At 38.8% G+C, this 123,501-nt stretch overlaps 1 protein-coding gene across 4 annotated transcripts; it reads left to right on the top strand.

Annotated features, from left to right (window-relative positions):
- Window positions 1-12,040: 12,040 nt before the first annotated feature.
- DICER1 (dicer 1, ribonuclease III) lies at window positions 12,041-77,331 on the top strand. Of its 4 annotated transcripts, none has more exons than XM_067462977.1 (29): window positions 12,041-12,219; window positions 31,546-31,608; window positions 33,462-33,566; window positions 34,595-34,788; window positions 36,459-36,621; window positions 37,536-37,666; window positions 38,422-38,556; window positions 38,894-39,054; window positions 39,331-39,499; window positions 40,474-40,946; window positions 42,418-42,550; window positions 43,435-43,677; window positions 44,474-44,628; window positions 45,435-45,567; window positions 46,197-46,272; window positions 48,998-49,137; window positions 51,297-51,476; window positions 53,942-54,155; window positions 54,873-55,026; window positions 56,248-56,430; window positions 57,835-57,940; window positions 58,032-58,207; window positions 60,175-60,952; window positions 63,048-63,203; window positions 69,394-70,276; window positions 70,404-70,672; window positions 71,404-71,566; window positions 71,916-71,991; window positions 72,423-77,331. In XM_067462977.1, the coding sequence occupies exons 4-29, from the start codon at window positions 34,645-34,647 to the stop codon at window positions 72,586-72,588; spliced, it is 5,760 nt and encodes a 1,919-aa protein (XP_067319078.1). In that variant the 5' UTR covers window positions 12,041-12,219; window positions 31,546-31,608; window positions 33,462-33,566; window positions 34,595-34,644; the 3' UTR covers window positions 72,589-77,331. The 4 variants fall into 4 exon arrangements, with proteins under 4 accessions (XP_067319078.1, XP_060612025.2, XP_067319076.1 ...); XM_060756042.2 differs by having other exon boundaries at window positions 12,041-12,377; window positions 33,470-33,566; XM_067462975.1 differs by having other exon boundaries at window positions 12,041-12,377.
- The last annotated feature ends 46,170 nt before the right edge of the window (window positions 77,332-123,501 follow it).

Below are 123,501 nucleotides of genomic sequence, written 5' to 3'. Positions count from 1 at the left end.
GTTTTAATTCGGTTTTTTCCCACATTTGTTGAAATTCTGCACCTGTAATTCCTTATTCCTTGCCTTATTTTTATCTGGAGCTCAAAACTGTATGGCCCACCAGATATTACTGAACTACAACTCTCAGTATTATTTATTTATTATTTATTTACAATATTTCTATCCCGCCTTTCTCAAGCCCGAAGGTGACTCAAGGTGGCTTACAAATTAGCAGCAATTCGATGCCATAACTATACACAATATACAATTAAAACATTTAAAACATTATAAAATTCATACAAAACCCATTAAAACATATAATAATCAATGTCTTCTTGTTAATCTCATTTTCCAGTAGCATTATCTAAGTCATTCCATGTTTCAATCTTACATAATTCTGTGTTTGTTTATTGCGCTGCATTTCCAAAGGCTTGTTCAAGAGCCATGTGTTTACTTTTTTTGGAAGCTCAAGAGGGAGCAGGCTGCTCTAATATCCCTAGGGAGGGAGTTCCACAGCCTAGGGGCCACCACTGAGAAGGCCCTGTCACTCATCCCTGCCAGACGTGCCTGCGAAGAAGGTGGAATCGAGAGCAGGGCCTCCCCAAATGATCTTAAATTCCTAGATAGTTCATAGGGAGAAATACATTCAGAAACCTGAGAATAGCAGTTCAACAATATCTGGAGCGCCAAACAATGTCAACATTGCCACTGTAACTATCATTGTTGTTGTTTATTTGTTCAGTCACTTCTGACTCTTTGTGACCTCATGGACCAGCTCATGCCAGAGCTCCCTGTTGGCCGTGGCCACCCCCAGCTCCTTCAAGGTCAAGCCAGTCACTTCAAGAATAACATCCATCCATCTTTCCCTTGGTTGGCTCCTCTTCTTTTCTCCTTCCATTTTCCCCAGCATCATTATCTTCTCCAAGCTTTCCTGTCTTCTCATTATGTGGCCAAAGGGTCTCATCTTTGCCTCTAATATCCTTCCCTCCAGTGAACAGTCGGGCATTATTTCCTGGAGTACGGACTGGTTTGATCTTCTTGCGGTCCAAGGCACTCTCTGAATTTTCCTTCAACACCACAGTTCAAAAGCATCTATCTTTCTTCACTCAGCCTTCCTTATGACCCAGCTCTAGCATCCATAGGTTACTGCAGGGAATACCATTACATTAACTATGTGGATCTTCGTTGCCAGTGTGATGTTTCCACTCCTCACTATTTTATCAAGATTGGTCATTGCTCTCCTCCCTAGAACTAAACATCTTCTGATTTCCCAGCCACAGTCTCCGCCTGCAATAATTTTTGAGCATAGAAATACAAAGTCTGTCACTGCCTCCATGATTTTCCCTCTATTTGCCAGTTACCAATCAGTCTGGTTGCCATAATCTTAGGGGTTTTTTATGTTTAACTGCAGCCCTGCTTTTGCACTTTCTTCTTTCACCTTGGTTATCAGGCTACACAGCTCCTCTTCACTTACAATCATCAGAGTGGTATCATCTGGATATCTAAGATTGTTCAATGTTTCTTCCAGCAATTTTAACTCCAGCCTTGGATTCATCAAGCCCCGCACGGCACATGATGTGTTCTGCATACAAGTTGAATAGGTCGGGTGAGAGTATACAGCCCTGCTGTATGCCTTTCCCAATCTTGAACCAGTCTGTTGTTCCGTGGTCTGTTCTTACTGTTGCTACTTGGTCGTTATACAGATTTCTCAGGTGACTTGCTATCCCCATACCATCAAGAACCTGCCACAATTTATTATGATCCACACAATGAAAGCAAATGCAAATCCTTTCTCAGCCTGTCCCCCAAGTGGTAGAAGTGCCCTTCAGGCTATACCTCGCAAGAATGTTGTTTCATAAGATAGGTAGCAAATTGCCTTGTGCCAAATCAGGATGCAAATTGAATTGATATATTTTGGCATAAGAACCTCCAAACATCCCAAATGGTAAAAATACATTTTTAATTATTAAGAATTTGCTGCCTTTTCATGACACCCAAAATGAGCTTCCTGAGCAGCTGTCACCCACTGACGAATATTATAGCTGGCTCTACACATATTCTACTGCATGCCATCCGGTGAAACTATGCAGAAAGACCTTGCTTGGCAGCTGCACATGTATGAATCACAGCCATATCTTAGAAAAAGTGAGTAATTCATTTTGGAGAGGAAACAAAAACCCTCCTTAAAATTGTCAGTTTTCAAATGATGGTCATGCATTGTTAATAGGATGATGAATTTTCTGTCTCTGACAAACTGAGTCAGTCACTGCTCCGCATATCGTCATCTGTATGCTGAAGGTAAGTTTGGAACACCTTCATTGCATCTTCACTGGCACTTTAAGCCAAACGGGTAGGGGCAGAATCAACTCTGTGATGGTTGCTTGATTCCCAGAGCTGATTCGGTATAACATGGGCCAAAACTGCTTAATGCTGTCTTGAACCATGTTAACAGAAGTTAGGGATACCTCCAGAGTACCCCATGTTTTTGGGCATGAGTAATCAACTCTGCCCATTCTTATTTGGGAAGCAGTTGTGGTTGGTTAAATTGCCATCTTGTTTTTCTCAGGCTCTGGCAGCCCAGGGAAAGAGGATGGCATCTACCTTGCTCTCTGTCTGCCATTTGTGGTGTCCACTAGGCACATAAATGCAGGTGGGCAGTGCTTAGCACCTGAAGTGATGATATCCAGAGAGCTGAGGTGATCAAAAAACGGTCATGGGGGAATGGCAGCAATTCTTTCTTCTCTCCTCCCCAATCTAATGTCACTATAATGCTGTATAGTCAGTGCTCCATTTTTGTGCTCCAAAGAACAGATTGGGGCATGCAAAGTAAGTGCGTAGTCTAGCCTCCATCCAGCTCCTGGTACCCAACTCCACATCAACATCACTTTTTTGCCCTGTTAGGATGCTCCCATATGGGCAGATACCGGTCTTATTTTTTTCAGAAAGCATCATGTATTAACAACAATAATAATAACAGTAGGTGCATTAGTAGATATCTAAACTTATCTCAGTTTGAGGCAGCAGATCCTCTATCAGAGATGTATCCTGAATAACTCCTTTAGTAGCTATTGTAACAGGAGAGTTTATAAAATCATATACTGTATGTAGATAATTTTTTATCTTGTGGGAACCTCTGCTCAATATCAACCCCTCCCCCTCCCCAATTCATGCTTGGCTCAAGTCATAACCATCCTTAGGTTACAGATTATACCAAGAATATACTGAACTATATACTGAAATTCTGGGGAAGCCTCTGTTCATCTCTATACAATGGAGGTTTCATTTTGTCTGTTTTTGCATCAGGTAAATTTTGCATCCTTTATATTTTACACACAAAATGCAACATGAGGTATAGGTTTGTGGGGATCTTACAATTTATTTATTTATTATTTATTTACCGCATTTCTACCCCGCCCTTCTCAGCTGGAAGGCAACTCAGGGCGGCATACAAACTGGTAACAATTAAATGCCACTACATAATACATCGATTAAACAGTTAAAAGCACATAATAAAATCCATATAAAATCAGTTCCATAAAAAATCAATTAAAACTATAATAATTAATATCATCCAGTTCATCTCCTTGTCCTTTGCATCGTTTAGCCATTCCATATTCCATGTACAACAAATCAGAAGCCAGGTTAAGAGACTCACAGTCTCTTATTTAAAAACAAATGAAATAATGTAAGTACTTGCTAAGGGCATCCTTGTCATTCCTGCTCTTTCTGTCTGTTGCAAAAGGGAAGAGAAGGATGTTCAAGTTTGCGAGTATTGTTCTGTTCTGCTCCAATGCAGCTGGACAAACGATCTAAGTTCTGCACTAAACTGTTTATTTAGAGCTTGGGAAAGTTATTTTTGGACTACAGAGCTCCAGAATTGAGGGATTTCTGGGAAATGTAGTCCAAAAATTAACATCCCAAGCTCTCACACAATCCCTATATAACAATGTGTTGTAACTGAGCCACTCTTCTTTCAGTTTTTCCACAAACATGCCTCATCTAAGTGACCTAGGGATTCCTGACTAAAACTCAGGAGGGCTCTTGTACATTTAATGGTTGTGCAGAAGAGATGTCAGCAGGTTTCCTTGTTTTTTGGGTGCTAAAAACAAACAACATCTCTTGAAATGTCCCCTATTACACACCATAAAAGGTACAATAGCCATCTCCAGTTATCACTCTGGCAAGCCTATTGAAGTTCCGTTTCATTAGACTAATGGTGCATAACTCCAATTGCTAGTTATTCATATACTGGAGGTGTAATGGGGGAGGGAACTGCAAAAGATATCAGCAAAGGATATCTTATCACCGATATGCTTGAAGGGTCATGAAGACAGCCAACACAGATAAGAAGATTAACAGATGTATGGTGAAGAAAAGTCTTTGTCCAGTCCAAGTAGAGATTAACCTTGAAGTGAACTCAAGACGTGGGGGAATAAAACAAAGAGAATCAGAAGGGAGGGAAAAGCAAAAGTGAATGGAATCAAAGAAAATTATTTAAATAGCCATAAAACAAGCAAATGAAAGTTGGTTAATAATATAGACAAATCTTCATGGATCAGTTCAAGTTCACATATGCATTAAGATATGAAACCTCTTAATAGAGTTGAAACTTTTGATGAATTCTTGTTCTGTTTTTCATTTGAATCTGTCTTGAAAGTGTCATTTCTGGTATCCTCTATCTATCTGTCTCTAATCTTGGCTGATCCTTTTGTCCAATGTAGAAAAATGTAGGACATTGCTAGCAAATAATAGCATGTGTATCTCTAGAAGATGAAGCAATTATAGATTATCTGAAGTCCTTACATTGTGAATAATAATATAACCTACAACATTAGGGGTTCATATACCTCCTTGCCTTGCCAAATGCAGGGGAGATTGTTTTTTAGATTCAAAAGCAACAACAGAAACAAATCATGGATTATTTTTTTAGATTTATTCATCAGCAAGTAGAGTACATATCAAGCAAAAATAACACCCATAATCAGCTACTGGGAGCCCTGGAGAGCAGCAAGATGGGCCCTTCTGATGTAGCCACAGCAACTTCAACACGAACCTGCCGCCAAGATGTTATGTATCCAGTGGCTACATCAGAAGGGGCACATCCAGATGCTCTCCAGGGCTCCCAGCAGCTAAGTGTGGTGTTGCTTTGCTTGATATGTAACCTGCTTGCTGTATAATACATCTAAGCTTCTTTTTTTCCCATTCATAACCTGTGCCTGTTGTTGCTTCTATATCCAAACACAGAACCTCACTTTCATATGGTAAACAGTCCTCATCTTTCAAAGTGATATATGCTGTCATAGTGGGCTATGTACATTGGTGACTATAAGTTTGACTGGTTTACCAGAAAATAAAGGTGAAAAGTGATAGTCTCTTATTACTTTTCCTGGAGTTTTTCCACTACAAAAGATTGCTGGACATCAGTGCAGTCCTTTCGATCTGTTATTTCACTTTAATGAGATGAGAACTGTAATCAGGAAAGTGGCCAGTTTAAACCCTAAAATTGATTGTCTTGTTCTGATGAGTTTGAACATAGGAGTCTCGCTTATCCAACATAATCAGGCCGGAAGAATGGTGGATAAGTGAAAATGTTGGATAATAAGGAGGGATTAAGGAAAATCCTATTAAACATCAAATTATGTTATTATTTTACAAACTAAGCACCAAAACATTATGTTTTACAACAAATCGACAGAAAAAGCAGTTCAATACATGGAGACGTTCTGTATTTATGAATTTAATACCAAAATATTGCAATGTATTGAAACAACTATAGATCTGGGTGGGAGGCAGACTGTGTTGGATAATACAGAACGTTGGATGAGTGAAGGTTGGATAAGCGAGACTCTACTGTACTTGATTTTGTATTATAGGGCTTGGCTTTAGTAATACATTCTGTGGTGGAAGTTGGAATTATGTACAAATAGGTCCATGATTATTTAGTATAAAATGGTCCATATTTGTCCATTATGTAGTTGAATGGAAGGGTCTAAAAAGTAAAACTTTTGTGTAGACTGTCCAAGGCTCAGGTTGATGGTGGATATGTTAGCTAAATCTTAGACTGTCAAAATGGTTAATCTTTAGCGGTAGAACAAAACTCTGTTGTTTTTGCTCCAGAAGGTAAATACAACTACTCCTCTATAACCCTAAAGAGTATTTTTTCCAGGTGCTGGGTTGATTGCCCAGGAAAAGTCTAATCGTCTACTCACATAGTAGTCCCTTTACTGATTTCCACATAAATGTTGGCTGGCATTTCTTTCCTGCCTCTGTCAAACCAGTCTATCATAAAGGTACAATACATTCTGTCTCCCTTAATGATCTATGACATTTCCGTCTTTCAGAGATCTCTTGATATAGCCCTCTGTTAGAACTGTTCCTCTCATTTTGAATGGAGTGGATGAATTGTGGGCACCTATGAGCCACAAATTCAGAAGTCCATTCAAAACCAACAAGCAAAAAGCAGAAAAGGAAGAATTTTGTATCTTCACAAAAATCATGGACAAAGAAAATGAAAACTTGCCCAAAATATCTGCAAGATGCCAGATTGGGGAAGGCTGAAGTATATTGTGGCCAACATTTTCAGTACTTTACTACATTTTGGGGTAATGGGCAGCTGTAATTTGACATGGGTTACTGTTCTGTGCACAAGGACTATGGTGGATGGGGATTCTGGGTGTAGTGCTTCAAAAAAGTTTCCAGAACTTTTCCAAGCCCTGAATGACTCTGCTTCATCTATCAAATTTTCAAAATCGCCCATCTTCTGTTCCACACCTATCTCTCTAATTTCAACCAATAAATCCAGAGATGAGGAAATGAGCAGAAGTATCATTTTTATAGCAGTTGTGAACAAGAAAATGTATAACCGGCAATATGAGAATTCTCTTTGGGGATGGGATGGTATGTCAAGCTCCAATTCCACCTTTGTGCACTTATCGTGGCATCACCTAGGAGGTGGAGAACGCCTCAGAGGGGGTGACACAAAAATTACTATTGATAAATGTTTGTGCAGTACTTCAACAGTATTTGCAGTATTTCAGCAGGAATTTATTATTTTTAATAAAAAAATATCCCTGGCACTGTGTCCAGTCAAGTGAGTCTGCCGTCATGTTCCCTTCCCGCATGTAGGTTTTAGGTGATCACCAAAGTCGTTCATACACTGCATAGTTCCCAGAGCCTCCTCTTGGCACTTCATAATCTGGTTTGTTTTTACCACAAATGTCACTTCAGGAACTCCTGAACAATATGTTGAGCATGTAAATTTAAGGCTGTAAATACAATATTGTGATTAAAAGGTACAATTTTAGTTTTGCTTCTTCATGTCATCTGTCATATTCCACTGACTATAAAAATATTACTAAGGATTGTGTATAGGCTGTTATGAGAAGAGATCCATGTGGGTAACATTATGAGTTACTGCACTGCGTGATACCCAATCCTAGTGACACCATTGCATTTTACAAGCTTACTCCTTCTCCCAAGTCGTTTTCCTCTCCCAAGGCTTCCTAGTTTTGAAGAGCTCCTACATGAGAATGGAACTTGTGTTATACTGTTTCAATACTAAACAATTATGCTCTTCACATTTTATGCACACGACATGAGTTCCAAACTAATGCTAAGATCTGGACCTGGAGTTTTCTGAATACAAGCCAAGCCCTCTGTTATTTAGCAATAGGCTTTTCCTATGGTTTTCTATAAACAGAATGTTGATGGCATTACGAGCTCTCTTTTACTAAATAGTATTATGTGTTAAAATACATGAAAAATAGTAAACATTGGAAATCATCATAGTAGGCCTATTAAGAATGCTTATCCAAAAAAGGGAGGAACTGGTGAATCTCCTTCATTTTCTTTCCTATGTATCAAAGAACACCTATCTAAAGTTTTACACTAAAAGAAAGCCAAGGAAAATGTCATACACTTAGCTTTTCCTCATATCTTCATTCATAAATTATATTGACCTCCAGAATCCCTTGAAACTGTCCATAAATACACTGAAACAATAATTTTATTCTAATTTATCTATTCGTTTTTTGCATTGGTAGATAGTAAATCTTTCCCTGAATAATTGGGCTAAATCAGTCATAACCACAGTACGTTCACCAAACTTGTTATGTCCATAATTGCGACTAAAGCGCTGGATGTGAAAATGTTGAGTATTTTTCTCTTTTTAATAGAGACATATTAGACAATGGCATCAAAAGAAACTGTAATGGTGTTTTGGTAGTTTAATTACAATACAGCTAGAACATTTTCAGGGAGAGTCATGCCATTTATGCCCCAGCCTGGAATTTGAAAGGCAGCAGAACAGCTGAAGAAAGGGGGTGACAGTCATTTCGTGAAATGAAAGAAGAGACTGCAAAATAGAAAGTATAATAAAGTCGTTGGAAGCAGCTGTCAATTCCTTTCTAACCCCCACAAATTTTCTTTTCAAGTTGTCAGGAGCAGAAAAACACACCCACAAATCAAGGCATTCCTTCTGTAGACTTGTCAACTATCCTTCAGAGTCCTGCTGAATTCAGAGTTCTCAAAGTATTCCTTTCTGGCAAACCTTTTGTGAGTTACAGAAACATGGCAATCTTATTGCTTGATGGGAAACCCCCAAATTGGGCCCCAAATCATTGACATCTTTGGCAGAGAAACCTTGTAAATCTATAACTTCCAGGATTCCATAGCATTGAGCAATTGCCAATTAAAGTGGTGCCAAGTTTCATTAATTCTGGAGTACAGATGCATCCAAAGTTAAAGTTAACAACCACAATAATGTGATAAAGCACATATATTGTCATTTAAGCCAGGGAGACAACAGTTGAGGCTCTTGATATAGTTCACGTCTTTCACATTGCAATACGTATGAAATGCTGTCTGAGGATAGTTGCTTGTCATATATATAAAAGGCAGAAAAGCATTGCTGCTAAATAATGATATATAGTATTGTTTCTTAAACTGTGGGTCCTGACCCCAAATGGGGTCCCCTTAGCACAATGCTGGGATCATGAACAATAAAAGGTTTCTGAATGCCACACAAATCTGTTAGCAACAACCTTCCTAATGTCGTGACCCCTTAATACAGCTTAATACTGGTGGGGTTGGGGGGACTTGATTCTGTCATTTGGAAGTAGTAGTTGCTGAGATTTATAGTTCCCTTACAAAGTGCATTCTGAACTCCACCAATGATAGAATTGGGCCAAACTTCCCACACTGAACCCCCTCACCAACACAAAATACAGTTTTCTCCAATGGTCTTTGGATACCCCTCTGACATTCTCACGCGACCCCCCCCCCCCAGGGGTCCTGAGCCCCAGGTTAAGAAACACTGGTTTACAGTGAACTCTGCAGAAAATGCTTCACCTGTATTTCACAAAAGGAAAATCGGCCTGTTTATCAAGCCTTGCAAATGTTGATTGATTTTAAATAAATGTTTGATTTTTATATCTACTTCATGTATCTATATATTTGGAGTCACATAAAAATTTCTCGGTCGGAAGGGTCCAGAAGCCCGGATATATAGCACAATGTAAGATATGGAGGTAAATGGAGTTCTGATATTGTGGATGACATAATTTGCTCCTGTAACAGCCTTTCCGTAGCATATATGAAGGTGGGCTTCTTCTTATATAACATGGGAGACAAGATCCCTGAGCACCAGGTGCACATAAATAAAATGCTTCTCCCCTAGCCTTCTCAATTAAAATGATGCATATCACCAGTCAGTAAGCAAATGATTTGAGGTTAACTATGTTTTTTTTTTTAAAAAAAATCAAGAATCCTTTCAAAAGCATATAAACTTCTGGTGTGTGAATCATATCTATCTATCTATCTATCTATCTATCTGTATCTATGGCTGGATGGCTCTTTGACAGAGGGACTTTGATTACGTTTTCTTGCCCTGATGAAGGGAGTTGGATGGCCTTAAGTATTTTCTGTTGGTTGTGGGTGTCCTGTGTGGGAAGTTTGCCTGATTCTGTCGTTCATGGGGTTCAGAATGCTCTTCGATTGTAGGTGAACTGTGAATCCCAGTGACTATAGCTCCCAAATGTCAAGGTCTATTTCCCCCAAACTCCATCTGTGTTCATATTTAGGTGTATTGAGTGCTTGTGCCACGTTTGGTCCAGATCCATCATTGTTTGACTCCAAAGTGCTCTCTGGATGTAGGTGAATTACAACTCCCAAACTCAAGGTCAATGCCCACCAAACCCTTCTAGTGTTGTCTGTTGGTTATGGGAGTCCTGTGTGCCAAGTTTGGTTCAATTCCCTCGTTGACAGAGTTCAGAATGCTTTGATTATAGGTGAACTATAAATCCCAATAACTACAACTCCCAAATTACAAAATCGTAATTTTTTGAGTGATGGTCACTCCTTGTATTGTGAGACGTTTTGTTGCCAAATTTGGGGTGATTTCGTTCATTGGGTTTTTTTGTTTTTAAGGTACTCATTATGCACAGAGCATTTTTTTATATATAGATTATTATATAAATATAATAAATATAAGTTTTATAGATTACAAAACAGAGGAACACTGAAGAAATGGAGTAGCCTACATATTATGTATATAATTTATAATGTATATTATATAAATATAATATACATTATATTGTGTAATTTACATTAGATGATGTATATTATATAAATATAACATATATCATATTATGTAATTCATATAATTTATATTATTATATAAATATAATAAATACAAGTTTTATAGATTACAAAACTACGCTTTCGATATTATCTTCTATTTTTTCTCTTTAGTGCAACAATTTTTTTTATGCAATGAAACCCCTTGTTTATGTAAAACTTATAAAACACTTTGTTGTTGTTCATTCGTTCAGTCGTCTCCGACTCTTCGTGACCTCCTGGACCAGCCCACGCCAGAGCTCCCTGTCGGCCGTCACCACCCCCAGCTCCTTCTGGTCAGTCTGGTCACTTCAAGGATGCCATCCATCCATCTTAAAACACTTTATATTATATATAATATATATAAATAAAAATGTAATGTTCTTTTGTGGGATTAACAGAACTCAAAAACCACTGAGCGAATTGACACCAAATTTGGACGCAAGACACCTATCAGGCCAAGGAGTGACCATCACTCATAAAATCACTGAAGAACACAGTGGAAGAGACTTTAAAAAGCCAAAATAAAAAAAAATACATTACAACGCAAGCACAAAAGCACATATACACAACTATATGCACACATACACACACACAAAACACATATACACAGACTGGGCCACAGCAACGCGTGGCAGGGCGTGGCTAGTATAATAATTCTATACATTACCAAAACATGTGATAAATCATAGAATCATAGAATCAAAGAGTTGGAAGAGACCTCATGGGCCATCCAGTCCAACCCCATTCTGCCAAGAAGCAGGAATATTGCATTCAAATCACCCCTGACAGATGGCCATCCAGCCCCTGTTTAAAAGCTTCCAGTGAATATATTAGGAAAATATGCTCTTTTGGGGGGTAATATTGCATTCAAATCACCCCTGACAGATGGCCATCCAGCCCGTTTAAAAGCTTCCAGTGAATATATTAGGAAAATATGCTCTTTTGGGGGGTAATATTGCATTCAAATCACCCCTGACAGATGGCCATCCAGCCCGTTTAAAAGCTTCCAGTGAATATATTAGGAAAATATGCTCTTTTGGGGGGTAATATTGCATTCAAATCACCCCTGACAGATGGCCATCCAGCCCGTTTAAAAGCTTCCAGTGAATATATTAGGAAAATATGCTCTTTTTGGGGGGGTATTGTTTTGGTTCTCACTAGGTTTTTCTTCACTTTACTTCAGAATCAAAAATGAATGTTTAAAAATGTAGGCCTTCCCCTTTAAAAAAAAAAAAACCACTTCGCCACAAAGTTTAAATTCAGGGTAAAAAAAAGAACCCGGAAAGAGGCACGTGAGACCCACTCCTCCAGCCCCTCCCCTCCGGGCCGCGTTCTCACCAAGCCTTTGCCGTCTCCCGCCACCCTATTGGTCCGCGTCCCTACCTTTAACCTCTCACCCAGCGTTTCCCCCCCAATCGCGTGCGCTCTTTCATCCAACAGGGGCGACGCCAACGCGCGTGCGCCGAGAGGAGGGAGGAAAGCAATACGTGAGGCGAGGAGAGAGTGAGGAGAGAACTGTGTAGCACCAGGCAGCGGCGGCTTCGAATTCTCGAAGAGAGAGGGAGGCGAGGGCGGAGCTGCGCCTGCGCGGGAGGGGAAGAGGCTCGTCTGCGCCGGCCTCAGGTGAATGGAGGGACCTGACAGTTGAGCCCAGGAGGAGGAGGAGGCGGAGGAGCAATGGCGGCGGGAGGAGGAGGAGGAAGAGGAGGAGCGGCGGCGGCAGCAGCAATGGCGGCACAATGAGGCGACGCCTGTAGCCGGGAGCGGGACCCACCTGGCAGGTAGGTAGGAAGGAAGGAAGGAGGCGCCGCCGCCCTCCTCAGGAGGAGCCGCGTGAGGCCTAGCACCTGCTACGGGAGCCGGCGGCCCCTTTCTTCCCTGCCTTCTCTCCCTCCTCGAGTGGGAAGGATGGGCCGAAGAGAAGGAGGAGGAGGAGGCCTTTGTCTGGCCAGGCAACGCGGTCGGGGCCTTTCCTCCCCTTCGCCGCCTTTGCTGCTTCTACTGACTTAGGACACAAAATCTAACTTTGGCCCTCCAAGGGTTTTGGACTTCAACTCCCACACTTTCCTGTGTGAGGTCAAACACACCTGGTTGGGGCACTTGGAGGGGAAGAAAGGAACATTTATTAAAGAAGTTACACTATATTTATTTATTTACTTTACTTGTATACCGCAGTTTCTCAGCCCAACAGGCGACTCAACGCGGTTTACAACAAGAATAAGAATCAATCAACAATATACAGTTTAAAACCATAAAAGCATAATATACAATATTGACACAACAATAGACAACACAATGCATCTCATAACTAGAGTCGTGATCCAATTCGTCAAATTTCCATTCCTGTAATCATCACATTCATTGCACTGTTTAACCGAATGCCCGTTCAAACATAGGCAATTATGCACTTTATGCTACAAATTCTAGGAATCATTGAATTGGAAGAGACCTTGTGGGCCATCCAGTCCAACCCCGTTCTGCCAAGAAGCAGGAAAATCGCATTTCTTTATTATTTAAAACATTTATATTCCGCCCTTCTCACCCCAAAGGGGACTCAGGGTGGAGCACAGCATATACACGGCAAACATTCAATGCCGGGACACAAATCCACATACAATACATAAAAACTAAAAACATTTATCAAAATGTATTGTCGAAGGCATTCATGGCCAGAATCACTCGGTTGTTGTAGGTTTTTTTCGGGCTATATGGCCATGGTCTAGAGCAGGGGTCCCCAAACTAAGGCCTGGGGGCCGGATGTGGCCCTCCAAGGTCATTTACCCGGCCCCCACACAGGGTCAACCTAAGTCTGTAACGACTCAAAAGCACACAACAACAACAATCCTATCTCATTAGCCAAAAGCAGGCCCACACTTCCCATTGAAATACTAATATATTTATATTTGTTAAAATTGTTCTTCATTTTAATTATTGTATTGTTTTTAAGTGTTTTTTGCACTACAAATAAGATATGTGCCGTGTGCATAGGAATTCATTCATGTTTTTTTCAAATTATAATCCAGCCCTCCAACAGTTTGAGGGACTGTGACCTGGCCCTCTGTTTAAAAAGTTTGAGGACCCCTGGTCTAGAGGCATTCTCTCCTGACGTTTCGCTTGCATCTATGGCAAGCATCCTCAGAGGAAGTGAGGTCTGTTGGAACTAGGCAAAATATTATCAAAATATTGAAATACACAATTCAAAGCACCCCTGACAGATGGCCATCAGTTTAAAAGCCTCCAAAGAAGAAGCCTCCACCACACTCCGGGGCAGAGAGTTCCACTGCTGAACAGCTCTCACAGTCAGGAAGTTTTTCCTAATGTTAAGGAAGAATCTTGTATGAAGCCATTGCTCCATGTCCTAGTCTCCATGGCAGCAGAAAACAAGCTTGCTCCCTCCTCCCTGTGACTTCCACTCACATATTTATACATGGCCATCATGTCTCCTCTCAGCCTTCTCTTCTTCAGGCTAAACATACCCAGCTCTTTAAGACGCTCCTCATTTGAATGTTCTTTCTAAACATTTTCATATGGTGTTAGTACAAATTGAGTTATGTAGAATCATAGAGTTGGAAGAGACCCCATGAGCCAAGAAGCAGGAAAATCAAATTCAAAGCACCCTCGACAGATGGCCATCCAGCCTCTGTTTAAAAGCTTCCAAAGAAGGAGCCTCCACCACACTCCGGGGCAGAGAGTTCCACTGCTGAACGGCTCTCACAGTCAGGAAGTTCTTCCTCATGTTCAGATGGAATCTCCTCTCTTGTAGTTTGAAGCCATTGTTCTGCGTCCTAGTCTCCAAGGAAGCAGAAAACAAGCTTGCTCCCTCCTCCCTGTGGCTTCCCCTCACATATTTATACATGGCTATCATATCTCCTCTCAGCCTTCTCTTCTTCAGGTTAAACATGCCCAGCTCCTTAAGCCACTCCTCATAGGTCTTGTTCTCCAGACCCTTGATCATTTTAGTCACCCTCCTCTGGACACATTCCAGCTTGTCAATATCTCGCTTAAATTGTGGTGCCCAGAATTGGACACAATATTCCAGGTGTGGTCTAACCAAGGCAGAATAGAGCCTGGGGAGCATGACTTCCCTAGATCTAGACACTATGCTCCTATTGATGCAGGCCAAAATCCCATTGGCTTTTTTTGCCGCCACATCACATAGTTGGCTCATGTTTAAATTTAAAATATTTATATTCCGCCCTTCTCACCCCAAAGGGGACTCAGGGTGGAGCACAGCATATAAACAGCAAACATTCAATGCCGGGACACAAATCCACATACAATACATAAAAACTAAAAACATTTATCAAAATGTATTGTCGAAGGCTTTCATGGCCAGAATCACTGGGTTGTTGTAGGTTTTTTCGGGCTATATGGCCATGGTCTAGAGGCATTCTCTCCTGACGTTTCGCCTGCATCTATGGCAAGCATCCTCAGAGGTAGTGAGATCTGTTGGAACTAGGCAAAATATTATCAAAATATTAAAATACACAATTCAAACAACCCCTAACAGATGGCCATCAGTTTAAAAGCCTCCAAAGAAGGAACCTCCACCACACTCGGGGGCGGAGAGTTCCACTGCTGAACAGCTCTCACAGTCAGGAAGCTTTTCCTAATATTCAGGAGGAATCTTGTATGAAGCCATTGCTCCATGTCCTAGTCTCCAGGGCAGCAAAAAACAAGCTTGCTCCCTCCTCCCTGTGACTTCCACTCACATATTTATACATGGCCATCATGTCTCCTCTCAGCCTTCTCTTCTTCAGACTAAACATGCCCAGCTCTTTAAGTCGTACCTCATTTGAACATTCTTTCTAAACATTTTTATATTGTACAAATTGAGTTATGTAGAATCATAGAGTTGGAAGAGACCCCATGGGCCATCCAACCCCCTGCCAAGAAGCAGGAAAATCAAATTCAAAGCACCCTTGACAGATGGCCATCCAGCCTCTTTTTAAAAGTTTCCAAGGAAGGAACCTCCACCATACTCCAGGGCACAGAGTTCCACTGCTGAACAGCTCTCACAGTCAGGAAGTTCTTCCTGATGTTCAGGAGGAATCTTGTATGAAGCCATTGTTCCCCATCCTAGTCTCCAGGGCAGCAGAAAACAATCTTGCTCCCTCCTCGCTATGACTTGCACTCACATATCTATACATGGCTATCATGTCTCTTGCAGTCTTCTCTGTTTCAGGTTAAACATGCCCAGTTCTTGAAGCCGCTCCTCATAGTGCTTGCTCTCCAAACCCTTGATCCTTTTAGTTGCCTTCCTCTGGACACATTCCAGCTTGTCAACATGTTCTGCAGCAAGTCATTTTCACTTATTGCAAACAGGTTGTCAACACTCCTCATAGTATTCCCGCAAGCTTCTTTTTGATGCAATTGAGGAGAGGAAGTAGGGGGTGCTGGTAGGCTTTTACAATTAGGTGGACAGTTTTGGATTTGAGAGTACAAGCACCTCACCTGAAGCCTTCGAGGAGGATGTTGCTTGGTGCTCCACTTTCCTGTGTGAGGTCAAACACACTTGGTTGCGGCACTTGGAGGAGAAGAAAGGAACATTTATTAAAGAAGTTACACTATATATGTGCACATAGGCAATTATGCACTTTATGGTACAAATTCTATGAATCATAGAGTTGGAAGAGACATCGTGGGCCATCCAGTCCAACCCCATTCTGCCAAGAAGCAGGAAAATCACATTCAAAGCACCCTCAACAGATGGCCATCCAGCCTCTGTTTAAAAGCCTCCATAGAAGGAGCCTCCACCACACTTTGGGGTGTAGAGAGTTCTACTGCTGGACAGCTCTCACAGTCAGCAAGTTCTTCCTAATGTTCAGGTGGAATCTCCTTTCCTGTAGTTTGAAGCCATTGTTCCGTGTCCTAATCTCCAGGGCAGCAGAAAACAAGCTTGCTCCCTCCTCCCTATGACTTCCATGTCTCCTCTCAGCCTTCTCTTCTGAAGGCTAAACATGACCAGCTCTTTAAGCCGTTCCTCATAGGGCTTGTTAAGAATTATGAGAGTTGAAGTCCAAAACACCTGGAGGGCCAAAGTTTGCCCTTTCCTGTTCTAGAATCATAGGTTTGGAAGAGAGCAGTCCACTTCTGTTCTGACAGTATTGAACAACAGTTCTTACCACCCAGAAGTTCTTCCTAATGTTTAGACAGAATCTCTTTTCCTGCAGCTTGAATCCATTGTTCTCTTGACAGAACCAGCTTGCACCCTCCTCAATGTGAGACCCTTTCAGATGTTTAAACATGCCTATCATGTCCCATCCCAGGCTTCTCTTCTCTAAACTGAATAGACGCAGCTTTCTCAGGCCCCCTTCCCACACAGCTGAATAAAATCCCACATTTTCTGCTTTGAAGTGGAATATATGTCAGTGTGGACTTGGGGCTATTCCATACAGTCGTATAACCCAGAATATCAAGGCAGGAAATCCCACAATATCTGCTTTGAACTGGGTTATCTGAGTCCACACTGCCATATATCCCAATTCCAAGCAGATAATGTGGGATTTTATTCAGCTGTGTGGTAGGGCCCTTGATCACCCTTCTGTGGACCTGTTCTAGCATGTCAATATCCTTCCCATGTATACAGTAATTTTGAAGTAGTCTGTGTGTATATGTATGTGTGCAGGGGTCAAAAGTCCAAAAGAGGTTTCAATATTTAGCAACTCCTTTACCTGGCTACCAGTATTTAAAATCAGGACAGTAAATAAACAACATCACTCAGAAAACAGAAGAATTCCAGGCATGAATAAATCAGAGCCAGTTAACACCTCCCCAACGAAGTATTCTCCCAGGCAATAAGTAGCCAGACTTTGAAGCTGAAAGGCTATTCAATGGTAATCAAGGTGGACAGTTGCAACATTCACACCTCTCTCAAACAGTCTAGAGTCCTATCTCCCACCCTGAATATTCCACAGATATATAACCCCCAGTTGCCTATTTTCCAACAGACCTCATAAACATCTGAGGATGTCTGCCATAGATGCAGGCAAAACATCAGGAGAGAATGCTTCTGAAGCATGGCCGTACAACCTGGAATACTCACAGCAACCCAGTAGTTCTGGCCATGAAAACCTTCAACAACTCCTTTATTTTGTTTTTAGTTTACAATACAATTAGCATCATATACAGTATATATAAGAAATTACATTAGGTTGAAAAAGCAAATCTCATAAATGGTACCCAGTACCATAGCATCATATACAGTGTATATATAGGACCCCTTTGTGACTTTTGGTCTACCCTGTATATATATGTATATGTGTGTGTACGTCTGTCTGTAAAGACAGTCCCCAAGATACAAACAAGAAAGGTTCTGTTGGTTTGTAAGTCGGAACAGGTACATTTTATTAGCCTTCGGGCTGATATGGGCGGGGTAGACATAGCATAAATAAATATATATGTATGCATTGGGTAGCATAGAGAAGGGTTAGCACTTCTGTAGTACTTGTTTTGTTTTCTGTGCCCCGTTCAAGAGATTTCATATCACCCTGTAATAATTGGATTTTGAAAAATTTGGCTTCTTGTAGAAACAAGTATTGGTGAAAAAGATTCACTGGAGACACCTTTTCCCATGACAACTCTTTCAGAAGTGAATGTCCCTAGGGATAGATATATCACACTTCTTGTTGTCTCACCGTGTTCTTGCTCAGAGCGTTTGTAGGCCAAATCTTTGCAACTCAGGGACTGCCAGTATATGCATTTAAAATGAGTATGTGTTTATAATACAGTAAAATTGTTACAAGATTGTGTTTATTTACTTTTAATTTCAGTATTAATATCACATCAATACAGAGTTTATGGTATAGTGTAGTATGAGGTATATTATTGGTCCTATTTTTAATAGTAACTCTCAAGCAACCAGAAATTACATTTATTGGATAGCAATCCTCATGGGTCCGGTTACCCGAGAGTCTACTGTGTGTGTTTGTAAAATGCATATATGTGTATGCCACCTTGCTAGAATTACAGATTCCAGTGGCAGGGAAGCGTTGCAGAGTTAGAAGCTTTAAGTGAGGTTTACAAGTCTGCTTCAAACAATGCAAGCACTACATTGCTTCACTGGAATGATACCATAATTTGAACACGTTGTAATTTAAAAGGTAACTTGTAACTCTGATTAAATAACTATTATAACATTTATTCTTCAGTATTAATGTATTTATGTAGTCATCAAATTATCACCGTAGCCCCCGGTGGCGCAGTGGGTTAAAGCACTGAGCTGCTGAGCTTGTTGATCAAAAGGTCGCAGGTTCGATTCCGGGGAGCGGCGTGAGCTTCCGCTGTCAGCCCTAGCTTCTGCCAACCTAGCAGTTCGAAAACATGCAAATGTGAGTAGATCAATAGGTACCGCTCCGGCGGGAAGGTAACGGCGCTCCATGCAGTCATGCCGGCCACATGACCTTGGAGGTGTCTACAGACAACGCTGGCTCTTCGGCTTAGAAATGGAGATGAGCACCACACCCCAGAGTCAGACATGACTGGACTTAATGTCAGGGGACTACCTTTACCTTTACCTATTAGATATTAAAATGTGGGTATATGTGTGTATATGCACAAACATATTCTATTCCCTACATTGTGTATCTCCTGTGTTGGCAGTAGTTTACAGTTCAGTACTAGGTATTATTCATTGAAAGGCAGTGTACAGATTTAACAAAAAATATTTCTCTCCACAGCATTCACATACCCAGTCTACATCCAACAACCACTGTAACAAATATCACAGTGTTCTCAGTGGACTGTTCTTCTCATTGGATTTCGAACGACTTTTTAAAATGGCATGAGAGTCATCCTTTCAGGCATGTTGTTTTATGAATGGTGCCAAAGTGGTGGAAGTGGAGGAATATTGAGTTGTGTTATTCTTAGCGCATCCCTCTTATGGTTGGTTTGCTTTGTATACAGCAAGCAGTCCAACCTTCATTGTATTTTTTCTTCCCCAGAATGGGCCAGAATTTGAAGAGCACAAATCATCACTTTCATATCTGTTGTTTTCTCCCTTTTCTTATACATCCATTATCCTTGTGGTTTGCTACAGCCAATTTCTAAGAAATAATAGGATGTCTGTTAGATTAAAGAGGTCTGAATTAAAGAGATGCCCATCGATCCATGTCCATGAGGTTGAAATAAATGAGGGATGTCTGGCAACTTCGATTGGTCTTATCCCTGCTGTCCTAATTTCCCCTCCCTGTCTTGGGCATTGTTGAGATTATAGGAGGATTGGGTTTCTCTTTCTCCACATTCTGATTTTAGCCTAGTGTCTTTCCCTTGGAAGAGATACATAACATCTTCACTTCATTCCTCTAAAAAAGCTACTGAACAAATAATCTGGTAAATTTTGCCCAGTGTGGCTGTCTTCCCAGGTGTATGAGAAGTTGAAAAATATGTCCCCTCATCTTGTGGCAGAGCAAAGAAATAAAATATTTTCTGCAGTAGGTCTTTAGAAATTAGCATAAGCTATGCTTTGTTATTTCTTGAAAGGTTATACTAGATTTCTGTTGGTTTCAAATTAGTAGTTTTTATAGTGTAAGAATTTCTGTAAAATGTTTGTGGGATTAGATATATTGGTGGTGAGTTTTTACAGTGTAATTCTATATTTCAAGAAATGTCAGTATCAATTTGTTTGCTTCTCTTGGTGATGAAGGTTCTTTATATGTTCTAGTGGCCTAATTTGTGGCCTAATTGTCTGTTTGATTTCTAGTTTATTTTTCTCTCAAGACTGATGCTCAGAGTGGCTCAAAAGAAGATTTTTTTAAAAAAAGAACAAAAACAGGGGTCCAGCCAATTAAATCTACATCTCAAGATTCTAGATGATTTATTTATGATATTTCTATCCAGCCTTTCTCGAACCCAAGGGTGGCTCAAGGCAGCAATTTGGTGCCTAACATAGATTTCTCAGGCCCCTTCTACATTGCCATATAAAATCTAGATTATCTGCTTTGCATTCTTACTTAGGCGATCCCTCATTGTCCGAGTAAGATTGTCCTCCAAGTGCGGTGTCCTGGCAGTGAGTAGATAGGTAATTGTGGAGCCCTATTCCTGACCTGCATGTTCTCTTGCAGTGAGGGCATCGGTTTCCAGGTGGAAGGCAGTCCCGGTCAGGGTTAGCTTGAGGGGCCTTCCTCTTGGCACATTTCTCTCTTTTGCCCGCCATTTGTGCCTCTTCAAATTCTACAGCACTGCTGGTCACAGCTGACCTCCAGCTAGAGCGCTCAAGGACCAGAGCATCCCTTTTCTCGGTGTCTTATGCCACAGTTTTTAAGGTTGGGTTTGAGGCCATCTTTAAATCTCTTTTCCTGTCCTCCAACATTCTGTTTTCTGTTACTGTTCAGAGCAAAGTAACTGCTTTGGGAGATGGTGATTGGGCATTCGGACAATGTGGCTGGTCCAGCAGAGTTGATGGCATAAGACCATCGCTTCAATGCTGGTGGTCTTTGCTTCTTCCAGCACACTGACATTTGTCCGCCTGTCTTCCCAAGAGATTTGCAGGATTTTCCAGAGGCAATGCTGATGAAATTGTTCCAGGAGTTGCATGGAATATCTGTAGATAGTCCATGTTTTGCAGGCATATAGCAGGGTTGAGAGGACAATAGCTTTGTAAACAAGAACCTTGATATCTCTACGGATGTCCCGATCCTCAAAACACTCTGTGCTTCATTCAGAAAAATGCTGCACTCGCAGAGCTGCATTTCTGGCATTGCAGATGGATTGGCTGGTGCCTGCTAGAAGAGCACTTTGGTTTTCTTGATGTTCAGTGACAGGCCGAGCTTCTCGTATGCTTCTGCAAAGGTGTTTAGAGTGGCTTCTAGGTCTTCTTTTGAATGCACACAGATGACGTTGTCATCAGCATATTGGAGTTCTATAACAGACGTTGTTGTAACTTTGGTTTTGGCTTTCAGTCTGCTGAGGTTAAATAGCTTTCCATCTGTCCAATAGATGATTTCCACTCCAGTGGGAAGCTTCCCATCTGCTTTGAACTATGTAGTGTGTAGACTCGTACAATCCAGCTCAAAACAGATAATCTGGATTATATGCATTGATAGTCTGGATTATATGGCAGTGTAGAAGGGGCCTCAGAGGCTTTTGATACTATTTATCATTCTATCTTATGGTACCAGCTCCATCCGATGGGAATAGGAGATACAATATACTGTTTCTATCTGCATGGCTGATTCCAAAGAGTTAGATTGGGGGATTCTTCTAAGTTGTGAAAAGCCACAGTTTCCTCTTTCTCACAGTGATGCTTAATATCTACATTAAGCCATGGAATGAAATCATAACTAGATTTGGGACAGAATGCAATGAGTAGGCTGATGACACTCAGCTTTATTTTAGCTCATTGTAAGAGTCAACTGAAGCTATACAAGTGCTGAATCTCTGTCTAGATACTGTAAAGGGCTGTGTGTGGGTCAGGTTGAAGATGAATCAGTACATGATAGAGGTGGTATTAATTGATGATCCTTGGGTCTGGCAGTTAACTAAGCTACTTACTCAGGATGGTATTTGCTCCACTGAATGATCAGAGGCATTGCCTACAAGTACTGTAGTCTCAGAGTCATCTTTTTTCACTGGAGTTGGATGGCTTCATAGCTCCCAGTGTTTGGGGCCAGTTTTAATAGATGTGTCAGCTGCAGCCTTTCCTGGTAATCAATAAAACTTGGATATATAGTAGTCTGTGCATTGGTAATTTCTCAGTAAGTTTACTGTAATGCATTCTACTTAGGCTTCCCTTAAGACAACTTGGAAATTTCAGCAAGTGCAAAATGTAGCAGTTTGACTGCTAACTGGAACTCTTTACAGAAGTCATAACAGTGTTGTTGTTTTTAATTGCACTGGCTTCACTATGCATCTGCTCTGAATTCAGGATGTTAGCAATGGCAATCAAGGCCATAAACAGTTTGGAATGTCAATGCTTGAAGAAATCTATCTCTCTATATATACATGTGCCGGATTTAAAGTATCTTGGGTGGGCGTTCTCTTTGTTCCATTAGTGAGGGAAATGCACTGTTTGAGAATGTAAAAGAGGGCCTTATCTGCCGTGGAACCCAGTTATGTGTTGTCCTCCCCTTGGAGGTCCAATTGGCATCCATGCTTCGGCCATTCCAGTAGCAAGCAAATCTATAGTGGTTTACAAAACCACCTGGGGCATGGTTTATTTCATCAACATTTACACTTGGGCATTTTAAAACACTTTTAACTGTCTTTAAACTGTTCTGTTTAAAATGTTAAATGAGTTATCAAGTTTTTAATCTTCAAATTAGGTTCTTGTGGGTTTTTTCGGGCTATAGAGCCATGTTCTAGAGGCATTTCTCCTGACGTTTCGCCTGTATCTATGGCAAGCATCCTCAGAGGTAGTGAGGTCTGTTGGAATTAGGAAACACAACATAAAAACAATCTACAAACCCACCAAGAAAATCCAACAAATGCTACGTTCAGCAAAGGACAAGAGGGATCCTCTCACCTCTGCAGGAGTCTACCGTATACCATGCAGCTGTGGACAAGTCTACATAGGGACCACCAAACGCAGCGCCCAGACACGCATCAAGGAACATGAAAGGCACTGCAGACTACTTCAACCAGAGAAGTCAGCCATAGCAGAGCACCTGATGAACCAGCCTGGACACATCATATTATTTGAGAACACAGAAATGCTGGACCACACCAACAACCACCATGTCAGACTACACAGAGAAGCCATTGAAATCCACAAGCATGTGGACAATTTCAACAGAAAGGAAGAGACCATGAAAATGAACAAAATCTGGCTACCAGTATTAAAAAACTCTAAAATTACAACAGCAAAACAACAGAGAGGAAACAACCAGGCACAGGTTAACACCTCCCAGCAAGAGATTTTCCCAGGCTCAGGCAGGCCTTCAAATGCTAATGAAGGTGATCAGCTGAAACATTCACACCTAACTGCAGCAGGGAAGAGCTCCTTGCCCCACCCCAGCCATTCCACAGATATATAAACCCATTGTCCTAATTCCAACAGACCTCACTACCTCTGAGGATGCTTGCCATAGATGCAGGCGAAACGTCAGGAGAAATGCCTCTAGAACATGGCTCTATAGCCCGAAAAAATCCACAAGAACCCAGTGATTCCAGCCATGAAAGCCTTCGACAATACAATCTTCAAATTAGTTTTACTGTTTTAAGTTGTTTTAAACCATTCATATTCATGTCATTGTCAGCTGCCCAAACATCCTCAAATGTAGGGCAGGGTATCATTTTTAAAATAAATGAAACTTTTTATATACTCAGTGCCACTTCTGGTTTGTTCACATGTTTGATCAAGCTCCATATTGAAGCTGAAATCGGAAAACTAGACCATTACCCTCAAAAAGAGTTCCTATTATTGCTGTAGTAGCAATTTCTGGGGCCGTGGTGGCTCAGTGGGTAAAACTGCTGAGCTGCAGAACTTGCTGTCTGAAAGGTTGATAGTTTGAATCCACAGAGTGGGGTGAGCTCCCGTAGTTCACCCCAGCTTCTGCCAACCTAGCAGTTCGAAAATATGCAAATATGAATAGATCAATAGGTACTGCTCCGGCGGGAAGGTAATAGCGCTTCATGCAGTTATGCCAGCCACATGATCTAGGAGGCATTTACAGACAACGCCAGTTCTTCGTCGTAGAAATGGAGATGAGCATCACCCCCCAGTCAGACTCGACTAGACCTTTACCTTTACAAGTTTCTGCTTGTTACTTTCCTTATAAAGTCAAAGTGGGAAATCCAGTTGTTGTTGGATAACATATTCCAGCACGCCTCACCATAGGCTATGTAGGATTGGATAGCAGTTTAACAATATCTGGAGAGCCATGCAATTCCTAATTCTCCTATAAAGTGCAGCTCTTAACAATTGCTATTGCAACTGTAGTTCCAAGGGAATTGCTATTGTTATTATTATTCTTCCTCCTTCTTCCTTCAGTTATATCCTGTCTCTAAGATTAGGGCTAAACGCAACTTCCGCATGAAAAAAATGCAGTTAAAAGCATTAAAAAGTCAGCACTAAAATCAAATAAATGAATACATGTTAAAAGCATGCATTGTAAAATATATGAATGCTTAATACAATTTTAAACAATATAGCAATTACAGCAATTCAATTCTAAAAGCTTATCAAAATAAAAATATTTTCCAAACTCCCACAAGTAATAAGCATTTATGTGAGTTCTGTCTAAATTCCTTGGATTCAGTTTTTTACTTGAGTTTAAGACATAGTTAAGAAAGCAAGAAGTGAAAAGTTTCAACATGAGAAATAATCCAGTCAGTGTTTACATAGGAGCATTCAGATGTTTCAGTTAAGTTAGAAAATATTTGACTGCATAGTAGCAATAGAAGATTGATGATCTGAAGTCTGTTTCTCATAGCTTAGCTGCAAGTCATCCTAGATACTCAAGATCTGCAAAAGCAATCATATTCTCTTGTCAGATAGAACGGAAACCAGTTGTTGTAACAACGTCATTGACGACTGATCTGTTTCTTGGCTCTATTCCGTAGACAAGTGGTTCTCAAAGTGTGCTCTGCGGAGCCCTTGGGGCCAAAGCATACTGAGGAGCTCCGTGGTTCCCTCCTCCTCCCCCCTTCTTCCTCCAAGATTTCCCTCCTCTTTGTTGGTCCTTTCCCTCCCCTTGTCTCACTCGCCTCCAAAAGCTTTTTCCCCTCGGCCTCCTGTTATGTTGTCCAGGTCATTTTCACCTTCCATAACTCTATTTCCCTCCCACCACTCAAGGGGTGCTTTGATTGTGCTTTTCCTGCCTGGTGGAAGGGTGTTGGACTGGATGGTTCCTGGGGTCTTCCACTGAAATACTGTTAAGTTTAGGTTGGTTAAAATTGTTCTTCATTTTAAATATTCTTCCTTCCTTCCTTTTTTCTTTTTCTTTCTTTCTCTCTCTTTTTTGCACTACAAATGAGATATGTGCAGTGTGCATAGGATTTTGTTCATTTTTTTCAATTAGTTCACACAAACACACACTGTCCATTTGCCACTGGTATGTTTCTCTCTCTGTGTGTGTACACACACCCACACATTATGTATAATATAATATATAATATGACAAAAACATTTCTTGGGGCTCCATGAGAAACGTTTCCTTCAAAAAGTGCTCAGTGGCTGAAAGTTTGAGAACCTATGCTGTAGATCAAGGTTCCTCAAACTTTTTAAACAGAGGGCCGGGTCATAGTCCCTCAAACTGTTGGAGGGCTGGATTATAATTTGAATGAATGAATATGCACACTGCACATATCTTATTTGTAGTGCAAAAAACACTTTAAAACAATACAATAATTAAAATGAAGAACAATTTTAACAAATATTAGTATTTCAATGGGAAGTGTGGACCTGCTTTTGGCTGACGAGATAGGATTCTTGTTGTTGTGTGCTTTCAAGTCGTTTCAGGCTCAGGTTGACCCTGAGCGAGGGCCAGGTAAATGACCTTGGAGGGCTGCATTCAGCCCCCGGGCCTTAGTTTGAGGACCCCTGCTGTAGATAATGTAGGTTTACAGAAGAGGCCCCTTTTTAAATAGATGGCCAAGTTAGCCTTGGTATTGCATAGAAACAAAAGCAATATTTTCTTGTTTAGACAGGATTGTAAGTTCTGAAGAGATACAGAGAACATATAGCTTCATAAAAATGGAAGGTGTACAGGTCAAAGATAACAGCAGTAGTCTTGTTTGGGGCTTATACTTTTCCAATCAGGACTCCTTTTGGCTGGTGAAATTTTTACATGACCCCGGATTTATAAAATTGGTGTACAATCAAAAATTTACTTATAACGAATCAGCATTTACTAGATTCAGTAAGCATATTGATTTTCCCTTTTATGAAGTACAGCTGAAGCATATTCTGCAACAAATTTGTGTAAATATCCAAAACAGCCACTGTTGCTGTCGCCAAATTTTTCAGGTCCCCAACATTGAACTAAAGGGCCCCCATTTGGAATCAGGACCCACAGTTTTAAGAAGCAGTGGTCTAGTCTGTGGGCTGTATTTTTAACTTCTTTAACTTTTTGCAGTAGATATTGTACCTGTTGCACAGGAAGATAATTTCCTCTTTTTGCTCAAAATGATCCAGTTGCAAGAATTAACAAGATGTCAGCATCATCTGAACAAGAGGTTCTGTAGGGTTAATTATTTAGATTAGAGATCACAGCACACTTAGGCTATATGAACAGGGTAAGAAACACCTTCAGCTGCCAGTGGTTTGATGTCCAAAAGATTACTCACTACCTCTGAGGATTCTTGCCATAGATGCAGGCAAAACATCAGGAGAAAATGCCTCTAGAACATGGCCATATAGCCCGAAAAACCCTACAACAACCCAGTCCAAAAGATTGTTCTGATGTCAAAAACTTTCCTGCAAAGTTTGGTAGAGAATGTTATTGTGTTTTTGGAGGGAAAAATATTTACATGTGGAGACCATATCATCCAACAATATCGTCTTAATAATTATTTTTATAGTAAACTTTATTTGATTGTCTAAGTTAAACATGTTGTATTTATAATAGTACAGTTATCTTAGTTGTACATGTGGCACAGTCTGTTCTTGACAAGAAAAGTTTTAAAGAAAGGGGTTTGGAAAGAATATACAAAAATCTGCAGAATTTCTTTGAACATGTTGGCATTTTGCCAGTTCCATCAGCAACGTGAAAGGAGAAGTGTGTGATCTATAATTAGTTATGCAGTTATGCAAATATCATGCCTGGAACTCACATGGCAGCTACTGCTACATTCCATGAAACAGAAATTGTAAAGGCTCAGAAAAGGCAAATCTTGCCACTTGGGCCTAGCGTTGTTGGAAGCGGAAGTTATATCTAAATATTTTGTCTTGAAGCATTTAACTATTAAGATCTCAAAACTACATCTTATTTTTGTTTATCCTTTTAGAGCTTAAGTGAATAATGTTAAGGGTAGGCAGAAATCGTTACTCTCTTATTTCAAGAAGTAACTAACAATTCAGTGTTGCTTGTACATGGTCTAAGAAACTAGTCTTAAACAGTTTTAAAAACATAGGCTCTATTATTGAATAACATACTTGAATAAAGCAAGTAGCTACAAAGTTAAGAATACATTAAAGTTGTAGACATTCTTTGTGATGGGGAAATTAATGCTTTTCATGAAGAAATTCCCATTCCAAAAAGAGGAACTAGTATGGTTTGCAAATATTATTTTCTGTATATGCTTACTGGTTACTGATTTGGCCTTAAGGTAAAGGAATAGATACATCTGTTGTGTGGCAGTAGTTTCTGGCAAATTCTGTAGGTCATTAGCTGCAGACAGAAGGGTCCTTGACTGCTGCAACTAGTCTTTTGTCCAGTGAAGAGCAGCAAAAGGATTGACATGCTAATGTGATGGAAACTTGGAGTTTTGTACTAGAACTTGGCACAGTTTTTGGTATGAAGCCTGTCTGTATGTTAGTTTAAGAACTGAAAGGGACTGCTGCATTGAAAACAGTAGTCTGCCCTTCATCATTTTCTTCTACTTCAGTTCTTCTGTTTTTGCCTCATGAATGCGAAATAAGTTGTCACTTATTTTTAAAAGGAAGAACAATTGGTATTTTTATCTTGTATAATTTTTGCTACTCTGTTAATTAGATACCTATGCACACAAGGTGCCAAGATAAGCAAGTAAGAAACTCGTGATATTTCTTAGCTTAGAATGTAGTAAAAGGCAAAGTTACGCTTGCCTACCTTTGTGTCTTCTCTATATTACTTTCCATACAGTAATATTTTGCTATGTGAAGAATGGCAGTTCTTCTTAAAATGAAGGTGCATTTAGCTATAAACACAGATATGAACATGCAGCAAGTTTTTTTTTCCTTTTGGTGTGGATATTTGTTTGTGAGAGTTTGTAAGATTATTGATGAGGGTTGCAAAGAATTGGGGATATTGATGTTTGCTAGCATGGCCCTTTCCACATGTTGTAGAAATGTTGAGCATAAACACAACAATACACGTACGGTTTTGCACTTATAGTTCTTACTAAATAAATCACATTTGATGTAGACAAGACTCCACATACGCCCTCTTCAATTTACACATGACATAATTTTTCAAAATATTTCTCTGAAGGATAGACTAAAATAAACTCTTTGTACACAAGGATAGTGCTTTTACTGTTGTACAGTGCTGAGAACAGAGCTTTCCAAACTATGTGTCGGGACACATTAGTGTTTCAGCTGCAGTGTGTAGGTGTGTTGCACAAACCCAATGAGAAACCTATGTCAAATAACCAATAAATCATATATTTTAAAATATATAAATGAAAGGTTTTTATAAGATGTGTTGTGTCCCATATACTTCGTTATTACAGTTTATGTATGTGTCCATATCTCTTGTAAGGGGTTAGTTTAGCCTCCACTTTGCTAGGAAAATAGAATTACTGTTCTGCAAGATGCCTAAAAGGCATGTCACCAACATAAAATGTTTGGAAAGCTCTAATTTAGAGTGCTGGACTAGGCTTTAAGAAATTCAGTTTGAATTATTGCTTTTGTCATGATGCTCATTTTGTTGAATCATACTCTTTCAACTCAATCTATGTTTTAGAGTTCTTTCTAAAACACAGACATGTGCTTTTCATCTTAAGAACAGACAAACATCTTGATCTCTGAGGATTACCTCGGAAGGAATCCCACTGGAGCACTGCAGCACACCCAAATACCTGGGAATTACCATGGACCGTTCTCTAACCTACAGGAAACACTGCTTGAATATCAAGCAAAAAGTGGGTGCTAGAAACAATATCATACGAAAGCTGACTGGCACAATCTGGGGATTACAACCAGATACAGTGAAGAAATCTAACCTTGTGCTTTACTACTCTGCTGCTGAATACGGATGAGCAGTGTGGAACACATCTCACCACACTAAAACAATGGATGTAGCTCTTAATGAGACATTCCGTCTTACACCACTGGAGAAATTACACTGTTTAGCCAGTATTACACCACCTGACATCCACAGGGAAGTAGCAGCCAATAATGAAAGGACCAAGGCAATGACATCTCCAACCCATCCCCTGTTTGGATATCAGCCAGCACACCAACACCTTAAATCAAGACATAGTTTTCTAAGATCTACATAGATACTCGCTGGAACACCTCAGCAAGTGAGAGTCCAAAAATGTCAAACTAAAATCCAGAATCTTAACCTTTGGCTGATACCAAATGAGAGAGTGTCCCCCCCCCCCCCCCCCGTGGGCACACAGAATACTGGGTGATTTGGAAGGTGGCTAACAGACTGCGCTCTGGCATGACGAGATGCAGAGACAACCTTAAGAAATGGGGCCATAAAGTAAAGTCCACGACATGCGAGTGTGGAGAAGAGCAAACCACCAACCACCTATTACAATGCAATCTGAGCCCTGCCACATGCACAATGGAGGACCTTATAGCAGCACCAGAGGCACTCCAAGTGACCAGTTACTGGTGAAAGGACATTTATTATAATGTCAACTTCTTTAAAATTTGTGTTTTTAAAATGCATTTCAACTGTACCCTCAGTTCCCTTCTGATACAATAAATAAAAAATAACCTAACCTATCTTGTAGAGCAGTTGTGGGGATGCAGTCTTGAGAAGACTATGAATGGTTCTATGACAGATCTTTTCATTCAGAATTGTCCCAAAAATTAACCCCCTAGCTGCCTTTCCACTCATGACTTCATTGTTCTATGCATTCATTAGTTTTACTATGCATGCCCTGACTCCAGGCCTGATAGAAAATGAGGGAGACATTTAAGATATTAAGAATTATTTTTAAAAAACATAGTAGAACAATTTAATAACTTCTAATAGTCTATTCTTGAAGCTTTTGCAAACCACGGATAGCTCTCTGTTCTTTCTCAGACCTCAAACCTTTTTTGTTTCAACTCTAATCCCTGTCTCTATCAGTTCAACCCCATCTTTGTCATCCTGTTAATGCCACTTTAAAACTCTGTCGGAATGTCAGCTGAAGAGAAAAGATGTGTTTATGGGGCAAATAATAGATGATGGCTCACAGCTTATGAAACATAATTGTATTGTCATAAAGTTCATGGGTTCTCCCCAAGTTGATACTGATCAGCTAATCATTTTGACACCTTATGTATCTCCCCCCCCCCCCCAACCCACATCCTTGCAGCAGAATTACAGCCTCTATCTTAATGGTGATCAACCATTAGAGTTGATCACTGCTAAAATAAATAGTCTGGTCCTTTTAAAAAAATTTAAATTGTGAATATGCACATATCAACAAAGCAGTTGGCAGCTTTCCTGATACAATTATCTTCATTTGTAAATGAGGGATTTTTTTTCAACTTCTTATGGATGAACATTGGGTTGTTCTTTGTTAAATATCTTAAATATTGTGCTTTAAAATAACTTTGCTTCTTTTTTTGACATCTGTTTGGTTGATGGGGAACAAATAAAACTGAAGTATTTTTACATCAAGAATTGTTCATTTCTTTCCCAGCAATTTTTAGACTGTAATGAAATGGGGAACAAGAGTTTTGTGGTAAACTGCGTCTTTTCAACAAAGTATATGAAAAGAAAAAATGGTTTTTTATTTATATTGTATTTGTCAGTATTGCAGTAAACAAGATAAGCCTTTTTGAAATGTGTTAAAATGGATATATATCGTTATCATATAGCACATTGAACTGCAGATTCATTTTACTAAAAGAAACCAAATTAGATCCAGATGCAAATCATTTTGATGTTAGAGAAAAATTATTTCAGCAGCTAGAAAATATGGAAATGTACTCAACTCCTTAAACTAATCTCTATCGGATACCTACTGTCTGGTTTTTTGTTTGTTTGCCAAAAAGAACATGATCATTAAAGTTTAAAGGGTAGTGTGTTGTTGTTTTTATTTTTTTTTTAAATCTAAACCTTAGATGTAAGAAAAAAATACAGCAGAGCATTCTTGGAATTTATTCACATGTATTTTAAAATGGCACTATTTGTTACTTTATAGGATACTTACGCTGAAACAATTACAGGTGTGGAGGGTCTGGAAAATATCGATATCAGGTTCAAGGTAAAAAAAAAACCCCTCTGAAATAATTCTAAAACTTTCTTCTTAGTTAATTTTAACTTTTGCACACAAGTTGGTTTGGAAAGTGTGCTTTTTAATTGATTTTTTAATGTTGATGTTTTGATTGTTTGGATATTAATGCATGTTTTTATTACTATGTATATGTTGTCTTTATGGTACTCTGGTCACTTTCAAGGACAAAACACATTATAATAGTCTATGATCTGGAGCCCCTGGTGGCACAGTGGGTTAAACCTCAGTACCGGCAGGACTGAAGACTGACAGGTTGCAGGTTGAAATCTGGGGAAAGCGCAGAAGAGCTCCCTCTATCAGCTCCAGCTCTCCATGCAGGGACATGAGAGAAGCCTCCCACAAGCATGATAAAACATCAAAACATCCTGGTGTCCCCTGGGCAACGTCCTTGCAGACGGCCAATTCTCTCACACCAGAAGCGACTTGCAGTTTCTCAAGTTGCTCCTGACACGACCAAAACAAAAAAAAATCTAGAGTTTACCATTATGTGAACTACTGTGTATGGAATATTGTGGCTAAATTATCCCCATTCAGGAAAGGTTGTAGCTAGCAGACTGGTCAGAAGTGTCCCCAAGTGCTCCCAAGTCACCTAGTCTATTTGGGCTTCCAGTGAAAAAGATTAGTCTAGAAGTACTCTCAATCTGAGTACCAGAAGCAATGCAACCATTCCTGGGGCAGGTATCTTATTTCCTAGACTGCATTTAGAATGCCATCATTTAATTCTAATCAGAAATGAGCTTCAGTTTATTGGTCCTCTACCAACCCATTGCAGCATCCAGGCACTGATAAAGAGCCTGTACAACTTCAACTCACAAGAAGTTGAAATAGAAAGCCAAGTGTCAGCAGTATATTCATGGTATCTTTGTAACTTCATACAGTGGTTTAGTATAGGTAGCGAACAGCATTGAGAACAACATGAAACCTTGTGGCATGATTTCTTCTAGTACTACTATTTGGAATTGACCCTGCATATTAAAAGTAAAATTACTATAATACAGTTACATCAGTTGGATTAAGATACCGTGATCAGTGCTTTCAGAAGCTTCTGAAAGATCAGTGGAATAGCCTTCCCACCTACTTTCACCCAGAAGAAGTTGTCGGTCAGAGCAATTCACCCTGGCATGAAACTAGACTGAAATGAATCCTGATAAATCTGTTTCATCCAATTACCTCTGAAGTTGTCCAGCCATCACATACTCAGAGGATAGAGAAGACATCCTTGTTTTGTATCCCAATAGAGCTGTTCTCTTGGAGAGATCTATGTGCTTCTTGCAGTGTCACCTTTTGCTACATTTCTCACCCAAACATTTGGCATGACTCCAAGTAATGCAGACTGGAATTTTGTAATATGTTGGCCTAAATTCAGTTGCAAGTTCCAAACAAAAATAGACCTATTGAATCAATTGCTGAAGGTTAGCTCAAGACTTGTGTAATGTCATTGATTAAATATGTCTGCTCTCATTGAGATTAGCAATTGGATTTAGGTCATTGACAAGAATAAACAGTATTTATTAAAAACAAAAGCATATTTATTTAATTGATTAAGAAGATGAAAAATCCTTACTTTGACTGAGTAATAAAAAATTAAATCAATGTAAATAAAAATAGAATTGTGAATGTTTAATTCCTGCTTCTCTTCCTACACCCTATTGATTTAGTTAGCAGTTGTCTCGCAGATTTATTATAATTATTATTGGAATATTGAAATATTCTGTTTTACTGAGAAATGGCATACAAAAATCGGAAGTTACAGATTTGACTAAAGTAATATTGCTGAATCTCTTATTCATAACATTATAGCTCTAATAATTTTATTGTGTCAGTTGAGCAGGAACTTGGCAACAATGTGATTAGCCTACAAACGGATTATAATGGTGTCAAGATGCAGCTCAGAAAACATGTACAGAAAGGTCACAGAAATTAATACAGTAAGTAAAAAATTGCTAATATCACAAGTAATTATGTTTAAACATTGCAGTTGCCTTCAACAAAAAAGTCACCTATTTGAAAGAAAAAACGTAGAATAACGTTATAAGCCAGAAGTGGGCAATGTGCAACCACCTGGCCAGTTCTGCGATTTCTTAAAGATGTTGCAGTACTAATCATGTCTGGAAATCATATTGATCATTTGTTGCCAAAAATGGGAGGGGGGATTGGAATAGTAGTTAAAAGTAGTTAAGTTAGAGAGTGCCGTTTTCTTTAAATTTAATCTACCTTATGTAATCATTTTGACATAAATACAGAAGTTAATTCTACCTTGATTTAAAAACTTGCGGCTTTACTGAAATTGGAGAATACTGATGTAATATGGAGATAAGTTACAGGACAGTGCCACTCATATGAGGTCTTCTGGTTCGGCCGAGAGCTAATAGTGTCTCTTTGTAACACTATAAAGAATGATGTACCTTTGATTAGGCAGTTCACCACAGAATTTCCCGACCTATCCAGCATTTTAACATGGTCCCTTTCTGGCATTTCCAACACTTCAATAGCCTAAGGACATTTCTCTCCTAGCCCAGCACTCCAATTGTCGCACTTTCCCTGGCTCTACTTAGAATTCATTGCACTTAGTAATTATGAACCAAACCCAGCACTTTATTTGCTCAGCCAAGATATTGCTTTTAATTATTTTTATAATGTTCTCTGATTTTATGTTTATTGATGTTTGATATTGCTTGTTTTTTGATGCTTATTTTAACCTGTTTTGTTGGGCTTGTCCTTTTGTAAGCTGCCCCAAGTCCCTTCGGGGAGATGGAGGCAGGGTATAAAAATAAAATTATTGTATCATCATTATTATTCCTGTGTGGTTGGTATAAGATCATATTATACCTTACCAGTTTTCCTTTTGTACTGTATTTACAATTTTACTCAGTTTTTTTAAGTTTGAGCTCTGTACTTCAATAGCATAACTTTGGATTAAGAAATGGTTTAAATGCATTCTCTACCTCATCCCTAGATAAGCTGTGCTGCAACAAAAATGCAATGAAAGAAACACTGGATGAATGAATGAGTAGCCCTGCTTTGCAGTCCCTCAGTATGGCAGGACTACAGCTCATGACCCCTGCTTCCTCCCCAATGGGTCCTTTTTTTGGACTACCATGGCAACAAGAAGCAATTCATGATAACATTTACACACCAAGAAAATATCAGGTACAAGCAGTAATGCTAATATTTTTCTGAAGTCTGGATGTTTCTTGGAGGCTAGATATGGCTAATGTACCTTTCTGCATAGACAACCTTTTGTTGTGGGGGTTTTCGTTCTTTTATTTGCTAGTTGTGTGTCTTCTGCAGTAGATGGTGGTACAGACAGTGAAGAGATACAACTAATGCTCCATTTCGTCTGGCAGACCTATGCAGTCAATTTTAACTTGTGGATTTTAGCTGATATTTTATCAGAAATTTTAATCTTCATTTTACTTGTGTGCATTTGTTATATGTATTTTAATAGTTTTCTGTTTTATCATGCTGAACCCCATCTCAGCTCTCATGGAAAAGCGGGAAATAAATTATTATTATTATTATTATTATTATTATTATTATTATTATTATTATTATTATTATGGTGATATGACAGCATGAGCAATGACAAGGAGATGTGTTGTTGAATTGCAACTTTCATAACCCTAGCCTGTGTAGTTAATGGCAAGGACTGATGTAGGCCAAAATCTGACATCCACTTAAATTTCTGTCTCATCATAACTGATTTTCTGATATCGCCATGACAGTTGTAAAAGGCACAGAGCTGGGAGACCGGACTTAACTCCAGGTCTGAATTTGTCAAATATCAAATATAATAAAGCAACTTTGGCTAAAAGTTTGCATAACGTTTGCACAAAGTAGCTGCTGTAATGAATAAAGTAGCCAAGTTTCTTTGTTTATGAGGTTTTGAAGTCAGATTTGCTCAGTTCAAATATTGTTGTTCTGCAATATTTGAACTGAGCAGAAGTATAAAAGGGTATTTTTGAAATACTGTTTGTGTCTAATTCCATTTTAGTGTTTGTATACTTTTTGCTTTTAATTGTATTGGTTTTATTGTGAGCCTCTATGAGTCTTTTTTTAAAAAGAAAAATGTAAATAAAAATAGTATGCTGCATACACTGTAGCCTAAACTTGGAGGTATCAGAATTATTATTTAATCACAGATAATGGCTTGGAGAAAATAAAAGAATCATGTTTGTGAATCATACAATCAATAATCATAGAGTAAAGTATAGTTTAGTCAGATAATTAAAGCAAACAGATATTCAACTGCAATGAATGTAGAAAAACTAGGAAAACCGATTATAATGTCAGCTGTTTGGCAAAAACTCTGCATGGAATAGCAGAGTTTGGGTATCAAAACACCCCCACTCCCAAAATTAAGGTTACAGTAAGGCTAAGAAATTAGAATAAATCGAAATTATTAATTCCTTATATTTTAAAATAATTGTTGTTATATCATATTAAATTTTACTTCCTTATTAGGTGCCAGAAGAGACCCTCAGGATCTAAAGCATAAAACTAAATTAGTAGAATGTTCAGGGATACATAATTTAAGAAACAAATGTTTTGTATTTTATCTTGTGGGAAAATCATAACTTGAGTTTTTGCCAATATTTCTGGTGCTGATTTTGACATACCATTTTCTTCTTAGTCTGTATTAGTCATTTAATTGTTTGTGTCAACCCATCTGTCCACTGAAGTTTCATTGGACGTTTCTAGGATAAGAATCATAATCTGCTGTGCACCCCATCCATAGAGAACTTTTAAAATATGAAAACTATACTCTCTCTGTAGTTTGTGGGAATTTTAAACAACGAAGCATTTTTTTTCTGATATAGGTAGAACTGCTGGAAGCAGCTCTGGATCATAACACAATAGTCTGTTTAAACACTGGCTCAGGGAAGACTTTTATTGCAGTACTACTCATTAAAGAACTGTCTTATCAGATCAGGGGAGACTTCAACAAAAATGGGAAAAGAACAGTATTCTTGGTCAACTCAGGTAAGGATCTAATATAAATTCACCAAGTGGAAGGTGATAAATGTACTAATTGTGAAACGGAACTAGTAAGGAATATTAATATTTTTCAGAAAACAATAAATGAAATTAAGTGGTTATTTTTCCAGTCACTTTTCTGTTATCGGGCAACCATAAGGTTGAAATAATAGGATGGAGTTCTTCAGTACAGTAAAAACCTGGTCCTGTTGAGTATAAAGGTCTGGAGAAGCAGTACAATGGTCCCTCGCCACTTTGCAGTTTCCTTATCGGAGACTCGCTGTTTTGCGGTTTTCTTTTTTTTTTAATTAAAGAATTTAAGTAGCGAGGGAACACTGAGTGAGAGAGAGAGAGGCACGTCGTTGCCACCTGGACCTCTTGCCGAAGCTTCTTCTTCCCTCCGGGGCAGCTCTTTTTCCCTCCTTTTCCTCTTTACCTTCCTCTTCCTCCTCGTCACCACTTGGGCCTATTGTCGCCTCTTGGGCCCCACAATTGAGGAGGCGGCAGTGACGTCTTGGGGCCCAAGTGGTGGCAGGAGGCCCAGGCATCGACAAGGAGAAGGAAGAGGAAGGTCAAGAGGGTGAGGAGGGAAGGGGAGGGGGCGTCCCTACTTTGCGTAATTTCACTTATCGCGGGGGGTCCTGGAACGTAACACCCACGATAAGTGAGGGACCACTGTATGTTTGTAGTCATGTCCAGGTGAACATACTTAGAATGCTATTTCAGTTACTCCCACTCAAAGTCAGAATTGCACACTGGGTTAAGGAGCATAGCAGCATCCCTATCTCTGTGCTTTTCTGTAGTTGTAACATTCCAATGTTGAGGTAAAATAGGTATAATCTGTATATTATTCAATAAAAGCTGAAGAACCCATTTCAAAATAGTCACGTTGCCATCTAAACTTCTTTTTATTTTTAAAGCAAATTTGGTTGCTCAGCAAGTGTCGACTGTTAGGACCCATTCAGATCTCAAAGTGGGAGAGTATTCAAGTTTAGAAATAACTGAAGCATGGACAAAGGAGAGATGGAACCAAGAATTTGATAAATATCAGGTAACGTGAATTAATAAACCATACAAACTATATGTTGACGTAATAACGTAAACTTCCATGTTAGTGTGATGCACCTTGAAAATTAATCAGATTTATTAGCATAAGATCTCATAGATACCAGCTCATTTTTTCCACATCATTGGAAGTGTAGCTCTTTGTGGAATATACTTAAGGGCTAGGCTGTGAGGGAACTGAAGTGCAGAAAGGACTGGCAAATTATGTCAGACATTGAGAAGTGATAGACATTCAGTACATATAAGCAGATTAGTATAACCATTCTGAATAACACTTAACACAACCCCACCATCCTGTCTTATTATAATGACTATATTTTAAAAGTAGCACTCCCTCCAGTGTTAACAATAAGTAAGATAGTATGTTACTTTTCTCCTCACAAATACGTTTGAGTTTTTTTCTTTCTTTCAGTAATTGATAGCTCAGTGCATTTGTCTTTAAAACCATTTTCAAGCTCTGGTTTCTAACAGCATCTGCAGGTTTAGTTTTGTCCTTAGTTTCAAGTAGATGAAATATTTTGGTCACATCACTTGATTTGCCTCTTGATAGAATTAAAATATAGTTTTGTAAAACTGCTTAAGTGTCAGTAAGAGACCAAAATAATTATTTTTGTTAGAACTTGAATTTGCTGTACTAGTGAAGAAGTAATGTTTTGTTTTTATTAAAGATAGCTAAGAATAAGAAAGCCTTTTTTTAGATCATAAACAATTGTGTTTCTCTTATATCCCTTCATATTGCAGGTTTTGGTTATGACCTGTCAAGTTGCTTTGAATATTTTAAAACGTGAACATTTATCCCTGTCGAACATTAATCTTCTTATTTTTGATGAGTGCCATCTTGCAATCCAGGATCACCCCTATCGAGCAATTATGAAGGTAGATTGTAATTCAGTTTTTTCATTTTAATAAAAAGTTAACAGGCAAACCAAAGTCTTAACATTTAACTTTACCTTGGTACCTGTTATTTCTGGTCCCTTCATAAGTGATTGTTCAGAATGTTCCCATAATTGGGAATATACATTTAATCAAATCTTCACTTCTGGAAGGCAATGGGAAAATGGGAAAGCACTTTGTTAAGAATTGTTCTGCAATAAGAAAGTTTGGAATAGAATATCACATGCTTTCTAAGTGCTAATAGCCTTCTTTGAAACAATCCCAGTGAAGCAACTGGTGAAATTAGTGGCCTCATAATCAATTCTGTTTTATTTGCCAGCTTTGTGAGAGTTGTCCATCATGCCCTCGAATCTTGGGATTAACAGCTTCCATATTAAATGGCAAATGTGATCCATCAGAATTAGAAGAGAAGATTCAAAAACTAGAGAAAATTTTAAAGAGCAGTGCTGAAACAGCAACGGATTTAGTGGTTTTGGACAGGTATGTATTGGTAATCTTGTATTATATGTTGTATACCATTAAAAAAGATAGATACAGGAAACAGCAAAATGTTTCTGGATATTTTCTGCATTCAAACAGTTATTAAAATACTTGAAAGACTCATATTTTAAATTCATTTTGCCAAAGCAAAGCAAATGTCTTTGTAACCCAAGTATATTAATTTAAAATTTGTGGGTTTTAGTCATTTGTATCTATTCTCAGCTGTAAGAAAGGTTGACAGAAGTTGTGTTTTCTTTCTTTGTTTTTGAATTAAAGGTATACTTCTCAGCCTTGTGAAATTGTGGTGGATTGTGGACCATATGCTGACAAAAGTGGGCTCTATGAGAGACTGTTAACTGAGCTGGATGATGCACTTACTTTTCTGAATGATTGCAACATATCTGTACATTGTAGAGAAAGAGATTCTACCTTAATTTCTAAACAGGTACAATCATGTGGTTTATATAGCATTCTTCTTGTCCTTGACTGGATTGATTAACTACATTATAATTCTGTAACTTTCATGGCAACTTTCCATGTAAAAATATTCTTAATGTAACTTTTTGTATTTACTGGTAAGAGTGATCAGTTTGGAAATTCATTTTTAGAACTCAAATCCAATATTTTGAAAATATGGAAAATAAGATTGCAATGTTTACAGTTTGTCTTGTTGTAAATCTGCAAGTCGCTCAAACTTGAAGAATAAAGAATCCACCTCAAAGAGTGGCCCACTTCAACCACGATCAGACTTTCTTCTCATACTTCTCATCCATCTTCTCCAAGATGCTCCAACTGCCTCCCTTATTTCCTAATTGTAGCAAGTGTAGTTTGCCACAACATTAGAATCAGTCTGAATCAATGTTTTCTAATTCTGCTTTGGAGACACGCTGTATACTGCAATAATAAAAGTGTGCCCAGTTACAGGAAATACTTAGATATTTTTCTGTATTATCCCTCAGCCATTCTATAGGTGTATTGATGCTTTTGGGGTTTTTTTGGCCTGGCAATTTCTCTGAAAGGTTTTTTAAAAAAATTATTATTAAATGAATAATAGTGGGAATTATTCTTTTTCAAAAGTGAAAATGCTCTTGCAAAAAGGGATCTGAATACCTGCAGAAACCCTATTTGACATATATCTTATCTTTATAGAACTGGTAAAGTGTAACAAATAAGCATATCTGTACAGCAAGCTTGCAAATGGTCACTTCTTTATAGACATTTGTCAAACTAATAACAAATTGATATAACCCTGGTCACGTAGAGATGCCGTTCAGACTTGGGTTTGCAAATACATCTGTATGTATTGTATTAATAAGTAAATCCTCAGGAATTCAATGTTTATATACAGTTTAAGACTCCAGTATAAACTCTGAGCTGCTATCACGCTATACAGGACTGATACATTGAATTTATTTTCAGATATTGTCAGACTGCCGGGCAGTGTTGCTTGTTCTGGGACCCTGGTGTGCAGATAAAGTCGCTGGGATGATGGTGAGAGAACTGCAGAAGTACATTAAACATGAGCAAGAGGAGCTGCACAGGAAATTTCTATTGTTTACAGATACTTTTCTAAGGAAAATACATGCACTCTGTGAAGAGCACTTCTCACCTGCTTCACTTGATCTGAAATTTGTAACCCCAAAAGTAATAAAACTGCTTGAAATCTTACGTAAATATAAGCCGTATGAACGACAACAATTTGAAAGTGTTGAGTGGTATAATAATAGGAATCAGGATAACTATGTCTCTTGGAGCGATTCTGAAGATGATGAGGAAGATGAAGAAATAGAGGAGAAAGAGAAAACAGAGACTAATTTTCCTTCTCCCTTTACTAACATCTTATGTGGAATTATTTTTGTGGAAAGAAGATACACAGCAGTTGTTTTAAACAGGTATGGTTTCTGAATAAAATGTCATAGCATTGTTAGATATGAAATCTTGATTAGTTTGTGAGTGTTTCTTCTTTGTGTTTTCTATGACTCACAAATCTGGGTCACTGTGATCTTGGCTAAAGAGGTCTGCATTGTGTGTATCAAAAAGACATGCAGTACATGCTGTTCTGCTGGGAGTGGGGGCAGGGGCAAAGGCTTATAGAGCAAAGGTGGAAGTCCCTTCCTCGGTTGAGTGAAAGCTTAAAATCAGGGCCACGATGCATCCATTCAACTGGATTTTTAAGAAGTCCAAGGTTAACAGCAATGTCTTGTCTCCTCCCCCCACCAAACAATTTTTAGATGCAAAACTAGTATATTAGATCATCTGCTGACCCATCCTAGGCTACCTGCTCTCCCACTCCCCACCACAACCAGTGATTCTCTGTGAGGAGTTCAGACTCTGTGCTTTATATGGAAAAAGCTCCTTAAGGTACCAACACATCAGTATTTTCTGGAAATTATGCTGGTTTTCAATTGTAAATATTTACATTTTAGTATACAGAAGACAGCATTGTGCCTACCACACAAAGCAGGATACTGCTTCAGCCAGCAGTAAGGAGGAGCAATGCAGGAGACAAAAAAAAGAAGTTGTTTGATGCACTGATAAAAACATGGTTCCCAATCTCTCCAGGGATGATGCACACACACTCACTTTCTAGTGCACTGAGAACCAAAGGGGCTGTCTGATATTAGTATGGCCATGAGGAGCAAGGGAACAGATGATTTTGCTGTTTAGGAAATTGTATATAAATACTTTGGAGTCTCTCCCATAAAAGTTTATTGATTAGCATATATTAGTATCCATGATGTTTACTGGTTAATGTGATCCTTTGGAAAGCTTGAGAAGTAGCCAACCTAGGCTGAATATTTTCAGGGAAAACATTGTAGTATTTGACTATATGAAAAGCAAGTATCGATTTGGTATCCTACTCCAGAGTTGCCTCTAACTCCAGGTTGCAGCATGAGGACTGTTGGATTAGAATTTGACCTGATATCAGTTGTATCACCCCAGCAATAGACAACAACTGTCTCAAGTCATTGCGTTGGGATAAAACTAAAATAAGTTTATCCGCAAAATAGTTTACATTCTTGAAGCTTTCTTATTTATATTTTGTCTGCTTATGTATTTTGGGATGTTCATGAACTTTCCATTCATGGAGTGAGAATAATTTTGAGCTAATGGGTGTTTCACACTACACCAGTGGTTCTCAAAGTGTGCTCTGTGGAGCCCTTGATGCACCTTAAGTGTATGTGTTAAAACTTTTTCTTGTTCAATTACAGTATTATGAAAAAAAAAATAAGTGAATGTGGATACTGCCATGATGCTAGTATACTGGCAAGATAGTCAATTTTGTTGTTGATAGTGTTGACATCCACAAGTTTAGTGTACATTTTCTCAACTATATATAATGTTCAAAATGTGTACATTTAGGTTGATAAAAGAAGCTGGCAAGCAAGACCCAGAGCTGGCTTACATCAGCAGCAATTTTATAACTGGACATGGCATTGGAAAGAACCAGCCCCGTAGCAAACAGATGGAAGTAGAATTTCGAAAGCAGGAAGAGGTAACTTTAATTAGCATAATTGTCCTAAACTGCTGTGTATTTTCTTACATTTGGAACCTTCACCAAGCTTTGGAAAGTCCCTGTCTCAAAATTCTGTTTCTTGACATTCTTTTTTCTGGAACAACAGATAGAAATAATTGCTTTAATTTCTGATACAAGTTGTACCTGAGTTTTAAAACATAAAAATCATATTGTTGTACAGATCAAATGTCGTTGATACCTATAGTTTTGCTGCTTTCGGTGGAAATATATCCTAAAAGTGCAGTGGAATATGCACCTATCTATTTGATGTTTAAAATTATCTGTTCTCCAAAATGTTGATAACAGATTGACAGATTGACTTATAGAAGTGTCCTCTTCTTACTTTAATGAAAGTGGCATGTAATTTAATGGCAAGAAACATGCAACCATTTATAAACAAAACCTTTCAAATTTATATACCAGTGAAATACAGGTAGAAAATATATTTTATTTATAAGTTTGATATGTCTGACTATTCTCTCATTGTTGGATCATGCATTGTTGGATCAAGCCAAAATACATCTAGAAGTTAGAGAGACTGTGTGGGACATTTAGCAGCCAGGCATGAATTAAATTATTCAGAGACGTTATTAAATTGATGCAACTTTAGTTTAAAACAAAGAAATTGAAAAAGAGAAGGAAGTAAGATGGAAGTAGAATAACAAGGAAGATAATTTTCTAGAAGTATAATTCTTTAAAATTCTCTGAATGGTTTTCTGATTAAAGCCTGTTTTTACTAACCAATGAATTATGAGCAGGTTTGTAGACCTACTTGTTTTGTTGAGTTTGGAAATATTTATTCAGTATTATCAAGCTGTTGTATAATTGGTCTTAGAAATATATCTTCTTGATTATTTTTGTAGGTCCTTAGAAAATTTCGAGCCCACGAGACCAACTTGCTGATTGCAACTAGTATTGTGGAAGAGGGTGTTGACATACCAAAATGCAATTTGGTGGTTCGTTTTGATTTGCCCACAGAATACCGTTCCTATGTGCAATCCAAAGGAAGAGCCAGGGCACCTATTTCAAATTACATCATGTTAGCAGATTCAGACAAAATTAAACATTTTGAAGAAGATCTCAAAACCTACAAAGCAATTGAGAAGGTATGTAACAAAGATATATGTGGGTCAGAAAGGGCATGCCTATCTCAGATCAAAGAGGAAATCAGGGCTGGAGGAACTGCAGGAAGATTATAGAAGATTCAGTGGGAAATAAAGAAGGAATAAAATAAAGATCAAATAAAGCCGCTTTCTAAAATTCAAAGTCTTTGTCAGACTTATTTTATCTTTATATTGTCCCAAACTAACCTTTTAGTTGCATAAAAAGTGATGGAGTAGCCTTTAAAAAAAGAGAGAGAGGAAGAATGAAAGATAAAAACTTTCAGATACAATGACCAGGGTTTTAATGTTAATTTAAGTTGTCTGGTCATTTTTAATGCACTCTGTGTTTGGATCTCCAATCAATAATATAAGTGACAAAACATGTTTTGCTTTTTTAGAACAGGATAACCATAAATCCTGTTTAAAGAATAAAATACAACTATCAGTAAGCACGCGAAGACCTGTTTCGTTTTTCGCCTGCGGATCCTGCAAAGCTTTTCATTAGTAGATTGTGATTCTGCCATTGATTCAGTCCCAGTTGGAGTGTACTGTTTGTCTGTGTTCATTTCCATGTGTGAGCACCAAGGCAATTACCCCATTTTTAGAAGATAGTAAGGAATTTCAGCTAGAAATGAACTTAATGAAATCCCACATATAATAGTCCAATGCTATGTTCATGATAGGTTTTCCTAAGAGCTGGTTGTTGCAAGTATCTCTCATTCTTGTTGCTTTGTTTAAAAATTATACAATTGCTAACTTGCATAGCATGATCTTACTATTTTCTCTAATCCCTTTAAAGATTCTGAGGAACAAATGTTCAAAGTCTGTAGATAATAATGAAACAGAAAGTGAACCTATTATAGATGATGATGACATCTTTCCACCATATGTTTTGAGATCAGAAGATGGAGGTCCACGAGTCACAATAAACACAGCTATTGGACACATTAATAGGTATGGCTAATGCTTTTTTCTATTTCACTTCAAACATATTTTCAGTTTCTTTTCAGCTCAATAACTGATGGGACATAAATTCGTTTTCTTATTACTAATGTCTTGATCTGTTAGGAATGGTGCCTGAATTTGAGACAACATATGTGTTTGTAGTTGTGCTACATATTGCCCATCTTCTAAGATCTAAGGCCATTGTATCTGTATCTATTGTATAATTTTAATTATCCATTTTTGTTTATTGGATGAGGATCCAGAAAAATATTTTTATATTTTCAATGGTATACTGTAATGAGAAGAATATAGTGGTCCATAGACAGAACCCAATCCAATCAGATCCCCAGTAGTGATAGTAATCATTACTAGGCTTTATTTTCAGTAAACTTGAATAAATACATTTGGTTTTATCTCATCCAGATAACAGTAAAAAAAGTATTCTCTTTTTGCCCCCACAATGCTTCATTCACTGGTATAGACTGACAAGTATGTCTGCTGTCTTGCTCAAAGGAGATTTTCATTTCCATAGTATTTTACAGTATGTAAATAGGTTTGGTGTTGATGAGATAATTTGGTGTCCCCACAACTTAATTAATTTTCCCTTAATTAATTTATCCCCATGCAGTAAAATGTTATTTATTTGTACCAAGCCCAAAAATCTTATAAATAAGTGTAAACAATTGGCTCCTTTTGCTCCCTGTTGGGTGTTAACAATAAATAATAACAATATATAATAAACTAAGATGTGTAGATATGTGTTTCGTCTCCAAACAATCAATTTTTTTTTAAAAAAAAAAACTTTTGTCAAACAGGTACTGTGCTAGATTGCCCAGTGATCCTTTTACTCATCTGGCTCCTAAATGCAAAACAAGAGAACTCCCTGACAACACATTTTATTCCACTCTTTATCTGCCTATCAATTCTCCTCTTCGAGTATCAATAGTTGTAAGTACTTCAACTTTTGCAAGCTAATTTATTATTTGAATGTGTTCCAAGTGCTACATTCTTATGTTTTCCCACAGATTTATGATGCCTTTTATCTTTTTCAGTTGTTAATATTTTGCTAACAGATACTCTCCTTTGGCTAAGCCAGCTAATTAGTGCCACTTCAGCTGAAACATGATCTAAGAAGCATGTATACTTAAAACTGCCTGAAATACTACAATGTGTACATTGCAGAGGAGGAACTGTGGAAAGAATGTGTGCCTTCTTATCTTCCCGTTTCCTCCAGGCTAGCATATTTGAATAGCACTATTTTAGCGTTCTTTTGGGATAGGAGGGCTAAGATCTGGTGTGAACCCTGTCAGCAACTGTTTCAGCCCAGAGCTGATGGATTCTGGAATAGAAAATGACTTACTTTATTTTTCGATGTTGGCTTGAAATATGTACTTTTTGGTATAGTAGTGCTAGAAACAAGTTTGATTTGCATAAACAGCTATTTTCTATTCTGTGCTTTACTGTATTATCAAATCTTCCAGTTGCACTTTTGTGTTTGAGTGAATGGGGGGGGGGAGGTTATTTACAATATGTCATTTCAGGTTAAATTTAATTATTGCTTCACATTTTATTTCTAGGGTCCTCCAATGGGTTGTACAAGACTGGCAGAGAGAGTTGTTGCTCTTATTTGCTGTGAAAAATTGCATAAAATTGGTAAGCAGTTTTGAAAACAAGAAACATTTCTTCTTAATGGTATCTTTGATTTATACAAATGGGTCACTCCTGTTCCTGTGCTTTCATCATAATTCCCTACCATTTTTTTCTTCACATTTTTCCTTCAGCTAAAAAGAAAATTCTATGTAGAACTCTCCATTGTTCTCTGCTTCTACATGTTTGTCCATCATCTCTCTTCATCTCCATCAGCATTTATTCCCCTTTTCTTTCCTTGGTGGCAGTGTGTTCACTTTATGATTTCAGCTATCCTATTTACATAGTGCTACAGTTGAGGGTCAAAGGTTCTGGTAACAGATAGGCATCCCTGTTGGTTATATTGTTTGAGCGACTCCCACATTTTTGGAGTTGTTGATACTGTCATAGTATTATTAGGTAAGCTTTGAAAAACTGAACAATTCATTTGCACTTAAACCCTTAGGAACTTTTTAGCGTTGCGCACTCTGTTGAATCAAATGCAGCCAAGATGGATTCACTATATTCAGCTGAGTACCAATCAGTTCTGATACCATCAATTCCAACACTTTTGATAGCAGCGCATATCTCACCAGCTTCAGCACCTCTGATTCTACTATGCAGCTCTACTGTTTCGGAAACATATAGTAGACTGATTTCTGGATAGTCTTTGGACTATCAACTTTCAGATCATCCACCAAAATGAACATACTCTCACTCTTTTTCATGAGAAGAAATGGAGGAATGAAAACTAACACAAGCAACCATCCATCTCAGGAACCAAGCAGAAGACCTCATTTCTTGGAATTTCTTGAAATTTCTGCTCACTTGCAACTGCTATTGCAGCATCATGCTGGACCAGAAGCTCAGTAACAGTAATGTCTGCAACTTCTTTTGTAGCTATCCGTCATGCCATCTACATCTCAAACTTCTACTCAAGTGACCAACCTGTCCCTTTCTCAGGTATCAGTGGCAAGATGACAGAATTGGATTGTAATTACTCCCAAATTTCCATGGATACCGAATGGATTGTGAAACTGATTCATCATTGTCATCCCTAGAGATAGTGTACTCTTCACCATATGCTGCTGTGGGAGATGAGAGCCCCTGGGGGAACATACATGTACATACAGAGCAGGTGCTCAACCTGGCTGAGTTTCTCAATTTGCAGATGAAACCAACAGAGCCACCTGTATTGGATCCTGTTTTTTAGAGAATAGAAAAAAACAGCCTCTTCATTGTTTGCCCTGTAAATATTATCTTCGTTGTTACATGTATCTAAAATGTGCTTGCCAGTACATGCATTTTAAATTAAGGAGTTGTTGCTGTATCCTCAAATTGTTTCTGACTTATACATTTGGACAATGTGGCCAGTTCAGCGAAGTTGATGGCAGAGAATAATGACTTCCATGCTGGTGGTCTTTGCTTCCAGAATACTGGCATATATATCCACCAGATTTCCCATGGGATTTGCAGGATTTTTTGAAAACAGCGCCGATGGACTCATTCCAGAAATTGAGAGTGATATTTGTAGATGGTCCATGTTTTGTAGGCATTCAATAGAGTCGGAGGACAGCAAAAGAGATTTAAAGATGGGCTTAAAGCTAACCTACAAAAAAAGTGGAATGACACCAAGAACTGGGAGCCCTGGCACTTGAGCGTTCTAACTGGAGGTCAGCTGTTACCAACTATGTAACAGATTTTGAAGAGGCATGAAAAGAGAACGAAAGGAAAAAAAATGCACCTAGAGGCAGATGTGTAAAACAAACACTTGTAATGACTGCCTTCCATCTGGAAATGTATGCCCTCGCTGTGAAAGACCATGCAGATCCAGAATAGGTCTCTACAATCACTTACGGACCTACCACCAAGACTCTATCCTTGGAAGACAATCATGCTCGGCCCTGAGTGATAGCCTGTGATGATGATGAGCTTAAACAATCAGACTTTGCTATACGTCCCTTATGTAGCATCTTGCATCTCCTCACTCCAACCCAAATGCAACTGCTGTAGAACAGATGCAAGATGTCTAAGTTTATGATCCCTGATCCTTTACAACACATCTGATATACAAGCACCCCTGTGCGCCCCCTCCCCCCGCTACTGTTCCAGTAGGTTTGGGGGAGGGTCATGAAACAGTCCTGTAGAAAGGACCAGGAAAACAAGTCTGAATTGTGCAAATGGATTTATATCTTTACAAATCTGGATCCAAGTTAGTATGTTTCAAAAGAGTGCAATTCTGTTTACAGTGATTTAGAAGAAAATCCTAAATTAATAGAACTTGCTTCAGAGTAAATATGAAAATGATCCCCGTAAAGATTATTGACTGTGATATGTGGTTCTCTGAACAAAAAACATTTAACAGAATTAATTTAACATCTGAGAATCATGAAGAGACTTTCTCAGTAATTTAAACCTAGGTAGCCTTCCTTGAGCTCTTGGTACAGGAAATTAAATTCTGTGTCATTTTCAACAAAAAGGAGATTATTTTTAATTTTTTTGTGTGTTCTTTTGTATGTGTATAGAAGGTTTTACCTTCATTACCTCAAACAAGATTAGGAACTTTAAGATCTTCAGATTGTAGGTAATGCAAGGTGTACACGGAAAGTTTACTGAGGTCACCCAAATGTCACAGTTCCAGCATGTTTATTCTAAGCCTTATATACCAAATTATTTGCTAAATGAGAAGATTTTACTTTAGTTAAGGTATTGTTTCTAAATCCATAACTTGTCCTTTTGTCAATTATTTTAGGTGAGCTGGATGACCACTTGATGCCTGTTGGAAAAGAGACAGTGAAATATGAGGAGGAACTTGATTTGCATGATGAAGAAGAAACCAGTGTTCCAGGGAGGCCGGGCTCTACAAAACGAAGGCAATGCTACCCTAAAGCTGTTAGTATAGTTCAGTGCCCTCACTGTGTGTGATAGACTGTGCTGTTTAATTGCGTTGTCTGTTACTTCTGATTTGTATGGCAAAGTCGAAACATGAATAAACTATAGCTGTGGAAACTTAAGATCCTACAGAAAGCTATGTATACAACACAATTATTTCCCGAATTATTTGAGGGAAGGTGTCTTGTCCCACACAATAACAGTACAGTTAGCTCTCCATATTTGTATGTTTCAGTTATGAAGACTTGATTAGGAATCTAGGTCATTCCATCATGACTGTAGTCAACTTTTATGAGAAGTTGACAATAGAGTTGCACATTAAGGTTTCTAGGTAAGGGTTTCCGCTAATATTAAGTCTATTCGGGTCCGACTCTGGGGGGAGGTGTGCTCATCTCCATTTCTAAGCCAAAGAGCTGGCGTTGTCCATAGACACCTCCTAGGGCATGTGGCCGGCATGACTGCATGGAGTGCTGTTACCTTCCTGGCAAAGTGGTACCAATTGATCTACTCACATTTGCATGTTTTCAAACTGTTAGGTTGCCAGAAGCTGACCCTAACAGCGGGAGCTCACCATGCTCCCTGGATTTGAACCACCAACCTTTTGATCAGCAAGTTAAGCATCTCAGCGGTTTAACCCGCTGCGCCACCAGAGGGCCATAAGGTTTATACCTAAAGGGAATATTCCTTGAGGCATTTGCTGATCTGCCAGAATGATTCTATTATCAATTTCTAGAATTGATCACAGAGTTGTGCTGGAGGACCTAGAGATTCCTAAAGAGGTTTTGTCTTGAGTATTAAAAAATGATTTTTTATTTGCTGTTTTTCCAGATTGGTGGGGGTCCTGCAACCTTAGTCCCATGAAATGTGGAAGGTTAGACACAATTATATAGGCTGAGAGACTGGATTTTTTTTCTCCTCCAATTTCTGCAACTGGAGGAGCTGGGGGCAATGAAGACACAAGCAAAAATATTCTGTGACCATGGAGTCGAATTAACTTGATCTGAGATGAATATTCAGATCAAGTTACTCAGATCAGCTGGTCTTTTCTCCTTTTGCATATTTAAACAGTCCTAGAGCAATAAAAACAGGGGGTTTTCATATTCTTGTTCATAGGAGAAAAAGTATTTCCTGAAACAATGTAATGCAGTAGTCTTATTGAAGTTAACTTTGTCCTAGAGTTAGTCTATGTCTGGATGAAAACATGACAAGGACATTCTTATTTCTTTCATGTCATGCTTATTACAGAAAAAGTAATACTTGTATCCTTTCTTGATCTGTTCAAATACAGTATTGTTGATATCTGTTTAGTAGAAAAACAAGTCGTTTTTGATGTGATAGTATTACAGAGGAGAGGAAAGTACTTTGCCCAACTGTTTCAGCTCCTCAGCTTAAGAGATGCACGCAGAGGAGGTGAAAACGCATTTCACATTCTAGGTTGCTGACAGCTAATGGGAAACATAAGTCATTAGCTGTTTTTGTTCACATTACTTTGCCGCATCATCTGAAACTACTTTATTAACAAAAGATAGGAAGTTTCCTTTTCCCAAGTTAGATCCATACGCTTGTTCTTTAATGCCTCTTCACGGTTTCAGACCAGAGTTGAGAGATTGGGTACACAACCTGGAATTCTTTTGCACGTGTTTTGCCACTGAGTCACAGCTATTCCCTTAGGTTTTTTACAATGCAAAAAGATTACTTTGACATATGAATGTTAACACTGTCACTTTTTAAATGGTTGGTTAAAAGCTGCTTCATTGAAAAAAGTCATACCCTGCATTTTTGTTCCAAAGTGTTTTAAATAGTCCTGAAATATCAGCTCAAATAAGCAGTTTGTTCTATTGTCACTGCTTTTTGTTCATTTATTTTGGGCTATTTTCTTTCTCACTGCTGTGGCAGAATTACTGTTACATCGTTGTTACTGAGGTCATCTGTGCAGAAATCTTGGGCAGTAGAAATTGTTCGTTATGAAGCATAAATCATGCTTCTAGTGACTGAAAAGTTTTGTTTTTGCACAAAGTGACTGAAAAATGATCACTTATTCCTTCCTCTTGATGTCTTTTTCATTTTGAAATACTTGTATAAAAAGGTAATGTTGTCACATATTTAGAAATCCTAAGAAAATCTACAATTAAAAATGTAAACATATGCTGATTCTATAGATTCCAGAGTGCTTAAAAGAGAGCTACCCGAAACCTGACCAACCTTGTTACCTTTATGTTATTGGAATGGTATTAACTACCCCACTACCTGATGAGCTCAACTTCAGGCGGCGAAAGTTGTATCCTCCTGAAGATACAGCAAGATGTTTTGGAATACTGACAGCCAAACCTATACCTCAGGTAGCTAAATATGTATTTGTGCATTTACTGTCCCTATTTTTTGTTTCCTTTAGGTTCTCCCACATTTGGAAGCATGCAAATGTTTTCCTAACACAAGGTCGTTTTATACATGATTTTTTTTCTTTTCATATTGTTTATTTGGCCCTCACCAAAATATTTTCTAGTGCACAATTGGTCCTTTTTAATGGCTGTATTATTAAAGTTCTTTTTACTGAAATAGTGTTGCAATACATAGCAGTAGCTTAATTTACAATATTATTGTGGCTTCCCATGGTAACTTGTAACTGGATTTGCAAGTAGTCTGTAAAATAGAAATATTTGCAATAATGAAACAAATACCAAAGGCTGCTGTTATGTATCTCAGGGGAAGTAACAGTATTACATACATATATGCCAATGATCACCCTGTAGCTCAGGCATGGGCAAACTTCGGACTTTCAGATGTTTTGGACTTTAACTCTCACAATTCCTACTGGGTGTTAGGAAGTTGAAGTCCAAAACACTAAGAGGTCCAAAATTTGTCATGCCTTCTGTAGCTTATACTTTCTTGTTCTTTGAGAAGGTATCAATATAATTAAAGTACATTTTAAATATAAAGTGAAAACCCTGTTCATGGGCTAGAGCAGGGGTCCCCAAACTTTTTGAACAGAGGGCTGGGTCGCAGTCCCGCAAACTGTTGGGGGGCCGGATTATAATTTGAAAAAAAAAACATGAATGAATTCCTATGCACTCTGCACATATATTATTTGCAGTGCAACCCCCCCCCCCAAATCAAAAAACAAAGACCCACACTTCTATATAAATAAAAATGTAATGTTTGTTTGTGGGATTAACAGAACTCAAAAACCACTGGGGGAATTGACACCAATTTTAGACACAAGACACCTAACAACCCAATGTATGTCCTTCACACAAAAAATGATTTTGTCATTTGGGAGTTGTAGTTGCTGGGATTTATAGTTCACCTACAATCAAAGAGTATTCTGAACCCCACCAACGATGGAATTGAACCAAACTTGGCACACAGTTCTCCCACGACCAACAGAAAATACTGGAAGGGTTTGGTGGGCAGTGTCCTTTGGTTTTGAAGTTGTAGTTCACCTACATTCAGAGATCATTGTGGACACAAACAATGATGGATCGGGGTCAACCTTGGCACAAATACTCAATATGCCCAAATGTGAACACTCGTGGAGTATGGGGGAAAATAGTATCTTAACATTTGGGAGTTGTAGTTGCTGGGATTTATAGTTCACCTTCAATCAAAGAGCATTCTGAACCCCATCTAAGGTGGAATTGAACCAAACTTGGCACACAGTTCTCCCATGGCCAACAGAAAATACTGGAAAGGTTTGGTGGGCTGTGTCCTTTGGTTTTGGAATTGTAGTTTACCTGACTCCTTGGAGACCAGAGCGGCCAGAGCAGAGGATTCCTGCAAAGGCCGGAGCGGCGCCGGGTGGGCGTGGCCAGCGGCGCCGGGTGGGCGTGGCCACGCCCACCCCCCCCCCACCCCCCGCCGCTGGCTACGCCCACCCCGCGCCGCTCCGGCCTTTGCAGCAACTCCCTGCTCCGGCTGCTCTGGTCTCCAAGGAGAGGCAGGTAAATTACAAAAGGCTTCTCCCTCCCACAGGAGCAGAGCGGCCAGAGCAGAGAGTTCCCGCGATGGGCGGAGCGGCGCCGGGTGGGCGTGGCCAGGCCAGGCCAGGCCTCGCGGGCCGGAGAAATGCCCTTGGCGGGCCGCATACGGCCCGCGGGCCGTAGTTTGGGGATCCCTGGGCTAGAGGCTTAGTCAAGATTAGAATGTTGACCTTATCTAGTGTGTCATTCCATTTGATAGGACCATGTGCTGTTTTAATATCCTTGCTGTTCTCTTCTATTCCACCCCCAAAATGAACTCTCTTAGAAGTAAAAGGAATGTGGTTAACTTTGCAATACTAATTATTTACATATTGTGAGCTCGACAAAGATCTCTGAGTTGGATCCAAATGTTCCCTTTTTTATGCAGACTGTATCTTGACATCTCATTAGACCATTGGCAAGAGAAGTTAGAATCATGCCCATATTTATTTGAGAGGGTGTGAATGAGCATGCATGTATTCCTATAAAGTGGTAGATTAACAAGCTATTGTACAGATGTCGGTGGAATGATGCTAGCTGCTATTTGTTTTTGATTCACAGTCTTTGATCCAAATACATTGCTTGCCTTTCTGCTAGTTTTCAGATTAAATCTATATTAATGTGTGATTCCTTGTGTTTTTGATTACAGAATGCAAGTAAGACATGAATGGCTCAAATTATGCTTTACTTCATAAAAAATCTGTATATTTGTTTTCTACAGTGTATATGTTCGAACTGCACATTTCATGGCTGACCAAATATATAACATTTGGCCATTACCTTTTGAAAGCATTTTTTGTTGACTTCGTGGTTTCTTTGTTCTTTTCTGCCCAACTTTCTGTCCTTAGATTCCTCACTTTCCAGTGTATACTCGCTCAGGAGAGGTGACTATATCTATTGAGCTAAAGAAATCAGGTTTCACTTTGTCTTTACAAATGCTCGACTTGATCACAAGACTTCACCAGTACATATTCTCTCACATTCTTCGGCTGGAGAAACCTGCACTAGAATTCAGACCTATCGATGCTGACTCAGCCTATTGTGTTCTACCTCTTAATGTTGGTGAGGAGAGTGCTATAAATACTCATTTTCTGTGTTTACACTGCATTCCCCTGCATTCAGAAATTGATTTCTACTTATACAAGACACTTGAACTGTTTGCAGAATGTATGTATTATACATAAGTTAGTAACCCTTGAACCTGTATTAAAGATCCCACCCATGTTTTTATGGAACTATTATGAGTCCCCAGTGGTGCAATGGGTTAAATCTTTATGCTGGCAGGACTGCTTACTGAAAGGTTAGTGGTTCAAATCCAGGAAACGGGATGAGCTCCCCTCTCATCTCTAGCTTCTCATGCGGGGACATGAGAGAAGCCCCCCACAGAATGGTAAAACATCCAGGCGTCACCTGGGCAACATCCTTGCAGACAGGCAATTCTCTCACACCAGAATCGACTTGCAGTTTCTCAAGTCGCTCCTGACGCACACAAAAATGGAACTGTTCTAATTATTAACTTTTTTCCACATATGATTCTTTGGTAATAGTTTTGGTGTCGTCCTTGGGCAGAGTTTAGTGACTATGGAGGGAGTGGCATCTAAAATCTATATTCAGAATACTAAGTAATCCTGTGTTGCTAATGTTTTCATTGTGGAATTAGAATCTTGGTGGATAGTGCTAAAGCAAAATGTCTGTAAGTCAGGAATCTAGACTAAATATCTGAAATAACATTCCAAAAAAAGATTACAATTTTGAAAAATAAATATCTTTCTTTTTAAGTTGATGGCTCCAGCACTTTGGATATTGATTTCAAATTTATGGAAGACATTGAAAAATCTGAAGCTCGTACAGGCATTCCTAGTACACAGTATACAAAAGAGACACCTTTTATTTTCAAATTAGAAGACTACCAGGATGCAGTTATCATTCCAAGGCGAGTATCCTATGAACTATCAGTCTCTGTGGATGTATTTGTTGCCACAGAGGCTATATGGCCATCTGTTAGGAGTGCTTTGGTTGTGCTTTTCTTGCATGGTAGGGGGGTAGGACTAGATTGCTCATGTCATCTCTTCCAACTCTTATTATTCCATGGGAAAACTATCTCAAGTGTAAACAGGATGTGTAGAATGGCAAGTAAGGACTCATTTATTAACATTCCATTGATTCAGTTTGTCTCCATTAGGTGGGACTAACAATTGGATTTAGGCCGGTTTTTGTTAAAATCTCCAAGGGCATGAAAATTATTAGAAATACTGGTACTGTATGTGTGGATAATAAATATGTTAAATAGAACAGTAACATGAAATGTTTCAAATATTTTAGCATAAATAAATTGAAAAGGAATTCATAGATTGAAAGATAATATGACTAAAACAGTAACAAGAGCTAAAATATGTTTATTTTCTACTTAAACTTTTGGATGTGCAATGTAATTTTAAACGTATTCATATAATTTTATTTCATATGCACTCCCTTCTTGCTGATTTAGTAGAAACAGAATAGAACCCAAAATAACTATATAGTTGATCCTCTAGTAATTTTGTTCTTCAGTTCTTGTGGGTTTTTTCGGGCTATATGGCCATGTTCTAGAAGCATTTCTCCTGACGTTTCGCCTGCATCTATGGCAAGCTTCCTCAGAGGTGGGGTCTGCTGGAGCTGGGAGCTTTTTCCCAGCTCCAGCAGACCTCACCTCTGAGGAAGCTTGCCATAGATGCAGGCGAAACGTCAGGAGAAATGCTTCTAGAACATGGCCATATAGCCCGAAAAAACCCACAAGAACTGAGTGATTCCAGCCATGAAAGCCTTCGATAATTTTGTTCTTGTTTCAATACTAGCACACTTTTTTTCTTAATAGAACAAGTGGATACATGTTTAATTTAAAAATGTACTTCAAAAGTATTTTGCTATATGGAAGAGTGTACGCTTAAAAAAATCTTTAATGTCTTTGCTGGCAACTATGGGTTTTTGCCTATTTTGATCAATTCATCCATTTCAATTAATGAATTAATTGAGTTATGCTTTGTTTTAGACTTTCCCGGTAGTTGCTCACTAGAAGTTACATTCTTATTCTAAAAACATTTCAGACTTAGGACATGTTAGGAAATATGTTCAGTACAGCACTTGATATTTCAACCAAGTATCTTCCTCTGTCTAGGTATCGAAATTTTGATCAGCCTCATCGATTCTATGTTGCTGATGTTTATACAGATCTTACTCCACTGAGCAAATTTCCTTCCCCAGAATATGAAACATTTGCTGAATATTATAAAACCAAGTATAACCTTGACCTGACCAATCTCAACCAGCCATTGCTGGATGTGGACCACACATCTTCAAGGTAAAATCAATGCAAATTAGTACTGTAACTGCCTTTAGTCTTTGAAGTTTACAGATGTTAATTTTTATGTGAGTGATGTGATTGAGAACACTGACCTTAGCATTTCCTCCTCCTCATTATTATTATTATTTAAAACACAATAAGATGAGTCCACAGCAGACAAGATCACTCTGCTGGCTGTTGTATTGATCGCACGTCGGACACTTCCCAAGTGTCTAGGACTCTGTGATGTATCGGTGAATAAGGCTTGCAGATCCCAGTAAGGTGGCCTTCTGCAGCTGGCTGATGGTAATTTTGTCAGCACCGATTGTATTTAAGTGCAGGCCAAAGTCTTTAGGCACTGCACCCAGTGTGCTGATCACCACTGAGACCACCTTTACTGGCTTGTGCGAGAGTATTTGCAGTTCGATCTTTACATCCTCATATCGTGCAAGGTTTTCCAGTTGTTTCTCTTCAATCCTCCTCCTCCTCCTCCTCCTCCTCCTCATTATTATTATTATTATTATTATTATTATTATTATTATATTGGTATTCTGCTACCATCTCCCAAAAAGGACTTGGGGCAACTTACAAAAAGCACATAATAGTGCCATAAAAATACAGGTAAAATTACATCAACATGTTAAACAATAACAATATTACTTAACATAAAACAACACATTACAAAAATAAAACGTACAACCTCAATTTAAATGAATAATAAAATACAGCAATAACTACTCTTAAAATGGGTAGTACAACATCCCAGCACAGTATTGATTTCAAATTCTGTGCATCCGTTTCCTTTTTTAAACTCTGTTTTGGACATTGGTGTGTGGTCATTAGAAGATTGCCTAAGAACCATAATATTTTTCAAATTGCCCTCTCCAAAGCTGCAAAGAGAGTGGGGTGGACGTTACTCTCAGAGAGCAAGATCCAACTTCGCAAACTTCCTACCTGCTGTAGTAAAAACATCCTCCACCAGTTCTTGTTTTGATACTAGACGCACAATACTAAAAAGGACAAAAAGCAGGCAGAGATGCTTAGGATCCAAAGCACTTCCATTGCTGACAGAGCTAATAGAGGGAAAACTTTGGAAGCCCAAGAACTATCTGCTAGTATAATACATTTTCCTCCTTTGGGGAGGAAATTCTTGCAAGAAGTTGCAAAAGATTGTTTCTGAGTTCTCTGTAGAATGCTCTGCATCGTATCTTCTTTTTGAAAGGCAAATATTAAGTAGAATTTTGGTTAGAATTTGTCTAAAGAAAATGTATGAAATATCTGAATTAAGTCAAGAAAAACAAACATAATTTTTGAGATTTCAAAAATATTTTAGCAGAGTTCCCCACATCCTTAGTATTTCTTGTACACCCTTTTTAATGCACTATATCTTTTAAAATAAAAACATTTCCGTTTTGTTTTTAGACTTAATCTGTTGACTCCCCGTCATTTGAATCAGAAGGGGAAAGCTCTTCCATTAAGCAGTGCAGAGAAGCGGAAAGCTAAGTGGGAAAGTCTACAAAATAAACAGGTAACAACATACTTCTCGTTTTATAAAACAGTACTACTTTACTATTACAAAGATAGATCAGACTTTACTGGATTATATCTCTTTATTCCAGATTCTGGTGCCAGAACTCTGTGCTATACATCCCATTCCAGCTTCGTTGTGGAGAAAAGCTGTTTGTCTCCCTAGCATTCTTTATCGTCTTCATTGCCTTTTGACAGCTGAGGAACTCAGATCTCAAACAGCCATTGATGCTGGTGTTGGGGTTAAATCACTTCCTACAGATTTCAGGTATTTAATTTGCTGCAGGTTTCAACTTTTGGCCAGAAAATAAAGTTTTGATTCCACATTTCACTCAGTGTAACCAGGGGAAGGTCTGCGCAATCAATTTCTCCTTTGCAGCCCTGTATGCATACCCTCAGGGCTTATTCTAGAGAGCCGGGAAACCTTTCAGAGTTGACTTTTGGGTGGCAAGGAAAACTGCTGAGAGGAAGAATGCTGTTTTGTGGTTTTAGGCTTGTATAGTTTTGGTGTGCAGTAATTTGAAGCTCTGGCAATATTGTGTTCTCTAGTGAGCACATTAAAAAAGTGGGGTGGATACAAGAAATTTGAACTTAGAAATCACTAAGCCATCTATTCAATGATGCAGAAAGGATCATCATTCCATATGAAGGTGGAAAAAGGGCAGCCTATGAGCTGCATAAAAGCCCCAAAGTCTTTTCCTGTAGTTCTTAGCATAACCATTTTTAAAGGGGCAGTTTTCACCTCAAAAAAGAATTTTACAAGTCCCAGATTGTCTACAAACATGGTAGTTTTCCTTAATTCACACAGAGTTAAACTGAAAGGAACCTAGACGTGGCATCATGTGACTTTCAGGTCACCAGAAAGACTAGCACTGTACTCTGCATGGGGCTGTAGACCAAAAAGTGTATCCCACACCCTCATTTAGAAAACTTCATTTTTTAAAATACTACCAAACTGTATTTCTGGAACACTGTAGAAGGGATAATAAGAATTTCCTTATACTTGTTATACTGTTTACAGTGAAAAAGTATATGGCCCAAAAATATTTTTGCTCAGATGCCCCAGCAAGTATCAGTGCTCTTCTGTATTTGAAAAACCGATACCGTCTAAGAAATCTTGACAGTGTTAACCAGGGATAATAGAGATCAGGATTTACCAACTGTGATTCTCAAATACTGCAGGTTCTAATGTATTAATCCTTGTGCAAAAGGGAATTGAGTCTTCTCTCAGCTACCAAAGCCTCAACACAGAAACCCAATCTAAAAATGTTATCCATAACTGTCATCTTCCAAGTAACAAAAAACTCTTTAAGACAAGTAAATAAATATAAGAAGCAGGAGCTGTAGAAAAATACAAATGTAACCACCATTTCAGGGCATTTGTCCAAGCTTTACATTCCACTCATCACACACCCAGTTTCAAATAAATAGCCCTATTTCCCACACAGGGTGGTAAAACCCAAATCTTCTTAAGACTCTAGATTGAACTCTTTCCACTTAAATTTAGAAATCCAACTGAGAATACCAAAAGAAAGCTGAGCCAAGTACTTAGCTTTGGAAGCTTAAGTAGTGGAAGGTATAAAACAGCCAATTTCCATAAAGGAAACCCTTGAGATATTCTTTTGGATAGATTATCTGATTTAGTTGCCTGCTTTCATTGTTCAGACCAGAAGCCATTATTTGAATTTATAGATCTACATATCTTGTATGTATGCCACTCTTTATATTATAAAGAGTCTATATCATCATTAACTTTTAAGCTCATTTAATGTCTGCAATGAATTTGAATGAGCACTAAAATTTTGGATTGATTACAGTTATAATCAAACTGTTCTTAGAGCAATAAAATGCCTTAAAAGATCATGCTGTGGTAGAACTGATATTCAAGCATAAAATCCTAAACATAATATGAGGAACTGCTGCATTGCCTACTTTTATAATACTATTCAGGCACTTTCACTAGCATTTGCTTAAGTGTTTGGTGGAGACTCCTTCTCTGGAGATTTTTTAAGTAGAGACTGGGTGGCCATCTGTCAATAATGGTTTGATTGTATTCTGCATAGCAGGAGGTTGGACTAGGTAGTTCTTTGGTCTCATGTGGTTACCAAAACAATTTTCATGCATTGTATTCAGACTGTGAGGCAAAGGGGAGGGAAAGTCCTTGGTCTTTGTCCATTAAAAATATGTATGTGAGCAAATAATCAGATTTTTAAAATAGGATGATTCATTTTACAGATATCCTAACCTGGATTTTGGGTGGAAAAAATCTATTGACAGCAAATCCTTCATCTCTGCTCCTGGTTCCACTCCGGCAGAAAATGAAAATTACATTAAGCACAGCACAATTGTAGTCCCTGAAAATGCTGCACATCAAGGTGCTAATAAAACCTCTTCTGCAGATAAGCATGACCAAATGTCTGTGAACTACAGAACATTGACTGAGTCGCGTAGTAAACTCCAAAACGATGTCTCAATAGAACTGGCAACAATTAATGGTATTTCTTATAATAAAAACCTTGCCAATGGCAACTGTGACTTAGCTAAGCAAGACCTTTGCCAAGAAAATCAGCTGAATTACTACAGACAGGAAATACCTGTACAACCAACTACCTCGTGTCCTATTCAGAATTTATACAACAGTGAGAACCAGCTCAAGCCCAGCAATGAATGTACTCTGAGTAATAAATATCTTGATGGAAATGCTAACAAATCTACCTCAGATGGATCTCCCAAAATTGCAGTGACCACCAGTGCTTCAGACACTTGCAATCTTTCAAAGGAAAGAATGGATTCTGCAACAAGCCCTTCCAATGGGTACTCCTCAAAAACCCTTGGCCCAAACCCTGGTCTCATTCTTCAGGCGTTGACTCTTTCCAATGCTAGTGATGGATTTAATCTGGAGCGGCTTGAAATGCTTGGTGATTCATTTTTAAAGCATGCCATCACTACATATTTGTTTTGCACTTACCCTGATGCTCATGAGGGACGCCTATCATATATGAGAAGCAAAAAGGTGAGTAATGATTCCTAGCTGCTTAATAGAGGGATTTTAGCGATTTACCCATAGCACTGTAACACCTTTATTATGATGTTTCAAGTCCAACACTTGCATTAAGTAATTTTTAGGAGTTTTTCGAAAAACAATTTGATTATCACTTCATAAAGCCACCAGGAAATACTGAATATTCTATCAGTTTTCAAGAACATTTATTTAATACACAACGCCTTTGTCCTAGGTGTACACCCCCCCCCCTTGTATGAAGTTCAGTCTATCACCCTGTCTCTCTACAAGTTCTCACACACAAATAATTTTGCTCCTTTATCTCACCCTGTGTTTTTAAATAATTTTATATACACTATCATTATGTTTGTTGTACTGCTTTTTTATTTTGTTTATTGTAGTCATATGTTCTGTATTTTTTCTGTGATGTTGTTTATTTTATTGTAACTTGTGTCTTATTTTATTGTAATTTGTTGTATGGGTTTGGCCTCAGGTAAGCCGCCCCGAGTCCTCGAAGGGAAGATGGTAGCAGGGTATAAATAAAGATTATTATTATTAATATTATTTTAAACTCATAAGCATGTTCATGTGGATGCAAGAGAAGACCTTTTCAGTGATTTCTCCTGGCACTGCCATATATACTCAAGTATAAGCTGACCTGAATATAAGGCATATAATAGATACCAATCAAATTACATTAATTGAGGCATCAATAAGTTAAATGTTTTTGAATATTTACATAAAACTAATTTAAGATAAGACTGTCCAACTCTGATTAAACTGTTATTCTAATCTTCAGTGTAAATGTGCTTAAGTAGTCTTCCAATAATAATAGAGTATAATAATAAATGTAAATAATAATAATAATAGAATAAAATAATGTAAATGTGTAATAGCAATAATAATAGAGTAAAATAATAAATGTAATAATAAAAATAATAGTAATAGAGTAAAATAATGTACATGTAATTATGATAGAGTAAGATAAGAAGAACAAGAAGAACAAGAAGAAGAGTAAAATAAAAAATAATCTTGACTCAAGTATAAGCCAAGGGAGGGGGAGCTCAAAAAAGGGCTAAAAAATCTGGCTTATATTTGAGTATATACGGTACCTTTCCAGGGAGGCCAGAATGACTGACTTTCTCCCTGTGATCCTTCCAACTGCAGATGAAAACCTTTTTATTCAGGCTGGGTTTTGAGGCAGAAAGTTTCTTATGACAGACCAGAGGGTGTTGTATGACATTAGGATTTGTTTTTACTTGTTTTAATAACTGTAATCCTTAATTCTATTTAAATATTTATATTTTATAGGTTTTTGAATTGTATAGTTTTTGAGATTGTGAACCACTTTGGGTCACAATCTTGGAGGGAAAAATCAAGGTACAAATAAATACAGTAATAATAGCAATGACTTTTTCATGAATTATTATTGATTAATATTTTTATATTTATTTATACCCCACCTTATCTCTCCTGAAAGAGGCTCAAATATTCATCAACAAGGCATTATCGCTATGAAGGAGGTTACTAATACATTGTGAAAAATTATGGAAACTTGAGGCTCACAAAAGTTTATTTTTATCATTGAGTTCTTTTAGAAATATGATAGCTTTCCAGTGTTGCTTTCTGCATATGATGCTATGCAAATGTTAAAGTCATTAGCTTTTGCAGCAGGCCAATAAAATTCAACTACTGCTTTTAAAACCAATTCAGTTTTTGAATTTAGTTCTCTAATAACTGTATCACAATGGGTGCACAATCCCCCTTTAACTGTAGTTGTAATGTATTAATATTAATTTCAGTATTAGGGAAATATAAGGCTGGAAGTTATCTTGGTTTACTAAACATCTGTGCAGGCTTTTTGCAACAGTGAGTTTGTTTAAACCCTCAGTAAAGGGGTCACATGTCATATCTGACCATAATTGAGTACAGTCTATAAATTGTACTTTTTAAAAGAACCTGGTGATTTGAAATAAAGGGAAAAATTGACCACTGAAATATGTTTGTATTCCTTAATTTATAGTCCAGTACTGTTTTATTTGTACTCCAGGGTTGTTGTTTTTTTCATTATTTCTCTGTAGACTATCATAATCATGTTTTCTTAAAGGTCAGCAATTGTAACTTGTACCGTCTTGGAAAAAAGAAAGGGCTTCCTAGTCGTATGGTGGTTTCTATTTTTGATCCTCCGGTCAACTGGCTTCCTCCTGGTTACATAGTAAACCAAGACAAGAGTAATGCAGACAAATGGGAAAAAGACGAAATGGTAAGCTTGCGTTGCAATGCATTTCTTATTAAATGTCTCAATATATTGTTGTTGTTGTTGTTATATTTACCCTCCTTTCCTCATGGCTCAAGGTGGGTTACAAACAATTAAAATACATAAACACAGCAAAAACACTGCAAATATACAAACAATATACTCCATAAAAGTTACATACTAAAACGGGCCTCTATGAAATACAAGTTAAAACAGACAAAACAAAGATTAAACAAAGGGCATGCATTAAAATTCATGTTAACATTTAAAGACTGTCTGGATAGGCCTGCCGGAAGAGACACGTCTTCACTTCTGTCTTAAATTCCAACAGCTGGTTGAAGTAGATGCCCCCCCTCCCCCAAAGACCAAACTGTGTGGGGCAGATTGAATATGAGAAGGCGATCTTTTAAGTAACCTGGACCCAAACCATGTAGGGTTTTAAGGTTAAACCATCACCTTGTACTTTGCCCGGAAACTAATTGGCAGCCAGTTGACTGACTTTAGGATAGGTGTAATATGCTCACTCCTAGATGTTCCTGTAACCAATCTGGCTGCTATATTTTGAACCAGTTGGAGTTTCCAAACTTGGTGCTAGGGTATCCCAAAGTTAAGCACATTGCAGAAGTCCAACTTAGAGGTTACCAGTACGTTCACTACTATATTCAGGACCTCCAAATCTAGGAAGGGGTGCAGCTGGTGTATCAGCCAAAGCTCATAGTAAGCACTCCTGACAGTTACATCTACCTGGCTGACATTTGGAGAGACAGATCCAAAAGTACTAACAAGCTGCGAACACAGTCTTTTGGGTGAGCGTTACTCCATCCAGAACTGGTTTACACACCTCCATCCCCAGATTAGGACCCTTGTTGGCAAGTACTTCTGTTTTGTCTGGATTCAGTTTCAATTTCTTTTTTGTCATCCAGCCCATTACCTCCTCCAGGTATTCCTTCAGAGGAGACATGCTATACTTAGCTTAAGCTGTTTTTCAAGGCATGGAGAAATATATTAGGGTGTCATCAGCATACTGATAACACACCCATTCCTACAGATGATCTCTCCCAGTGGTTTCATATAAATATTAAAGAGCATTGGGGATAGAATGGCACTTTGTGAGACACCACACAACAGCTCCTTTTTGGAGGAGCAGCTAACCCCAAGCGCCACCATCTGAAACCGGCTTGAGGGGTACAACCAGAACCACAGTAGCACAGTGCCTCCAATTCCCAGCCCTTCCAGACATTCCAGAAGGATACCATGATCAATGGTATCAAAGGCCCTCATTACATATAATAAGCATATCATTACAAGTGAAAGAGGAAAATTGGACCTTGTTGTTGCCTACATCAGTATGCTATCTAGTTTGTCTTTGTTTTTAGCTTAATTTATTACAGTAAAATAGAGAGGAAAGTGATGTCGAATGATGAATGACAAACAATGTGTGAGGAATGGTTCATTTTGAAAGTGGGGAAAAAGCAAAGATACATGTGCTGAATCGAAACGATTTACTTTGACCTATTGTAATGAAAATGCATAGTAGTATGTGAAAATGTACGTTTTGTTTGCTAGAGTGTAGCAGTTCCAAAAACAGATGGATTCAAATTGAATGTATTTTTGTGGCTTTATATGATTTCCAAATTTGACAGTTGAACCATCTCTTATATTCTCACAACTATTCTTCTTGTTGTTTTCGAATTCCTTTATCCCCAGCTTTCAGAAGCTCTAGGATTGTAAGCTATTATATAGCTGAAATTATAATAAAGACAAGAAACCGGTCTCAGAATTATAGTACCATACTACTACTAGCATGAGATGAATGTATATCATCTTGATATCTCACTAAAATCCATCTGTCTTCATACAAATTCAAAGCTCTGTATTTAGAAACATAAAATAAAAGTTTCCGAGGTCTTGATATATATGAAATTTTTAAATCCTTGTTTAATTATTAAAAATGGGAAATAACACATACCCTTTAGTTCAAGGCCTAGATTTTTCATGTATAGCTGTGGTTATTTTTTTTCTCCCTTAAGGGCTGCTTTCTTTCATAAATGAAATGTAGGAATTGTTCTTAAGGAGGCTTCACGTGAGCAAGTAGAAGGGCTAAACCAAGCCATGGGAAGGGTCAGAGCTAGTAGTCCCAGCCATTTCCTCTCTTGATTTCTGGTACACATCCCTTTAGTTCTTTCACTATTTTTCTTTTTCTTGCTTGTTTTCCCATCCAGGGGGCTTCTAGAGAAAGGAAAAATAAGTGTTTTCAGATATCTAACTTGGCCACTTGTGGAAAGCTTTTGAAAGTAGAAACTAAGTTAAAGTTGATTTACATTTGGGTTATTTGTGCTCTATTGCTATTGAGCTGTTTCGCTGTCTTGTAAAGAACTCTGGGAGTGGTAAAAATAATATGCTGCCTATTGCTAGAAGAAATCATTGGAATCTTGTCTCTGCATTATATACAACTGTATTTTTCAATATATGCATGCATCCATTAAATTTTTTAAAAAACTTTATAATTAGTATTTTTTATGGAATGTCATCATAGAAATAAAGAATACAGAATATTTTGAGCGGATCAGTTTTTCAGAAATTAATACTTTGACTGCAGAACCACCAGAGGGCACACTGGATAGCTACTTATTGTACTATGGAATATGTATTGCAGAGTGAAATATTGCAAATGTTGTATAAATACACGCATAGTTCAGAAATATATATTTCTAAAAATAATATTATGGCCTTGGTGATATAACTGAACATGTTTATAATGCAGTTTCTCTGTAATCATCTCTTAGCCACGTGGCATCCATTAATATAAAGTGAGGCTACACCGAATCCCAGTTTGGGAGAAAGGTTGCTATAAATATAGTGATGGCTGAATAGAAGGGACACAAGTTGGGTGGGGAGCATAAGGGAATAACGGCACCTGCCAAAAGATTCATTAACCAATATCAGATCAATATATACATAGGACATACGATGGAAACACAATGTGTTCTGGCTGTGTGATTATAATGTACTGCTATGACTGTGGCTGCTCCCAAAACAAAAAGGAACTCAGTTATCTTAAAACTCATCCTCTTATCGCGCTCAAATTTTTCAGGATCAATGTATAGAGTATAAATCGATGGATACAACAGCATTGCATATTGATTAGAATTAGTTCAGTTTCTCCAAGCCAGTAATTATTACAACATTTTATAGCAATGTATTAATGTAAAAAGAAAAATACAGTTTAGCGTTATACAAAGCAATATTTTCTTTCGGTTGTTCATGATTTACCAACAGTAGGTTTTGTTGGATGATCCTGAATGCTTTTTAACAAGGGAGAGAAAGTTGTTTATCAAAATTTTCAAAGCTAGTAATTTCAACCTATCATGACCCTGTTTTTTCTATTAAAACCCTCAAAATATTCAATCATGTTTGTCTTCCACCACACAAAAAGTACTTTGATGATCACTGTACCTTTTTTGGTTCTATAATTTGTCAAGTGAGCAGTATTTCAAAATATGGCTATTATGGATTATATAAAAGAATTGCAAGTCTTCTCTTATTTTTTAAGGGTTTTTTAATGATCCCAAACATAGGGTTTACATAATCCTCACTTTGATAACATATTTGAACTGGTTACAATGAACTCCACTATATTTTCTTGGCTGCATTTAGTTTAGTTGTATTTCAGTATCTGTGACGTTATAACTTTGCTTTGGTAATTTTCATAATTTGTATTTGAAAACCAAAGCCTTCATTAAATCTATAACATTTATCAAGTTTTCAAACTCTAAATCAAGTGGTTTCAGTACTATTCAAGTAATTGTTTACATGAATGTCAATCCTTACTTAAAATATTTGGTCTAGAACTCTTGCATCTGTGTATAGCTTTAACCTAACAATTGTCTAAACTGGTTTATTCATTCTAAGAAAAAAATTCTCACTGCTGTGCAACATGCTGTATTAACTTATGTGAAAATTGCCATTTTGCTTAAACACAGTGATAATTCAGATTAACAGAAAGCTTTATCGTGTAATTTTAACATAAAATTGGAAGGATTTTTCTTAATTTTTGCATTGGTTATTTTGTTTATTGAATACACAGGGATACCTTATGTAGCCATTGTTTGACATTGAACTCCAAATAATATTTAAATTATTGCTTATATTTGTTTTATTTCCCTAAAATAAAGGAGGGGAAAGTATGGACCATAGATCCAAAATCTACTACTAGTCCATTGAAATACCCATTGTAAAAAAGGCTTCATTTTGGGGTGAAAATTCTACTTCGCCCTCCTTGATTGAATATCTCAAAATGAGTGAAAATGATCTTTGTTTATCCTCAAATTCTTCCCTGTACCACTTTATTCCTGTCATTTACATGCTCCAAAAGTACGATCAACAATGGAATTTCATTTTCTGACATGTTAATAAATGGAGGGAGATATGCTTAATAACAGTGATGTTAATTGAGTAACCCTCATTACAGTTTTGGGGCCTTTTAGAGGTTTTAGGGTTCAAACTCGGCAGTTTGAACAGTCACTGGAGAAAGTAGATAATGGACATAATGGTCAATCTCCATATCCTAGATAAAAGTTGCTGCTTCATTCAATTTAAATGAATTGAAGCTTCCATTGTATCTTCAGGGGCACTCCACATAAGCACAAGACTATAATCCAATGTGGAGATGACTGATGAATAAATGGCTGAAGCCAAATTCAGTTTCTGCAGTAAAGAGTTTCAGGTCTTGGCTTCTCTCTCCTCACTTGATCATTTGCACCTAAATGGGGAAAGGTGTGGAAATGAAATTAAGAATACAAATTTTATTGCCAGTAAGAAGAACACTTTAAAAAAGACACATTCCAGAGTTCTTTGGAGAGGGACACTATGATAAGTCAGTTTATAGAAAATCCATTGATTTAATGAGCCTATTGTAGCTGAAACTGATTGAATTTTGTCCAAAATTTCAGATTGAAAATAAACATATGACTGCTTCCAGGTGCTATCCCTCCAAGAGTTAAGGGCCTGAAATGAGAAGTTGCTGGTCTTGTAACAAATGTGGGATTCCCGGGTTTTTTACACAAATATGTGACGTGTTTAGATTAACCTCTGAACAAGTTGGTTAGTCTAGCACCATTTTTTTTAAAAAATGGTGCTAGTATAAGCTACTGAAAACAGACAGCTTACTGGATGAATTATTTTTAAAAAGCACTTCTAAGTTTGAGTTAGTATTGCTTCTGCAAAGAAGAGTCCTATTTTGCTAACATTTAAAGTTGTTTGATAGTGTTGGCAAGCATATAGTAGGAGAGTCCCAAGAGTCATTTACCTTGTTTTGCAAAAGGCTTTTGATAAAATCCTATTCCTTTGTGAGCATCTCTAAAGAATATAAAGTATAGAAAAGGAGCTAGTTTTCACATCTTACAAGGTCGTCATAAAGTCCAGATCCATGGATAATAAACCATCAGTATCTGTTAGTTTTTGATAGTGATACATAAGCTCCACAGGTGAAGTCAATGTCACTAAAGATTGATTTGTGAGCTTCCCATGTACACTTTGATGGTCATTTGGGGGAAAATATGAAGAATATTGGCCCAGATGCACTTTGGTTCTGATCAAGTGAGTTATTAAGTTGCAAACATGTTGCATTAGATGGAGTAAAAACAGGTGGCCCACTTTCACTTTGATCATGAGATCTCATGCCTAATAATACTTCAACCTTTCCCAAAGGAAAACTTTAGCTTATTCCTTCAATTCAGTCCAAAACTGTCCCCAGCCACTAACGTTACTTTTCTTCTACTATACTAGAACCAGACAGTGAAAATGGGAGTGGTATCGTCTGAGACGCACAACCCCCAGGCTTGGAAGTCCAGGTGCCCTCACCCTGAAAGTTAATTTAGATGTTAACTTAAAAGTATAGAAACAAAGAGAGATCCTAGCAGAATCCCATAAACCAAAAGCTGTGGGATGAAACAGAAGTCCCCAATACTACTTTCCCGAAAGGACTGGAGCAATTTCAAGAGTGCCAATCAACACTTAGCATTCTAGAAGTGTATTAGATAGCAATAGTTCTTCAACAATATAATTTCGATCTGTTTGAATCTAATGCAGCTAAAGAAAAAGGAAATTTATTCTTGTTTTTCCATCCCTAGCTATTTTGTAAAATGATTGAACAGACACAAGAAATTTAACTGTTTTGGCTTTTTTTTATTTTTAGTCAAAAGAGAGCCTCATGTCTAACGGAAAGCTTGACGATGATTATGATGATGATGACGATGATGACTTAATGTGGAGGGTGCCCAAGGAGGAAACAGACTTTGAGGATGACTTCTTGGAGTATGATCAGGAGCATATCAAATTTATCGACAATATGTTAATGGGCTCTGGAGCATTTGTAAAGAAAATATCCCTCTCTCCTTTTACACCCACTGATAATAGTTACGAGTGGAAGGCACCCAAAAAATCACCCTTGTCCAATGTTCAGTTTTCAGCAGATACTGATGAATTTGACTACAGCTCATGGGATGCAATGTGTTATCTAGATCCTAGCAAGGCTGTTGAAGAGGATGATTTTGTAGTAGGTTTCTGGAATCCATCAGAGGAAAACTGTGGCATTGATGCTGGAAAACAATCCATCTCCTATGACTTACATACAGAACAGTGCATTGCTGACAAAAGCATTGCAGACTGTGTGGAAGCTCTTCTGGGCTGCTATCTGACCAGCTGTGGTGAAAGAGCTGCCCAGCTTTTCCTCTGCTCACTGGGACTGAAAGTGCTTCCTGTTATTAAAAAAATTGACTGGGACAGTGCTCTATATTCCCACACCGAACATTTTAACAACCAGCAGAAACACTCTTCAGCAAACTGTATTTCTGTCTCTTTGTCTAATCAAGAATCTTCTCGATATAAAGACTTGGTATATGGCTGTTTAAAGATTCCTCCAAGGTGTATGTTTGATCATCCAGATGCGGAGAGAACCTTAAATCACCTTATATCTGGCTTTGAAAACTTCGAGAAGAAAATCAACTACAGTTTTAAGAACAAGGCTTATCTACTTCAGGCATTTACTCATGCCTCCTATCATTACAATACCATTACTGGTAAGTCCTTTGAAAAATTGCTTACTGTTTTAAGATTGCTAATAGGAAAGAATGCAGATTATTTGGAAAGAATGTTAATTGTCTTGCTCTGTATTTGTTTCCAATCCCTCAACCCTTGTGCATTAAGATTGTTACCAGCGGTTGGAATTCCTGGGAGATGCAATTTTGGACTACCTCATAACCAAGCACCTTTATGAAGACCCACGTCAGCACTCTCCAGGAGTCCTAACAGACCTACGATCTGCTCTTGTTAATAACACCATCTTCGCCTCATTGGCCGTAAAGTATGACTACCACAAATACTTCAAAGCTGTCTCTCCTGAGCTATTCCATGTCATTGATGACTTCGTACAGTTTCAAATGGAAAAAAATGAAATGCAAGGAATGGATTCTGAGGTTAGTCATATTGGAAAAGTTTTGGTGTTGGCTCACGATTAATGTGTCAACTCATTCCTAAAACTAACTTTGAGGATTTCTTTTAAAAACCTTTCACAAAAACAGGAAAAGCCAGTAGATGTTGTTAATACTGTATTCAATGCTAAGACTCACTTTTCCCCCATATAAACATCTTTTAAAATGGGGTGCTGTAGAATCATAGGTGTTCCTTTATAAAGCTTTTCATCTATTGTTGATACTGAAATTAGCGTGCATCTTAGCATCAGTGGCATCTTAAAATTGAAGAAATACAATAAATATGGTACTGTGATAGCAACTAGATTTCTCATTCCTTTTGTATTTAAATTATTGACATTTTCAGTGGCACATTGTAGTGAGTATGATCAGTAATACCACAGAAATATTCTGAACTGCTGGCCAAGCTGTGTTAATGGCATTCTGTAAAAACTGGACTTCCTCTTTAGAGGCCCCTATTTTGACCAGTGCTTAAAACTAAAAATAAATAGCTAATTTAATTCCAGATTTTGTTGTATTTATTCTTATTTTACCAACTCTCAAAACACCCAAATCAAGTAGATAATAATTATGATGACTTAATTCCCCCTTTTATCTCTTGATCAAAACACAAAGTTTGTGTCTAGCGAGCAGATGAACTGCCATATTCTAAGCTAAGTGTTCAGTCAAACCTTTGCAAAAAAAATAATGAAGGTAACTTCTTGTATGATTTTTAGCTCCGAAGATCTGAAGAAGATGAAGAAAAAGAAGAAGACATAGAAGTACCAAAGGCCATGGGAGATATATTTGAGTCTCTTGCTGGTGCTATTTACATGGATAGTGGAATGTCACTGGAAATGGTTTGGCATGTGTACTATCCAATGATGAGGCCATTAATAGGTAATGTAAATGTTCTTGGAATAAAAATTCAGTAATTTATTGTTTGCAGTTTTATTGCTGCGTTTTATTGAGTATCTCTTATTTAAATTAATAGAGGTTTTATATAATGTTTTATGTATATTTGTTTTATGTGAATTTACATCATTATTGTTTTATAAATGTTTATTTTATCTTGTGTATCTTGCTGCACCACTACATGCTTTTGTAAACTGCCCAAGTCCCTTCTGGGAGATAGTGGCAGGATATAAAGTATTATTATTATTATTATTATTATTATTATTATTATTATTATTATTGCAGTTCAGAAAGTTAGAAGGCTTACAACTATATGTGTATTTTTCAATCACAGAAAAATTTTCTGCAAATGTGCCCCGTTCACCAGTAAGAGAACTTCTAGAGATGGAGCCTGAAACTGCTAAATTTAGGTAAGAAATAATTTATTGCAATTTTTATGAATTATTTCTAAAATCATGCACCAAGCAGTAGGCATAGGATATAAAAAACCAAATAGTATACATTCCAGGCACACACACACACACACACACACACACATACATACATATATATATATATATATATATAGTCACACACACACACATATACATGGAGATAACTATATGCAAACATTTATTGTATTTATAGTATCTACAGAAAGATTTAACCCATGCATATGGTCAAGTAAGTGATTGCTTCAACAACAACAAAAAAATAATTGCAATAAATCCATGAAAGAAGCTCCGCTGCTGTAGATTACCATAATAATTCTTCTGGATCTGATTTCCTTTTGAGTATTTTCCTGTTTTTTATTCATTCTTTCATTTTCTATTTATTTTCTCTTCATCTGTTACCTCTGAAGTCCTGCAGAAAGAACCTATGATGGAAAGGTTAGAGTAACTGTGGAAGTTGTCGGGAAGGGAAAGTTCAAAGGTGTTGGAAGAAGCTATAGGATTGCCAAATCTGCTGCAGCAAGAAGAGCTCTACGAAGCCTCAAAGCGAATCAACCTCAGGTTCCAAACAGCTGAGACACCTCTTCAAAACACAAACACACAGTACCAAGAAATTTAAAAGATGATGTTGAGAGGAACAAATTGAAGACAGCAATTCAAGTCTGATAACAAAATAGCTAACAACATTTAACATGTATACATAATTTTGGAGCTAATTGTAGTTATAGGGTTGTTGGGTTTTTTTGCGCAAACACAATCTTGTCTTCTTTCCTCACTTCTGCTTTGTTTAATCACAAGAGTGCTTTAATGATGACATTTAGCAAGTGTTCAAAATAACTGTTGTCAGGTATCTTTGGTTTACTTTGTCAGCTTTGCTTAGTGTTTAAAGGCCAGGGAGCTTGTGTCTGTTGTAGTTACTATATCATTATCTATACATAGAGATATAGATAGAGATATAGTGATCTTGAAATTCCTCAAATCTGTGCACTAGTGCCAGTCACAAAGCAGTTTATATACTGTACTGGATGATTTGATGTAAGGATAAGTGTGCCAGTATTGTCCTCCTTCTTTCCATGCCATCTTTGCATTAGGATGGCATTCCCAATCATTATTGCACTTATTTGTTAGGGAGTTTTTAATTGAAATGTCTGGCATCTGATAGACTTCGAAATGGATGCCAAATAGTCTTGCATCAAAAGGTTCCTGCCTTAAAAGTTACATAAACCCTCACTAATACGACCTTTCATTTCTGATACGCTTTGGAGCAAACGGTATTACATTCCCTTCACTTTTAGATTGCATTTTACAGTTATAAAGACCCATATTTACAGTACATGTTAGTTTAGCTGTGACTTAACTTATTACACAACTGTAATAGAAGTTGTATTCATATATATATGTAGTGAGGTTATTTTTAACAATTCAGAAGAAATGGTTAGTGTAGAGTTTATTTGATACTGCAAACAAATGAAAGTTTCTCATTAATTTCTGATGTTGAAACAAAGTCCAAGGGTTTGGAATGAGCACAATCCATCCCTATTGTGGAACCTACTTTCCCTTCCAAGGAGCTTATGCGGAAGGAAGATCTTGATGGATTGCAGATATTGTTCCCAGTATTGGAACTTTGTGATAATGTTAAATTGCACAGTGCAAACTGTTGCTTAAAAAATAAGAGAGAACCTTTGACATATCGCGCCTAAAGTATGCTGCAGATTTTATATTGGATACATATTTAACAAACAGAGCACCTTTACACCTTTACGAGCGATTTCCACATAAATTTCTTACTGTACTTTTCAGAATTGCATGCATATTTCACCTACCAAAGCTGTGCTGTTAAAATGCCATGGAGGTTGTTGTGTGAGAGAAACTGCCATACTTTTGATACATCTGTGATTTTGATCCTTATAAAGTAGAGTAACTAGTTCATTATTGTTGTTTCAGTTAATATGAAAGCATTTTTTAGGCTATGCCTAAATTTCTTTAGATATTTGTAGACACCCTTCACTTAAATACCTCAGTTCTTCTATGTTCTTTTGTGTCTTTTTTTCCTTTTTGCATGCATTTTTTCCTGTTTTGGTGCTATGTGTATGTATTATGCTTGAAATTTTAATTTTTTGCACTGTAACTATAATACCTCTTAATTTACCTTTTAAAAAAAGCTGTGGGTCATCTTGCACTCCCACCAATATCAATAGAGGTTTGCTGCAATTTTACCCCATTAATTATGCTTGAAGTTTGAGAGAGCTGAGCAAGGTTTTAATATTTTCCAGCACAGTGGTCTGCTCATGATGCTGTTTTATGTGTTAAATTACTGATAATTCTATTCTTTGCTTTTAAAATCCCCTTTCCACACATACACATGCATTCAAAATTGAAAGAGAAAAAACATCTGGCTTACCTTGCTAAAAGGGGGAGAGACATGCCTTAGTCATAGAGGACATTGAACGTTGGTGAAATACGGAATGTAGTTTTGAGTGGCAGATTTTTGTTTAGATTTCTAACGACGGTGAAGTGAAATAATTCGTGTGTGAGGTTTTAGTCACACTGAGAAAGTAAAATATCATGGAAGGCATAAAGGATGTGATCCAGTGCCAGGTTGGACTGCACATGCAGATTAAAGTTTCTTTGTTTGCCCTGCATCCCGCTGATACTGATGAAGAGACAAATCAGTGATATGAGCCTTAAAAATTGTTCTCTTCAGTGTGAGCAGCTGTTGCAAAAATTGCTATTTGCATATTGTGCTTCCCCCCAAATGCTTCTAATTTTGGATTGTGGGCATTTGGAACTATGTTTCGATAAGAAAGCAAGTGTTCATGACTGACTCTAGAAATGGTGCTCACTCGCATTTCATGGGAACTTCTCAACTGTAAGTCAATTAAGGGTTGCCATGTGTGAGTATGCCAGCATAGGACTGTAAATGAACACTTGCATCCATTTATGTTGCCTTGAGTAAGAATTGTGTGGTTCTAGTACCATTGCAAACATTGATAGTTTTTTGTCTCTGGTGGCACACATCAATCTCAAAACTCATATAACACCCATGTAGCATTTTAAAGGGCATGTCTTATCCCACTCAAATGTGTAGAATATGTGTTCCTTTTAAATGGAAAACAGCATTTGAAAAATCAGAACCAACTGAAAAATTAAAATAACAGTCAGTGAACATTTTAAATAAATGTTTTATACCTGGGTGATATCAAATGATAGAGTGATGCCTAAGGATAACTATGGAGTCTGGAAATTGCACACTCTGATCAGTCATATTCAATGTCCCTCTGATGTATCTGTCAAGCTGAACTGAAAATACTGAGTAAAGGCCTGTTGTAAATTTTGGTGGTGCTGCTGCTGTGTTTTTAAAGCCACAACCTTTTTGCTGCAGAATTTTAATTCCAGTATTTCATAATTGTGTTAGAATGCAGAAACACACACATGTTTCCATGAAACGCTTTGCCCTTTTACAAAAAATACAGGTGATGTATTGGGAAAGTTATGCTATTTAGATATAGATTCGATCATTTGAAGGTTAGGATCAAAATCCCATGTAATGCTGTGAGAAGAAATGGACTGTTGTAAGCCTTCCTTCAAAATGTAAAACACAAATCCTTTACATAGTCAAGAGTAAGGGTTAATTGACATGAATCTAGTTTCAAATTGTGTGTGTATATGTGTATTCTGTTATACTGTACTACTTACAGTCCTTCTAACTATGCTGCATTTTTACTTTTTATTTTTATTATGGCTTTGTTTTGTGCTGTCCTTTTCATGTAGCACAAACGAGCATTGCACTTGGTACCATGCTTTACCTCATTTCAAGGAAAAATATGCTTAAGAGAGGAAAAATGTGGTTTAGGCCTTGCTGCTTTGATTGACTGAATTGGAGAAAAGATCGTTGGAACACTTGTGATGTGTCTCACTTAACTTGCACAACTGACAAAGTCCCATTTGTTTTGTCTGTGGCATGTTGTTAAATGTTTTTAAAAAGAGTTAAAAACTATTAGCTAGGATCCAGGAAGCCCTTGTATGTTTGAAAAGTGCTTCCATACACATGTATGTCTGTGTGTATGTTGGATCCTGTAATGTCATACGAGTCTTCCCTAGCTGCAGTAGTCACTTCTCATCCCCTACTATTATGGAAGGCCTTCCAAACCCCAGAAGCACCTTTTCATAAGTGAAAGAGCTGAAATCAGGAGCTGAGAGAGCACTGCTGGCCAAGCACCACTCTGCCTGGTGGTACTCTGGATCCCACTATTTCTTTTATTTTTAACAATGTACCATGTTGGTAGTTTTTTGTAAATCAGATGAAATTTTCAGTTGATGCGTTTATGGCTCCTCTTTTGTATCCCCCCCCCCCCCCCCCATGCTGCTTGCAAATGTACTGAACATGGAGCACGTAATTGTCAATTAAATCCTTGCTCTGATTTGGATGTGAAGGGATCTACGAGTATCACTATTTGTATGCAGAGAACATAATTTTCAATGAAAGCTCATCCTAGTGTAAATGTAGACTGCTTTGTTTTGAGCAGCCCTGTAAACTGTAGGACCACTTCCACAGGTGGCTTAAAACTGAAAGCTTCAAAGCCGTGGCCGTTACAGATTTAAAGAAAGTCATTTGAGCCACATGTTGTGATTCTTCTTTTCCTCACTGAATGTACTGGAAAGGGTTGTGTGTGATTAAGGAAAACAGAATTGAACCTAGGACAGTTTTAGTGGCAGATACTTTCATTTTCAGTAAGCCAAGCTTGTTAATATTTATAAAAAGTATTGTTAAATCCTTGCGCAAAACTGTAAAATATGACTGAAACAACTTTCACCAGCAGAAAATTGACACCAGATCTACATAAGGGTCATTACAAAACAATTACCTGAAATGTCTTTGAAGACTAATTCAGCATTCATCTATCTACTTTGTCTCCTAAGTCCTTTTATAGGTTTCACCCACTGTGTATTTTTTAATTTTAATAACAACCACAGACTGTTTAAATTTATAAGAATGGTATGCTTGGTATAACTACAGCAGCAAGTTACATACAGAAACTGAAGTTGAATAAGCATTGAAAATTGCAGACTTTTGTATTGTAAATAGTTTGACTTTAAAGATGGTTAAAATCAAGTAGAATGAATAACATAATTGATGGTCAATAAAATATTTCCCATCACTTGCTGCAGCTGTCTAAGGGACATAAAATGTAATTCATTCATACTGTAATCATGCTGCAGAAATTTGCAGTCTGCACCTTATGGATCACAATTACCTTTAATAGATTTTTTGTAATAACTGTAGCTGAATATATCTCCAATAAAGTTATGGTCTGTTCATTTCTGTTTTGCTTGTATTTATTTTATTTATTTATTTATTTATTTATTTATTTGTGCAATTTCTACCCCACCTTTCTCCACTCCAGAGGGGACCCAAGGCAGCTTTATAACAGGCAGCCATTTGATTCCATTAAAACAACATAAAATTACAATAAACATTTTAAAATAGAGTTATAAAACACTACAGAGCATTTAAAACCATATTAACCAATATCATCACTGTTAAACCACACTATTTATACTCATAATCCGGGCCGTTCCAAAATTATGTATTTTTCTATTGCATAGGTTCTGCAAAGCCTTGATCAAAGAGCCATGTTTTTACTTTTTTTTCTTCTGCTGCTGTTGTAGCGCTTCTCACATGTACTTTTTGTCTGATAAAAGTGAGTTGTCCCCCCCCCCCCTCGATAAAAAAAATCATACATATCTTCCAAACATGGCTCTTTGAATTTTCATGGATTTTGATTGCATCAACACACTGCATGGGAAGGGAGGATTGTAAAAACATTGTGAGATAGGATAAAGTGAAGTATTAATTGCTGCTACTGCTGTTGTGACTATTAGCGGTAGGATTTACTTTCCTCTTCCTATTGGATCAAGGCAGGGAATAACAACATAACATCTGTAAGGAACACATAATATCAGTTAAAAATACACAAACTGACTGAAACACATAACATCAATTTAAGTAAGCATATAAGACTAATATGTATTAAAACAATCAGTCCATAGTTTAAAATTCATGATTTAAAAATCATCTGGATAAGCCTACTGGAAGAGACTAATCATTAATACTGTTTTAAATTCAGACAGCATATTCAGCTGTCAAGACTCTTCTGTCAGGTCATTCCATCGTCTAAGGGCAGCAAAAGAAAAAGTCTTCTGTGTAGCTGTTGCCAACCTAGTCTTAGTTGGAGTATGTGCCCACCAAAGGACATGAGTGTACAGGCCAGATCATGAGGGAAAGTGATACCATAGGTAACCTGGACTCAAATTGTATAGAGTTTTAAGGGAATAACCACCAGTACTTTGCCTGGAAATTAATAAGCAGCACACAACAGAGGGTAGGAGTCAACTGGAGGTTGGTTGTTTTCATTGGGTTATGATACAGCAGCCTACTCTGATACATCTAGAATACCTCCTTGGGTATCTCCCAAATTTTGACATTTGATTTTCATATAATGTTGCAGCCTTCCCAATGCTGTACCATTGTTGGGTCATTGATCCTTTACTCACTGGAAACAATCCATTAATATGTTGTTGAAGGCTTTTGTGGCCGAAATTACTAGGTTGTTGTGTGTTTTCCAGGTTGTATGGCCGTGTTCCAGAAGCATTCTTTCCTGACGTTTTGCCTGCATCAATGGCAGGCATCCTCAGAGATGGTGAGGAATTGTGGGAGTTGAAGTCCAAAACACCTGAAGCTTGCCCATGCCTGGCTTACAGCATTGAGTAAGGGCAGTTCAAGGAATTGGCACAAACCCTGAAGAGTGCCCAGAAACTTCAGTTAGTTCAAAGAGATGCAGCCAGGTGACTGATTGATGCTGGATCAAGGGAGTGTACTACCCCCGTGCTATAGCATCTTCACTGGCTGCCAATTTGTTTCCAAACCCAATTCAAGGTGCTGGTTTTGACCTTTAAATCCCTAAACAGTTCAGATCCAATTACTTATCTGACCACATCTCCTCATATCAACCTGCCTGCCCCATACAATCGGCAGGGGAGGCCCTGCTCACGTTTCTGTCACTGTCTCAAATGCGGTTGCTGGCGACGAGGGAGAAGGCCTTGGTGGCCGCCCCAAGCATGTGGAATACTCTCCACAAAGAAATTAAATCAGCTCCCTGTCTTTCCTCCTTTAAGAGCCAGACAGGCCTGATGCCACATAAATCTATGTTGTTGTTTTTTAAAAAATATTATTAATTGGCTTATTGGTCTGGATGCATGTATTCAGACTGTTGTTTGTATGACACTGGTATGTTGTAAGCCACTTTGAATCCCATGAGGGAGAAAAGCAGGATATAAATAAAGATTATATTATTATTATTATTATTATTATTACATGTAATTATACAAAAGACAATTTATGTACGGAGACTGGCGAGGGAAAGATTTGTGTTCTGATGAACTGGGGAGGCGGGGCAGAGATAGTTTGGCCCAATTGAATCTTGGTATGGTTCAGAATGCTCTTTGATTGTAAGTGAATTATAAATCACAGCAACTACAACTCCCAAACGTTAAGGTCTATTTTCCCCAACTCCACCAGTGTTCTCATTTGGGCATACTGAGAACTCGTGCCAAGTTTGGTCCAGATGAATCATTGTTTGAGTCCATAGTGCTCTCTGGATATAAGTTAACTACAACTCCAAAACTCAAGGTCAATGCCCACCAGACCCTTCCAGTATTTTCTGTTGGTCATGGGAGTTCAGTGTGCCAAGTTTGGTTCCATTTCATTGTTGGTGAAATTCAGAATGCTCTTTGATTAAAGGTGGACTATAAATCCCAGCAACTACAACTCCCACCACCCAACCCTAAGTATTCAAATTTGGGCGTTTCGGGTATTTGTGCCAAATTTGGTCCAGTGAATGAAAATACATCCCACATATCAGATATTTACATGACGATTCATAGCAGCAGCAAAATGACACTTATGAAGTAGCAACGAAAATAATTTTATAGTTGGGGTCACCATTACATGAAGAAGTGTATTAAGGGGTTGCGGCATTAGGAAGGTTGAGTACCACTGTCCTAGGGCATTATTAGATCACTTTTAGCTGGAGATTCTAGCCTTCACCTGTGTACTTGAGATCTTTTCTCAGACCTCTTTCAGGATCAAGTGAGAGGGTTTGTGTTTAAGCACGTGCTGGCTGTGAACGGTTTGGAACAGGTGATAAAACTGCATATGAATACACACGCACTAAAATAAATGAAATTTATCATAGGTGATGAATTCTGACTTTAGAATAGAACTATGGCTCCAGTGAGTAACTGCAGAGATTGGTCCTGAAGTGTGTTTATGAATTGCTTTCTCACACAAAAGCAGTTTTATGACAGCTTATGGCCAGAATTGATGCTGGATTCATACGGCATACTTAAACTTTAAAATGTTTTCACTAGCATTTGCTCACTGATGATATATAATGATTCGTAATGTAATGAATTAGAAGGCTGTGCGGAGAAATTCTGCAGGTCTCATTACTCCCCCTGTCATACTTTTTAACATACAGTTTCTGTTTGAAAGCTATGACCCCAAGCCTCAAATCCTCTCACGCCATAAAAAGTGGTCTGGATATTGATGCACATGAAATTCTTTCCTCCTGGACCAATGGTCACTTTGAAAGTACGTGGGGGGGGGGGGGGGGAACGAGGCTGGTGAATAAGCCATGGTCCAGCCTTCAGAGAGGTGAGCTAATTCAAGTAATAGATTTTAAAATGCTTTCTTCTTTCTCTTTTCCACAACAAGTCTTGCTTATTGTTGTTATTATGTGCCTTTAAGTAATTTCCATTATATGACTACCATAATGTGAACCTATCAGGGAGATTTCTTGGTAAACTTTGTTCAGATCAGGTTTCCCTTCTGAGGCTAAGAGAGTACCGGGTGCCCAAAGTCACCCAGTGGGTTTCCATGGCTGAGCAGGCATTCTCCAGAGTCATAATCCAATGCTGGAACCACTACACCATGCTGGCATCTCAGCCCTGCTTATTAGGCATGAGAAATCCATGTTTCTAAGTGGTTCTAAAGTACTTACAAAACTAGGAGGCGCTGGTGCTTTGCTTCTAAAGTGTTTTTAAAGTTCTGGTGGTGAACATTTCAGAACTCTAACAAAACTTTCAAAATTTCATTATTATTTCGTTATTGGTGATTTTTATGACAGAACCAATTAGGAACTGCCATTTATAACAAAATTTTGAAATTTTTGTTACAGTTCTGAAATTTTCACCATCAGACCTTTAGAAATACTTTAGAAGCAAAGCACCAGCTTTAGCAACACTTTAGAAACAAAGCACCAGCACCCCCTAGTTTTGTAAGTACTTTAGAACCATTTAGAACCGCGGGCTGCCTGTGCCTACTGCTTATGGGGCCTTAATCCAATAATCCATTTGTAAAATCTACTTCTACACATAATACTTCCTGACAGGGCAAACCCAAGCCATCTTGCTGAATGACTTCAAGCAGCTTAGCATAGAATCTAGAGGACCTAAAATGGCTAAACACTCCTCTATAATTTCTAGGTCCTCCTGTCCAGATCTATAATCAATTTCTTGCAGATGCATAACAGAATTGAGCTAGAGGACCTCGAAAATGCCCGAAGAGAACATATCAAATTTTAACCTGTTAAGTTAATAAGTTTTCTTAAGCAGGGAATATTCAGAGGTGGTTTGCCATTGCTTTCCTCTAAACCAGTGGTGCCCAACCTTTGGTCTTCCAATTGTTTTGGACTTTCAACTCCCAAAAATCCCAGCCATCTTTCTAGCTGAAGTCCAAAACACCTGGAGGACCAAAGGTTGGGAACCACTGCTCTAAACATTATAGCCTATAACATCTCATATTCTTTGGCAGTACCCCATTCGAAAACAAACTTCAGTTTCCAAGGTCAGTGGGGATTTTGTATTTTCAGTATATTTTGGTCTTATTAAGACCTCTATATATTCATGTATAAGTCTAAACATGTTAGTTAAAAAACTCTGGAATGATTTATCCTCAGGTCGCTTTATCAAAAAAGAAATCACCTTTGAATCAAAAGGTGAAAAGTGAGAGCTTAGTCCATCCTGTGGAACCTAAAGGATCAATCCCTTCTATTATCTCTGCCTTGCTGCTGCTTCTGACCTTTATGAATGCCTGAGTAGTAAAATGGCCATGGTGGAAGCCCTTCATGTGGTGCTGGCACTTACCTCTCTCTGCAGAATGACCATTTAACTCTCAACCTGGATCTGAGCAGTTTAGGACCATTTAAATCAAGAGTGACACCTTAAGTGTGGTTCAGGAGGTAGCTCACCACCAGTGCAAAGTTTTTTTCAATACAGAACAAAGCTTGGAAAATTTATTTCACCACAATACAACAGCATGTGGTCCAAAAATTTGATGACTCTAACCTGTGAATTATGGGCATGATGGGAAGGGATATCTTAGCACCACATTCTCACTAGCTATGGCCTCCGTAACATGTCCAAGGGTAGATGTTGGAATCATCAATGCATGAATCACTGTGGACAGCTTAACCTTGTATGGCAATGGTCATAGTTGTCACACCAACCAAAGTGGATAAGAGGTGCTCCCTGGCACTTCTGTCTCTCGTGAGAAAGGGCTCAACTACACAGGCCACAAAATCCAGGGCTAGTCCAAAGTATTGCTGCTTTGGATCAGCTCCAGATTCTGATATAGTACTTACATAGTTTTGATACCGAACTGTAGCAGTGGTGGGAGTGAAGTCCTGACTGTTTAGAGAGGCTGAACCCAGTTCAGCTCCACTGGACAGTCACCCTTACCTTTTACCTTTGTTATCATGGGACTGCAGATGGCTCCTGGCTATCACTGTTTAAATGGATTTTATGAAGGAAAACTTGAAACTGAATAACTGTTTTTTCTCAGCATTCGGGACCAGAAGTCCCTGGATGTTATTTGGGTGCCCCAGGTTTGACATCTAGTTGAACTTGGGTATGTGGACAGTGTAAAGAGGTCCAAGGATAAAACCAAGCATTCCCCCAAACCATACACTTGTTTGTGCAACATACTTGGCATCAGGGTTGCCAAGTTTCAAAGGGAAAAATAAGGGACAGGTGCAGAACAGAAGTAGAAGTTGGAACTGCAAAGTCCAAGGCGAGGCGAAGTTTAGGAGGGCAGCCACCCAGTGGCGTCTATATGGTTGGAGCTCATTCAGAGGGCAAGTGGTGAGCCTAGGCTGTGGCTTCTTCCCCAAGGGGACTCAAGCCCTTAAAGGGACCCCCAAATATTCTGCTGCCACCATCTTTTGTACCATTTGGATTGCATATTTTCCGCTAAGGGGAGGGGAGGGAAGGGAAGGGAAGGGAAGGGAAGGGAAGGGAAGGGAAGGGAAGGGAAGGGAAGGGGGAGAGGCTGGCAGAAATACAGGACAATTAACGTCATGGGAAAGAATGTAACGGGATGCAGGACATTTCATTCAAATATGGGACTGTCCCTTAAAATCCGGGATTTTATTTATTTATTTATTTATTTATTTATTTATTTATTTCGGGGACTTTTACCCCGCCCTTCTCAACCCCCGAGGGGGGACTCAGGGCGGCTTACAAAAAAGCCATGATTCGATGCCTATACAAATTACACATAATGTACAAAACATCATAGTTAAAACAATTATCACAATTAAAACAATCAAACATCAATATACCACACATCATATATGCTTGGCAAACCTTCTCGGCATGCACCAAACTGTGACCCCCCCCCCCCCCAATTGTCTGTGGCTGATTCAGAGGGACCCAAAAGCCCCTCCCCCCTCCCCACAGGACAAAGTGTTTGTAAAACCCATCCAAACAGTTGCAAACATACACCTAAGATTTTGGAGAGAGGATGTGGGAGTGGTGGAGGGTCATTTAAGTCTTCTATGTGGAGCTGCTGCTTCTGCCATTGTACTCAGAAAAGGCACTTAGCGCTCCAGCATAATTACAAACCCAGAGAAGCGCAAGGGAAATTCATCTTCTTTAACAGCTCTTGATTGTCACTGAGCAGCTTGTCCTGCCATTAGAGGACGTTTGCTATGACACCTTTAGCCTGAGGTTTTTAATTTTCTGCAAAGCATTCCTCCTCCTCCCCCCTCCCACATGTTTTTTTTAAAGATTCAAACGAGGGCTGGAGTTTACACAAAGCCAGAGAATGACATGAAAAGTTTTAACTTAAGCAGCAAAATAGAAAGGCTAATCTTATTTAAAAGTAATATGTGTTTCTTGATTGAGTGCCCAGATACACTCAACTGGGACATTTTAGTGGAATCGGTTCTAAGCTGTTACACTGAGTTATACAGAGTAAGGTTTCCTCAGCTCACGTTGCCAGACCTGAAATACTCTTGTGGCTGCATTTAATAAAGAAACGAAAGTCTCGGGGTAAGGGGATATGATTTTTTATGACAGAAGGAATGCAAATAACTTTTAGTCTCGTTGCCTAGACCGGGTTGGGTCTGATTTGATGGAGTTTAATAATGACTTATAACCTGTGCTGACAATATGCAGGCCCCCACAACGTCATTTAACTCATTTATTCTGCTTGCTGTAAAAACAAAGAGATGGCAAATAAATATATGGAAAGTTCATTGTTTGTCAGAGGGCCCAAGCCAAAAGTTTTCAGTGACCTTTTAAAATATGGTCCCCTGCTAGTACTAAAATGTCTGTCACTCAACGCACACACTTGCACGACTTGGCCTTTTAACCCGTGCATCTTGTTTTTCTCTCTTTCAACTGGTTGTATGAATTTCAAATCAGCTGCAGCTCTTTAAGGGTTCCCCCTTCCCACTACTTTCTCTCTCTCTCTCTTTCTTTTTGCATGGAGGATTACTGTAAATTGCAGCCTGACAATTACAATGTACAGCGCACTGGAGAGTTATTAATGGATAGGCCTACTGATGGCCTTTCAGCACAAGTTTGAGCCTGGTATTCCTCACTCCTAATTGGATCCAGTGCTTGAGACCTAGGTGGAAGCGACCAGGGAGAAAGCGGGGGAGCGGGTGTTGTCTGCGGAGTCCCATTTTATCAGAGGAAGGTATCAATTGATCATAGATAGCTCCTATTGGCAACGTCAAAATCTCTAATTCACCTTCTTGCTAATGACTTGTATTGGCTTAAGCAGCTCCGTCAGTTGACAGCGTTCAGCTCAGCTGACAAAGCCCTGCAGGTGGTTTTAATAGAAGATTTTGATTGCGAGGGACTGGACTAAAGACAGAGCAGCAGTTCAACAGACACAATAGAGGCTAGTAAAAGAGAGGGTATGGGGTTTTGTTTTTTTTTTTAACTAAGTCTGTTTTACAGTACTCCCAGAGAATGCTAATAAGACTAGAACTGAAGCTAACCACAACTTCCATTTACTTGGCACTTTGGGGTAACTTTTTTCGGTTTGGTTTGGTTTTTACTTTACAAATCCAGCACAGAGCTTTCCTCTTGGGTTTCAATATTTATTTTAAGCAATGAATTACGTAGGGGCATAAATTACGGTTGACAAATGTAAACTAGGGAGGGAGTATAGAGAGATAATGACCCTCTCCCTTCCCTCTCCTTTTAAAAAAAAATCCTATATTATGAAAATGTTTTCCAGATCACAGACCAATCTTGGGAGAACGCCCTTCAACGAATAAAGATATTATCCAGGACACAGTGGGAATGACCTTGCATGTGTTAATTTAAAGATGGGCTAAGGATTGAACGCATTGTACTTAGATTCCCACCAGTTTGCTCATCCAATTTAGCAAAATTCATAGGGTCTTGATGAATGAACTGGAAAGAACCTGCAATTCAAAGTATTCAAGTGTAGCACACACCAAAAATGGCATCATAATGCTTACCCTTGTGACATAACAATAATAATGAGCACAATACCCCTGACCTCATGATCATGTTAAAAAACAAAAGTATTGAAGAGATTGAAGAGCAGGATTGAAGAGAAACAACTGGAAAAGCTGACACAATATGAGGATTTAAAGACCAAATTGCAAAGACTCTGGCACAAACCAATAAGGGTGGTCCCAGTGGTGATCGGAACACTGGGTGCAGTGCCTAAAGACCTGGCCTGCACTTAAACACAATCGACGCTGACAAAATTACCATCTGCCAGCTGCAAAAGGCTACCTTACTGGGATGTAGATAATGGGAAGTGTCTGACGTGTGATCCAACACAACAGCCAGCAGAGTGTCTGCTGTGGACTCATCTCATTGTGTTTCTAATAATAATAATAATAATAATAATAACAACAACAACAACAACAACAACAACAACAACTTTATTTTCGTATCCTGCCTCCATCTGCCCGAAGGGACTCAAGGTAGCTTACATGGGGACAAGCCCGATCAACATAGTTGAAATATAACACATTAAAATTCATAAAAACAGCATCATGAAACAATATAAAACAAACAACCACATAACACAATATAGAAACAACCATTGAGCAACAACCAGTGGCCTGAAATAGTAATAGTTTCTGAGCTTGAGCAGGTGGTCTGGTACAAATCAGTTATGAGGACAGGGCTGATGGATAAAGTGCAAATGCCAGATGACAAAATTAGAGATAGAGGGCAATATGAAGTAGAATAATATATCTCTGGACAGAGAACAGTAGTGAAGTGCAAGGACTAAATTTTGGGTCATAGGTGATGGTCAAAATTTTCAAAAGCACAGTGGAACATCCACGTTTTTAGATCTTTGTGAAAGATGGTCAGAGTGGGTGCCAGCCTAATCTCCCTGGGGAGAGAATTCCAGAGCCAGGGGGGTCACCATCGAGAAGGCTCTGTCTCTCGTCCCCACCAGCCAAGCTAGTGGCAGAGCAGAGCCCCCCCCCCCCCCAGAAGATCTTAGAGATCATGCCGGTTTGTAGGTGAAGGTGTGACATCCAACTCTGTCACTCCTTCCCACCCTCTTCTAAGGAGGCTGTTCAGATCCTGAACCGGTGCTTGGACGCTGTGACGATCTGGATGAGGGCAAACAAATTGAAACTGAATCCAGACAAGTCAGAGGTACTCCTGGTCAGTTGCAAGGCCAAACAGGGCATAGGGTTACAGCCTGTGTTGGATAGGGTTACACTCCCCCTGAAGATGCAGGTTTGCAGCTTGGGTGTGATCCTGGATTCATCGCTGAGCCTGGAACCCCAGGTTTCGACAGTGATCAGGGTAGCATTTGCACAGTAAAAACTTGTGCGCCAGCTGTGCCCGTACCTTGGGAAGCCATGGTAGTCCGCGCGCTGGTTACATCCCGTATAGACTACTGCAAAACCCTTTATATGGGGTTGCCTTTGAAGACGGTCCAGAAGCTTCAACTAGTCCAACAAACAACAGCCAGGTTGCTAACAGGAGCGGCTGTCAAGGAGCATACAACCCCCCTGTTGCGCCAGCTACAGTGGCAGCTGGTTTGCTACCAGGCTCAATTGAAAGTGCTGGCTTTGGCCTATAAAGCCCTAAATGGTTCTGGCCCAACTTACCTGTCCGAACACATCTCCCCTTACGAACCATCAAGAACTTTAAGATCAGCTGAGGAGGCCCTGTTCTCAATCCTGCCTTTGTCACAAGTACATCTGGCGGGGATGAGAGACAGGGCCTTCTCAGTGGTGGCCCCTTGGCTATGGAACACCCTTCCTAGAGAGATTAGATCGGCTCCCTCCCTCTTAACGTTTCAGAGGTAAGTTAAAACATGTTTGTTTTGGCAAGAACAATCAATTGCCAAATGCCTACTGGAATAGAAGGACCTTCAATTCATGACACAAGAAGGAGGAGGAGGAGGAGGAGGTGGGAAGAAGAAAGGCAAAGGAGATATGTATGTAAGGTCAAAGGAAGAGGAGGAATCCTGTCAGTTATTCCAGGCATTCCCCGCTCTTTTTTCTCCCCAACTGTACCCTTTTGCTTGAGGTTGTTGTTGTTGTTGTTGTTGTTGTTGTTGTTGTTGTTGTTGTTATTTTAAGGGCTGAATCTTCCCGAAGAGTTTAGCTTAGAATAGATGGGCCCTCTGCATACACAAATTCAAACATCTACAGCTTGAATATCTATATTTACATCTTTCTCAATTTTTGATTTTGCCATTTTGTGTAAGGGGCATCATTGTGTAAGGGGCATCCCATTGTATATCATGGGATTTGAGCATCCATGAATTGTGGTATCCACTGTGGATCCTGGAACCAAACCTGAGCAGATACTGAGGGCCACTATATTTTACTTAAGGTGTTTGATTTTTATATACTTGTATGTTAGGCATACCCCAATTGTTTTTGTTTGTTTGTTTGTTTTATGATACAGATGGTCCTCCATATCCATGAATTTAACCATCTAATATTTTTTTAAATTGTTTATATTCCTATTTTATATAATGACTAACCATCCCCTGCCATGCGTTGCTGTGGCCCAGTCTGTGTATATGTGCTTTGTGTGTGTATATGTGTGTGTATATATATATTTGTGTATATGTGTACATATATGTGTGTTTGTGTGTATATATATGTGTGTGTGTGGTTTTGAGCATGCGCTGTAATGTAATTTTTTTATTTTTTGGCTTTTTAAGTCCCTTACACTCACTGCCACAAGTTGCTGTGGCCCAGTCTGTGTATATGTGTTTTGTGTGTGTACATATGTGTATATGTGTGTACATATATTAGTGTATATGTGTATATATGTGTGTTTATGTATATATGTGGTTTTGTGCATACATTGTAATGTGGGGTTTTTGCTTTTTAAGTCTCTTCTGCTGTGTTTTTCAGTGTTTTTATGAGTGATGATCACTTGTTGGCCTGATGCGTGTATTGTGTCCAAATTTGGTGCCAATTCGTCCAATGGTTTTTGAGTTATGTTAATCCCACAAACTAACATTTCATTTTTATTTATATAGGTATACCTAGGTCACATAAAATGTCTGGGCAAAAAGGGGTTGAAAGTTGAAAAATTTTAAGAAGCCCTGCTCTAAAATAATGAAAGTACTTTTAGATGAGGTTTTTGTCTTGCAATTTCCATTCCCCATTCAGATAATTTTAATTGTGGGAGGAAGAAATTGACCTAGACAGGGTTGTCTTCCATATGCTTTATCCATCCCATTCCTGTATCTTATTTTCTTTCCACATTAAGGAGAAGGGGGGAAAAACCACAACAGCTACATGATACCTATTGACTAGCAGCATGAGGAGATATCTGTCTGGAAGCCCCTCAAATTAGGAGTGCTTTGAATATCATTATTTGGTAGCTGAACCGTTACTAAAAAAGAAAGGCAGTCCAACAGACCCTAAATATGAAGGAAGAGAACAGAGGGACATAAATGAGAACAAAGCAGCATCTCATATTACACTAACATGCACACGCATTCATGCTCTCAAAGAGAAAGATACTCTACGTCAAAGATGAAGACTTTACTCCAGATAATTATTGCACTTCCCAGGTCAAATATAAACATCTGGTGCCCTTATTTATGTCTTTCATTAAGGTTAAGAAATCCATTTGATTTCATAAAACTCCCAGGCATACAAAGCTTTCTAAGTACTGACCTGAAGACTACGGGGAATACAACACAATTTTATCGAGAGGAAACAGTATCACACTGTGTAATAAAGGCATGGCATGCACAAGTACGGCTCTGAAAGTGGTATTTATGGCCCAGCTCCAGTCACATGACAATGTGCAGATTTCTAAAGGGTTAGAACCTTGTCATGTGATAGGACCTGAATCCCTACCACCTTTAAGGATGTTGAAAGATTAGACTGTGGTATATCCTGAAGGATTCACCCAGGTTGGATCAACCCTCTAAGAGCTGCTAACAATTGAACTTTGTAGGAACAGTACAGCCTGGAGTCATTGTTCAGTCCTGAATTGTGTGTTTTTAATACACAGAACAAGCACACACAAAAGAACAATTCCAGCCGGGCATCGTATTACTGCCTAGAGGGCAATGATTTGTCTATCCACTTTGCCCCCATCGAAAGAACCCAGTGTGAGAAATATGACAAATAGGCCTCATGGTAAAGTCTGGGGGGAAAGAGTGAGGCTGATAAATCCCAGAGAGTTCAAGGAAAAGGGCAATAACCAAATAAGACTCTTTGGGGATTGGTAGCCTTTCAGACAGGATAAAACACCTGAGAAATATTGGGTTAGGATTAATGTCCCTCAAAAACTCTGTCTTGTCAGGAATAATAAAATCCATGTCAACGGAGCATATGGAGATAAAACAGGCACATATTCCTTCAATAGGTCGTCAGGCTATGCATCGCAGGTGAATAGATTTCTGCTGAACCACATCATCTACCTTTTGCTTATTACTTTTCAAATACTTTTCTTCACCAGTCCTTCCAGTAAACACCTGAGAAATACCTGTGTGGCAAATCCATACAATTATAGAAAACGTTAATTATAGTAAACCCATTAACTTGAAGATTTTTCTGTCATATTAGGACATAGGAACATAAGAACTAATGGGAGCTGCATTCATACAACATCTGAAAGGTCACAAGAACGTTTCTTATCTATTTCTTGAGGCACTGATCCTCACAACTCAAGCACCAGGGCTAGTAATTTGGAGTGTTTCACCTCCCTCTGAGACCATACTACACTGCTTTTCCTGCTCCAGAGCAAGTCATTGTGAGCTTATGGAGATTTTTCATGCTGTAATGCCGGTTTGCCTCCTATGTTCAATAATGTCATCTGTCTCAAAACAAAACTGAACAGGATCAAGTCTAAGTACACACTTAGGCCTTAAGAACATCTTCTACTACAATCCCCAGAGCTAGAATGCAGGTTTCATCTAACCCTTCAAGGATCTCAACAACCTTCAGTGCAAAACTGGAAAGTTGGGCATTCCTTACATGTGTACTGATATGAAGTTACAAGGTTACGACAACATCTGTTATAGAACTCCAGTATGCTGACGACAACGATGTCTGTGCGCATTCAGAAGGAGATCTACAAGCCACTCTAAACGCCTTCGCAGAAGCATACGAGAAGCTCGGCCTGTCATTGAACATTGGAAAAACCAAGGTGCTGTTCCAGCAGACACCAGCCAACGCCTCTCCAATGCCAGCAATACAGCTTAATGGTGTAACATTAGAAAATGTTGATCATTTCCACTACCTTGGCAGCCACCTATCCACCAAAGTCAACATCGACACCAAAATACAACACCGCCTGAGCTCTGAGAGTGCAGCATTTTTCCGAATGAAGCAGAGAGTGTATCCGTAGGGATACCAAGGTGCTTGTTTATAGAGCTATTGTCCTCCCAACCCTGCTATATGCCTGTGAGACGTGGACTGTCTACAGACGTCACATGCAACTCCTGGAACGATTCCATCAGTGCTGCCTCCGGAAAATCCTGCAAATCTCTTGGGAAGACAGGCGGACAAACGTCAGCATGCTGGAAGAAGCAAAGACCACCAGCATTGAAGCGATAGTCCTCCGCCATCAACTCCGCTGGACTGCCCACGTTGTCCGGATGCCCGACCACTGTCTCCCAAAGCAGTTGCTCTACTCCGAACTCAAGAATGGAAAACTAAATGTTGGTGGACAGGAAAAGAGATTTAAAGATGGGCTCAAAGCCAACCTTAAAAACTCTGGCATAGACACTGAGAACTGGGAAGCCCTGGCCCTTGACCGCTCCAGCTGGAGATCAGCTGTGACCAGCAGTGCTGCAGAATTTGAAGAGGCACGAATGGAGGGTAAAAGGGAGAAGCGTGCCAAGAGGAAGGCGCGTCAAGCCAACCCCGACTGAGACCGCCTTCCACCCAGAAACCAATGCTCTCAGAAGATGCAGAGCAAGAATAGGGCTCCACAGCCACATATGGACCCACAAGAATACTGGAAGACAATCCTCCTCGGAAAACGAGGGATCGCCTAACATAACATAACACTGATATGAAGCGATACAGATGACTATGGCCATATCTTACATTACCAAAATGAAATGAACTCAATATTCAGCTGCTGCAGGGAGGGGGAGTCCTTATAATAAACAGCTGGATTCACAGCACAACTGCTGCATCCAGCAGTCTCAGAGATGGATCAAGTACAGGTCTCTCTCCTTCTCTACCTCCCTTTGTGGGAGATGAAAAGGGTGGGAGATGAAAGAGGAGGCAGAAGAGGGGTAGTGTTATATGAGAGTATATCCCAAACCCTGGCATCTTCTCATGCTGTCGCTGACTTAGTGAATGAGAACATAGGCATTCACCCATATTCTGAGGGCTGCCTCTGACCACGCTGCTGAGACATAGCCAGGACGAAGTCCCACCTGAAGTAGCTTTGCATCATGTGATGGGCTCCAGCGGACTCCATCCTTATTGTGTCTCAGTGGCATCCAATGACATGTATAGCCCCATGTGATGAAGTCGTAAGAATATATCTGCTGTATTAACTCAGGTATATATATTTATAACTTGAAAGAATAATAAATGTTAAACTTTCTTTATATCCTGTGGGTTTTTAGAAAATTGGCCTTTACTATTCCGTACCTGTTGAATTCCTGGGGTTAATACAATATTTAACAAATGCAACATCGGTATGTTAAGGAAAATACTGGAGGTTGTCAGGAATGCTTAAATTGCTTGAATGGGAGAATACTTTATATGAACATGCTATAATGCCAAAACCAACAAATTATATATGCATACAAGAAAGAAGGTGTTCAGAACTGGACACCATTTATTGAATTATCAGCCAGATCTCCCACACAGTATGATTCATGCTTTTGATTTATACTTAACTGTATTTGTTCTTTCAAGCAAACTTGCATACTTTTGTGAAATGAAGTAAATTTTCTTTTTAAATGAATGGGCTTGAATTCTTAAGAAGTAAATTACAAGACTACAGCACGCTTCTGTTCATTATAATGAACACTGGGATTTAGAACATGAAAAAAAAATGATATTGGGTTTTCAAATAATGGCTGGCATCTCATATTGTTATTATGGATCCATAATCTAGAATTATGTATCTGTAATTCTTGCATATTGAGTTGTATTGCATATTCACAATTGTGACAGCATTGCCATAATCAGAAATGCCACCTGAATTTGACCTTAACTTCCACCTTAACCTCCTGGGAACTCATCCAAACACCAAACAATGGAGATCTGGTCTGGTGACTGAAATACAACAACATGTTTCCAGCATTCTCATGCCATACCTCCTTGCTTGGTGCGACTGCTAGCTTTCAAGGTAACTTTGGAGTTGGGCGAGGAGGCAATACTTGGCAATGCATTTGTAACACAAAACCTACCTATACTAACCAAAAACCCTGGACTCACCATGAATCCACCACCTTCTGTCTTCACAACACATAGGAATATTTGGTTAGTAGCTTGGGTTTTCTGGTGAAAAGATGCCAACCAGTATTTGAAAATCCAATATCATATTTTTTTCCATGTGTTAAATCCCAGTGTACATTATAATGAACAGAAGATAGACTGCCGAACTCTACAAAATAGCATCCTGTTCCATTTTTCCACATCATTCAAGACGGATGGCATGGGGCCCATTTGATCTCCACAGTTCTATACCATTGACTTATTTGATGGGCTGATGGGAGTCATAGTTGAAAACACTTGTAGGGTCATCAAAATGTTTCTAAAGAACATTATGACTATGCAAATCTGTGACATGTATTTCAGATCACACTGTGGTTTGTAAGTAACCCCAACCTACTGCCCTAAATATTCCTCACCCTTGCTATAGAAGGTCATTCCCACCAACATTTCACGTATGGAAACCAGGACACATGTGGCCAAGCAACATCAGAGTGAAATCGAGCTGTCAAAATGTATTAATGAAGAACAGACAAGCTTGGAGAGGCTACCGCAGTTTGCTTTTACCTGGGTCCAGGAAAGTCAAGATTCTGCCACCTTTGTCTCCTCTCTCCTCCACTGAGTTCATAGAGTTCAAACTGTTTTTAAATTAAACTCAGTTTGCACCAACTGGAGTAAACTGAGAATGAAGGAGGGAAATGGAAGGAGTAAAGAGAAACTAGGACATTTTAAAAGCAGGAAAATCAGCAGTATGGTGGGTGATTCTCCCTGCCAAATTGGGACAATTGTAGGTTATGGAACATTAACATTGGCAACCTATTTACATATAAATGTCTGATTTTCTTTTTAATTACTGTGCTTTAGAAATCTCATTGTGCTCCACCCAGTGTTGTTATTGTTCTCTATAAACAGAAATTATCACATGAAACAGAGAAGTGTTTACAGAATGAAGAAATAAAAGCAAGTGGATTTACTGTTTTGAGGAAGCTGGAAATAGGGGCCAAATGCTCTTTGTACATTTTGTACTCCTATTTCTTTTTGTTGACAAAAGTAGCTGAGACCTGCAAAGAAAGAATCTCCTTTCTCTAACCTCCATGTCTTCCTTTCAAGTAAACCACAATTATGAAGATAACGGGAAAAATCAAATTCTGGTTGATGCATTTGAAACATAAAAGAAACATTACAAATGAGGAACAACCCCTTATCTTGAATTTTGTGTGTGTGTGGGGGGGGGGGGAGCTTTGCCTTCATTGAAAGCAGGGGAAAACACCGAGGTGATGCTTAGCCACACATTCCTAGGCCTTGGCTTGCCTTGTGTCTGTGGTACACTCGCACCTTCTTCAATTTCAACTTCCTCAATAGCTGTGATTTTTTTGTTCCTATCCCTTCTGTGCTGTTTTTTTTAAAATGATTTCTGTATAATGAATGCTTGCCAAATTGATTTTTGGCATCTCAGTAATGTGGGTGGATGTGTTAAGCAATTTGCGCTAAGAAAGGGGGATATGACATGATGACTTGCAAATTACAGGGAAGCCAACAAATGTCTCAAATGATTCTTGGTTCTCTCTGAATAAACAGGTATTGGATGTGTTTACTGCTTCGCCCGAAAGGAGAATAACTTCAAAATCTGAGGCATAAGCATCAGAATTATGTCCTTTGGAAAAGAAGCCATACAGCTCCATGTTTATATTTATGTATAACAAGTAAATTCTTTGGATTGGATTCTAATGGGAAACATCTGCAGATCATTTTGGGAGGAAGGGTGGTAAAACCAGAAATAAATCTTCCTTTTAACTCTTAATAATTCTCAATATCTACCCACACATTTTTATCTCTGCCTCCTGTGTTAGAAGATGATATCATGAATTTCTTTTTGTTGAAAAAAAGAGTGTTTCTTTGAGTATAGAAAGTTTTCAGCTGTGAAGCAGACTGAGAAAGGAAATGTGCAATTTTATTGTAGCAAGTGTATATTTATGAGTGAGTGTTTTTATGGAAAGAAATAGGAAGCTCCTTTATATGAAGTCAGAATATTTCTCCATATGACCCATTCTTATCTAAAATCCAAGTTTAGTACAGTGTTGTCCAGTCCATCTCCAGGGTGGAGGTCTTTCCAATGGTCTGCTTGGTCTTTTTATTTGGAGATGTCGGAATTGGCCCTGTAACTTTCTGTCAGCCATGACCTATGGTTGTTTTGTAGTTTATTTGTTCAGTTGCTTCCGACTCTTTGTGACCTTATGGACCAGCCCACACCAGAGCTCCCTGCCGGCTGTCGCTACCCCAGCTCCTTCAAGGTCAAGCCAGTCACTTCAAGAATAACATCCATCCATCTTGTTCTTGCTCGGCCCCTCTTCCCTTTTCCTTCAATTTTCCCCAGCACCATTATCTTCTCCAAGCTTTCCTATCTTCTCATTATGTGGCCAAAGTACTTCATCTTTGCCTCCCTGCAATGAGCAGCCGAGCATTATTTCCTGGACTATGGACTGGTTGGATCTTCTTGCAGTCCAAGGCTCTCTCAGTATTTTTCTCCAACACCACAGTTCGCTATGGTTACAACTGAGTTATACATATAATCCAGTGTTCTATATCACTACTTAACTAAGTAATCTCTTCTTAGTGACAATAATAGAATTGTGGAGTTGGAAGAGATCAAATGGGTAGTTTGGTCTATGCAGGAATACACAAAGTATTCCTGACACATGGCTGAGGCCCAGTCTACACTGGCTAATTAATCTGGGGACATGCCACATCAGTTTGGACCAAATCTGCATGAGCCCTCTTGCCTATCCGCATGTCCTCTATGCCATTGCCATTGGTCCTTGTTGGTCTTGGAGCTCCCTGTGACAGAATGGCCATTGCAATCACATCTGCTGAAGAAGCAACATGACAGGAGAATAACCAACCCCCTTCCCTGTGGTAAAGAGGGCAGAGAAAGATTGATGACAGCAGTGTGTGTATGGACAATGGATTTGATCAAAATGGACCTGATCCTGCTGTCCAGATGGCACAAACCCTAAGGACACTCTCGAGCAGTGGTTCTCAACCTGTGGGGCCCCAGGTGTTTTGGCTTACAACTCCCAGAAATCCCAGCCAGTTTACCATCTGCTCTAGAGTTTCCTGCACACTCTGGATTATCCCCAGCCTTGCTTACTGTTGATAGTTTGGATACTTATTTGAAGTTATGAAGACCGACAATGCCAGCTTTGGAGTGAGCATGTTTTTAATTATTATTCATGCCAACATGGGTCAAGTGATGTTCATGTATATGTTACAGTTAGCTAGATTTACTCATCTGTAGCTGCTCCATATTCACAATTGTTGCTGACCCACAATTGTGACACAACTGCCACAATAATTCAACCTCCTCTAATAGGCATCAGCTGCACTGGGAGAAGGAGACTCATTCTACCAGTGGTTGGAGCATGAATGGCATTGCCATCAGGTTTATGGGGATCAGGCCAGGAAAGTTTATTTAGTTAAGTATAAAGTCTGACTGTCTTTTGGGGTCCACAATTGAAAACTGGAGATGGGAAACAGAAATGATTAACCTGAAAGAGGTTGATTGGTCAAAATCTTGAAGAGGGGCACTCAACTCTGTAAAATGTTGTAATTTATTTATTTTATACCCTTTCAATATCTATTGTGCAATGTCATTAAAATAGAATATTATTCATTAGAAAGCATCTTAGCAAACAGCCAAGTAGTCAGACATACAAACCATCCAAATGCTTTACTATCTTCTCTTGGAACCAGAAATGCACAACAGGTTTTCATAAACAGATATTAGTATTTCTAGCCTGCAGTCTGGTTAACCCAAATTCCAATGGTGAAAAGTTGGAAGAAATCAAAGAGGAAATGGAGAAACCCTCCAAAAGTGTAGGTTTCACTGTGGAATATCAAAGAAAAGTTGAAATATAAGAATATTATACCAGTGCTGCTGCTACTACTTTTTGTAAAACGTTCTACATTTACCAGCTTGTTTTTCAGTCTGATGAAGCCCTTTGCCCTTAAGCCTATTATAATACATTTTACTGGGTTTAAAGAAAACAGATTGGAATTTTGGGTCATGAATATATCCCCCATCTCCAGCCCCAAATAGAGTTGTTATGGTTTAGCTAAAGGAAGTTTTCAGAATGTTTGATGTGCTGTTTATTAGAAGCCATTGGACATGGCAGTGGAAATGGAGGTAAGAGAGAGGGGGAGAGATTGCTAGAGACCATGTTTCTAAAAGAGGAGTTGGTCTTTGACAGTAAGCTTTCTTTTCTGCAAGGCAGCCTTGAAAAACTCCATAGTGGAAGGCGTTGCAAAGGCCATGTAGTCCAATTCCATCTGTACATTAGTGAGAGCTGTTCAGCAGTGGAAGTCATGCTACCCCTCTATTCTGCCTTGGTCAGACCACATCTGGAATATTGTATCCAATTCTGGGCACCACAGTTGAAGGGAGACAAGCTGAAATGTATCCAGAGAAGAGTCACTAAAATGTACAAGGGTCTGGAGAACAAGCCCTATGAGGAGTGGCTTAAAGAGCTGGGCATGTCAGCCTGCAGAAGAGAAGACTGAGAGGAGACATGATGGCCATGCATAAATATGTGAGGGGAAGTCATAGGGTGGAGTGAGCAAGCCTGTTTTCTACTGCCCTGGACATGGAACAATGGCTTTAAATTACAGGAAAGGAGATTCCACCTGAACATTAGGAAGAGCTTTCCAACTGTGAGAGTTGTTCAGCAGTGGAACTCTAAGGTGAAGTGTGGTAGAGGCTCCTTCTTTGGAGGCTTTTGAGCAGAAGTCTAGGTGGCTATCTGTCAGGGGTGCTTTGAATGCGATTTTCCTGCTTCTTGGCAAGGGGTTGGACTATATGGTCCATGAGGTCTCTTCTAACTCTATGATTCTGCGATTCTACTATTATTCGATAAGTCTATTAAAACCCAACCCTATGATAGAGTGATCTTAGGGTTGCCATAAGTTGGAAATTTCATGGTAAGAGTTCGAAACAACGCAAAGGTATAACTACAATAATAAGGTGAATTGTGTATGTCAACCAGAACATCTTTGAAGAAGTTCAGGGGGAAAGGAAGTGATAAAGGTATAATAAAATAAATACAACAATTTTATTGTACCTTTTTATATTAAAAATATCAATTTTTTGTCTTTCGTTAAATAAATTCTTCTAATGCTTTTGATTATTATTATTATTATTTTTAGCTGATGGGCATGCACATTCTGACAACTGAAAGCTAAGTATACATTCCAGCAGCCACCCTTGTATATACATTTTGTGCAAATTGAGAAAATGACATGGTGTGTGTAATTTCATCAGACCAGAGGGATCAGTCTAAGATTCGCATCTGAAGATTAAATGGAGCAATTACCATGGCAGACCATCTTTCTGGAATCTCTTCAGTCAAAAGACCAAGCAACCATAATTGAGGATTCTAGTGGAATATAGATGTAACAAAAAAATTTCTCAACCGCTGAGATGACATCATTTTTATTTCAAAAGATCCCCGCGTTGTTCATTCCCCAAACCAGAGAAACCACAGCTTGCTTTTTATGTCACAGAGATTAGTGACATTGTACAGATGAACAAAAACACAAACAAAACACAATTAGGGTTTATGAGGATTAGTATGTATACACATGTGCGCTTACTTGCACACCCCAGCAGAGAAAGGAAAAGCTTAGTGGGATGAACTTCAGTTTAGACTCTGGGGTGCCACTAATTCAAGTACTAGTGGAAAGAATTCAGCTGCATTTTCTTCTTAGGAAAGTAAAATAATGAGTTTGTAACTGATTCCTCTTTTCAATTAGAAAGGCATAAGTGCATTTCATTGCAATCATAATTTAAAACAAGATTGCCAGAATCCTAGAATGGCAACTTAATATATAAGTAACATTTCCTGACCCAACCTCCTCATTCCACCTTAAGAACCAGATCGAGAGAAGGAGCTCCAATTGGGGGGCAAGGAAGATAATATTCACCTTCCTTCAAACATCTGTTGTCCACTGGCTCTTAAAGTGAACCGAGGTGGCATTTATGTAGCCGTCCCGTAAAACCAAATAGTCTTATTGAATACAGACCTGCTGCAGATCAATGGTTCTAGATTTTGAATATGCAACTGAGACATTAAATACTAGCCAACAAAATTACTTTTCTGAAATAACTTTTATAATTTCTATTTACTTTCATGGTTATATGGTTCTACCCGGAATACTGTATCCAATTCTGGGCACCACAATTGAAGAGAGAGATTAACAAGCTGGAATGTGTCCAGAGGAGGGTGACTAAAATGATCAAGGGTCTGGAGAACAAGCCCTAAGAGAAGCGACTTAAAGAGCTGGCCATGTTTAGCCTGCAGAAGAGAAGATTGAGAGGATACATGATAGCCATGTATAAATATGTGAGGGGAAGTCATAGGGAGGCGGGAACTTGTTTACTGCTGCCCTGGAGACTAGGACGTGGAACAATGGCTTCAAACTACAGGGAAGGAGATTCCACCTGAACATTAGGAAGAACTTCCTCACTGTGACAGCTATTCAGCAGTGGAACTCTCTATCCCGAAGTGTGGTGAAGGCTCCTTCTATGGAGGCTTTTAAACAGAGGCTGGATGGCCATCTGTTGGGGGTGCTTTGAACGCGATTGTCCTGCTTCTTGGCGGGTAGTTGGTCTGGATGGCCCACAAGGTCTCTTCCAACTCATTCTATGATTCTATATTGGGCAAGAAGATGGTCTACGGTTCATGTTCTGTTTCAGCTCTGCTTTGTGTTCATCTTGGTGTTCATCAGAAAGTTGGACCAGAGGAAGGAATGTTTTGTAACCACAGGCCAATATCAGAAGCATTCAGATAATTTCCTAAAAAGTAACTGAAAACCTCTTATAGCTAAAATGTCACTAAAAAAATACTATAGCTACTATTATAGTAATAAGTAAGTAAAATGTTATTTTTAACTATTTCACATAAAATGGGAACTACCTGCTTGGGGGAGAACTTTGTCCTGAAAAACTAACTATTTTTTAAAAGCCATTTACCAGATTTGCTCCCCCCCCCCCCCCCCCCCCATGGACTTCTTGGAATGAAGGTGGCAAGCTGCATTGAAGCAAACCGTTTGAGGTCCATGGTAGCCATTATGATTAAGCAACGAATCTTGGGGGAATACCTCCATCTTTGACATATTTGTCTATGCGCAATTGTCACTTCTTGTAATTTTTTTAGTCATTTAAGAAAATGAAATGTGATGGAAAACCAAATGGATTACTGCAAGCTGTGAATCCTCCCTTGAGCACAGTGTCATATGGTCACAGTACCCCCGAGGTCCATCTAGTCCCAGTCCCTTGCCATGAAAAAGTGCTAAGCAAAATCACTCCCAATTCATACTCACCACTATTGAACAACTCTTACAGTGAGGAGGTTTTTCGTAATGTATATGGCATTTCTTGAGATATTTAGAGACAGTTGCAAGAATCCTGTATTACATAATATCTGACTGCCATTTTGGCTAGTATCAGATCATTTTTTTTCTTTTAGTTTTTTGGTGGGAAGTTTTGGAAAAAGCAAACTGACAGAAAAAATCTACCCAAAATTGGTTCAAAATTATTTATTTATTTACTTACTGTATTAATATAATGTGTTTCTCACTTCTGGGGGAAGTCAAGGCAGTCTACAACATACTAATGGCAAAAATGTGTAAAAGCAATGCTTTTGGGTTTGGAAAGATTAGCCGTTTACAAGAAACATTGCCCGGGGACACCCAACTGTATTTACTCAGTCTTCGAGGAGGCTCTTTCCGTGTCCCCAAGGAGCAAACCAAGAATGGGCAACTTGGAAGTCCCTGAACAGACTCAGAAGTGGAGTGGGCAGATCAAAAGACAACCTGGCAAAATGACACTACCTAAAAGAATCCCACACCTTGTGTGACTGTGGAGCAGAACAGACAACTCCGCACCTGTATGCTTGTCCACTATACCCTGCCTCACATACAGAGGAAGAATTGTTGGAGGCTATAGACAATGCCATTGCTGTTGCCCATTTTTGGTCTAAAGATATTTAGCCACCTGTGCTCCTTCTATTTTTATCAGTTTAATACTAATTTATGCAATGCTTTTGATACGATACGAAATAAAATGGCAAAAAATCAATGCCAACATACAGTACACAAAGAAATCATAATAATAATTACTACATATAACTATGAACTTAAAATCATTAAACATAAAATGCATAAAATTTAAACATTCAAGCAAAACATAAAATCATCCTAGTATAAACATTAAAAAACCATGGTCCAGAAATCATATACTATAGCCATTCTGAATTGTCATTGCACATGTTCCTTAAATATTCTTTGTACTGCATTATTTATTAGCCAAAGGCTTGATCCCACAACAAATGGAAACTGTGGGGGCTTTGAGAGGCCCCAAGGGGCTCACAGGTCACACTTTGCCTACCCCTGCCTTAGAAAATATTAGACTAGATGGGTCAATGTTATGACTCAGCTTAAGGTAGAATCTTATGTACTCGGTAGCTGCAAAAGATTAGCTGTCAGTTGTAGAAGAAAAGCAGAAAATGGAGGTCAGGTTAATTTGGGATTCAATGACCTAAAAGGTGGCACGTCTATCTGAGTGGAACCCTTGATGCAAATACTCCTGTTAGGTGATGGGGACACAATGTGGTGTTCCATTGCAACCCCTGTTTGTCAATGCTAAATAATAATCTTTCACCTTGTAGTTTTTGGGGTTTTTTTGCCTGTGTAGCCTTCCACGACCCCACAACAAGTTGAAAATAAAAAATGGGAGGGATTGGTTGTTTAAATGCATGCAATCCCACATCCATTTCCCCTGCCCTCCCTTCTGGTCAGGCTGGGGGGCAGCCCCCTTGTCCTGGATTGCTAGGTTTCGATTGAACTTCTCAAGGAATTGAGTTTGAAGTGTATATCCTGCCTGCTAGTCATAATAGAGTGACAGGAGGTGCCGCATCTGGTGCCGGGTCCATCCGCGTCTTAATCCAGGCCGGTGCAAAAATATTGCTGCCATGAGTATCACACCCTGCCTTTCTAATGCTGCTGGTGATCACCTTTCTAATTTCTCCCACACCTTTGAAGCTTAATAGCTTTAAAACCATGCAAGTTGTAAAAACAATCATAGCTGTAATATTAAAAAACAACAAGTAGAAGTGGGGACCTTCAAAAGAATGCGAACTTTAGCACTTTGCCGGCAACCGAAGGGCCCCTGTAAGGCAGTCATTTGAAGGCCAGGCTCTGAGAAAACGCAGAAGTATCCTGCAAATTTGTTGATGCCAGCTCAGACAGACTGTTTATTTTCATGATTTCATGGAAGAATTTTAATTTAATGAGTGTTTTATACACGAATGCAAAGCATAGTTTCAGCCCTATAATTATTGTGTCAAAATATTTCTGCTTAAGCGGCAGCAGCTGACTGCAAGAAATGTGATTTACATTTGAATTGTATCAGGGGGACGCTGCTAAAAGTAATCAGCGTACGCTTCTTAATTGAATAAAAAAATTAACAAAAAATAGCATTGCCTCTTTGGACCTTCCTCCCCACCCTCTTTCAATGAAACTTTACACTTATTTAGTACAGAGCCCATAGGACTAAAACTTTCAAAAGGTTTTAGGCACTCACAAATGCGTGCCAATTTGCTGCCTGTGATTATGATGAACATAGTTGAGAGGAACTGTGTGACCAAATAATTTATTGTAGTTGCAGGCTTTCCAAACATTTAAAGATCTGGCTCTCCAGATGATTTTTCTTGTTGTTCATTCTAAATCCCAGATTAAGGGTTTTTGTTTTTTTTTAAAAAAAAAAATCATTTATACAATGCAATCATGCTGGGACGCTCCTATATACTGGTATCCTATGAATGGTCAGATCATAATGGGAGATTCTGGAGATAGTTACAAACCATCACTCTTGTCCTCTAGAACAGGGTTTCTTAAATGTTCTGCATATATTTGGATACATAGGGGCTGCAGTAACTTGTTCTTATAAGTTAATAAGGTGATAACTGGATAATATGTAGCATTACTGATTTATGACTTCTTATTTTCCTCATTCTCTAGAAGAAGTCAGAGAATGAGGAAAATAACCAAGCAGATATGGGATATTTCTGATTTGGAGGTTGCATCTCAAGTAACTGACGATCTTCTGATAAAGCTTAGTGTATTTCATAAGCTCAGGCCCTGGAGTCAGAACTACAGCGTAGAATGAAAATCACTCTCAAATAACTTGTGTAGGATAGTCATTAACACACTGGATGTTGTGGCTGAGACTGACCTTGAGAAACTAATTCTTGCTGTGTTTTATTGCTCTTTGGCTAGTGTGTGTATGCTAAAGAGCAATTGTCTGGAAATAATGCACTATATTATATGGAGGTAATACTTTTTTACATCAATGATTGGTAGAGATGTGTGAGAAACTGTATACAAAGCGAGATTCCACATAACTCTTTTTACTGCAAGATGAGAAGAAGGAGAAGGTGGAAGAGGATGACGACAAGATGTTTATGTTGGCAGAATTGGTCAGGTGAATCCAACCTTTAAACCAGTACACTTGAGCAAAGCAATATCATAAATACAAATGAGCAAAAAGGTAGAAAAAGATGTTTTGCCTTACTTCAAAGGAGAACAAGAGTTGTTGTTTATTAATTCAGTTGCTTCCGAGTCTTCGGGACCTCATGGACCAGCCCACGCCAGAGCTCCCTGTCGACCGTCACCACCCCCAGCTCCTTCAGAGTCAAGCCAGTCACTTCAAGGATACTATCCATCTACCTTGTCCTTGGCCAGCCCATCTTCCTTTTTCCTTCCATATTCCTCAGCATAATTGTCTGCTCTAAGCTTTCCTGTCTTCTCATTATGTGGCTAAAGTACTTCATCTTTGCCTCTAATATTCTTCCCTCCAGTGAGAAGTTGGGCATTGTTTCCTGGAGTATGGACTGGTTTGATTTTCTTGTGGTCCAAGGTACTCTCAGAATTTTCCTCCAGCACCACAGTTGAAAAGCATCTATCTTCCTTTGCTCAGCCTTCCTTATGGTCCAGCTCTCATATCCATAGGTTGCTATGGGGAATACCATTGCTTTAACTATTTGGATCGTCATTGCCAGTGTGATGTCTCTACTCTTCACTATTTTATCGAGACTGGTCATTGCTCTCCTCCCAAGAAGTAAATGTCTTCTGATTTCCTGGCTACAGTCTGCATCTGCAGTAATCTTTGCACCTAGAAATACAAAGTCTGTCACAGCCTCCACATTTTCTCCCTCTATTTGCCAGTTATCAATCAGTCCGGTTGCCAGGATCTTGTTTTTTTGATGTTTAACTACAACCCAGCTTTTGCAATTTCTTCTTTCATCTTGGTTAGAAGGCTCCTCAGCTCCTTCTCACTTTCGGCCATCAAAGTGTTATCATTTGCATATCTAAGGTTGTTAGCCCCGCACATCAATAACAAGAGAGTCATTTAAATATCATAAATGCTTCAGATCCCATCTGATCTTTGAAGATAAGCACAGTCAGCTCTGGAGAATGGCCAAAGAATACTAGGTCCTATAGGCTACATTTCAGAGGAAGGAACTGGCAAAGCCACCTATTGAGTATTCCTTGCTTTAGGAAACTGTAAAGTCCACAGGGCAGTCATACATTGACAGACGAGTTGAAGGCACATAGGCACACAAGCAAGCATCCCTGGAGAGGTCATGCCAACAAGAAAGGTCCTTTCTCCTGTTGTTCAGATGGACAGGAGACAGAATACAGGATAGAAAAAGAAAGGACACAGCCATATTCATTGGAAAGTAGGTTTAGGAGGAGCAGTTATGGTTGTGGCAAAAGTGTTACAATCATGACTAAGTAGTGATTGTGAATACCAAATAATTACCTAGATGTACTCGTCTATAATTATTTTGTACTCATGATTGTATATAGTAAGAATTGTGATCCTGTTATCACAACACCCTCCCCAACCTACTTTACCAAGCATCAGCAGCATGGGAAGAAGGAGGGCCTAAACTGTTAGTTCAGACTAGAGTAGACTCTCTGAACCAATGGGGCAAACCTATGTGTTGACTCATCTTTCAACAACTAGTTTAATGGATCTGTTCTAGTTGTGAATAACCAATGGGATGCCAGCCTCTGTCTCACAGATGTTACACATTGCTTTTTTGGACTGTAAATTGTCCTATTTCCATAATCAAATTGCAGTGCTTAAAAACAATGAGAAAAAGTGGAAACCAGTAATTTAAATCCGCCTTCTTTCTTGATGACTGAAATTATATTTTAAACTGCTTTAAAATTTTATTTTATTAAACAAAAACATTATTGTAATATAAAGCAATGTATATGGAACAGTGTTTCTCAACCTTCCTAATGCCACAATCCCTTAATACAGTTCTTCATGTTGTAGTGACCCCCAACCATAACATTATTTTCGTTGCTACTTCATAACTATAATTTTGCTACTGTTATGAATCATTATGTAAATATCTGATATGCAGGATGTATTTTCTTTCACTGGATGAAATCTGGCACATATACCCGATATGCCGAAATTTCAATACTGGTGGGACTGGGGGGAGGGGGTTATGTTGTCACCAGGGAGTTGTAGTTGCTGGGATTCATAGTTCACCTGCAATCAAAGAGCGTTCTGAACTCCACCAAAGATGGAATTGGACCAAACTTGGCACACATAATTCCCATGACCAAGAGAAAATACTGGAAGGGTTTTGTGGGCACACAACCATGTCTTTGTCTAAAGGCCAGGAGGGAGAACACTGATCTAATCTCACTGGGGAGGGAGTTCCAGAGCAAAAGAGCCACCACTGAGAAGGCCCTGTCTCTTGTCCCCACCAACCGCACTTGCAATGGAGATGGGACCGAGAGCAGGGCCTCCCCAGATTATCTTAACCTCCATGGTAGTTCAAGAGCAAGATACATTCAGACATATGGAATAAAAATTTAGAGAGCAGCTCAGTTAAAAATTCAGTTATTTCCATATTTTCAAAGTCTACAACTACCATTTTGTCTCATATGGACCAAAGATGGAGCCACGGTGTCCCATCTTGAATAATATTTCTGTTGAAATGGGGAAAGTTGCTTTTTAAAGACTACAACTTCCAGTAGCCATACTAACTCTGGGGTTTTAGCATTGGTTGGCCCAAGACTAACTTTCCCAAGTTCTGCACAGCTCATATTTGGATAGATTTTTATGAGACCCTTCGACATCATGGAACCAATTGAAACTCTTTTATTCCTGAGATTTCACTCAAAATTTCCTCTGCATTTATTTTCTAGAGAAAAAAAAGAAGCAGCAAAGATTGCTCTCTGAATAGTTTAGTTGCTTTTTAGACTCAATTACATTTTGACAATTCAATATGAAACTTTGGAGTATGTCTTTGTTTAAGCTGTATACTTTCCTTAGGAACAGTTGGCTAAATGGATGTGGCTAGTGTCAGGCTTAACTAGCTCTGACAAGGGCATTTAGTGGCTGTAATTCAAATCTAATTCAGAACATCTTAGCGCCGGACCTGTCAAGCAGTTGAAATGTACTGGAGCTGCAAAACCAAAGGGTTTTGAACCCAGTCTTGTTCTGTGTGGCATCAAGCTGGTGTGTCAACAAGAGGAGAAACAATTACAGGCTCTTTCAAGCATACTAAACTCATTTACAGTACTCTTTCAAAATTGTGGGGGAAAGCAGCTGCATATTTGAAGGGGAGATCCTCGGTTTCAAAAGCAATCCTGTGAAGGACCTGATTAGGGCCCAATTGTATTACCACATTAGGAGCTCCACTTCCAAGATTCTTTTGATGACATTCTCCGAGATGCTATTCAGTATTTAATTTGAGCCGGAGATCACTAAAGCTCAGCCCTGGAACCTGTTTAAATCCCACAGATCAGACCTGTTAAATCCAGAAAGTATGGAATGTGTGACCATATACAGGATACATTTCCCCCACACCCGCTGGTAACCACAACTCATTGGGGTCTTAATAAAGAGGGCAGTGAGTTTCAGCAGTATCAGGATAAGATTATTGAGACCATACCTCTTTCTTTGGCAATGAAAATGTGGCCTGAATTTTGCTGTTAGTTCTAACTAGAACAGACTCATCGAATCAGCAAAATTTACATAAGTATTGGTTTACCAATGTGGCAGTTGATTCAGTGAGTCTTATTCTAGTTTGGACTAGCAATAAGGATTAGGTCTAGGTTGGAAACTTCCATCAGTAATCTCCTCCAGCTCAGAGATGGACCACTCCAGGGCTGGGGAACGAGGAGGATTTTGGTTGTGGTTGGACTGCAGTTCCCATCAGTCTTAAGAACTATAGTCAATAGGGAAGATTGATGGGAATCACAGTTCAGCCACATCAAGATTATCATAAATTTATCAATAGATTTTGGAGAGTATCATCTATTGAACAACATTCAGATAGTTGGTTTCATCTTTCCCAGAAGTTGTGCTAGCAAACTACTAAACATCATGGTAAATGATCAGATAGAAAATGATGTTTGATATTTGTTTAAGTGTAAGTTTATTTATTTATTCATTTACTATATTTCTATCCTGCTCTATCTCACCCCATATAATTTGTATACAAATTATACAAAAATCAAACACTACATACCACCATTAACTGTTAAAACAAATGAAAAATATAAATACAATTTAAGCAATCAAATATCTGAAAACATAAAACATATTATATATTAATTGTCAGGTTTTACAATGTATTGTAATGTAATATAGCTGAGTCATGCACTGCTAATAGGCTTCTATTGGAAATGCTGTCATGCATTAACTGTATATAGGGAATCATTTGGGGAATGTGTTCTGGCCTAGTCCAGGTGATTGTGAATGATATATATAAGGAAGTCATGTAGAGTGTATACTCTCTCCTTGTGCTGTGATGCTGTTCGTCGAAGACTCTATGTAATTGATTAAAAGAACCTGTCCGCCAAGACAAGATATAACCGTTTGCTGTGGTAAGTTTGTAGTGTCATCTAGATTGGAGGGGAAAACAATAGTAAAACTGACAATAGCTGGGCATGTGCTCAAGTGTCTGTAAAACAGTTCCAGGGTGACTGCAGTTTGTGGGAGCAGTTGACTGAAAATACTGTGCAGAAAGAAGCTACTGGAAAGCGCTGAAGTTGTGCAACTGATCTGCTGCTGAATTGTGAAATTAATCTCAACATTAATACATATAATACATAACACCATTCCTGAGCCATTAACCAGGTAGATTTTCCATGAGGATCTATTGCACTTTAATCATGCTATTTGCTGAATGCCTGCTTCTACAGCCAGGATTTTACCTTTTTCCTAAAATCTAGAAGGGAGGAGGCTGTTCTAATATCACTGAGGTGGGAGTTCCACAGCTGAGGGGCCACCAGCAAGAAGGCACTGTCTCTCATTCCAACTGATCATGCCTGTGAAGTGGGTGAGACCAAGAGCCGGGCCTCCCCAACAGGGAGGTGCTTGAGCTGGTTCATGACAAGTTCTCAATGTCTGAGGAAAAAAGTACTTGAATAAGATAGGAGTCATTTGTAAGCTGTCCTTTATAAAATGAACCCAGCTAAAATAAAATTAACTGAAAGAGAATATAGTCCTACGCTTCAGCAAAACCTGGGGGTGGGGGGGGGGGGGTTGTGTGTGTGAGGATCTATTGTTCCAGATTTATTGCCATATATCTTCAAGTGAATAGAATCTTTGATAGCAGGGCTAGGACTGTTTGCCTGCTTCAATTTCTTTCATGCCTGAATGTTTTAAATCTCAAAGTCTCTTTGAATTTTTTAAGAAGAAATACACAAGCTTTGGTAAATTGATATAACAAGATCACCAAGACTCAGCCAACTTCACTTGCTAGGTTCAATAGGTACAACTGTCCTCAGTACATCTGTCTAACATGAAACTGTGAAAGATGACAAATCACTTAAAATAAGCATGGGAATGCTAATCCAGCACCACAAAGAAAGCTGAATAGGCAGCAAATCAAATAAATAGTCAAGCCTCTCTGCCTCAACAGATGGATGTATTTGTCATCTTTGCCTTTTCCCACATTTGATTTCTTAAGCTCTCAAGTCCTTTTTGTCAAGTTTACTCTGATGTTTGCTGGAGGAATTTTTGTGCACTAAACCATTCCCAACCTTGAGATTATGTCTCTCTGTAGCACCACTGTCATAAAACCTGGCAGGCTTAGAAGGGTCTGCACACATAGTAGATGGTAGTTTGGGCACGGCTCACAGATATGCTGGTACAGAAAGCCCTGTTTGAGCATTTACTGATCTGGAAACCATTGAACTCCATATCACGTCAACCTTGCTTTCATTACACTTTACCTACTTGAGGAAGATATTGGCTATCAATTTATCTGATCGGCAACTGTGCTATTTCCATTAAAAGTTGTAACCAGAGTCTTCAGCCCATAACATGATGTCTGTCTTCTCTGTCTCAGCACAATTGTGTATTTTGGGAAATCTTTAATAAAACTCAACTAGATTAAATTCTCTCCTGTTCTTAACAGGAGCTAGGGAAAATTTCTAATGGAGAGCAACATGAAGTTGAAATTAACAGCACAGGTCTTCTGGGCGTAGAAGTCCAAATCACCTGGAGGACCAACGTTTCAAGTCCACTTCAACAGGGATTTCTATCCACCTCACAAAATCCCAAACATAAAACTCTGGTAATTGATGTGCTACTGAACTGATCTAACTGTGTAGTACACATTCAATTTGTGACATATATTTAGTGATGTGGCTCTCAAAGCAGCATTGATTCCCTACACTTTTTAATTAGTCATGACTATTTGCATTGGCCTTCCTCTGAAATACCATGGTACAAGTTAAATACCTAATGTATATCTGAAAAGCATTTATTTACTAATCCAAGGGGTTTGCCCTTAATTCTGTTGGCACTCATCATTAACTTTGTTTCTATGTATGTACATTAGCACTCCGCGGATTAGTTAGAAAGGGCTAACAGCTTTAGAGTATTTGCCTAAGTTTTAGAGTCTTCATGTTTAGAGGCTTTGTACCAAGAGATGTCTCCAGAAGAAATGGACTAGAAAAAGAAGACAGGATTACAAGAAGCAACATGCAACTTTAACTCCAAGATACATGAAGATAACATTTCATTTTTTAAACACACATGCACACACCACAAGTGATTTAAGCCACTTGCATGCATGTAAAACATATTACTCTAATGTGTATAGAATTAGCTAATGGAAGCATTTAACAAATAAATAAATATGCCTGTCCTTCTGTGTGTTTAAATAAATGATTTACCTCTTTTTAGACAAAACTATATAGACCTTTTGTCCCAGAGACTGCCTCTTCTCCCTTCTGGCAGCAGAAGTCTCGCTGCTGATCCTGCTTCTAGCAGTCCTAGTCTGAGGAGCCATACCAACTTGCAGGGAATGGTGCCTCTTAAAATGTATCTGCATCCTAGTTGTAGACAAATAGTTGTCCTTACTGAGTTTTATTTTGCAGTGGTTGCACATTGCATCTGTGGGATCCTCCAGCAGCACCTAGAAGTGGTCCCAGACAGTGGACCTATGCCTTTCAGGCACTGAGGTGCAGCCTTATCACCGCAGGTTCCTCAGTCTACCCACTGTCAGCTGTGGACACATGCTCAAATGTATGAGAGCTTTCAGGGATGGCATCTCAAAATTCCCATCAGACTCCTTTTATTTATTTTTTATTTATTTCTGGTATTAATACCTTGTCTCTTCTCTACCCCCAAAGGGGGACTCAGGACGGCTTACATTAGGCAATGATTTGATGCCGCTACATATAAACAATTACAATAATACAACAACAATTAAAATACATAAAGCATTAATTAAAACAGCACATAAACATTAATTAAAACAATAATACAATATCATCAGCTGTATCGTCATTCCAGTCAATTTCCAACCAAATCCTCCGTAAGCTCCTCAAAGCTACAAACATGAACTGTGCCGTCGCGCCTGGGGGCTATGGCTCTTATTGAAAGAGGCATGGACATGACATCTTTCCCCAGGGGATTGCTTCTTGTCCTCCTTTAGGGAAACTGGAACTCCCAAGGACCAAAACACTGTAGATAACTCAAAATAGGTTTTATTGTTCACAAAGAATTATCCCTTCAAGGCAATAAGCTGGAAGTTTCAAAGGGGTAAAGGAAAATAAACATTACAGTCTCTGGTTGTCTTGGGTCCAAGGAGTTTTGCAACTGAGAAGCTTTTCCAGGTCCCTCTTTCTCAATGGCTATGAATGCCAGAGCAATCCACAACCACAGTGCAAATGGCCTATGTTTGAAGACACAAAGAATTCCTCTGGTGCCAAAGGACTGGTTGGAAGGCTCTTGAGACTTCCCAAAGCCATACAGGTTGATCTGAACATGAAGCATAAGTCTCAAGGGTAAGAACCTCAGAACTGGTGCTGAGAGGTAACTTAATCAGGGGCTTTTAGAGCCAAGTCTCTTTCTCACGTCCATCTGATATAAGGTCTGATGGTGGAATGGAAAAGGAAAGTGCTCCCTTCCTCCAGGAAGAGGTGGAGCCAAACAATTGAGCTGAGCCAGCAATATAACTGGTGAAAACAACATTGATTGACAGCTATAAATAACCAAACTATACATAGGCAGGGTAAAAGGGCAGGATTAAGCATGATACAACAGTTTAAATCTTGCAACTAACAGTTCTACATATAGGTGGCACCACTCGCACTGTCACATGAACAAAGGGCTTTTTTGGGGGGGGGGGGGGGGAAGAGAATAGGCAGGCATACCACTACAATAACACACAGTAAACTGACATCAGGGAAAGGTAAGGTCTGGGGAGGGAGTATAGTTAGCTAGCTATACAAATTTGGAAAATAAGTTTGGGGGTTGGATAAGTTCAGCATAGAATCATAGAATCATAGAATCAAAGAGTTGGAAGAGACCTCATGGGCCATCCAGTCCAACCCCCTGCCAAGAAGCAGGAATATTGCATTCAAATCACCCCTGACAGATGGCCATCCAGCCTCTGCTTAAAAGCTTCCAAAGAAGGAGCCTCCACCACACTCCGGGGCAGAGAGTTCCACTGCTGAACGGCTCTCACAGTCAGGAAGTTCTTCCTAATGTTCAGATGGAATCTCCTCTCTTGTAGTTTGAAGCCATTGTTCCGCGTCCTAGTCTCCAAGGAAGCAGAAAACAAGCTTGCTCCCTCCTCCCTGTGGCTTCCTCTCACATATTTATACATGGCTATCATGTCTCCTCTCAGCCTTCTCTTCTTCAGGCTAAGCATGCCCAGTTCCCTAAGCCGCTCCTCATAGGGCTTGTTCTCCAGACCCTTGATCATTTTAGTCGCCCTCCTCTGGACACATTCCAGCAGAGGAAGGTTATGGAGACTGGATGAAGGGACAGAAAGAAATTGAATTCTCATAAAGCTAGCTACTATAAGTTTAAGTTTTAAGAAAAACACAGAAACTGAACAGAGCTCCAAGCAAAAAGTACATCTTATCTCTCTCTCCTACAAATGCCATGCCACATGGAGGAGACACTGAGGGCAGTAGATATAGACCAGCTTTGTAAAAAGCTATGTGATTTGGCTTTCTTCTTCTGATTGGCCAATAAGGGGAAAAAACAGCATGCAGCTGTCCTTGTCAATCACGTCAGCCTTGCCCCCTCCCACCCCAGCCCCTACTTCCTCCAATGGGCAATATGGTGACCAAAGTGTGGTGGAGGCTCCTTCTATGGAGGCTTTTAAACAGAGGCTGGATGGCCATCTGTTGGGGGTGCTTTGAACATGATTGTCCTGCTTCTTGGCAGAGGGTTGGACTGGAAGGCCCATGAGGTCTCCTCCAACCCTATGATTCTATGATTCTTTACTCTCTCACCCTAAGAAGAGGGCAGTGGTAAATCCTTTCAATCTTAGCATATATTTGGAGTTAACAACAATAACAACAACATAAAAAACACCATTTCCAGATTACTAGGTCTGGGAAACAATGTTAAAAGTGAGCTGTTTTAATAAGCCTTAACTAGCACATTGACTGTCTGGCCAGTTGATACAGCCAGAAAATGAATTAGAAGAGGTAGAGGAGACGTAATGTTCCTCTGGAGATCTACAATCTTACTCGAGAAAAGTAGTAGGACTGAAGCTGATTTAGTCCCAGCTGATTTCAGAGAGACTCAATCCCCTTCCCCCAGTACTTCAACTTAAATTGGCCATGGATTGGGCTTTATTTTCTTGCAATCTGCTTTCCTATTTAACCCAATGATGAGCCTTCCAGCTCCTTTTGAGACAATTTTACCTGAGCTTTAAATGTAGTATAATTAACCTGTCTAAAGTCTCCCTAGATACACAATTGTGACTTTCCTGTCTATAGTTTTCTATGCTCTTTTTGCCTGCATCAGGGTTTTGTTTTGGTGGCCTTTTATCTTACCTGCTTTGCAAGAGAGAGTTTTCTTTTAAATGAGCAGAGGAGGAAGGGAATGAAGATATATGAGGTTGCAGAGATATGTGCACTGACATTACTTTGTGCTCCTGGTTGCTGATGGAACAGTATATTATAGCTCTTGCTAGTGGATATTTTCCTAATTCCCCTGTGCTGTAGCTAATGCTGAAACCTGCCTGCAAGGACCTTTATGTAATCTAATGGAATTGTTCTGACATGCAGCTCCATAAATCCTTGATCACCTTTAATCTCAGTCTTTGCATTTCTTTAAATGCTTCATATCCAACTCCCCCCCCCCCTTTTGAAACTTTTTCTTAAGGTTAGTCGGTCCTTCAAATCATGAACTCTGCATTTTGGCTCCTTACAGCGCTTCCTTGAAATAAAGAATTACTTGCTTTTTGCATGAGTAAGAGCCTTTATGTGAAACCGAAAGTATGTAAGTGGATGTCTTAACTACACGGAGATTAGCTTTGTAAAAAAATCAAGAAGATTATTTACATAATGCAAAATTAAGGGAATGCATACATTTTTGGATGAGTGGAATTTTCAGTTGATTAAGAATAAGTAAGCCAGTGCTTGATGGAGTATTAACTGCTTGATCCTATAATAACATATCTGATAACTAGTTGAAAATTCGGAATATGTTGGCTTCCTTCCTACAGCTGTCATGCATTGAATCAAACTTCTTGAATGTTTACTGTATGATTCTGAAATCCTAACACATGGCAGAGCATCACAAGCAAGGAACCAATGCACTCCAGAATTTCAGGCAGCTATTCCAAGTTGCTGACTTGTATGACTTGGCTATATTCATATAATGGAATTGCCTTAATTACATTAGCACTTCTTAAGTCACACCTCAACTTACTGGTAAGAGGACGATGTTCCATGCTGGAATGGAAATAAATCATTTAAAACCTCTAGACAGAGATGTGGGCATCCACATAGATACTCTTCCACCAGACCTATTTATTTGTTTGTTTGTTTATAGTATTTATATTCTGCCCTTTTCACCCCAAAAGGAACTCAGGGCAGATCACAGAACATGCATATGCGCCAAACATTCAATGCCATTTATACACTGACAAGACAGACAATTGAACACACACACAGGCTTTTCCCATTGTCAAAATCTTGGAGGCTTATGCTTGGTTCTGGCCACCGGGCCGGGGGGGGGGGGGGCTGTTGTTCCATCTTTTTGCCAAAGAGCTTTGTTCGTAAACTTCCTCATTTTGATTGAATCGTGAATCACTGCCAATTTATGGGTGCCTAAATACCTCCCTGTTTTTAAGCGGTCCCTATTTATCTACTTGATGAATGCAAGGCTGGGGTTAAAATTGCTGGAAGAAACATTAACAACCTTAGATATGCAGATGACACCACTTTGATGGCCGAAAGTGAGGAGGAGCTGAGGAGCCTTCTAATCAAGATGAAAGAAAGTGCAAAATCTGGGTTGCAGTTAAACATAAAAAAAAACAAGATTATGGCTACAAGAATGATTGACAACTGGGAAATAGAGGGAGAAAATATGGAGGCAGTGCAAAGGTGCAAAGATTACTGCAGACGCAAACTGCAGCCCAGAAATCAGGAGATGCTTACTTCTTGGGAGGAGACCAATGTCCAATCTCAATAAAATAGAGAAGAGTAGAGACATCACACTGGCAACGAAGATCCGAATAGTTGAAGCAATGGTATTCCCTACAGTTACCTACAGATGTGAGAACTGGACCATAGGGAAGACTGAGTGAAGGAAGATAGATGCTTTTGAACTGGGGTGCTGGAGGAAAGTTCTGAGAGTGCCTTGGACTGTGAGAAGATCCAACCAGTCCATACTTCAGGAAATAAAGCCCGACTGCTCATTGGAGGGAAGGATAGTAAAGGCAAAGATGAAGTACTTTGCCCACATAATGAGAAGACAGGAAAGCTTAGAGAAGACAATGATACTTGGGAAAATGGAAGGAAAAAGGAAGAGGGGCCAACCAAGGGCAAGATGGATGGATGGCATCCTTGAAGTGACTGGATTGACCTTGAAGGAGCTGGGGGTGGTGACGGCCGACATGGAGCTCTGGCGTAGGCTGGTCCATGAGGTCATGAAGAGTCAGAAATGACTGAACGAATGAACAACAACAACAAATCCATCTACTCATATTTTGCTTTTATCTGCTAGGTAGGTAGGCAAAAGCTGGGCTAAAGGCCAGGAACTCACTCTGACCCAAGCTTTGAACTGTCAACCTCTCGACTGACAAATTTACTGCAGCTGGTGGTTTAATCTGCTTTGCTAAAGCCCGGCCCAATAATGTAGCATATTAAAATGAACTAGCTTCTAAACTCACCTCTCTGCTCATTTTGGTCCCATCTACACAGCCATATAACCCAGAATATCAAGACAGAAAATCCCACAATATCTGCTCTGAACTGGGTTATCTGAGTCCATACAACCATATATTCCAGTTCAAAGCAGATAATGTGAGATTTTATTCAGCTGTGTGGAAGGGGCCTCTGCTGGTCATTATCTGTTACTGTTAGTGCAATCCACAGAAATAACTCATTAACTCATTAAGTTACTTGTTACTAGAAAGTTACCATTGCTATTAGTATTATACCATAAGAAAATATTAGAAAATTCTATTTGGCTCTCCCATTTGACAAGTTCAGATACAGGCAGTCCCCTGGTTACAAACATCTGACTTACAAACAACTCAGGCCTATTCTACACTGCCATATAATCCAGATTATCAATGCAGATAACTCACATTATTTGCTTTGGATTGGATTAGATGTGTCTGCACTGCCATATAATCCAGTTCAAAGCAGATAATCTGTATTTTATCTGAAAGTGTAGAAGGGGCCATAGTTAAGAATGGCGGTGAGACAACAGAAAGTGAGACACATCTAGCCCTCAAAAGGGAAATTCATTCCTGGAAGACTTATCATGGGGACAAGGTATCTCCAGTGAAGCTTTCCCACCAATGCTTGTTTCCACAACAAGTTAAATTTTTCAAAATCCAATTATCACAAGGACAGGAAGTGAGGTGAAATATTCTGAACAGGGGCACAGATTGCAAAACAAACACCACAGCGTTGTTAACCCTTCCTTATGCTATCCAGAACTAATCTGGCTAGAGTTACACTTAAATAATACACCTGTTCCAACTCACAAACAAATTCAACTTAAGAACAAACCTACAGATCCTATCCTATTCATAACTTGGGGATTGCCTGGACTGCTCCCTGAAATTATAGATGCCTGAAATTTGTATTTGTGGATTGTTAGGTAATACCACAACATTTATAATTATAAAGATTATAAAGGTTATAAATCTGGAGGGAGGGGGAGGACGATGACAAACCTAATAGAAACTAATTATAGAACTATATGAGAGTCAGCCAGGTTTTAATTGCTGCTTTTATGGAGGATGCAAAGATGCCTATTTTTGAATGAGCCCTTTAAACTATTTTGATGACTTGATATTATTTAATTAGTTTATAATGAAGATTTTATTTGTTTAATTTAGATATGATATGGTTAGGCACCACTACACCGCTCAATTCAGAACTCCTCACTCAGAGCCCAGGCTGTTTACAGGAATTGAATCCAAAGACTATAAATGCTGATAGGAAATCTAAACAGAACCGATAGCTACCAATTAGAATTGAATTAAAATATCATAACACCTGATAAAGATGTTGCGAAACAAGGGAAACAACCCGGGAGACCTTGCTGTGTGTCACTGTCACTGATGTTGTTTATGAAAGAAGATCTTTCGACAACATAGAAAGTGTTATTTTGTGCCACTGTGCCTGACATTTTTTAACTGTTATTTTGGAAGCTCTAGTTTCACTGTATTGACAAAGTATTGATAAACTGTCTCTGATGTTGTTTATGGAAGAAGATCTTTCAACAATATAGAAAGTGTTATTTTGTGTCACTATGCCTGACATTGTTTAATTGTTATTTTGGAAGTTCTAGTTTCACTGTGTTGACAAAGTATTGAAAACTTATCTTCCATTTATAAACAGTCTTTAATTAATCGTGTGAATGTTCTCATGTTACATTCAATGTAGAAATTCTGGGAACATAGAAATTGATAATTTGCAATCTACAGTTTTTGTAATTGTTGTTATAGATATCTGTGCATGTTACACCACTGTAACAACCACCATGTCGGACTGCACATAGAAGCCACTGAAATCCACAAGCATGTGGACAACAAAATCTGGCAACCAGTATTGAACAACTCTAAAATCAGGATAGTAAATAAAGAACAACACTCACAAAACATGGGAATTCCAGACAAGAATTCATCAGGGCCAACTCACACCTCCCAACAAAGGATATATATGTGCTATTGTGATTTTTTTCTGCTTATATTACTTTGTTAATTTTATGTTTATGTTGTTTACTCTGTATGTATTGATGATGTTACTTGGAAACTGCTCTGAGTCTCCTTGGGGAGATAGAGCAGTATATAAAGTTTTGTTGTTGTTTCCCCTAGGCAGGAAGCAGCCAGGTTTTGAACCTGAAAGGTCATTCAATGCTAATCAAGGTGGCCAATTGCAACATTCTCAATTACCTCAAGCAGACAGGAGTTCTTTCTCCCACCATAGACATTCCACAGATATGTAAACCTCACAACCTCTGGGGATGCCTGCCATTGATGTGGCGAAAGAACAGGAGAGAATGCTTCTAGCCTGGAAAACCCAAAGCAACCCAATACATAGAAACATTGACGAATAATGTTTTCCTCCCCTGCCAGACTATGTGTGCATTTTCTGCTTTGGTTTAAAAGTACTTTGCTCTTTCTAGTACTGATGGATATATTCTTAGAGGCATAATTCAGTATGCCATTGAATGTCAGTTGCTTTCCTACCAGAAAGCAATATAGGGAGAAAGCTACTGTCCATGGTGGCTGGGGAATTTTGGGAGTTGTCACTGAACAGAGTCACTTCTCCAAGCTTTTGTCACCTGATTGTGTGATGCCCAATAGCTGCTTCTTTGCTGCTGGAATGTGGACTGCAGTGTTATTTAGTTTGATCCAACATAACTTAGTTTGCATTTTTATCAGTGAGACCACTACAGGGGAACATAGTGGAGAGTTAAAGACAGGGACAGACCTGTCCATTCTGCATACTACTTTTTTCTGTTTAAAAAGGAGTCTTTTTAAAAATGCTCTTTAAAAAACATCTTTAACATGTTCAATTGGGTAGAAATTAGTATTATTTGCAACGTAAATCAAGGCAGTTCCCTCCCCACATTTTAAAGCTGATGCACGCACCAGGACTCTGACACAGGATTTGAACCACAACATTGGAAAATTAAGGAAACGTAAAGGCCTATTCTCTGTGTCATCGTACTTCCCTTTGCAAGGATATGCTCTTTTGTTATTAAGCAGACCCAATCAAAACAAAAGGGATACTGTTTCTTTTATGAGTAATGCACTACCCTCCCCCCCAAAAAAAAAATGTTTGGGAGGAGGGGGAGTTTGGGTGGAAAAAAGTTCATGCAGGGCATACAAATTCAGACAGCATAAGATTTATTACAATGGCTGCAGAAATTATTCCTCTTTAACAGCACTTAAATTGTATAATTATTCCCAGCTGTTTTCAATTTGTTTGAGGTTGTTAATTAAGGGATGGGGTCCTCTTAGTGGACCAGTTCAAGAGTAGTTGTTCCATCTGAAACATGCACTACCATTCTCTGTTCATTTATTTAGGGAGTAAAAAAATAGGATCTTGTTGCTTACCCATTTCCCACCCACTGGGCTAAGAGAGGAGTTCCAACAGTTGGGTAATTAATTGCACCCATGGAGAATGCTGAAGAAGGAAAGTGATGTTTGTTCTTCTTCTTCTTTAAAAGGAGGACTGTAGGATAAGAAGATTAACTTCCGAACCTAACACCTGATAATCTTAATTAATCCTTGGATTGAGAGAGTTTGGGAGTCTTTGTTCATAGTTTAGCATAACTATAGAAAACTGCAGGACTGAAGCCTTCTTAAAGCCAACAGACAGGAATGGTTAGATGATTCAGAAGAGGTTTGGAGATGCAGATTTATCTGAAAATGTTGCAGAACATCTGAAGAGTAAACAAGTGAGAGGGAAATTCCTTGGGTTTTTTTTTTAAAAAAAAAAACTATTTCCTCACCATGGTGTAGTGGTCTGAGCATTGGACTATGATTATTGAAATTAGGCTTCAAATCCCTGTTTGGCCATGGATATATACTGGTTAACCATAGGCAAGTCACAGCCTCTCAGCTTCAGGAGGGAGGCAAAGACAACCCTCTCTTTGAACAACTCTTGCCAAGAAAACCATGGGTGGATTCACCTTAGGGTCAAGATGTCAGAAACAACTTGAAGGCACACATGATTCACAATTAAACTATTTAATTCGTGTGGTTCCATTATGATTAAAACCTGTGTGGTGATTTGTTTATGCTCCTCTTATATACACTGTACTGCTTTTGGATATGTCAGAAGTTGAATGTCCACTCAGCTTGATTCTGGTAGCAACATTACAGACAGCATATTTACGTTGCTCTTTTCCAGTACCTATTTGGGTCCTGGAGGTGTAATCTTCCAGGACTATCCTTTGTTCCATTTATGAATCTTTCATCGCAGAGTTTTTCAATGTAAAATGCATTTACCCAAGTCTTCTTCTAATGACAGCTAACTAAAGTGCCACTGTTGTTGACTGTAAGAGGTTCCTCTACCAGTGTCACCTCCAGTAACGGGACATGAGAGAAATCTCCCACAGGATGGTAATACATCAAAAAACATAAAAAAAGTGTCCCCTGGGCAACATCCTTGCAGACAGCCAATTGGGTTTTTGTAGGTTTTTTTGGGCTGTATAGCCTGAGAAACCTACAATCCAGTGATGCCAGCCATGAAAGCCTTCGACAATAGACTGCCAGTTCTCTCACACCAGAAGCAACTTGCAGTTTCCCAAGTTGCTCCTGAAATTTTAAAAAAACCCTCCGGTAACTGCTTGAACTGTTCTGTTGTTATTTTTATAACAATAATATTTATGTTATACCCCACTTATCTCCCCCGAAGAGGACTCACAGTGGCTTAACATAAAAGTATCAGCATAACAATTTAAAATATATAAATATGTGAACATTAAAATAGGATTAAATATAAGCAGGATTAAAAATTCCCAGTTAAAAACCATCAAAACTAAGGCATTTACCACCATGGCCCAATCTAGCTTCTCAAGGAAAGGGTACATTTGGCACACACATTTTTACTGTGGAAAGGTCCTCCTGACCACCGTTGGTACCTGGGTCTCCAGGTTCAGTGCCAAGTCCAGAAGGACTGCATCAGCCACTATGTTTCCAAAGTGGATTGATGTATCTCCAATTAGACCATTCCATCTTGAGTACCCTCTTCATGTGGGCTACTCCAACTAGAGAGGTTGAGAGTAATAGCTTTAGGAGACTAGACTTTATCAAGAGGCTAGACCAGTAGGCCCTTCAAGTATTTTGGATTTCAGCATCCAGAATTCCTGACCATTGGACAGGCTGGCTAGGGCTTCTGAAAGTTAGAGTCTCAAATGATACACAGTTTGTGAATCACTGGTCCTGTCTCTTGATAAAGTCTAGTCTCCTGAAGGCAGACCAGACTAAATACACTCAACCTCATAATGTTAAGGTACGATCCAAGGGTATGTGAATTCTGTTAGATGAACAATTTCAATTTGCTTAATGAAATATGGACATTAATTTATTTATTCATATATCCCAAAGCTAGAAATACACAAAGACAAAGTATTTCATGGTGGGTGTGTATTCCTTAAAGGCAAGAATGTAATTAAGAAAGAAAAGAAAAGCTCTAGATTGGTTGGAGGTTAGACTAAAGGACCCTTGGTGTACCATTCAACTTTACTATTATATATTGATGTAAAGCTTGTATGCACACAGGCTTTATTCCCAAGGGCATGGTCCCATTCTGATGCATTGGTTTTCCACGCCTGGAGGTCAGAGTTGGTAGTAGACAAGCCATGCTGATATCTTGATTATAGTGGAACTCTGTTTCTTGTACACATTATCAGAGTATGGGTTAAACATGAGTGTTAGTGTAATGCTTAATGGCCACAGTTCTGAAAATGTTGGCTACTGGGACTGGAGGCCACTATTCTTAGTCCCATCATTATTGGTGACATATTGGGTAGTGAAAGCTCATAGACTCTGGAATGTCTTGGCGTATGAGGCCAATGATGTGTGTTGCAGCTGATACATCAGAAGAAATGGACTAGAGTCTATGAACACTTATGCCAACTGAACTGGCTAATCTTGAAGGGGGTGCAAGTTTCCTTGTAGTTTTAGCATGAGTTAAAGATCTGAGCTCTGACAGCCTGTGTGGAAAAAAAGATAATGCCAGCGTAATTCTAAAATGAATTTAATAGTCATTAACTTCTTGTTATGGAGAAGAAGAAAGATTAGAATCCCATTCTAAAACTTTAGACTATGCTATGACGAGCAGTCTTAATATGGTACTGGCTCAGATTTGGCTGCAAGTTTATTTTGACAAGGGAAATGGGCACTGGCGACTTTGAATTAGATGACTTCATGGTACAGCATTGGTTGATTCCAGTTGAGGGAGCTTATGATTACAGCTTGAAAACCATCCAGTAAATCCAAATCCTTTTGGAGAGCCTTCAGATAAAAAACTTACACCAATATAATTTTTATGGTTGCATGAATCATCCCACTGTTTTGCTAAGTCTTAACTTAGTTTACTTTGCAAAGGTTCGCTATGACACCAGTCGGAAAGAAATATCTATAGAGGAGTAACAGCTGGGGAACTGACTTACAAAAAAAAAATCTGCTAAATATTTGTTTTCCTTCAATAAAGAACATGCTAATTCTTGTGAAGGCAAAGTTGAGAAAACTTTAGATTAAAAAACTTTCTAAGCAACATCTGTGAAATGTATGGCAACATTAGGGCTAGCACATGACACTGTGTTAAAAAAGTTTTACCCAAATAATAGGGCTGTCAAAAGTTGATTAACAACATTACTTCTAACTCATTAAATGATGTATTAACAGATTACAATGTTTTCCAAGACTTTAAAAATGTATTTTATAGAGAAATACTCCAAAAGCACCAGATGCCACCTGATCTTGGAAGCTAAGTAAGGGTAGCTCTGGCAAGTACTTAGATGAGAGTTTGCCAAAGCTATATTTCAGATGGAGGAGCTGGCAAAACCACCTCTGGGTAATCTTTGTCTAAGAAAACTCTGTGAAATTATTGGAAATTCCATAACCTATTGGAAATAAGTGGATTGTAACCTTATTGAAAAGGTAAAAATGATGTCACATCTGTTTGGCAAATGTGAGTCTCAATGAACATGTGGAGACCACCTTTTGAAAACCACTAGTCAAGAAAAGAATGACATTGTTAGAAGTCAACCCCTTGAACAAGTGATATTCATAAGCATTCGTGTAAGGACACACAGGTAACTCAGCTATTAATCTGAAGAACCGTGTATTTAAACTGCCAAGGATAAAGACATGCCACTACATAAATATATTTGGTTAGCAGAGGATGGTTGTTCCTTTGAAGTTGTAATTGCCCAAAAACTATATACTCCCTTGAAATTTCTTATTCAAAATATACTCTCAAGAGACAAAAAAAATCTTCTTTAAAAATAATTAGGTTTACTAACAAATGCATGTTAATTCACCATACAGAGGCATATATATCTTATTAGAGTTCAGTTAGATAAGATGTAGTTTCTTCTCAGTGTTGAATTCACAGGGTGTGATACTTAATCAATTGTCCATAGTCTTTAAGTATAGCAGTATAGCATTTAAGTCCATAGATCACACTT

Source organism: Anolis sagrei, chromosome 1, assembly GCF_037176765.1.
Source record: "Anolis sagrei isolate rAnoSag1 chromosome 1, rAnoSag1.mat, whole genome shotgun sequence".
Classification (NCBI taxonomy): Eukaryota; Metazoa; Chordata; class Lepidosauria; order Squamata; family Dactyloidae; genus Anolis; species Anolis sagrei.
The sequence above is the reverse complement of the archived record's forward strand: the minus strand, read 5'-3'. Positions and strand labels throughout refer to the sequence as shown.

Bases quoted from the DNA above. Each gene is read 5' to 3' on its own strand.
- DICER1 (XM_067462977.1), top strand. From the start codon at position 34,645: ATGAGTAGCCCTGCTTTGCAGTCCCTCAGTATGGCAGGACTACAGCTC. The intron at 34,789-36,458 runs GTACAAGCAGTA...TTTCTGATATAG, and splicing joins ACACACCAAGAAAATATCAG to GTAGAACTGCTGGAAGCAGC. The intron at 60,953-63,047 runs GTGAGTAATGAT...GTTTTCTTAAAG, and splicing joins CATATATGAGAAGCAAAAAG to GTCAGCAATTGTAACTTGTA.